Source organism: Cricetulus griseus, chromosome X (genome assembly GCF_003668045.3).
Source record: "Cricetulus griseus strain 17A/GY chromosome X, alternate assembly CriGri-PICRH-1.0, whole genome shotgun sequence".
Classification (NCBI taxonomy): Eukaryota; Metazoa; Chordata; class Mammalia; order Rodentia; family Cricetidae; genus Cricetulus; species Cricetulus griseus.
The window spans coordinates 114,512,650-114,632,012 of record NC_048604.1 but is presented as its reverse complement, the minus strand read 5'-3'; the positions used below and the strand labels follow the sequence as shown (position 1 = coordinate 114,632,012).

Sequence of the window (119,363 nt, the reverse complement as noted above, 5' to 3'; positions counted from 1 at the left end):
AATTATTTGGATCTTTGTGAGTTCAAGGCCAGCCTGGTCTACAAAGTGAGTTCCAGGATGGACTCCAAAGCTACAGAGAAACCCTGTCTCAAAAACTAACAACAGAGGGAGGGAGGGAGGGAGGGGGAGAGAGAGAGAGAGAGAGAGAGAGAGAGAGAGAGAGAGAGAGAGAGAGAGACCTGCAGAGACCTGCATTCAGTTGCCAGCATCAACATGATGGCTCACAACCATCCATAACTCCAGTTCCAGAGGTTCTAACTCCCTTCTGACCTCTGCGGCCACCAAGCATGCACATGGCACCATGCATGCAAGCAAAACACTCACGCGTATAAAATAAAATACATCTAAAAAATCAGGTCCTTAACCAGGTTACAGTGGTATGCACATAATTCCCAGCTTAAAGAAGAATCACAAGTTCAATTCTAGCCTGGGCTACAGAGTGAAAAATCTCTCAAAAAAGGCAACCCCTCTTCCCTACTTACCTAATCAGAATATAGAGGAGTTTTCTCACAAGCAAACTGTCCTGTACTAAGGATATAATAGATGGTGGATGAGCTAACTGGGGTCACCAAGTCATGTGCCAGGTATGATTAGAAGTTATGCTGCCAGAGATGATGGGACATCAAGGGAAATATCTGCTCCCTCCCCCCACATTACCATGTAAAGCTGAGGGTAACCCCTAAAAGGTTCTTATCATTCCCCCAGTATTGGAGGAGAAGAAGTAGTCACTTGAAGAGCAGGACAAAGCTATCTTTTTGTGTCCAAGGTATTCAAACACTATGGGTCTACCAAGTGCACACTGTAAATAAGGGGCTTGAACTCCATGGAAGCTTTCTGGGGACTTTCATCAGTAACTAGCTGACACCCTATGGGGTATGTCCTATTATTAATGAATTCTGATTTTTTAAAATTCTTTGAGACAGGATTTCTATATAGCCCTGGCTGTGCTGGAACTTGCTTATGTAGACTGGCTGGCCTCCAACTCACAGAGAACTGCCTGCCTCTGCTTCCCAAGTACTGGGACTAAAAGCGTGCGCCATATATTTTTTTCTAAAGAAAACCTGGGTTCCCGAAATTGTAGCATAGCTCTGAGACCCATGGGGACATAAAAAGCAGTCTTTTTCTTTTCTTTTCTTTTTGGTTTCTTGGTAGCTTTGGAGTCTGTCTTGGAACTCACTCTGTAGACCAGGCTGGCCTTGAACTCAGAGAGCCATCTGCCTCTGCCTCCCGAGTGCTGCTGGGATTAAAGGTGTGTGCTTCCACCGCCCGGCTTTTTTTTATATCAGTCCTTTTCTTTTATTCACATTTTTTTTAAAAAATTGCTTTTTATGCATTGGTGTTGTATCTGCATGTGTGTCTATGTGAGGGTGTTGGATCTCCTGGAACTGGGATTACAGACAGTTGTGAGCTGCCATGTGGGTGCTGGGAATTGAACCCAGGTCTTTTGAGAGAAGCCAGTGCTCTTAACCACTGAGCCATCTCTCTAGCCCCATAGAAGGCACTCTTGAATTGGTACGTTTTGAGAACCAGATGGCTGGAGGCAGCAAATACAGTCTAGGCTAGAGAAAAAATGCATGCTATTATGTCTCTTACCTTTTCTCCACATTGCTTTGTAAAAGTCTTTTCTCTCTTGCTGAAGAAATCCAGACCCCAAGTACATGTGTCCAGATGGCTAGTGTGAAGGCAGCAACTATCCTAGGGGAAGAAATGGTCAATCAGCAGCCATCACTCTTCCAGATGCCAGGACTGCTGGATACTCTGAGAGAGACTACCTCCTATTTTTTTTCTGGGACCCTGGAACTCACTCTGTAAACCAGACTGGCCTCAAACTCACAGAGAGCCACCTGCCTCTGCCTCCCAAGTGCTGGGATTGAAGGTGTGTGCCACCACTGCCTGACAAGACTATCTCCTATTAAAGTGATTTTTTTCTGAGGGTTTAGTGGTGACTCCTGACTAGAACATTTGCAGGTGTTAGGAGAGCAAGTATAAGGGATAACTTCTGTGATGCTAGGGGCCATACAGTCTGGCTTATCCCTCACACTTCTCTTCACCCTTCAAAGTCCAGGAAAGTGAGCAAGTGAAATTTGGTCTCAGCTTTCCTCAGTGCATTTGGCCTGCTAAAGTGGCAGGTAACTTCAGTTCAGTATGAGCTCACCACTAGAATATAGATAGTAGGGCAATGAAACTATTGCCAGAGAAAAATAGACTGGAAGTAGCAGCTATTTATGACTGTATAACAAGTTACTTCCAAACTTAGAAGCTCAAAACAACAAGGATTTATTTGGCTTGCAGTTTCCAAGGGTCAGAATCTGGAAGTAGCTTAACTGGGTGGCTTTGTCCCAGGGTTGGCCCTGCAGTTTCAGTTGAGTTGTCACCCAGGAGACCTGACTTGGCTAATGGCTTCACTTGTATCATGGCCCATTCACAGGGCTATTGGCAAGTGATATCGGTTCTTAGTACCTGAGCCTTTTGGTGTGGTTTCTCACAACACGGGACTCAAGCAAGCAGAGGACATCATAACCAGGACACAAGTTATAAGACAGAAGTTCCAATGCGTGTTCAACTCTGAGAAATGAAGGACTGCATACGTGTGTGAACAGTCTTCTCATTCGCAAGCTGCTGCAATTACAGGTCTGGACCACCACACCCAGCATTTTGCAGTACTAGGGATTGAACACAGGATTTTATCTCTTTTTTGTTTTTTAACTTATTTTTATTTTATTTACATTGGTGTTTTGCCGTGTGTGTCCAGTTCCCTGGAACTGGAGTTACAGAGAGTTGTGAGCTGCCATGTGGGTGCTGGAAATTGAACCTGGGTACTCTGGAAGAGCAGCCAGTGCTCTTAACTACTGAGCCATTTCACCAGCCAAACACAGGATTTTATTCATGATATGCAGACATTTTATCAACTGAGTTACATCCCAGTCCTCAAAATATATATTGTAAGTACAGAAAATGAAATAGTAGTACTAAGTCCTGATATAATAGTAGTTACCAAAATATATTTAAAACAGATACTTAGAGCTGGAGAGATAGCTTAATGGTTTAAAACACTGGCTGCTCTTCCAGAGGACCTGGATTCAATTCCCAGGAACCACATGGTAGCTCACAATTATCTGTAACTGCAGTCCTGGGGAATCTGACCCCGTCTTCTGGCCCCCTGGGACATGAGGCATACACATTATACAAAGAGGTACATGCAGGCAAAACACCCATACACTTAAATTTAACAAAGAAACAGATTCTGACTGTGACTTTTAAAAAGTCCAAGCTAGGCATGATGGCATACATTTTGAATCCTAGCACTTAAGCAATACAGATCCTGTATATATATAAAAAAAACTTGGTGGGGGTGGGAGGTGGGGTGAGATGGTTCAGTGGGTACAGGCACTTGCTTCCAAGCCTGAGGACCAGAGCTCTATCCCCAGGACCCACATGGTAGAAGAGAACATACCTCTTGAAAGTGGTTCTCTCTCTCCCACACACATACACAAGATTACAAAATATAGAGAAGACTCATACAGATTGATAAGGAAGGCATGTCTGCCACAAACATTTTAAACTTGAGATAGATATAATCTATAGATAAAGTAATAGTAGTATAATGTATCATTTCTTTCTTTTTTTTTTGGTTTTTTGGAGACAGGGTTTCTCTGTGGGTTTGGAAGTTGTCCTATCACTCGCTCTGTAGACCAGGCTGGCCTCAAACTCAGAGAGATTCCCCTGCCTCTGCCTTCCAAGTGCCGGGATCAAAGATGTACGCCACCAACGCCCAGCTTATATGTGTCATTTCTATCGCAATTTGTTTTCTGTTGCTATTGCTCAAGACCATGACCAAAAGCAACTTGGGGAGGAAAGGATTTACTTCACCTTATGCTTCCTTGCATCATTTAGGAAAATCAGAGAGAGAACCTGGAGGCAGGAACTGAAGCAGAGCTTCCATGGAGGAATGCTACTGTTTTTTAATCAGGGTTCTCTAGAGTAACAGAATTTTTGAATGAATCTCTCTCTCTCTCTCTCTCTCTCTCTCTCTCTCTATATATATATATATATAATATATATATAATGATTAGAATGATTTACAGGCTGCGGTCCATCTACTCCAACAATGGCTGGTTGTGAATGGAAAGTTCAACAATCCAGTAGATTCTGGGTCCCATAGGCTGGAAGTCTTAGCTGGTCTTCAGTATATGCTGGAATCCTGAAGAAGTAGGCTCAGGGCTATTAAAGGAATGGACTTGCTAGCAAGGCTAAGGCAAACAGGCAAAGAACAAAAGCTTCCTTCTTCCATGTCCATATATAGGCTTCCAGCAGAAGGTGTGGCCCAGATTAAAGGTGTGTCTTTCCACCTCAAGACCCAGATTAAAAAAGGTGTATCTTCCAGTCTCAAGATCCAGATTAGAGGCCGGACGATGGTGGCGCACGCCTTTAATCCGAGCACTTGGGAGGCAGAGGAAAGCAGATCTCTGTGAATTCAAGGCCAGTCTGGTCTCCAGAGCGAGTGCCAGGACAGGCTCCAAAGCTACACAGAGAAACCCTGTCTCAAAAAAACAAACAAACAAACAAAAACTAGATTAGAAGTGGATCTTCCTACTTCAAATTAAGCAAAAATTCTCCCACTGGTATCCCCCTCCATTTTTGGATTTTGGTTAATTCCAGATGTGGTCAAGTTGTCAACAAAGAATAGCCACCACAGCTGTGAACTGGCTTGCTCTCTATGACTTGTTCAGTCTGCTAATACAACCTAGAACCACCCGCCCAGGGGTGGCACTGCTGGGCCCTCTTACATCAATCATTTTTCAAGAAAATGCCCAATAGGCTTGCCAATCTAATGGAAGCATTTTCTCTATGCCCAGATGATTTTAACTTGTGTCAAGTTGACAAAAAAGAAAGGAAGAAAGGAAGAAAACACAACACAATATTTGTATAACCTCCTACTTAGATATTGCCAGGTAACCGCTGAGCCAGATCTCTGGCTCCTCCTCTCTTTTCCTTCTTGATGAATGTGTATAAAGTTTTTTTGTAGCTTCCTGTTATTGCTAGTTTTCTTAAATATGGTCAGAGAATATGCACACACCTTTTTTTTTTTGTAGTGCTGATGCTCTAACCAGGGCCTTGTACATTCTAGGCAAATACTATAACACTTAGCTACACCTTCAGCCTTTAATGCTCTTGAGTTGACTGAGGCTTTCTTTGTGCTCTAACTAAAAACTTAGTATCTAAGTTGGGTTTTTTGTTTGTTTTAGTATCTAAGTTTTTTTTCCCTTTGGTTTTTTGAGACAGGGTTTCCCTGTAGCTTCAGAGCCTGTCCTGGAAGTCCCTTTGTAGATTAGGCTGGCCTGGAACCCACAGAGATCCACCTTATTCTGCCTCCCAAGTGCTGGGATTAAAGGTGTGTGCCACCATCACTTGGCAGTATCTAAGTAGGACCTCAGTTCAGTTCCCAGGACCCATGCTTGTAACTCCAGCTTTAGGGTCTCTGATGTCTCTGGCCCATGCATGTGCACCCCCGACACACAAACACACCATCAAAAACAATTAAAATAAATCTTATTTTTTAAAAGAAAAAGAAAGAAGGGGCTAGAGAAATTGTTCATTGGTTAAGAGCCCCAACTGCTCTTCCAGAATTCAATTCCTAGCAACCACATGATGGCTCACAGGCTTCTGTAACTCCAGGTAAAGGGAATCCAGTGCCCTCTTCTTCCTCTGCAGACACCAGATGCACATAATACACAGACATACATGCAAGCAAAACACCCATACACATAAAATAAAAATAAATGAATACATTTTTAATTTAATTTAATTTTTTTAGAGAAAGGAGTCAGGCATGACAGCTCACACCTGTAGTCCCTCATCTCGTGAAGCTGAGGCAAGAGGACTGTTGTGACTCAAAAGACAACTTGAGTTAATGAGTTACAGGCCAGTCAGCATTCCATAGCAATACATGAGGGAGGCAGAGAGAGATGGACAATTTAAGCATTCAACTCAAGAAGTCAGGTGAAACTTGGTGGCTTAAGCCTGTAGTTCTAGCACTTGGAAGGCAGGGGATCGCCATGACTTTGAGACTGCCTTGGGCTACAATGAGACCCTGTCTCAAAAAAAATAACAAACAAAAGTTGGGCATGGTAGTACATGTCTTTAATTTTAGCACTTAGGAGGTAAAGGCAGGCAGATCTCTGTAAGTTTGAGGTTAGCCTGGTCTATAAAGCAAATTCCTGGTCAGCCAGGGTTACATAGTAAGACCCTGCCTCAAAAATAAAATAAAATCCACAGTGATTTCTAGTGTCACCCCAGAGGCTGAAGCAGGAGGATGACTTGAGCCAAGGAGTTTGAGGCCCTCTTAGGAAACTTAGCAAGATCCCATTTTCAAATACAAAGTTGGTCATGCACATCTCTAGTACTAGGCTGGAGAATAGAGCCTGTGAATCTATCCTGGGCTATGTAGTGAGTTCCAGGCCAACCTAGAATATATAAAGAGACTCTGTCTTTAAACAAAAGAAAGACATTTCATGCTCTTTCCTGGGAAAATTCTAGTGATTCTAGTTATCAATTGATACCAAGCTTACTGACTACATAGGCACGATTCTGCATGCATGTAGTTCTAGTCTTTGTGAGGCTCAAGGGGCAAGGGAACTAGGCTCCAATATTCATTCACAACTTGAACTACACAGTGAGAACTTGTCTCAAGACAAAATAAAGGAACATCTCCCATGGTTTTGGAGGTCGGGCTTCTGGGAGTGACTTAGTGAGGTGGATATGATTCATAGTGCTCATAGGGTTACTGCCAGTCAGGGTGTCAGCCTAGATAGCAGCTATCTGGAGGTGTGGATCTACTTCTTTTTTTTTTTTTAAAGATTTAATATAGTGTGTTCGTGTGTGTGTGTGTGTGTGTGTGTGTGTGTGTGTGTGTGTGTGTGTGTGTGTGTATCCGCATGTTTCATTGCAGGCCAGAAGAGGGCACCAGATCTCATTATAGATGGTTGTGAGCCACCATGTTGTTGCTGAGAATTGAACTCAGGTCCTCAGGAAGAACAGCCATTGCTCTTAACCACTGAGCCATCTCTTCAGCCCTACTTGTTTTTTATATAATTTATTTATCCTTATTTTAGGTAGATTGGTATTTTGCCTACATGTATGTCTGTGTGAGGGTGTCAGATTCAGATTCGAGAGGAACAGACAGTTTGTGAGCTGCCATGTAGGTGCTGAGAATTGAACCCAGGTCCTCTGGAAGAGCAGATAGTGCTCTTAACTACTAAGCCACCTCTCCAGCCCTGTGGATCCACTTCTAAGAAGAACTGCTCCCATTGCTGTTGGTAGGAGACCTCGATTCCGTGCCACTTTAGCTCCCTCTGTAGGACTACTCTTGACAAACCAGCAAATATTTCACAGAATGCTCAATCTGCATGAGAGAACAGAAAACCAAAGTGCCTTTTATGACCCAGTCTTGAAATGACATACTATCACTTCTGCTTCGCTTTTTTTTTTTTTTTTTTTGGTTTTTCAAGACAAGGTTTCTCTGTGTAGCTTTGGAGGCTGTCCTGGCATTCACTCTGTAGACAAGGCTGGCCTCGAACTCACAGAGATCTGCCTGCCTCTGCCTCCCAAGCTGCTTCGCTTATTTTATACATTGCAATTGATCTACTAAGTCCAGTCCATAGCCAAGGGGCAAGGGAACTAGGCTCCAATTCTTTTGTTTGGCATTTTTCTTGGAGGGGTGTGTGTGGCTGACCAGGTAGCCCAGGCTGGCCTTGAATGAAAGATCCTACTGACTCAACCTCCCCAAGTGCTAGGATTACTGGTTCAAGTCATCACACCCAACTAAGGTGCCAAACCTTAACAGGAGCAGCATCACAGTGCACATACCTTAATACTACAGGTAATATCATGTTATTCCCCAATTGTTTACATAAAATTCAATTCCAAGAAACACCCGATTTTTGTTTGCTTGTTTCAATATAGGGTCTCACCATGTAGCTAAAGTTAGCCTGAAACCTTTTTGTTGTTGTTGGTTTTTTTTTTTTTTTTGGTTTTTTGAGACAGGGTTTCTCTGTGTAGCTTTGGAGCCTATCCTGGCACTTGCTCTGGAGACCAGGCTGGCCTCAAACTCACAGAGATCCACCTGCCTCTGCCTCCCAAGTGCTGGGATTAAAGGTGTGCACCAGAAACACCCTGCAGCCTGAAGCCCTTTAAAACCTCAACATCACAATCCTGCTTCAGTTTCCTGGTAGATGATGATGAGACATCTGGCTCAATGGTACAGTAAAACCAGACACAGCTCTCCCCTCTGCTGAGATATCAGTCAATTGACTTGCACATACTAGGAAAGCACTCTACCACTGAGCTAAACCTTATACAAATTGGGTTGAGGACCTTAAACTAAAAGCAAAACTATAGAGCTAACATAATAAGTTGTAGAAGAGTATCTCTGGGACTTGGAGGGGGTGGTCTTTAAAAATACAAACAAGTTGGTTGTGATCCCAGCACTGAAGAGGCTGAAGCAAGAAGTTTATGAGTTTCAGGCTATCCCGAGCACAGTGAGCTGTAGATCATAGGGTGAGAAATGATTAAATGAAAAACAAGCGGGGCGTTGGTGGCCATCCTTCAATCCCAGCACTCCGGAGGCAGAGGTAGGCGGATCTCTGTGAGTGCGAGGCCAGCCTGGTCTCCAGAGCGAGTGCCAGGATAGGCTCCAAAGCTACACAGAGAAACCCTGTCTCAAAAAACAAAACAAAAATAAATAAATGTATTTAATTATAGATACTACTTAAAATTTTTAAAGATTGATTGATTATGTATACAGTGTTCTCCTGCAGGCCAGAAGAGGTAACCAGATCTCATTTCAGATGGTTGTGAGCCACCATGTGGTTGCTGGGAATTGAATTCAGGACCTCTGGAAGAGCAGTCAGTGCTGTTAACCTCTGAGCCATCTCTCCAGCTCCACTACTTAATTTAACAACACTAAAATCCCTGAAAAATCACGGAGAAATATGGGAATAAGCCTAATAGGAACCACAGGTGAATAGCATCTGAAGGTTAACAAAGCTATTTGTGTTGGGATTGGTGGTGGAATGGGAGACAGGCCCATGCTATGAACAAATTCATTCTATGAGTGAAAAAAATGTAGAGTCCCCAAAGGCAAACAAGTTATTCTTAGTCAGAAAATACTGGGAAAGACCAAATTGTCAGGCAGTGGACTCAGACACTACTTGCTTTGGATTTCCACTATGTATTGCAAAACTCAACCCTTTTGATCAAGAGGTATTAGGGAGCAATATTCATCCTGTGGGTTGGATTTGCACCCTTTGACGATAGGATACCTGTTCTGTTGAAAGCATATGAGGCTTAAAGAGACTGTCAGATAAGGATGCGAGTTGAGGATGACACCAAGGTAAAGGGTCCCATAACAATACTAGGTGTTGGGCAGAGATGAATAAGGGGTAGGGGTTTCAGCACTCAAAAATGTAGGGCATGACATCAAGAACTATGAAGGTGATGACTTTAGAGACATGGAGGGATAAAACATTGGGGCCTTAAGGGATATGAGGTTAAAGGATTAGAAGTAAATAAGATTGATTGATTGCTGAGGATGGTAGTTGGTTGGCACTGGTCTACTGTCAGTTAGGGACTTGCTGTCAAAGGGGAGAAATGACGTCAAATGCGGTGAAAATGACGTCAGGGAGGAAAACGCTATATGAATCAAACCATTTGTAGATGGAAAAGGGAGGGGGCAATCTCTATGCTAGCACAGAGATGCTTATATTAAGATGCACTGAACTCTAAAGTTCCTCTCTATTCCCGGAAGCGGCAAGGCGAATTGTTTCCTCCGCCTTCCTCTCTCTCTACCCGCCCCCGCTGCCCTTAACCAATGAGCACGCACGTCGGGGCGCGCTGGGGTACGTTCTGTGACGTATCTGCTACGCACGCTTTATCAGGCGTCTTCCCGCGCGGCAGCCTCTCTCTTCTCCCGGTTCCTTAGAGCTCGCGGTGTCTCCAGCCCTTTTGCTTCTAAGCAGGTTTGTCCAGGTAAGCAGCGTTTGGCTTGCGCAGCGGTCGTACCTCGCCTCACTTCCTTGCCCGCCAGGGACGGGTGACGAGAGTAGGGAGGGTAGCGGCAGCTGACACGTAGGCTTGAGCTTCTCCGTAGAGGGCGAGTCCCAGGCTCGAAGGAAAATCTCCCATTTGGGAGGCTGGCGTGCTGCATCCGAACGGGAGAAATGCCGGAAGGGACGGGCTGGGTCCGTGGCGGGAATGACCACGCGACAACCTATACCGGCTCTCTCTTCCCACGTGACCGCCGCCATCTTGTTCTGCAGGGAAAGAGGAAATGCAAGGCTGTTTGTAGGCCTGCGCGACCATACAAAATGACGGGTGTGGTGGTATGGGATGTTGTGGGCATGCGCCGTAGCGGTCGGCAAATGGCGGACAAGCTCTCTCTGGCTTGCTGGTTCCCGCCTTTTCTGCTCCTGAGTCTCTTGCCGTTTGATTTATTTCTCTTAACCCCCCCTTTTGTGATCCCTGTAATTCTCAGTCTTCAGGTGTTAGACATCTCACCACTTCCACATTAACTATTTTCCCCAATTTCCGCATATTTGCCCTATAGGATTTGCATTTTGCCATGTCTTCTGAAGAAGGGAAGCTCTTCGTGGGAGGGCTCAACTTCAACACCGATGAGCAGGCACTTGAAGACCACTTCAGCAGCTTTGGGCCTATCTCTGAGGGTGAGCCATGGACCAGCCCACGGGTTGAGGGTTGGTAGAGAACAGCTAGTTTAGTCTGGGACTTATAACTTGAAATTCTCCTTAACTTCACGTGTTTCTTAAGATACGGTTAGGCTGAGAAAAATGCAATGGGATGCAGGATTGGGGGGGGGTCCGTTCTCCTTTGCACTTAAATGTTAGGGTACTAACATTTACATTTCTGTCCCTCCCAGTGGTTGTTGTCAAGGACCGGGAGACTCAAAGATCCCGGGGTTTTGGCTTCATCACCTTCACCAACCCAGAGCATGCCTCAGATGCCATGAGAGCCATGAATGGAGAGGTGAGGCCTCCTGCCTGCAGAGGAGCCTTCTCCCTGTCTGCCACTTTCTTCGTTCTTTGTTTTCCCTCTATGTCTGCCAGGGGCAGCGTGGCCACAAAGCCCCGCAGTGTCCACTCACAGGAGCATGACTGCCTTCTGTTCTAGGGGGTGGAGGGCAGCGGCAGACAGAGCCGGGCTGCCTGGGAGGCGACGACTGGTCCTGCATGAGGCCGAGAAGCCACCTGTGGATGGTTGACCTGCTCTGGGCTTAGGTAGTAGAGTCTGCAGACCTGTGGGCCTGGCCCGGAGAGGACCTCGTGAGTCTTCTGGGACGGACTCTGAAGCCTCAAACCGAGAGAGGTGTCTAGCCCTAATAGTCGGGCAGCTTAGAGGAGTGGGGAGGAGAACTCAGCCTGAATTCAGTCAAGATGTAAGTAGTAGCAGGGGAGCACGGTGGATTCAGGTCGTTTGTGGGAATGAATCTGTAACTCCTGGTGAAGCCATTCTGGTCAGAGGAGCTTGCTCTGGAACATGGCACCCAGAATTTGGTGCCCAGCAGGAATTTCTGGGCTCTTGTCCATCTGCCTGTGCCCATTCTTATTCAGTCACCACTCTGACTGACTGACAGCACTCCCTTGTGTCTGTCTCCTTCCCACACCTAGTCCCTGGATGGGCGCCAGATCCGTGTGGACCATGCAGGCAAGTCTGCCCGGGGAAGCAGAGGGGGTGCCTTTGGGGCCCATGGGCGTGGTCGAAGCTACTCTAGAGGTAAGTGCAATGGTGATTTGATTATGAGATGAGATAGTCATTTGTTAGAAGCCTATGTCTGAACGTTCAACTGCTATTTTGAAATAAAGGTGGTGGAGACCAGGGCTATGGAAGCGGAAGATATGACAGTCGACCTGGAGGATATGGATATGGATATGGGCGGTCCAGAGACTATAGTGGCAGGTGGGTACTGAGAGACTGGGATACCTCTGGTACTGGTGTTCTTGATAATTCAGGAGCCTAATATTCAGTTTTGTATTATGTGGCTTGGATATATCAAAGATATTTTGCCCAACATGTGAGGGGCCCTGGGCTTACTATCCATCACCACAAAAAGTTATTTATATTGTGAATGCACTATTATGAAATTGGCATGTATAGTTTTTAATGTTACTGTCTGCTGTGTAGAATACATTCCTGTAAAATTATTCCACTTTTTCCCAGAAGCCAGGGTGGTTATGACCGCTACTCAGGAGGAAATTACAGAGACAATTATGACAACTGAGATGGGGCATGCACACATAATGTAGGTGAGACCTAAATATGGCGTTGAGTGGAGTCAAACTTGTTTCCTCAAACCCTCCTGTCCTAGCCCTTTTGCTTTTTTTCCAGCCACACCACCCTTTATCTCTGCTGCCTTGGTATCTTACCCTGTCAGTACCATTTGGTTGGTCTTGCTATTAGGTGCATGCCAAAGCTAGTTGCAGGGTTGGGGTGTCCTAAAGTCAAGTTCTATGGGGCATGGTAGAAGTAAAGAGGTGGTGTGCAGCATCTTTATCAACTCTGGGAGGTGATCATGTTATCAGTCTGTTTCTTCTTGACATCAAAATTTTACCCCTTCTTACTATTCTCAGATACACAAGGAATAATACTTCTGATCCAGGATCGTCCTTCCAAATTGCTGTATTTATAAAGATTTTTGGAGCTGCGCTGAAACATCTGTTTTAGTACTTCGAGTTCTATTTTTGAATTGAGCTCCCAAGGTAGTTTTGTTAAAAGACCTTTTAGAAAGCTCCATGTGTTCTTTAAACATTGTTTCCCTTTTAAAGACAAATTTTAAGACATTGGTTATGGTAGCAATATTTTTTCTTTTACCAATTTTTGTTTAAGCTCAGGATTGTTTATGGCCCAAAAAAACTGGCCAGGCTAATGTTTTTAAAATTAATGTGTATTTAATGACATTTAAAAACTTGTATACAATGTTTATCATGGCCAGAAAGTGGTTTCTGAATGTATGAGCAATCTGAATCTTAAGATCATGATTACCTAGAGATGGTTTTTATTCAAGATCACTGTCCTGAATATATAGAAGAGCTCTTTCAAATGTTTGTGAATGTCATTTTTTAATACTGGAAGAAAAGATATTCTGTTGTGTCTGATGTGTTTAGGATGTCCTTAAAGTAGCTAATTAAAAGATGAAACCTGAACACAAATCAATACTGATAATGCTTTTTTCCTTATTCAACACAGTTTACAATTTAGAATTAGAGGCAAGTCAGGAGGATGGAAGCTTGGCAATGTAGTGGGATGGGCAGGAACTGCCATAAGGGTTGATCCTTGAAGTTAAAATTAGTAAGGTTTAGATTTCTTTCTGGGTGTATGGTGAGATGGAGTTTGCATACAAATAAAAGTCAATTTTCTTATGGCTAGAATTGGGTTTTCTGAAGTAGTTTCTTGGTCCTTTTCACAATCACTTTTCTGAGTACAAGGTGGATACTCCTGACACCTTAATCTCATGACAAGGCATACACAAAATAGCTTATTTTCCATTCCTTAAATGATGGGGGTTGTGGAGGGGTGTGTGTGTGTGTGTGTGTGTGTGTGTGTGTATGTAGAACAACTTTGTCAGGCATAAGGGAAACCTGGTTAGAAGGAAGGATTAAAGAAAATTCAGACTGGATTCATAGCCCTGAGTTCACAGGTGGGCTCTACTTCTGTTCATTTGACTTGTTTCCCATAGCATAGAGTGTTCCACATCTGGGGAGGAATAGCCACTGAATACAGTCACAGAGGTTGTCTTGAGTGAGAAGCCAGTCATGTCCTGTTATATAATTTGGGTGGGGGGGGTCGTCTATCTGTGGCTGCTCAGTTCTGCCTCTAACCTTTAGTGGAGGTTCTAGGGGGGCTGTCTTTGGATCCCATGAGTGTTAATCCTCCATTAGTTCCAGGTAGGATAGAAGAATCAGTTCTATCCATGTTTTCACCTGGCTAATACTGAGCCAAATATCACCAGGTTGCAGACTCCACAACATGTACTCTAAACAGTGCTTCATCCTTGGGGCGTGAAGGCGTCTCCTCGGGTCTCCCCCAACTAACAGGGACAGGCCCCAAGGATCCTTCTTTCTCCTACCCAAATGGTCATGAATTTGCTTTGGCAGGTGGACGAAGACTCAGGAACTTCCCAGAATTCTGCCTCACGCACTGAGCCAGGCCCAGATTATGGGGCATTGTGGCTAACCCCACCAGGTGGGTACTTGGTCTGAGGAAGCATTCCATGCTGGGCCTTTGGGGAAGTAAGGTGGTGGGAGCTGGCAAAACCACTTAGTGTCTTGAAGGTGGGGGGGGGGGGGGAAGGATAGACTCAAGGTCACCTGAGGGAGTATTTCATAGTTAAATATAAAATGACTATAGCTAAATGATTTTTCCTTGTATGTGTGTTTCTATAGCAATTGCTCCACTTTGCAGATAACTGGAGCTGTATTGTAATAATTTAGCTGTGAAAAGTCTGTCTAAGTGCTAATTGTTAAGAGACAAGTCAAATTTGATGGTCAAAGCTCCTTGAGCCCCTAGTGTAAGGGATTGGACCTAGAGCCAAAATAGTCAAAAGCACCTTGGTGCTAGCGTTGCAGGAGTCTGATACCATTTTGGAAACTGAACCCATGACTTGATACATGCTAGGCTAGCAGCATTGCACCTGCTGAACTATATCTCCAGCCTCCAAAAAGTATTTTTAGGCCCCACTTCCTCAATTTTAGCATTTAAAATACAAACTACTTATCTCAATAGGTTGGGGTTTGTTTCCCCTCCCCATACAGCGTTTCTCTGTAGCTTTGAAGCATCTCCTGGTACTCACTCTGTAGGCTAGGCTGGCCTCAAACTCAAAGATGGCCTGCCTCCCAAGTGCTGGGATTAAAGGTGTGCTCCACCACCACCCAGCAAATAGGTTGGGTTTTAAATGGAAAAATGTCTAAAGTGGACCAAGTTCCTTAATAATGCTACCACACCCTCTTGGCCACATTTTGCATTGAAGGCATGTAGAATTGTGTTATCCTGTTTTATAAAAGTAAGTTCTGTGATTACTTAAGGCACATGAAAACATGCCTTAACCTGATTTTGCTTGTTTATCAAAATGAAGCCTCCCTTCTCAGCTGCAATGCTCTCTCTCCCCTAACTCAGCTAAGGTTATCCTGTATTTTCAATTCATGGTTCACCAAGATCTAAAATACACTGCTTCCAAGTGGTAAGACCCGACAAGGGTTTTATAGCCATTAACCAATTAGCAAGATTACAACAATAAGGTTTTTGTTAGTTTGAGACGGGGTTTCTCTGTAACAGCCCCAGCTGTCTTCTAGCTCTGTAGACCAGATTGGCTCTTAATGCTGGTTTTTGAGGAACTGCTTTAGATCCTGTAGATTAGAAGGGTGGGGCTTGCAATTTACCTTGTAAATTTTGGTATACCAAATAAACCTTTCTTAATATACTGGTGGTTTTTTTGGGGGGGGGGAATGATTTTGTTGGAGATTGAATATAACACAATGCCTTGGTATGTGTGAAACCCTTCATTTTACTGATCTTGTACTATAAATGGAAAATAATTGTGAATTTGTGTTTTGGTTTTGTTATTTCAACAGGGTTGGGTTTCTCTGTAGCATTGGTAGCCTGTCCTGGAACTCATTCTATAGATCAGGCTGGCCTCAAACTGGAGAGCCACCTACCTGCCTGTGCCTCCAGAGTGTTGGGATTAAAGGCATGAGCCACTACCTCCCCACAAATTTGTGTTATTTTAACAGTAAAAATTAGCATGTCTATGAAAAACCATTTGATAAAGAATATAATAATGTGCATTGAAATTTGGGCTATAATTTGATTTAAGCTCATTTTGAATTTTTTTTTTTGGAAATTATCACCACCTCAAACCTGCTATAGCAACACAGTATTGGCGATTGGTACTCCTTCACTTGATATAGCCAGGGCTTCATAGCAGCTAGGCTGCTCCATCGACTTGAGATGGGGCTTTATGCAACCCATGCTGGTCTCGTTTTGCTTCTGCTTCCCAGGTGGTGGGATTGTAGGCACATTCCTTTGTTTTGTTTGTTTTGTTTTGTTTTTTAAAGAAGCTATATTTTTTAAGCCAGGCGATAGTGGCTCACACCCTTAGTTCCAGCACTCAGGAGGCAGAGGCAGGTGGATCTCTGAGTTGGAGGCCAGCCTGGTCTACAGAGTGAGTTCTAGGACAGCCTCCCAAAAACTTTCTCTCCCATGCTCAACACTGCCCCCTCCCCCAAGCCACCCCCCATTTTCCCCAAGGATAGTGAGGCCTTCCACAGGGATCATCAAAGTCTGTCACATTATTTGGGGGAGGGCCTAGGCCCTATTTTGTGTATCTGGGCTGCAATAGTATCCCTCCATAGGGAATGGGCTCCCAAAGTCCATTTGTAGTCTAGGGATAAACACTGGCTCCACTGTTAGAGATCCGTTAGATTGCGCTGGCCTCCTAGTTGGCACCTACAAGCACATTCCTTTTCAGAAGCTTGAATCCTTGTTCTGTATACTTACTGCCAAGATGGTGTACATTTAAGGCATAGGGTATAGTTTGGTAAACATAACATACTGAAGATCATTGACATATTTACTGCCTTCATATAATCTGCTTTAAGTGTATGCTGCAGTATTACTATGCTGATGCTGTCTTCAGGACAAAGGACTTCATATTAGGTGTGTATGCTACCCTTGAGCTAATAGCGATCTTTATTTAAAGGTTGGATACTAGCCTTTATTATACTTGGGGTGGGGTCCTTACCTTGGCTATTATAAAGAATTGTAGACCTTTTTTTGATGTATGCCCTTAGTTTCCAAAATGATTATTTTAGTTTAGGCCTGTGTGGTTGGTTCTGCGGGACCAACCCTGGGGCTGAGCCACCTAATGGCATTGTGAGTTAAACTTATGAAAAACAATGCTACTATTGGGGGGCGGGATTGAGACAGGGTTTCTGTGGCTTTGGAGGCTGTCCTGGAACTAGCTCTTGTAGACCAGGCTAGCCTCAAACAAAGAGATCCACCAGCCTCTGCCTCCCAAGTGCTGGGATTAAAGGCCTGTACCGCTGCCACCCAGCTTCCAGTCCCCTGTTTCACGTTCAGAATGGAACATAGCTGAGTGGTGGTGCGTATCTGTACATTCAGATACTAGAGAGATTGAGGCTAGAGGATCATTTGGGATCAGCCTAGGTTATGCAGCAAAATTCTGTCTCAGGTGGGTAGGGGACTGGAGAATACTCTGGCAGAGCACCTGGGTTTACTTCCTAGTGCTCTCTATTTCCAGGAGCTTTTCACACCCTCATCTGAACCTCATAGGCACCAGCCATGCATATGGTCATACATACATACCTACTTGCAAACAAAAGACCATACAGAAGTCTACAAAGTAATTTTTAAAGGGGTTAAATGTCATACTTGTCTCCTTATGGCTGTGACAGATAAGTGTAATGAGAGTTCAAGCTGGCAGTGGTGTTGAACGCCTTGAATCCCAGCATAGGGGGGTATGTGTGCAAAGCAGACAGATCCCTGAATTCAAGGCCAGCCAGGTCTATGAAGAATCCCTGTCTAAGGGTTTATTAGGCTGTGAGGATAAATGGGCGGGGCCTGTCATAGGAAAACCAAGACTAACACTTAAAAACCTTTGGGATGAACTTAGCATGTGATGAAGGCAGGCCTGTAGTATCCACATTTGAGAGGCTGTGGCAAGTCTAAAGCCAGCCTGATCCACACATCAAGTTCTAAGCCAGCCAATGCTACCTGCTTCCCCCCCCCCCGCAAGACTATGAGATGTAACAAGGGAGAAAAGTCAAAAGCTGTATCCACTTTGGCTATAATGGCTGTGACAGCAAATCCAGGGCACCAGACATACAATCATGGCTTGACTTACTGAGTCCAGGATGTCACCTTTAGCTGACATGCTTACCCACTAATTTAGCAACACTGATGTAACTATGAAGACTCAAGGTTGTGAAAACTTCGGTTTCAGAGACAGGTAGTTTACCCATCAGGAAATGATGATCACTCCCTGCCCACCCCCCAGTTTCTGTAGACCAGGCTGGCCTTGAACTCAGATCCACCTGCCTCATCCCGAGTGCTAGAATTAAAGACATGTGCCACCAACGCCCAGCTAAGTGACACATACTTAATCCCAGCATTTGGGGGGCAAAAGCAGGTGAATCTGAGGCCAGCCTAGTCTACACAGCAAGTTCCAGAAAGCCAGGGCTATACAGAGAAACCTTGTCTCAAACAAAAAGGGAATTCAATATCTCCTTCCAATTGCACCTCAGGCTTTCCTTCAATTAATGTTCTAGTCTGTCCCTGAAGTTAGATTTCAGCACTTCCCCTCTCCCAATGTAGGCCTGTGCTTTTCTCTGCGTTTAAGCTTTGCAGGCAGGAAACGTGAAGATGAATCTGGATTTTGCACCGTCGGAGCCAACGTTGTCATGAAGAACTGTGGCTTACCTGTCTTCAGTAAAACTGTCCTAGGTCCTGTTAAAGTCAGTGGGGCTTTGGCTTTTTCCAAGTGCATCATTGTGACTAGTCATGCATAACCTCCAGGAGCTGCTTCTCGTGACTTGGTACACAAGACTGAGACCCCTCCTCTCCCCTAAACACTCACTGGCTATTAAATCTGCCTTGAGTCAGCTACCAGCTAACTGCCTTCTCATCTGCTTGTTCAGGCTAGTAAGAGCAAGTAAATGGTTTAAAAACCAGAGGCTGGATGGTGGTGACATACTCCTTTAGTCCCAGCACTTGGGAGGCAGAGGCAGGTAGATGTTTGTGGAGGCCAGCCTGGTCTACACAATGAGTTCCAGGATAGCATGGGCCTCATAATAGACGCTATCTCAGAAAAATTAGTAAATACAAAATAGAAATTGAAAAGGGGTGGGTGGGTGAGTGCTTGAGTGCCTGCAGTGGCCAGAAGAGGGAATCAGATCCCCTGGAGCTGGGGTCTAAGCAGTTAGGAGTTGCCTGACATCGTCCTAGGAGCTGAATTTGGGTCTACTAGAAAAGCAGCAAACCTATTCTTAAATGCTGAGCCATCTCTCTAACCCCGGAAAAACTGAAAATTGCAGGTGGCTGTAGTTCTAATATGACCTCTGCACCTGAAATGCCTTGACAAATGTGTCCAGTAAGTCTTATTAATAGCAATGGTAGGGGCTGGAGATAGTGCTCACACGTTAAGAGCACTGACTGTTCTTCCAGAGGTCCTGAGTTCAATTCCCAGCAACCACATGGTGGCTCACAACCATCTGTTATGAGATCTGGTGTGCAGATAGATGTACATGGAAGCAGAATGTTGTACTCATAATAAAAAAGCAACGGTAGGGGCTGGAGAGATGGCTCAGAGGTGAACAGCACTGACTGCTCTTCCAGAGGTACTGAGTTCAATTCCCAGCAACCACATGGTGGCTTACAACCATCCGTTATGAGATCTGGTTCCCTCTTCTGGTGTGCAGATATACATGGGAGCAGAATGTTGTATACATAATAAAATCTGTTTTAAAAAGTGCATTAAAAAAGCAACTGTAAATGTAAATATAGGACATGAAACTGAAAGGGGACCATGAGAAGGGGAAAGAATTGCTAGTGAAGAAAAGGGGGTTACCAGGGGAAGGAAGGGTGCAAGAAGAAGCAGGAGTTGGGGAGAAGCCAAAAGAGGTGAATTAAGAAAAATTGTATTTTATGGGCTGGAGAGATGGCTCAGAGGTTAAGAGCACTGACTGCTCTTTCAGAGGTCCTCAGTTCAATTCCCAGCAACCACATGGTGGCTCACAACCACATTGAATGAGATCTGGTGCCCTCTGCTGGCCCGCAGGCAGAAGACTATACATAATAAATCTTTTTTTTAAAAAAAAAAGAAAAATTGTATTTTTAAAGTTATTGTGAGTGCCATGTGTGTGCAGATGCCCTTGGAGACCAGAAGTAGGCAGTGGATCCTTTGGAACTGGAGTTATGGGCAGTTTCGGGCCACATGATGAGGTGCTGGGATCTGAACTCAGGTCCTGTACAAGAGCAGCAGTACTCTTAACCACTGAGCCAGGCTGGAGATATGGCTCAGTGGTTAAGAGCACTGACTGTTCTTCCAGAGGTCTTGAGTTCAATTCCTGGCAACCCCATGGTGGCCCACAACCACCTTGAATGAGATCTGGTGCCCTCTGCTGGCCTGCAGGTGGAAGACTATATACATAATAAAATCTTTAAAAAAAAAAAAAAAAAAAAAACACTGAGCCATCTACCCAGTCCCCAAGAAACAGATATATTTGAAAATACTAAGATAAAACTTAATATATTGTATGCTTTCTTGATTTTTCAAGACAGAGTTTCTCTGTGTAACTTTGGAGTCTATCCTGGTACTGCTCTGTAGACCAAGCTGGCCTTGAACTCAGATCTGCCTCCAGAGTGCTGGGATTAAAGGTGTGAGCCACCAACACCCAGCCTGTATGGCAATTTTTTAATTAAAATTAATAACAAGCTTGCTGCACATGTCAATCCCAGCTCCCTCCTCCACCCCATCCCCCTCTGCTCCCCAGGGAGGGTGAGGCCCTATATGGGGGGATCTCCAAAGTCTGTCATATCATCCTGTGTATGCTAATTTTTTAAAGTAAAATTTTTAGCTAGGTGGTGGTGCCACGCACCTTTGATCCCAGAACTTGGGAGGCAATGCCAAGCAAATCTCTTGAGTTCAAGGCCAGCCTGGTGTACAATGAGAGTTCCAGAACACCCAAAGGTGTTATACACAGAGAAACCCTGTCTCAAGCTCCCACCAATAGTAAAAGTTTTAAATTAGCCTAACTAACCATGAAAAATTATCAAAATTTAGCCAAAGCTTTACACGTATTGGCCCATCTAACCCACATACCTGTGAGACAGGTATTTTCAGATGGAGAGTCTGAGTCACAAACAGGTTGTATCCCTTGCCTGAGATCAGCAGAGCCTCCTTTAATGGGCAGGTTATACTAACTTTTGAAAACTTGTACTGCTTCTTGAAATAGCAAATGTTCACATAAAAGCTAGCACAAAACCTTTTTGTTAATGACTAATTCACACTGACTCCTGTCATTAGATTGTGGTATCTAATCTGGACCTTCCTTAAAGACATTCTCACCAAGAGAAGGGCCAATAAGATAGCCCTGTAAGAAAGGCTTTTACTGCCAAAGTTGAGGACATAAGCTTGATCCCTGGATCTCTGAACTGACAACTATGTGTCACCCAGTGACTTCCATACAAGCATTGTGGTATGAGTGTCCCCTCCCAAATTAGTATAGTGAAATTTTAAAACCTTGATCATAGCATTCTTTATGATAAAGAATATGAAAATATAGTGTGGATCACAGACAGTTAAACAGAATGTCACCATTTAATTCTCAGGTGCTTTATATTTTTTCATCTATAAACTAGGTTTGTTAACAGGATTCGCAACATTGCAATTAACATTTAACTGGCTGGACATGGTGATGAATAGTGTAATCCTGACTACTTGGAAAGATGACAAGGTCCAGGCAAGCCTGGGAAATTTAGCAAGAATTCAAGGCCACCCTCAGCTACATATCCAGTTGAAGGCCAGCCAGGACTACTTTTTGTTTTGTTGGTTATTTTATTTGCAACAGAGTTTCTCTGTAGCCTTGACTGTCCTGAAACTCCCTCTGTAGAACAGGCTGGCCATGAACACTCTGCCTGCCTCTGCTTCCCCAGTACTGGGATTAAAGGTTTGAGCCACCACTGACCAACTTAAAATAATGTCAGTCCTTTTATTTATTATTGACTTTTTGAGACTATCTCAAACAAAAATTAATACAGTACTGGGCTGGGCGTTGGTGGTGCACAGTCTTAATCCCAGCACTTGGGAAGCAAAGGCAGGCAGATCTCTGGGCTTCTACAGAGTGAGTTCCAGGACAGGCAGGGCTGTTACACAGAGAAACCCAGTCTCGAAAAACAAAAAAACAAAGGCCTGGAAGCCAGTTGTGATGACCCAATCCCTGGGAAGTGGAGACAGAAGGGCCTTTTCAAGGTTATCCTCAGCTACATAATGAGTTGGAGGCCAGCCTGGGTTACCAAAAGTTACTTGCCTAGCATGTCTGAAGCCCTGGATCATATTCCCTGTTGCATAAAAATATTAATCATGTAAGCTACTTAAACAGTGTCTAGCATTTTGTCTAATGAATAATTACAGTCTTGTTAAATCTGTTTCTTTGTGCTAAGAAACATAGTTTATTCTTTTTTATTTATTTTTATTTTATGTGCTGCATTGGTGTTTTGTCTGTATGTGTGAGGATGCCAGATGCCCTGGAACTAGAGTTAAACAGACAGTTGTGAGCTGCCATGTGGGTGCTGGGGATTGAACCTGGATCCTCTAGAAGAACAGCCAGTGCTCTTAACTGCTGAGCCATCTCTCCAGCCCCTATAGTTTATTCTTTAGCAGTTATATTACAGAGGACATTTTACAACACTGATAGATACAGTGACAAAGGAGATACGTCAATAGGATTCACCTATTTTTATTCCTCACTTCAAGCAATCAAAAAACATTACTTAGTTGATGGTTAGGTATTTTTTAAGATTTATTTATTTAGTATACAGTGTTCTGCCTACATGCATACCTGCAAGCCAGAGAGAGCACCAGATCTCATTATAGATGGTTGTGAGCCACCATGTGGTTGCTGGGAATTGAACTCAGGACCTCTGGAAGAGCAGGCAGTGCTCTTATCCTCTGAGCCATCTCTCCAGCCCGATGGTTAGTTTTTTGTCAGTTTGACACAAGTCATTTGGAAAGAGGGAACCTCAATTAAGAAGATGCTTCCATCAGATTCGCCTGTAGGGATGTCTGTAGGGCAATTTCTTGATGGTTGGTGTGAGCAGTGCCACCTGTGGGCAAGTGAACCTGAGCTGTATGAAGAAACTGGCTACAGCAAGCCTTGGGGAGCAAGCCAGTAGGCAATGTTCCTCCATGATCTCAGCTTCAGTTCCTGGCTTGAGATTTGTAAGGTGAAATAAACCCTTTGCTCCCTCAGGTTGCTTTTGGTTAGTGTTTTATCATAGCAATAGAATGCTGAACTAAGTTGATTGTATTTATTGTGAAAGTCAGTTTTGAAATTGGGTCAGCTGATGTGAAGGTACAGTAGGAAACTATATAACGCCCTGAGTTTCTTTGCTTGTTTGCTTGCTTTTAAGAAAATTATTTGTCAGGGGATGCATGCCACAGCACACCTGTGGAGGTCAGAAGACAACTCTAGGGCCTGGGTTGTCTCTTTCCTGGGATCTACCTATTTAACAACAAAAGCTTGTGCAACAAACACTACCCAGTGAACCATCTCCATCCTCACTATGTAGCCAAGGGTAGCCTGGAATTGACTATGTAGGTCAGGCTGGATTCAAACTCATGATCCTCCTGCCACTGTCTCCCCCCACCTCCCCCCTTTATAGGATTACTATTATGCTAGACTTACATCTTGAATTTCAGCCTTGTAGATTCTGTATATCTTTATGACCCAGAGATGAATATTTGAGATACAGGTTCTAGTTTAAAGTGAATAACAATTGGGATCGTGAGTCAAACCCCCAAAGCTTGTTTTTCCTAATTACATCTTGTTATTTAAAACACTCAAGTCTCAAGTTTCCTAGAGGCAACCATCCAAGTCCAGTTACTCCCAGTAAACACACACATGGATTCTTCTCATCCCATAGGTATCCAGAGAGAATATCCTAGGAGTCAGTCTCTGCATAGGCTTTATTCAGGTTTTGCCTGGCCAAATTTGTGCTGCTGAGAAGCAACCTAAACCACTTTCACAAGAAAGGCATTATTTCTGATTTTTAGCAGGTGGTTGACATACTCACTCTGTCTCTCTGACGCCAGTACTTTATCCCTGTGTATACAAAAGGTGTCAAGGGGGAAAGTAATAGAACTCAAGGGGTGGAGCCTCTGCCCTTGTAAGGGAAACTACAATCCTTTAATGCGCCTGCGAGGCTCCCACGCCCTGGGAAAGGTTCCTATCGATTTGCTCTGTGCTCCGCAGTTCTTTCTGGTTGCAGGCAGCCATCTTGCCTGGAGCTTGAGACAGGGAGCAGAGAAGGAACCGGTGCCACCGGGCTCAGGGCCGCCCTGGGGGCCTCAAGAACCAGGGGCAGCCCCGGAGGTGGTCCTGAGTCCTGGGCTATGCTCTAGGACCAGAATAGGAGAGGCATAGGGCTTGATGGGTGGGGAATGTCAAACAAGACTTGCTAGGTGGGGGAGGGGCGTTGCTAAGGCAACTGGGGAGGGCGGGGTCATGTCTGAATTGCTGCTGTGAGTCACCGGAGCACTGCCCAGGAAAGGCAGGGCTGGGGTGATGATCATGCTAGCGACCCAGTGGGATTTCGCGACATCACCTGTGTGGAGGGACTTCGTGTCTATGACAACTGTCACCTGGTGGAAGGGGCGGAACTAGATTTCCTCTGCCTGGGACGCCGGCGTTCCAAGCCCTTGCCCTGCAGGTTCCCGCAGGCAGACGCGCTATAGAAGGAAGCCAGGGAATGGCCGCGGTGTGGCAGCAAGTCTTAGCAGTGGACGCGAGGTGAGGCGTGGGGTTGGAGCCCATGGGAGCGGAACTTACTGTGGTGCATGAGCAATGGCGATAAGTGAGGCTGGGCGGAGAACTTGGCTGGTACGGCTGCGTGAGCATGCGCAGTTTCCTTGGTGTGGGATATTCCCGCGGCGAAGTGGCCCGGCCAGAGAAGTTGCTAAAGAGCATGCTTGGAAAATGCGGTTAGATATAGACATGCGCAAAGAGAATGTCTTCGGGTGGGTAGTGGAAGTCAAGCCGGTGACTTCCTATCTAGCTCCTTATTGCCTATCCTCTTCCCCAACTTTTCTTGATACCACTACCCTATTATTACCCAATTGCTACCCTATACTAACCTCTATCATTCCCTGACCCTAACATCCATTGCCAATCTGATGTTTGTCGTCATGCTAGACTGATAATATAGTTGACCCAGACTGACCCCAACAGAACTACCAATTGACTATATTGTATCCAGACTGACCTTTTCATCATACCTGTTATTAATGCAGAATTACCCCCACTACAGTGCCAGGAGGAATCCCCCTTTACCACTGGTAATCACTCTTAACCATCCCAATCACTGCCAAATACCTCATTGCACTACCCTATGCCTAGAGCTGATTTATTCCCTCTGTCCTGTGCCTGCTGCCTGCCCTGCCTCCTGAACCCCACAGGTACAACGCCTACCGCACACCAACGTTTCCACAGTTTCGGACCCAGTATATTCGCCGGCGCAGCCAGCTGCTTCGGGAGAATGCCAAGGCTGGGCACCCCCCAGCACTGCGTCGGCAGTACCTGAGGCTACGAGGCCAGCTATTGGGTCAGCGCTACGGGCCACTGTCTGAGCCAGGAAGTGCTCGTGCCTATAGCAACAGCATTGTCCGAAGCAGCCGCACTACACTTGACCGAATGGAGGTGAGCACCTGGCTGTACCACCTGCCATGTATCTCCCCTACCTCCTCAGTCACCACAGTCTTGTCAAACACAGATGACTTACAAAAGTACTGTTCCAGTGTCAGTAGAAGCCAAAAACGTAATATAGCAACTAAGGCAGTAAGCATGATAAACAGGCAGTGAATTAGATAAATAGAGCAAGTCAGATTAATGAGATGATAATTACCATGGTATAGTAGGAAATGCTCCAACAGTAACATAAAATGGACTTAGGAGAAAAAAAGGAATGAGAGTTTGTTGCGGGGATGTAGTTCAGTAATAGAGTACTTGCATAGTATGCGTGAGGCTGATAGTTCTAATCTCAACATACAACATAGCAAAGAAGAATGAAAAGTCACTACTAGGAGTCAAGATCATGGTGGGGAAACCCACAGAAACTGCTGACCTGAGCTAGTGAGAGATCACTGACTCAGGTCTGACAAATGGGAAACCTGCATAAGACCAAACTAGAATCCCCTAATATAGGTGGCAGTGGTGCTGTTGGGACAATATATGAGGCCACTGGCAGTAGGTCCAAGGCCTAACACTAATGAACAAACTGACTTAGTGGAACCCATTCTATATGGAAAGACACCATGCCCAGCCTAGACACAGGGGTGTGGGGGGTGGAGAGGGGCCTTGGTCCTGCCTCAAGGAGATGATGGGACAGACTTAGTAGACTTCCTAGGGGAGCCTTACCTCTCTGAGGAGCAGATGGGAGGAGGGGGAGTGGGATTGGAATGTAAAAAAATAATAAAAAAATGTCCATTTAAACATAAAAAGAAAAGTCACTACTTTGAGCTAAAGAAGGAAGCTATGTTTCATAGGGAAGACTCTTGAGGTGACAATGAAACCTGGCTGAAGTGAGAGGCTGATTTGAGTGCTTTTCTGGGGTGAAAGTAGTTATTCTTTGTGAGGAAAACATGTTTGTACTAAGGATATATTGAGCAGGACAAGGACAGAAACAGAGGCACTCGTGAAGAAACTACTGAGGCCGTGCAAGTGAGCAGTAATAGTGGTGGCAGGTGCCATGTTGGTGAAAAGGGATTGGGTCTGCTCATATTTTGGAAGGCTTCAGACTTCAGTGGTTCTCTATGTAGCCAAGGCAGGCCTTGAGCTCAGTGATCATCCTGCCTCAGTTTCCCAAGTGCTGGAGTTAGAGGCATGCACCATCCCTGACTCTCTCTTGTTTGCAGGACTTTGAAGATGATCCTCGAGCCCTGGGGGCAAGAGGACACCGCCGTTCTGTCAGCCGAGGCTCCTACCAGCTGCAGGCACAAATGAACCGTGCAGTCTATGAGGACAGGTACATACCAGAAGCAGGCAGGGGGTGGAGGTGCACCAGGAGGAGAGGGGCCCTGGGATATGGCAGTCTGAACACCCACACCTACCTCCTATCACCCCCTACTTCCTGTTGGGGCTCAGGCCTCCCGGCAGTGTGGTACCCACATCGGTGGCAGAGGCAAGTCGGGCCATGGCCGGGGACACATCGCTGAGTGAAAACTATGCCTTTGCAGGCATGTACCATGTTTTTGATCAGCACGTGGATGAGGCAGGTAAGCTAATGGGTGGTGGGACCCATCACCAAACATTTGTTCAAACAACTACCCAAGGCATTGATTTTTTTTCCAGTGCAAGGTCTCTGGCACCATACTTCAGCAGGAGAAATTACCATTCATAAAACCGTTAGCAAATGCAAAAGCCCTCTGCAAAGTGGTCTGCAAAGTTTTTGTTACTTTAGGTACTGTGAAGAGCCACAGAAACTCAAGAGAGCCCTTTTTAGCAGGCTGCCTGAGTTCATGAGTCACTCGGAAGAGTTCAAAGCCTTTGCTGATGATAACTTCCTTGCAGAGGGCATAGTAGGCCATGCTGTGTGAAGGGTTTTATAAACTCCCAAGAGCTTGATTATTGTACTCAGTAATACATTACAAGCTTTTTTGCATTGCAGAAGACCTTTGTAGTCCTCAAAGTGCCTGCTAGATTTAGAGAGCATGTTGGCAGTGAGCCTACTAAGGTTTACTTTGTCAGCCAAGGAAAGCCCTTTGTTGAGGCTACCATTTCTTGTGCTCGGTGAATGTGTTGACTCCCATAAATGGCTCCTTGGCATTTGCAGTCCCAAGGGTGCGCTTCGCCAATGACGACCGGCACCGCCTGGCCTGCTGCTCATTGGACGGCAGCATCTCCCTGTGCCAGCTGGTGCCTGCCCCACCCACTGTGCTTCATGTGCTACGAGGCCACACGCGTGGCGTCTCCGACTTCGCCTGGTCCCTCTCCAATGACATCCTCGTGTCCACCTCCCTCGATGCCACCATGCGTATCTGGGCCTCCGAGGACGGCCGCTGCATCCGTGAGATCCCTGACCCTGATGGCGCTGAACTGCTGTGCTGCACCTTCCAGCCCGTCAACAACAACCTCACTGTGGTCAGGCTCCAGGACACCTGCTCACCAAGGGCGGGCATGCTGGGTCTGGAGGGCTGTCTTGGGGTACCAGAGTATAAGGTTTAATACCCCCAAGTCCTATCACAGCAGTCCTGTGGTCAGACTCAAAGGGAAACAGATCAACAAAAAGCACAGTTCACGGTCTGGGATGGCCTTGCTCTCTCTGGTAGACTTCTGGGCTGGGCTGGGCTGGGCTGGGGTCATGGCCCTGGGATTCCTCTGGCCCCATCAACCACAGTCTTACGGTTTTCTGTCTACAGAGGCTGCTGCTAGAGAGCAGATGATGAGGCTGAAAGCTCGTCTAGTCTATCAGTGGCAGCCCCACTGTGGTCAGACTCCAGGACAGACTGGTCAGAGGGCAGAGGAAGGACATGGAAAATCTGGCATGGCCTGGGGGTAGGGAGTTGAAATATAGGGGAACAACAGGCCATGAGTGAGCTAAGGCTTGGGGCTCTGTCTCATTTCAATGGTAGCAGCTCATGGGCTTCAAGAGGGGGCAGTCCAGAGTGCGAGGGAAAGATGTAAGGGTATCATAAGCCCAAGTTGTCAGATTGGCCAAGGGGCAGCATTTTGGCTCTGAGACTGCCTTAGTCTGGTGAGCAACTAGCCTATCATGAGCCTATGGATGGGATAGGTAGGGAGTAGAAAATATGCCTGGGCCACTTTCCCTTGTACCAGCACAGTCCTACTGTGTTAAAGACAAGGAAGGGCTCTATGGGTTGGAATGATGGTGTATGTGTTCCACCCACAGGTGGGGAATGCCAAGAACAACGTGCATGTCATGAACATCTCCACAGGCAAGAAAGTGAAGGGTGGCTCCAGCAAGCTGACAGGCCGTGTCCTTGCCCTGTCTTTTGATGCCCCTGGCCGGCTTCTCTGGGCAGGTGATGACCGTGGCAGCATCTTCTCCTTTCTCTTTGACATGGCCACAGGTAGGCAGGCCACAGACCTATGTTTAGGTAACCTCTTTTTTATTGACCCAGGACTCAATCCTTGTCCTCACCTTTGCCTCCACTAATTCAGGGAAACTGACCAAAGCCAAGCGACTAGTAGTACATGAGGGCAGCCCTATAACCAGCATCTCCGCCCGGTCCTGGGTCAGCCGTGAAGCACGGGACCCTTCACTGCTCATCAATGCCTGCCTCAACAAACTGCTGCTCTACAGGTGGGTTCCTCCCCCATTGGGGCCATCTGGGCATGGAGGGCCCATCCTTTCCTTCAGAGTGGAACAAGACCTGTCCACATCACATTAATTGCACCAAGGATGGAGGTCTGACCTCATAACATGATGGTAGGGTTGCGGATGTAGCTTAGTGGCAGAGTGCTTGTCTAGCAAGTACAAAGCCCTGGGTTCTGTCTCCAGAAATACACACACACTACATAGCATGGTGATACATGGCCTACAATGTACACAATGTACAACATGATGATATCAGTAGCAACATAAATAGGAATAGTAGTAATGAGTCCCTACATGAACATTGTTATGGCCAGGCCCAGTTCCAAGCATTTCATACATACTACCTTATTTAATCCTCACAACAGCCTGGGAAGTAGATACTGTTATTTGTCTCCATTGGATAGTCAAGCAAACTAAGACAAAATACACAAAGGGCTGAACTGGAGAGATGGCTCAGAGGTTAAGAGCACTGGCTGCTCCTCCAGAGGTTCTGAATTCAATTCCCAGCAACCACATGGTGGCTCACAACCATCTGAAATGAGACCTGGTACCTTCTTCTGGCCTTCAAGGATACAAGCAGACAGAACACTGTATACATAACAAATAAATAAATCTTTAAAAAAATACACAAAGGGCTGAGAAGGTAGCTCAGTGGTATAATGCTTGCCTAGCATGTATGAAGCTGTGGATTCCACTCCCAATACTGTAATTAAAGGAAAAATACCAGCCAGTGTTTCCCTTTCTTTGTTTTGAATTTTTCATTTATTTATTTCTTTCTCTGTATATGTGCACATGCGTGTGTGTACACACACACATGTGCGTGCCAGTATAATGAGTGCTTACATATAGAGGTGAAGGGAGAACTTGTGGAAATCTATTCTGTCCTTCCATGCAGGTTCCAGGAATCAAACTCAAGTTGTCAGACCTGGCAGCAAATGTCTTTACCCACTTGAGTCATCTCTCCAGTTCCCTTTCTTTTACTTTATTTGGTTCTGGGAATTAAACCCAGAACCTTGTACATGCTAATAACACTCTACCACTGAGATTCAACCACAGCCGATATTATTTTGTTCTTTTGATTTGGGGGACAGAATTCATTCTTCCCACCCATCTCTGTCATGTTACAATTCTCTAGCTAGGGTGCAAAACCTAATGACCAGACTCACTTCAAAAAATTAGGCTTTTTAAAGCCAGATGTAAGCTCATGCCCTACTGGGCATGGTGGCTCATAACTTTAATCCCAGCACTCATGAGGTAGAGATAGGGGGATCTCTGAGTTCAAGGCTGGCCTGGTCTACAAGGAGAGTTCCAGGACAGGCAGCGCTGTTACACAGAGAAATCCTGTCTCTGCAGGGAAAAAATTCATGCCCTAAATCATGGCACTTGGGTGGTAGAGGGAAGCTGAGCTCTATGAATTCAAGGCTAGCCTGATCTACATAGCAAGTTCCAGGCCAGCCAGAACCATACAGTAAGAATGTATCTTTTTAAAAATGTGTTATTATTATTATTAAATTAGTAATAAGCTTGCTTCACATGTCAATCCCAGCTCCCTCTCCCTCCCCTCCTCCCCCATCCCCGCCCACCCCCCCAAGCCCCCACCCCATACCCCCTCTGCGCCTAAGGGAGGGTGAGTCTCTCCATGGAGATCTCCAAAGTCTGTCATATCACCCTAGGCCCTCCCCCATGTGTCCAGACTGAGAGAGCATCCCAAAGTCCATTCGTATGCCAGGGATAGATACTGGTCTACTACCCGAGGCCCCATAGATTGCCAAGCCCTCCTCACTGACACCCACAGAACGTATCTTTTTTTTTTAAATATGTAAATGTTGGACGAATGTATTCTTTTTTATTTATTTAACTTTATTATTATGTGCATTGGTGTGAAGGTGTCAGATCTCCTGGAACTGGGGCTAGAGAGAGTTGTGAGCTGCCATGTGGAATTTGAGAATAAAACCCAGGTCTTCTGGAAGAGCAGCCAGTGCTCTTAACCACTGATCCATCTCTCCAGCCCCAAGAATGTATCTTCAAACAAACAAACAACAACAACAAAAACTAAGGGGCTGGGAGATGGTTTAACAGCACTTAAGAGCACTGTTGCTCTTACAGAGGACTCAGGTTCATTTACCAGCACCCACATGGCAGCTCACAGCAGTCTGTAATTCCAGTTCCAGGGGATCCAACACCCTCTTCTGGTCTCCTCTGGTACTATATATACACTCATGATGCACAGACATACATGCAGGCAGAATACCCATACACATAAAAGGAAAATAAATAAATTGAAAAAAATGCTCAGGGTGATAATATACACATATGATGCCAGCACTCTAAGGGCTGAAGCAGAAGGATCTCTTTTTTTTCAGATTTTTTTTTATTTGAATTAGAAACAGGGTTGTTTTACATGACAACCCCAGTTCCCTCTCCCTCCCGTCCTCTCCTACCACTACCCCAACTAAAACCCTACCTATCACATATCCTTTCTGCTCCCCCTGAATGGTGAGGCCTTCCATAGGGTGTCATCAGAGTCTATCATATCCTTTGGGATAGGGCTAGGCCCACCCCCGTGTGTCTTGGCTCAGGGATTATCCTTCTTTGTGGAATGGGCTCCCAAAGTCCACACCTATGCTACTGAACTACTACAGGAGGTCCCATAGATTTGCAGGAGGATCTCTTGAATGCCTGAGTTCAGACTCAGCTTGTACAACATAGCAGGACTCTGTCGCCAAACGAAAAAAAAAATCTGAATTTTCTAAACATTGTAAATATCTCAGACACAGGATTCAAAACATAAACTGGTCATCTCCTGAGGCTGGGATTGTACCCTGACCCTTTCTTTTGCCTTCTCTTCAGAGTGGTGGACAACGAAGGGACGCTGCAACTGAAGAGAAGCTTCCCCATTGAGCAGAGCTCACATCCCGTGCGAAGTATCTTCTGCCCCCTCATGTCCTTTCGCCAGGGGGCCTGTGTGGGTGAGTGCTCAGGAACAGGGGACCTGGGTGACTGGGAAGACGCAGAGACCAGTGCTGCTGCCAGCCTGGCTCCGTCATCATAACACCCTGATGCCATGACTTCCTGAGCCTTGTGGTCTCATGCCTAAACACTTTAAACATGGAGCCACAAAGAGCTTGGGAACTTCATAGCTGAGACACAGACTCCACACTTCCCTAAAACCTTACAAACTACCCACAGAACCAAAACAGGCAGATGAACTCCCATCTAGGGATGGTTCCTTTTAGACTACCCCAAGCTACATTGAGGCCCACACACCATTTCAGGGACTTCCTGCTAGGGTACCACAGTAACCTCCTGATACTCTCTCCCTCTCATCTGGACAGTGACAGGCAGTGAGGATATGTGCGTTCACTTCTTTGATGTGGAGCGGGCGGCCAAGGCTGCTGTCAATAAGCTGCAGGGCCACAGTGCACCTGTGCTTGATGTCAGCTTCAACTGCGACGAGAGCCTGCTGGCCTCCAGTGACGCCAGTGGCATGGTCATCGTCTGGAGACGAGAGCAAAAGTAGGGCTTTGCCAGCCCAGCACTGAGCATTGCTCTCTTCTCTCACTCCAGTCTTGTCTTGTAAATAAAATTTCTGTGGCTGTGTTGAGTGGCATCACCAAGGTCTCCCACAAGGGGGCACTAGGGAGCACTGAGCCCTCCAGTGGAACAGGGACCACTTCCTCAATTGTGCAGTAATGTGTTCCTCCATTCAACAAGTGCTGAGTATCTGCTGTGATGTAGTTGTGCAGTCGGTAGACAGGAATGAGAGCACCAACTGTGTTGTCAGGAACTGTTCTGAAAAAGAGAGATACTGCTGTGGCCTCAACCAACAGAAATTTCTGCCCTTGTGTCCTTGTATCAGAGGGGAGGCAAGCAACGGTAGACAAAGAAGTACAGCCATTCCTTGGAGTATAATTTGCTTTATCTTTTGTCAACTTTTTGACCCTATCGTGCTACAGAACCACACATACACCCAGTCTTGTTTTTCTCCTTTCAGTATGGTGTTGAGTAAACTAACATGAGCTAGTCAACATTTTGTTCTAAAATAGACTTTTCATTAGGTAAGTTTGCCTACCTGTAGAATCATGTCAGTGCTCTGAGCACATTTAAGGTAGGTGGGGCTAAGCTAGGGTGTTTGGTAGGTTAGGGACATGAATGCATTTTCAATATGATAGTTGCAGTTAAGACAGATTGGTTGGGGTATAAGCCTATTTAATCGAGAAGCATCTGTATATAATAGGATAGTTAAAGAGGAGCTGTGTGAAGAAAAACAGAGGGAGGGAAGGAGATGAGGTTGCAGGAATAAGGAGGGGGTGGTAGCTTCTTTTGGCAATGTCACCAGGAAAAGTGTTCCTGAGAGGATGACATTTTAAAGATCTGAATGAAATGAGGGAAGTCATAGTGTGGGGGTAGAAAAGCACCCTCAACAGAAAGAGAGTGACTGAGGGCAGAGGCACTGAGCCTGGGGTGTGACTGACACATGACATGACATGACATAGGTCTTTAGCCCTTCTTGGACCAAGGTAAGGAGTTTGGCCTCTCCTGAATGAAGAGAGGCTGGGGTGTAGGATCAGACAGCAATAGAGAAATTAGGGAGTAATGTTGAGTTCAACCCCAGGGATTTCATCAGATTAGGCTGTAAAACTCCCCAACCTGACACTTATCTATGCATTGAGATGTGGCCCCCAAACAGAGCAGAAGTGTTGAGTTCTTGGAGTTCTAGATTGGCATGCAGGCAGCCATGGACTTGGGCTGAACTACAGATGCTGCTGTGGGGAGGAAGAAATAGAAAATCTATAAGCTTACCTACCCCCATATCCTTCCATGTCCATCCAGGGCTCTGATTTAAGCCCTGGACCAGCTCAGAGACCAAGTACTAATGTTTATTATTGGGTGTCAGCAAGGAAATAAGTTCCAAAATCATTGCCAGTATTTAGAATCATGAAGAAATTTCAGTTTAAAGAATCACCAGGGGCCCTTACAGCTAATCCCACAGATCCATATGCTGCTGCATTTGCATCAGTTGGAACTTCGGCTAGCATCTTGGGATTTCAGTCACCAACCTGGTAGCACGGTGTTGCTGAGGTGTGGAACTAACAGCAGCTCTTTGAGGGAAGAAGCTAATTCCCTGTTTGTTTAATCTTATAACAGTGTGATCACTTGCAGCCAAAAGCGTTTCTGGCTCCATCAGACAGATCTTAAGCAAATGGTTATGAGATAAGGATATCAGTGAGCTGGACTGGTCATGTTGTCCAAATCATGGATGTGTGCCAACATTCCTAATCCAGCTTCAGGGTCAGTGACTTCCTGTGAGGACTGTGACAATAGACCTGAAAGATACAGTGAAGGCTACCAGACACCCAGTAAATGCTAATCTTTAAAGAGACCCTCCCAAGGATAGCAGCTCAGAGCTGTGCAGTGACTCTTTTCTGTTCCAAATAGGTATACGGTTTCAACCAAGGTCTATAGGTAGCAAGATAATTTAGGGAAATACCACTTTTCTCTAACTTCCTTCTTTACTTCACGCTCTTTAATGTTTTCTTTAATGAGTCTGGTTCTAGGATGATTGATGATGAATATTGTTTGCATGATTTTGGGGGTTTCCTCCTTGTAAAATTTTTGAGGTGGCAGAGTGGACAGTCTACTTTAAATTCATCTTGGTGACACTTTTGACTTACAACCTAAAGGAAACTAAACACTGAGCAAGCAAGAAAGAATAAAAACTAATGTTATTGGTCAAACTTGGGCCTCTCTTAATTTGTTTGTCATCACTGTGCCTTTGGTTTGACATCAGAATTCTGTTCATCAATTACATCATCAATGTTGCTTTACTTTCCTCTCAATTTTAGTCCTGGTCTACGCCCTTTGTCTGGTTTTGACCCTGAGTGTTTGCTAACTGCTACGCTATCCAGAGCAACTCAGGGCTGAGCCTAAAGCTGAGCATTTCTTTAATTGTTCCTCTACCAATGTGTACCACTAGTCAAATCTAAAACCTGCGCTTCCACCAACAATTAATTGTCTACCGATCTGACTTTGAACTTGAATATAGACTTCTGTTATCTTTGCTCTGATGATTCTAAATCTTAACCTTATATCTGGAACTCTATTAATTTTACCATCAGTTCCCCTAATGTTAGTACCAATCGCTATACTAACAGTAGATGTCCATGTGATCCAAACTTTAGACCAGGCCTCTGTCAACTATTCTGTCATTACTGTCTTATTGGTCTGGCCTCAGATCTGGGCATTAGTTTCCTTTTGTTTCTAAGGATGGAGCCTGGACCTGCCTGCTAAGCAAAAGCTGTACACACCTGTCCCTGAGCATTTCTTACTGTTTCCTTCACCGATGCCTATCTACTGGGCCCTCAAACTCAAACACTGTTTCATACAGTCTCTCCGTGTACCCAAGCTAGCCTCTAAAACCAATGGCTATCTTCCTGCTTCAGCCTCCCAAGTGCTGGATCACAGGCATGCACCACTAGCCAGATATTTTATATTATATTATTTTTTGTTTCAATTTAAAATAATTTTAGGGGCTGGCGAGATAGCTCAGAGGTTAAGAGCACTGGCTGCTTTTCCAGAGGACCTGGGTTCAATTCCCAGCACCCACATAGCAGCCCACATCTGTCTGTCACTCTAGTTCCAGGGAATCCAACACCTTCATACAGACATACATGCAGGCAAAACACTAATACACATAAAATAAAAATAAATTTTAAAAAATAATAAATGGGGGCTGGAGAGATGACTCAGAGGTTAAGAGCACTGGCTGCTCTTCCAGAGGACCCGAGTTCAATTCCCAGCAACCACATGGTGGCTCACAACCATCTGTAATAAGATCTGGTGTGCAAGCATGCATGCAGATAACTGTATACAAAATAAATAAAGTTTAAAAAATAATAATAAATGGGGCTGGAGAGATGGCTCAGAGGTTAAGTGCACTGGTTGCTGTTCCAGAGGTCCTGAGTTCAATTCCCAGCAACCACATGGTGGCTCAACTACCATCTGTAATGAGATCTGATGCCCTCTTCTGGCATGCAGGGATACGTGCTGGCAGAATACTGTATGCATAGTAAAAAAAAAATAAATCTTTAAAAATAATAAAATGGGGCTAGAGAGATGGCTCACAGGTTAAGAGCATTGGCTGCTCTTCCAGCGGTCCTGAGTTCAATTCCCAGCAACCACATGGTAGCTCATAACCATCCCTGATCCCTCTTCTGGCATCCAAGCATATATGCAGGCAGAACACTGTATATAATAAATAAACAAATAAATAAATAAATAAATAATTTTTGAAGATTTTATTTTTTTATTTATTATGTATACAACATTCTGCTTCCATGTATATCTGCACACCAGAAGAAGGCACCAGATCTCATAACAGATGGTTGTGAGCCACCATGTGGTTGCTGGGAATTGAACTCAGGATCTCTGGAAGAGCAGCCAGTTGCTCTTAACCTCTGAGCCATCTCTCCAGCCCAATAAATAAATATTTTAAAAGGGACGGCTGGGGAGGTAGCTCAGCAGTTAAGAACACTGAGTGTTCTTCCAGAGGACCCGGTTCAAATTCCAGCACCCACATGGCAGTTTAAAAGTGTCTGTAACTCTGGTTCCATGGGATCTGACACATTCATACCAATGCATATAAAATACAAATAAATTCATAATAATAAGTTTTACTTTATGTGTATGGTTGTTTTGCCTGTATATATGTCTGTAAGACACTAATATCTGTGGTGTCCACAAAGGCCAGAAGATGGTGTCAGATCTCCTGGAACTGGAGTTACAGACACATTTGTAGGCCACTGTGTTGGTGCTGGAAACCAAACCTGGATCCTCTGAACCAACAACTAGTGCTCATAGCCACTGAGCCATCTCTCCAGCCTCCAGACACTTTAAATTCTCCTATTGTTGGTGTCCACATGGCCTACTCTGAAACCTGGACCTCTGTTAATGCCTTCACCATCAGGACCTCTACCTTTACTCTTACTTTCAGTTTCCTTAATCCCTTCCTTCAGTGTCATGGTATCCCAAACTCCAGACCTGTGTTAACTCCTGAGCAATGCTCTTCAGGTCTGAAACCAGAAAACTTGAGCCTCTGTTAGTTTTCCATACTCACTGCTTCTGGGACCTCAGTACAGTGTCCCCTGTTGATACTTTCCAGGTCTTCTCTTAAACTCTGGCCTCTATTTTCTTTTTTTCTCCCCACTGCCCCCTGGCCTTTATTTTTCTATTTCTCTATGAATAAATACCCGGATCTTAAACCTTAGGCAACATCAGTTCCTCTTGGCATGCTTTACACTCTTGTGTCTGTTAACTCTTCCATGACCTTTTCTACTTGGTTCTAATCCTGAACTCCTCCAAACTGTGTCACCATTACTGCCCTTTTAGTAATCAGTATTTAGTATTGAAATTCTGGATGAATCTCCTTTGGCTCAACCTTAAAGCTAGGTCTCTGGTTAATACCCCAACACCACTGACCCTCTGTTCCAGCTGGGCCTTTGTGAACTCATTATCAAGACATCTCTAGTTTGACCTTGCATCAGACTCCATAAAAACCTCCTTTGGAGGCTGGAGAGATGGCTCAGAAGTTAAAAGCCCTTGCTGCTCTTCCAGAGGACCCAGGTTTAGTTCCCAGCACCCACATCCGTTGGCTCACAACCACCTGTAACTCCAGCTCCAGTGGATCAGTCCTCCTTCTGGCTTCTGCAGTCACACACACATGACATACACATGCATAGACATACACATATAAACAAAAGTAATTTTTTTTGGTTTGGTTTGCTTTGATTTGGTTTTTTTGAGACAGGCTTACTCTATGTAGTGCTGGCTGTCCTGGAACTCACTTTGTAGACCAGGCTGGCCTCAAACTCAGAGATCTGCCTGCCACTGCCTCCCGAGTGCTTAGTCTAAAGGTATTCGATACGACCATCCAGCTCAAAATCTTTTAAAAGTAGATGTCCTTTTAAATTTTTGTTTATATTTTTAATTTTTATTTTATATATGTGGATATTTTGTCTGGCACACGGGTGCCTGGTGCATATGGAGGTCACAAGAGAGCAACAGATCCCCTGGAACCATAGTTACAAATCATTGTGAGCCATCACGTAGGTTTTAGGACTCAAACCTGGGTCTTTTGCAAGAGCAACAAGTGCTCTTAACTGCTGGGCCCCTTTAGTAGAGGTCTTTGTTTCTTTCTTTCTTTCTTTCTTTCTTTCTTTCTTTCTTTCTTTCTTTTTGGTTTTTTTTTTTGAGACAAGGTTTCTCTGTGGCTTTGGAGCCTATCCTGGAACTAGCTCTTGTAGACCAGGCTGGTCTCGAACTCACAGAGATCCACCTGCCTCTGCCTCCCGAGTGCTGGGATTAAAGGTGTGCGCCACCAACGCCCGGCAGTAGAGGTCTTCTTAATTTGAACTGGACTTTTATTAAATAATCTAGTTTAATGTTGGGGGTTGTCTCTGCAAACACCAGGATTGGCAGAGTAATGATACTCATGAGACAAGAAGGCAATCCAGGGCTGGAGAGATGGCTGAGAGGTTAAGAGCACTGACTGGTCTTCCAGAGGACCCAGAAGCCACATGACAGCTCACAACTGTCTGTAACTCCATTTCCAGGAGACCAGAAACCCTTAATCAGACATACATGCAAGCAAAAACACCAATACACATGAAATAATAAAAAAAATCCAGTTCATCACAACTCAGTATCTGGTGTTGATTCAACTTTTAGTGGCTGGCACTGTGCAGTTTATTGTAGGCATATTTAAGTACAGTATAATCTGGGAAGAAGTTTGTTGGTATGACAATCCCCCGTGTACAAAGACATATAATTACATGGAAACTCTTTTCAAAGTACATGTAACTTCCATGAAAATAGGTTCTAGAGATAGGATACATGTGTTATTTTAAGGACCTAGGGGAGGATCTGGTGTGGTTCTAGTCATACAGATAGCATAGAGGTCATTTGTGTTATCGGTCCCCTCTGGTCCTGGTTAGGGGAGCTTGGGGGAGCCTCTGGCCATACAACTAGCACAAACGTCACCTAGACTACTAGGTATCTGTGAACGTGGTTGGGGAAGCATGAAGGAGCTCCTGTCCATGCATACAATGCAAAGGTCACCTAGACTATAGCCACCTCTAGTCCTGCTTGTGAGAGCTTTGTATGGCCTGACCCTACAGATAGGGAAAGGATTGCCTAGGCTTTTAGCCACCTCCATTCCAACTTTTCTAGGGAATGATTATACATCTTTTATTTCGGAAGACAGCTCTACATGTTTAACAGTTCTGGATTCCCTTTATGCACCCAACAGTTTAAAGACCTCTTCTGGTTTTAGATCAAACCCAGATCTCTTTGTGTTGTTTTGATTTGGGTTTTGAGGCAGGATGTTACTACACAGTCCTGATAAACTGGAACTCCCTCTCTGTACTTTGGGCTGGCCTCTAACTCAAAAAGGTCCACCTGCCTCTGCCTCCTTTAGAACATGTCCCTCCCCACATTTGGTTTTAGAGATAGGGTCTCATGTAGATGAAGCTGGCCTCAAATGCTGTGTAGCTGAGGCTGCCTTGAACTCCTGAACTTCATGAGTGCCCATTTGAAGTGCTGGGCCTCTTTTGAACTGTTTAACCTTCAGGTTTCTCTGAACCGAGGCCATTTTAATTGTTTGATTTTGAACACAGACTATTTTCCTGGGTGTAGTGGCGAGTATCTTTAATCGCACGATTTGGGAGGCAGAGACAGGTGGCTGGATCTCTTTGAGTTCGAGGACAGTCTTGTCTATACAATGAGCTACAGGCCAGCCAAAATTATATGGTGAGGAGGGAGGGCTGGAGAGATGGCTCAGTGGTTAAGAGCACTGGCTGCTCTTCCAGAGGACCCAGGTTCAATTTTTAGAACCCACATGGCAACTTACAACTGCCTATAACTCCAGTTCCAAGTAATCTGACCCCCTCTTCGAACCTGCAAGCACAGACATGTGCAGACAAAACACCTATACACATAAATAAAATAAAGAAAATTAAAAGCAAACAAAAAACTCAGACTTGACCTTGAAGTCTAGCCCATTACAGCATCAATATTCCCAGCCTGTCCTCAAACAAGAGCTCTCTTTTAAAATCATTTCACCTTCAATGTTATTTTGGTTCCTAATCAGAGGGATTTTTGTTTGTTTGTTTGCTTCTCTCTCTTTTGATTCTTAACCAGGACTTGTTTATGAAAAGAACTGATCTAGTAAGCTAATTCAGCAATTTATTTATTTATTATGTATAAGGTACTCTGTCTGCATGTATGCCTACAGGCCAGAAGAGGGCACTAGATCTCATTACAGATGGTTGTGTGGTTTCTGGAATTGAACTCAGGACCTCTTGACCTCTGAGCCATCTCTCTTGCCTTCTCCGGTTTGGACTTTTAAGTGGATTCTCTGATTACTTCTTTATCAATAGTGCAGTTATCACTTGTTTTTCTTTTTTCAGCCTGGCCTTGAATTGATGATGGTCCTTCTATCTCCACATTCTGAGTGCTGGGATTACAATTATGACCCACCATGTCTGGCATGCTGTTGTTCTCAATTCTTACACCAATGCCCCTGTAATCTGAATTCAAACTCCAAGCTCTGTTTTCTTGCTCTAGAATCTGCTCCCCTCTTGATTAATCTCACTTACAGCCAAATGTTTATTCGATTATCTCCACCCCTTCTTCTGTGGTCTGACTCCAAGCCATGGTCTCTGCTAACTACTGTTCCATGATTGCCCCTTTAGTTTGAATGCAAAGCTGTACTAATTCTCCAGCATCAACACCTACATCTCATCTAGCTATTCAAACAGAACAATTGTTAACTAATTCAAAATCCTTCCCCCACTGGACATGGTGATACACGGATTTAATCCTAGCACTTGAGAAGTAGAGGCAAGCAGATCTGTATGAGTTCAAGGCCAGCCTGGGCATCTGACCTCAAATTGGAGCCTTTTTTTTTCCTTTTTTTTTGTTTTTTTGTTTGTTTGTTTGTTTTTCGAGACAGGGTTTCTCTGTGTAGCTTTGGAGGCTGTCCTAGAACTAGCTCTTGTAGACCAGGCTGGTCTTGAACTCACAGAGATCCGCCTGCCTCTGCCTCCCGAGTGCTGGGATTAAAGGTGTGCGCCACCAACGCCCGGCTTAAATTGGAGCCTTTTATTCCATTATCATTGTCTTGTCTGTTTGGGAATCTAGTGTACTAACTCTTTAATTTATTTTATTTATTTTTTGGTTTTCTGAGACAGAGTTTCTCTGTGTATCTTTGGCTGTCCTGGAACTCACTCTGGAGACCAGGCTGGCCTCGAACTCAGAAATCTGCCTGCCTCTGCCTCCCGGGTGCTGGGATTAAAGTTATGAGTCATGCACTGCCACTCCCCGATCATTAACTCTTTTATTAACTGCCTTCTTGTCTGATGGTGAACCATGTTCTTTGTTCATTTTTCCACTATTTCTCCCTTAGTACTGTTGCCTTCTATCTAGGGCTCACTATTAACACTCCCTCTCTAAACAAAGAAAATCAAGAGTCTCCTGTGCTGGTCTTAAGTGAGGACTTGGCCACTCAGTTCACTCTTCTATTTGTTTTGTTGTAGTGCTTTGATTTGGTTTGATTTTTTTCTTTCTTTTATTTTTTATTTTTATTTACTTATTTATTTATTTGGGGGGGTGGTTCAGAGACAGAGTTTCTCTGTGTAGCTCTGGCTGTCCTGGAACTTGCTGTGTAGTCACATCACAGTATAGTAAAGGAAAATCAAAGGAAAAGAAAAACTTAAAAATTACACCTTCAGCCTTTAATCCCAGCACTCGGGAGGCAGAGGCAGGTGGATCTCTGTGAGTTCGAGACCAGCTTGGTCTACAAGAGCTAGTTCCAGGACAGCCTCCAAAGCCACAGAGAAACCCTGTCTCGAAAAATAAAATTACACCGTCGGAGAGGCTACCCTAAATGCCCTTCTCCGGTAATGAGATTGATGACTACCTTATATGTCATCCTAGAGCCTTCATCCAGTAGCTGATGGAAGCAGAAGCAGAGATCCACAGCTAAGCACTTAACTGAACTGGAATCTAGTTGCAGAGAGGAAGGAGTGATGAGCAAAGGGGTCAAGACCAGGCTGGAGAACCCATAGAAACAGCTGACCTGAATAAGGGGAAGCTCATGGACCCCAGACTGACAGTTGGGGAACCAGCATAGGACTGACCCAGACCTCCTGAAAGTGGGTGTCAGTTAGGAGGCCTGGGCAGTCTATGGGGCCTCTGGTAGTGGATCAGTATTTATCCCTAGTATATGAATGGACTTTGGGAGCCTATTCCACATAGAGGGATACTCTCTCAACCTAGACACACGGGGTAGGGCCTAGGTCCTGCTCCAAATGATATGACAGACTTTGATGATCCCCCATGGGAGGCCTCAACCTCCCTGGGGAGTGGAAGGAGGGGTGCGATGGAGGGGTCGGTAGGAGGATGGGAGAGAGAGGGAACTGGGATTGGTATGTAAAATGATATTGTTTCTAATTTAAAGAAAAATTTATATTAAAAAATTACACCCTCAAACAAGCTACTTCTATTACATTTGAATTCTTTCAAAAGGGAAACATGAAGATTATTTATTTCCTAGACAAACCATGTGTTTGACTTCAAAAACGCCTTCAAATTACAGAAACTTAAAATATCAATCTAGGATGCCGGGTGGTGGTGGCGCATGCCTTTAGCCCCAGCACTCAGGAGGCAGAGGTAGGTGGATATCTGTGAGCTCCAGACCAGCCTGATCTACAAGAGCTAATTCCAGTACAGCCTCCAAAGCCACACAGAAACCCTGTCTTGAAAAACCAAAAAGAAAAAAAAATATCAATCTAGGGGGCAGGGGAGGAGGGGAGGGAGAGGGACCTGAGATTGACATGTAAAACAAGCTTATCTCTAATTTAAATTTAAAAAAAGGGAAAAAAGTCCATCTAGTAAAAATATCCTTTAAAGTAAATATTAAATAAAAAGTGTTTGCAAGTAGACAGAAATTTGAACTAAATAAAAATGAGCAGTTAAAAGGGGGTAAATCTTTTTCTTTTGGTTTTTCAAGACAGGGTCTCTCTGTGTAACAGCCCTGGCTGTCCTAGATCTCACTCTGTAGACCAGGCTGGCCTGGAACTCACAGAGATCCAACTCCTTCTGCCTCCTGAATGCTGGGAGTAAAGAGGTGTGTGCCACCAATGCCTTGAAGGGGGTAAATCTTTATAACCAATTACCTTATAAAATATAGAGTTTACAATGTATACTAAACTAAAACAAGATTGTAGAGCTTGTAAATTGATACATAGATACATTGAAAATTGTTGAACACCTTTTTCATTGTCCAGGAACTAGGTAAATGTGGTGATACTTTGTTTATGATCTAACAAATAAAGCTTGCCTGAAGATCAGAGTGCAAAGCCAGCCACACTAGTCAGCCATAGAGGCCAGGCAGTGGTGGCACACACCTTTAATCCCAGCATTTGGGAGACAAAGCCAGACAGATCTCTGTGAGTTCAAGGCCACCCTGAGCTACACAAAATTGGTCCAGTCTAAAAGAGAAAGAGAGCTCACACAAAGGTGATCTCAGCACTTGGAATCTCACACTGTTAATCCCAGCGCTAGAGAAGAATATAAGGTGAAGGAGACAGGAGCTCAATGCAGTCTGAGGTTTGGTGGAGACAGGTGCAGTCTGAGGACAGGATCACCCTTTAGTTGAGCACTGGTGGAGTTAATAACTCTGTAGTGGCTGCCCACTTTGCTTCTCTGATCTTCAACTTTAACCCCAATATCTGTTTCTGGGTTTTTTATTATTAATACCAATTTGAATTCGTGCTACAGGTAAACATACCATGCAATAGTCGACTGTAATGGGCTGAAGATGTTTTATGCAGGATAATAATTAATGGGAAATATTTTAACGTATTTAACTACCAAGTTAACAAACTATCAAATTATAATGTTAAGAATACCCAGCCGGGTGTTGGTGGTGCATGCCTTTTTAATCCCAGCACTCCGGAATCAGAGGCAGACAGATCTCTGTGAGCTCGAGGCCAGCCCGATCTCCAGAGTGAGTGCCAGGATAGGCTCCAAAGCTACAAAGAGAAACCCTATCTCAAAAAACCCAAAAAGAAAAAAAAAGTATACCCACCTAACCAGCCGGTGGTAGCTCTCTTTTAATCCCAGCACTCCCGAGGCAGTGACAGGTGGGTCTCTTTCTTAAAAACCAAAAAAAATAAAAATAAAAATAGCCGGGCATTGGTGGCACATGCCTTTAATCCCAGCACTCGGGAGGCAGAGGCAGGTGGATCTCTGTGAGTTCGAGACCAGCTTGGTCTACAAGAGCTAGTTCCAGGACAGCCTCCAAAGCCACACAGAAATCCTGTCTCCAAAAACCAAAAAAAAATAAATAAATAACAATAAAAAAGAGCTACTCTGGGAACCAGAAAACAAGGGACAATCACAAGACAGGAAGCCCTGGGGGACAACCTTGATCCCTCCCTCAAAGTATTTAAGACTTGCTATTATTTATTTTTATTTTTTCGAGACAGGGTTTCTCTGTATAACAGTCCTGGCTGTCCTGGAAATCACTCTGTAGACCAGGCTGGCCTTGAACTCACAGAGATCCACCTGCCTCTTGTCTTTTCAGTGCATGTGCCACCACCTCCCAGCTTATTTATTTATTTTTAACATAATTCTTTATCGATTCTTTGGGGATTTCACATCATGTACCCCAATCCAACTTACCTCCAGTCTCTCCATATCCTCCTCACCCCTGCAGCACCCCAAAAGACCCCCCAAAATAAATTCAAAACAAAACACACACAAAAAAAAACAACCTCACTCCTGTGTCTTTCCAACACCTCTTCATTCATCCTGGTGGCATTGGGTGCTTCGGTGTGTCACACAGTATATATACCCTTTTGTCCAACCATCCCCACCCACAAAATGTTCATTGCAATGAGTCATTGGTTTGGTTCAAGTCCTCTGGCACACCATCATCAACGGACCCTCTCCAAAACTCCTGTGGTTCATCCTACTGTTGCCCAGAGTCATGGAGATCCTGTGGGTTATCATGAGGCAGGACTAGTTCCTTCACGCACTCCAGTAGGCCATAGATGGGGTACATGTTAGGGTGGAGCAATACCGAAGGCTCAGCATGTGCGTCTGGGTGGTTGCTGAGCTGGTCGGTCCGGGCCATTGGGACTACCCACCTCAGGCGAGATGCAGAGCCAGCTCTCCTAGGCCTATGCTGTAGGGGCCAGCATTCCCATGCCAGTGGTGTGGGGTGTGGCTATCTCTCCTGAATGCAGGGAGCCAGCTCTCCCTTGGGGGGCAGCAACAGCTCTTCCACTGTTCAAGGAAGGGTAGGGACAAGTGAGGGGCTGGGCTGCCTCAGCACAGCCCTCAGATGCACAGTTCCCATGACCACCTATGGCAACATGGGCCATGGGCATCATCACAGCTACCAGCTACAGCAGGACCACTGACCGAGACATGGCCCTCAGCAACCCCTAAAGCCCAAACATCATCATGACCCCACTACACACACACACACACTATAAAGGCATTTTTGAAAAGAAAAAGGTCTGAGTATTGTGGCACACACCTTTAATCCCAGCACTTGGGAGGCAGAGGTAGGCAGATCTCTGTGAGTTCAAAACCAGTCTGGTTTACAGAGTGAGTTCCAAGTCCCCATCCCTAAAAAAGTATAGAATTTTTAAGAGTCGGGGTTGGAGAGATGGCTCAGAGGTTAAGAGCACTAGCTGTTCTTTCCGAGATTCTGAGTTCAATTCCCAGCAACCACATGGTGGTTCATAATCATCTGTAATGAGATCTGGTGCCCTCTTCTGGTGTGCAGACATATACGCAGGCAGAACACTGTATGCATAGTAAATCTTTAAAAAAAAATTAAGGTGAATGTATTTAAGGTAGGGTCTCAAAAAACCAAACCAAACAATCAAAAAAGGAAAGAAAAAGACTTTTAAGGAGATTCCCCAAATAAAATTAGATGAGATATCCATACCAACAGATGTACAAAGTGCAACTCCCAAACACAGGAACCATTGAAAATGTAAGGTAGCCTGACATCTCCAGAACATAACTCAATTGCCAGATCCAAAAGCACTGTATCAGTTGAAGCCAAAGAATTCAAAAGTCGGCTCAGTGATTGGGGCTGGAGAGATAGTTCAGTGGTTAAGAGCATGTGTTGCTCTGGCAGAGGACCCAGGTTTGATTCCCAGCACTCATAACTCCAGTTCCAGGGAATTTGATGCCCACTTCTGGTCTCGTAGGGCACCTGCCCTCATGCATGCACAGTGGCTTCTGGTTTTTCATCTGCACTGTGAAGATAGATGGCAAACATGTCATCTTTGGGAAAATGAATGAACGAAGGCATGAACATTGTGAAAGCCTTGAGACATGACACTTTGGATCCAGGAAGATCACCTCTGTCGACTGTGGACATGTTTAATGCTTATAGGTTGTGTGCATCTCAGCCATTAGACAATTTCTTCCCTAGCTTAGGAGAGCACCTTTGCCCCATCTCACAATATTTCATAATCTTGGTGTTCTAATTGCAGTTCTTTGGGAACCATATTTTTGTTATTCACCTCCAAGTCTAGCTGGAATTCAGAGTTAAGCTTGTGATTATAAATACAAACTAAAGAAAAACATAGCATGAAATCAGCAGCTTTTCTATTCATCAGTAACAAACATGTTTAGAAAGGATTCAGAAAAAACTCCATTGGTAATAGTTTCAAAAACTAATAAAGTACTTAAGAATAAATCTAATTATGTAGTGAAAGATAGTACAATTGAAACTTCAAGCTGGCCAGACATTGGTGGCGCATGCCTTTAATCCCAGCACTCAGGAGGCAGAGGCCTACAGATGTATGTGAGTTCAAAGCCAGCCTGATCTGTAGAGTGAGTTCCAGGACAGCCAGAACTACAGAGAAACCCTGTCCTGAAAAAAAGAAAAAGAAACTTCAAAACATTACAGAGAAGAGCCAGGGAGTGGTGGCTCATGCCTTTAAATCCCAGCACTCGGGAGGCAGAGGCAGGCAGATATCTTTGAGTTCGAGGCCAACCTGGTCTGCAAGAACTAGTTCGAGGAGGGCTCCAAAGCTACACAGAGAAACTCTGTTTTGAAAAAAAAAAAAAAGAGAGAGCCGGGCGTTGGTGGCACACGACTTTAATCCCAGCACTCTGGAAGCAGAGGCAGGCAGATCTCTGTGAGATCGAGGCCAGCCTGGTCTCCAGAGCGAGTGCCAGGATAGGCTCCAAAGCTACACAGAGAAACCCTGTCTCAAAAAACCAAAAAAAAAAAAAATGCAGAGAGGAATTAAAGAGAACAATTAGAAAGGCAGGCAGTGGTGGTGCACACCTTTAATCCAAGAACTCAGAAGGCAGAGGCAGGCAGATTTCTTTGAGTTCAAGGCCAGACTGGTCTACAGATCGAGTTTGAGGACAACCAGGGCTACACAGAGAAACCTTATCTCGAAAAAAAAAAGTACACTGAGATTGCATCGTATTCCAGTTGGAATGGCTACCTATCAAGCAAACAAACAACTAATGTTGGGAAGGGGGCTTCTTTTTTGGTTTTTCAAGACAGAGTTTCTCTGTGTCACAATTCTGGCTGTACTGGAACGCACTTTGTAGACCAGGCTGGCCACAACTCACAGAGATCCACCTGTCTCTGCTTCCTGAGTTCTGGGATTGAAGGAGTTCACCACCACCGCCCAGCTTTTTTTTTTTTTTTTTTGAGGCAAGGCGAGGTTTCTCTGTCTAACAGCTCAGGAACTTGCTCTGTAGACCAGGCTGGCCTATGAACTTAGAGATCCACTTGTCTCTGCCTTGTGAGTGCTAGCATTAAAGGTGTGTGCCACCACTGTCTGGTAATGGGTATACAATATTTACTCAATGCTAGTGGAAATGCAAACTAGTGTAGCCACTATAGAGGTACCTTAAAATTAAAAGTAGATCTACCCCACAACTAATCACTGGACTGAACTGGAATCCAGTTGCAGAGAAGGACAAGTGAAGAGCAAAGGTGTCCAGACCAGGCTGGTGAAACCAACAGAAACAGCTGACCTGAACATCAGAAAGCAATTGGTCCCCAGACTGATAGCTAGGATAGCAGCATGGGACTGATCCAGACCCTGGGAACATGGGTTTCAGTGAGGAAACCTGGGAAATCTACGGGACCTCCTGTAGTAGTTCAGTACTTATCCCTAGCATAGGTGTGGACTTTGGGAGCCCATTCCACATAGAGAGATATTCCCTGAGCCAAGACATACGGGGGTGGGCCTAGGCCCTATCCCAAAGGATATGATAGACTCTGATGACACCCTATGGAAGGCCTCACCATCCAGGGGGAACAGAAAGGATATGTGATAGGTAGGGTTTTAGTTGGGGGTGGTGGTAGGGGAGGAGGGGAGGGAGAGGGAACTGCGATTGACATGTAAAACAATCTTGTTTCTAATTCAAATAAAAAAATCTGAGCCGGGCGTTGGTGGCGCACGCCTTTAATCCCAGCACTCGGGAGGCAGAGGTAGGCAAATCTCTGTGAGTTCGAGGCCAGCCTGGTCTCCAGAGCGAGTGCCAGGATAGGCTCCAAAGCTACACAGAGAAACCCTGTCTCGAAAAACCAAAACAAACCAAAATAACAATAAATATAATATATATGAGCTGGAGAGATGGCTCAGAGGTTAAGAGCACTGACTTCTCTTCCAGGGGTCCTGAGTTCAATTCCCAGCAACCACATGGTACCTCACAACCATCTGTTATGAGATCTGGTGCCCTCTTGTGGTGTGCAGATATACATGGAAGCAGAATGTTTATACATAATAAATAAATAAATAAATAAATAAATAAAATCTTTTAAAAAAATCTTCAGAAAAAAAGAAGTAGATCTACCTTGTATAGGTATAGGACTCCTGGGTATGGTGTATACCCAAAGGAACCTAAATCAGCATACCATCAAGTATGTTGATTGTGGCACTATTTGCAATAGTTGAGCTACAGAACCAACCTAGATGCCTGTTGACAGATGAACGAATAAAAAACAACAAGGTACACACACAATGGACTTGGGGTTTTCCAAACCATAAAGAAGAGTAAAGCCATGCCATCTGCAGGAGCCAAAGATCACCAAACTAAATAAAATAAGTCAGACATCACATATTGTCTCTCATGTGTGAATTTAAATGTTATGTGTGTATACATGTGGCCTTTATCCTTCAGGCCCTCTCTTTCTCATGTGGCTTGTTTTAACAGAGTAACCTGGACTGTGCATGCGCACGTGTGTTCACCTGTGTGTAAGTCATGTAAACCAGAATTGACATCAAATGTTCCTTTTTTTCACTATTTATTTATTGCGTATAGTTTTGCCTCCATAGATGTCTGCACACCAGAAGAGGGCACCTGACCTCATTTCTGATGGTTGTGAGCCACCTTGTGGTTGCTGGGAATTGAACTCAGGTGCTCTGAAAGAGCAGACAGTGCTCTTTTTTTAAAATTTATCTATTTATTATGTACACAGTATTCTGCTTACATGTGTGCTTGGATGCCAGAAGAGGGCACCAGATCTCATTATATATGGTTGCGAGCCACCATGTGGTTACTGGGAATCGAACTCAGGACCTTTGGAAGAGCAAGCAGTGCTCTTAACCTCTGGGCCATCTCTCCAGCCCCCAGACAGTGTTCTTAATTGCTGAGCCACATCTCCAGCCTCCCAGATGTCTTCTACTACTACTCTCATCTTACTATATAGGGCAGGATCTCTCATTTGCACTCAGAGGCCACCAATTTTAGTAGTCTGGCTAGCTAGCTTGCCTTGAGGAATCCCCCAGGTCTCCCTCAGCCTTCCCCCCGACACCCATGCATGGCTGAGATGGCAGGAAGGATACCATACCTTCCCATCATTTACATGGGAGCTGGGGGTTCAGTTTAGATTTTTCATGCATATGGGGCAAGGGTTTTACGTACTGAGCCATCACCCCAAGCCCTGAACTTCTTTATATGATGGCTGGTTTTCGTGAATGCCAACTTGACACAAGCTAGAGTCATTTGGGAAGAGGGAATCTCAATTGAGAACATGTTCCCACTAGATTGGCCTTTGGTGGATTTTCTTGATTGATAATTGATTTGGGAGGGCCCAACTCAGTGTGGGTGGTGCCGCCCCTGGGCTGGTGGTCCCAAGAGCTATAAGAAAGCAGATTGAGGAAACCATGAAGAGCAAGGTAGGAAGCAGCATTCCTCCTTGGCCTCAGCCCTATCACCACGTTCCCGTCTTGCTTTCCCTCAGTGATGGACTTAAGAGCTGTAAGGTGAAATAAAAACCTTCCTTCCTAAATTGATTTTAGCCACAGTATTTTATCACAGTAATAGAAACTCTAATAGAGATAGAAGGAAGGAGGGGGAAAGAGACAAAGTGAGAGAAAGCACCCTTGTACACTTGTGGTGGAAGCCATAGTTGTCTTTTAAAATAAAAAATCTCACTATGTAGACTAGGGTAGCCTCAAATTCACAATCTTCATGCCTCTGTCTCCCAAAGACTGGGATATTGCGTATGCACCAGGATATCCAGTCCCTGCAGTCTTTTTTTGCAGGTGGGACAGGATTTCTTTGCGTAACAGCCCTGGCTTTTCCTGAAACTCACTCTAGACCAGGCTGGCCTTGAACTCACAGGGATCCACCTATCTTTGTCTCCCAAGTGCTGAGATGAAAGGCATGCACTACGACCGCCAGTGCCACACCCCTGCAGTCTTTTTTATAAACTAATCTCACAAGTGACACCCATTCTGGAACAACACAGTCTCAGAGTATTCGAACTGGCTGTAAAGAGCAGTGAGGCTGAAGAAATAGGCAGGCAAATCTAGGACTGCACATGGCACAATCTAGTTGGGTCTTAAGGACAAAAGTGTCATCCTGGGAAACAGCAAGACCAAAACCAATAGATCTCCGCTATCTGAGTCAGAAGGAGATACAAGTATATTGATCCAAACAACAGTGATTTGGGCCAAGCTGGACTGTACCTGGTTTATGCCAAGCTTATGTCAAAGACATCTAACACATCCTGGTGTTGTGGCTTTGCAGATCTAGCCATGAAGCTACGTGTAGCACTCTAACAGCTTTGCCTACTTATATTATGCTGGAGAACTATGTGGGAAAAGCTGCCAGGATTATTCTGGATTAGTCATGGTCGTCCTCCCTCTAAATAGCTGCAATAAAGTCAAGCTGAATCTCTACAACATGTCACCATGTCTGTCATGTTCTATTTGTTAGAAGCAAATCACTAAATCAACACCACACTTGGGGACGAAATTATACAAGACCACAAACACCTAGAGATGAACTCATCAGCATCTTAACCACTGTTCTCCTGCTGTGAAGAGACACCATGATCAAGGCAACTGTCATAAGCGAAAACATTTAAGCAGGGCAGTGGTGATACACACCTTTAATCCCAGAACTTGGGAGGCAGTGGCAGGTGGATATTGTTTATGATTTGTTAAAGCTTGCCTAAGGTTTCAGAAAGCAAAGCCAGTCACAAGCCATAGAAGCCAGGCACACACCTTTAATCCCAGCAGCCAGAAGTTAGGAGGTGGTGTACACACCTTTAATCCTAGGACACAGGATTAAGAGGTAGACAGATCTTTCTGAGTTCAAGGCCACCCAGGTAAACTCGAGATTGAATCAGTCTAAATGAGGAACAGATCTTACACGTTTAATTCCAGCACTAGAGGGGTACAAAATATAGAAGCGGGATCTTCAGTATTAAGTAGAAGGCATTTATTCTACAGCCACACTGAGGAGAGGTTACAGTCTGAGGCTTCGTGAGAGCTCGTGCAGACAGGATCAGCCCATTTAGTCTGACGTAAAGGTAAGAAGCTAGTGGCCAGTTGCTTTGCCTTTCTGGTATTCAGCTTGAAGTTTGAACCCCATTATCAGTGTCTGGGTCATTTATTTTTTTGTGTTACAGGTGGATCTCTGTGAGTTTGAGGCCAGCCTGGTTGGTCTACAGAGAGTTTCAGGACAGGCTCCAAAGCTACAGAGGAACCCTGTCTAGAAAAAAAAAAGATGGAAAAAACATTTTACAGTTTCATCATGGCAGGGAGCATGGTGGCATGCTGGCAGACGTGGTACTGGAGAAGAAGCTGAGAGCTACATCTTGAATCACACGGCAGAGAGTCTGGGACTGGCATGGGCTGGTTCTGAACCCTCAAAGCCCACCCTTAGTGACACAACTTCCTCCAACAAGACCATACCTCTTACCTCCTAATCCTTATAATCCTTCAAATAGTGCCATTCCCTGTTCTAGTTCAAACTACCGCAATCAAGGGCCATTTTACTATTCTCTCTCTCTCTCTCTCTCTCTCTCTCTCTCTCTGTGTGTGTGTGTGTGTGTGTGTGTGTGTGTGTGTGTGTGTGTGTGTGTGTGTCCACAGAAGCCAGAACTGGGCATTGGATTCTCTTGTAAGTGGTGTTACAGGCAGTTGTGACCCACCTAATGTGAGTGCTGGGAACTGAACTTGAGTCTTCCCCAAAAGCAGTTCACACTTTGAACTGCAGAAAAGAAATATACCACAGGATCATGAGTCAATATGGGGTTGTGTAATTTGCTGATGACAGTTTAGAGCAAGGTGTAGAGAAGAGATACTTACATATTTGTTTACTGTCCATTCAATGGAAATGTGTATGAAGAATCTGTATCTTCACACTACATCTTTCTTGTTCATGTGTGGGGATTATTTACATAGTATTTATTATTCTTCATTTTAACATACTATTTTAATTCTTTGAGAATTCCATGCATACAATGCATTTTGATTCCATTCACTCCCACTCCTCTTCCTAACTCCTCCCAGACCCACCCCTATCCCTCTACCCCATCCCAACTCCATACATTATTATGGAGGCTGGCCTCGAACTCTCAGAGATCTGCCTGCCTCTGCCTCCCGAGTGCTGGGATTAAAGGCATGCGCCACTAACGCCCGGCTGGTTTGTTTATATAGTGTTCTGCCTGCACAACAGGAGAGGGCGCCAGATCTCATTACAGATGGTTGTGAGCTACCATGTAGTTGCTGGGAATTGAACTCAGGATCTCTGGAAGAGCAGCCAGTGCTCTTAACCACTGAGCCATATCTTTAGCCCCCCTTTTGTTTATTTTGAGTTACATCATTACAACAATGCATGACCAGCTAGGTAGTCTGTAGATAATGGCCATCAATGACTCAGAATTTGTTGTTTTGTAGCTAAAACCCACAAAAGCCTGACTCAAAGCACACAGGGAAATAGGCTCAGGGCTTTATTTTCTGGTCTAGTTAAATTATCTTTCAGAGTCGGGGGTTGGTGGCGCACACCTTTGATCCCAGCACTCGGGAGGCAGAGGCAGGCTGATCTCTGTGAGTTGGAGGCCAGCCTGCTCTACAGACCGAGTGCCAGGACAACCTCCAAAGCCATAGAGAAACCCTGTCTCAAAAAACAAAACAAAAAATTATCTTTCAGAATTTTTCCCAGCAAAATGGATGCCAGGATGTCCTCTCTTGAACTCTTTGCACAGTATCTCTGTATTCATAGCTCAATGCCATTTCAGGGAGGATGGGAGTTTCTGAAACCAGAAGTAAGCAGATGATCTTCAATCCCCAAGAGCACCCATAAAGTAGATGATGTGGTGTTTAATATGTTTTTACAGGTGAAGAATCCTTGTATACAGAGAGCTTTAATCATTTGCCAGAAGCCACGCAAGTGAATAAGTGACCGAATTGTGACTGGAACCTACGTGAGTCCGTATCAGTCAAATTGTACAATTGTTTGCTTTTCTTCGTGTTTTTTCTTTGTTTGTTTGTTTGGGGTTTTTTGTTGTTGTTATTTGTTTTTTGAGGCTACTTCTTACCATGTAGCCCAGGTTGGCTTCAAACCCAATCCCCCTGCACCAGCCTCCTGAATGCTGGGATTATAGACATGAGGCACACAGAAGACTCTATCTTACTTTTAATTTGTTGCATGTATGTACGTATGTATTTGCTCTGTGTGGGGGCGGGGCGCGTGCGCACGCGCACAAGTGCATGACACAGCACACATGTTGAGGTCAGAGGACAACTTGCATGCATCTGTTCTCTCCTTTCACCAAGTGAATTCTGGGGATTGAACTCAGGCAAGATGACAATTGCTGAATCATCCCTCTGTCCAATCTTTAATCTTCAAATTGACTGTTGAGACTGCCTGCTTTCTTTCTTTCTTTCTTTCTTTCTTTCTTTCTTTCTTTCTTTTCTTTCTTTCCTTTCTACCTCCCTTCCTCCTTTCGTTCCTCCTTTCTTTCCTCTCCTTCCCTCCCTCCCTGCCTTCCTTTTCTTCTTTTCATTCTTTCCCTTTTTACAAAAGATTTCTCCATGTAGTTCAGGGTCGCTTCTTATTCCTGAGTACAAACAATACTCCTGTATCAGTCTCGTGAGTGGCTGAGATTACAGGCATTAGCCACTGCTCCCAGCTTGATTTTTCCCCTGTGGCTTCTGCACCCCTTTTCGTTGTTTCTGGCTGCTTTTCATGGCTCCAGAAATGGTTTGCCGCACATTGCAGGTCGGTTTTGCAGCTTATTCTTGTTTGACCTCACTGCTTGATATGCCTCATGGATTACTCTTGGTGGCAGTGTTGCCTTAGAAACGGAAAAAGCTTTGTAATCCTTCACCCACTCCTCAAAATGACGTTCTTTCTTCCCACCCTCCAGGTCTGAAAAAAATGCCAGGGAAGCAGGCAGGCTGGGGGTTGTGAGACAGGCGTCTGCCAGTAGGAGGGCAGCTCCTGTGGATGGCAGCTTTGTTCCTTTACATTTGAAATCATTACAGATCCAATCGGCAGAGCCTCCTAGGGTATCTTCTGTAGAGTTGCATTGTCCTTTGTTACAGCCCAGTAGGTGTCCCTGTGATCAGGTGGGCAGATAAAGGAGGCTAGTCTCAGTGCAGAAGACCACAAATACTGGAACCTCAAGGCCTGCAAGAAGGCATCACTGGCCATCCAGCCACAAAGCCCAGGGCCTCCATGCCTTCCAAATTTCAAGTGTCCACTGTTATTTGATGACCCCAGACGGTCCTCAAGGGGTCCTCAGGCAGACTGCATCTGCTGACAGTTTCCCATACTCCAGTTTCTACCTTCTGTAAGGACTCAGGCATTACACTGTCCTGTCCCTGTCACCTGGCAGAATGCATTCATGCAGCCCAGGGTTCCATGAGTACTAGTCTAAACACAGGTACAAAGACAGACACCCCCCCACACACAGCCAGGCGTTGGTGGGACATGCCTTTAATCCCAGCACTCGGGAGACAGAGGCAGGCAGATCTTTGTGAGTTCGAGACCAGCCTGGTCTAAAAGAGCTAGTTCCAGGACAGGCTCCAAAGCCACAGAGAAACACTGTCTTGAAAAAAAAAAAAGACAGACCCCTGCCCACTTATGCTCTCTTTCTGCTCTTTTCCAGCTCTCTTCCTGCTCTCTTCCAGCTGTTCCTCTGGGGCAGACAGGACTTTTCCTGTCTCCCTCTTCTCTTCTGTCCTCTCTCTGTGTCTCTGTGTCTCTTTACCTTTTTTCTATTTCCTTCCCCCTCCCTCCCCTTGCTAATAAAACTTCCCACTTAAGCTCTGTCTGCCTGGTGTGTTTGTCTCTCACCTCAGTCACCCTCCCCTGCTATGGACTCAAGATCCCAATTCAAGTTTTACCCTAACACCTTCTAAAGAGACAATATGTGGATGGACACTGTCCCCCAGTGGACTCTGATGGATGCTAAAGTTTGAAGACCACTGTGCTAGCACAGGCAAAGTCAAATAAACACAAGTCCTCATAGGGCCCATAAGTTCACTATACAACACTGTTCACACAGAGAGGCACACCTCCATGAAAAGAGTGTCTGTCTTATTTCCCATGCCTGCCTGTGCTATGAGCTGCACCTGTAGGCCAATGGGACCAGAGGCACACTTTTGTGAGTGCACCATTGGAAAGAGAGCCCTTTCCCCTACCATTAAATAGTCTTCTGTTATTTTCTGTTCCCCCCTCCTTTTTTTTTTCTTTTGATTTTTCAAGACAGGGTTTCTCTGTGTAGCTTTGTAGACAGGTGTCAAACTCACAGAGATCCGCCTGCCTCTGTCTCCCAAGTGCTGGGAATTAAAGGTATGTGCCACAACTGCCTGGCTTCCTTTCTTTTTCTTTCAAATATTGTGTCTGCTTATTTCCATTGAAAAGTCGTCCATAGCTTTGCCACCATTGTCCTGTAATAAGTAAGGTTTTAATGATTTTTAAAGAAAATACTTTTTAAATAATATTTGTATTTTTATTTTATGTGCATTGGTGTTTTGCCTGCATGTATGTCTGTGTGGGGGTGCCAGATCTTTGAGTTACAGACAGTTGTGAGCTACCATGTGGATGCTGGAAATTTAACCAGGGTCCAGTTAATGCTCGTAACCACTGAACCACATCTCCAGCCCCCCAAATACTTTTATTTTTTAATTAAAGTTTTTGAAGGAAAAACGTTGTTTACTAACTTTAGTTTCAGAAGTTGTACCAGACAATTCTCATTTTCAGAGTCCACGGAGAAGATAAGACATTTGTGAAGTGCACATTTCAATTCTATTCAGATTCATCCTGACTAAGCAGCAGTTTTAGTTTTAGGAAGTGTTTCTTGAGCTCCCATTCCTCGAGGAGCAAATGGATGTTGACAGTCCAGATATAGGTGTTTTGAACATCAAGCTGGGCCTTTGGAACTAGACATATCAAGACTGAGGTTTGCAGACTCTAAAGTCTTTTCTTTGGTGTCTTTGGCCTGAGGTTCCTTGCAGGAGTGGCAGGATTGCTAGTCGGGGCTGACAGGAACCTTCTACTCTTACCATGATGTTTCACTCTTCTGATGCATGTATTGTTTGTTTGTTTTTCCGGACAGAGTTTCTCTGTGTAGCCTGACTGTCTTAGAACCCTTGAACTTGCTCTGTAGACTAGGGTGGCTTCGAACTCACAGATCTGCTTGCCTGCACCACCAACTCCCTGCTTCTCCTGCACATTTTACAGCTTTACAATGGTTTTTTGTTTGTTTGATTGTTTGTTTGTTTTTCGAGACAGGGTTTCTCTGTGTAGCTTTGGAGCCTATCCTGGCACTCGCTCTGTAGACCAGGCTGGTCTTGAACTCACAGAGATCCACGTGCCTCTGCCTCCCGAGTGCTGGGATTAAAGGCGTGCACCACCAACGCCCGGCTGGGATTTACAATGTTTGAAGAACAAAATTTATACCAAACCTGTTCTTAGAAGGACCAAACAGCAGGCAACACGTTTTTTTTTTTTAAGAAATTGACTTGTGCCAGGCGTTGGTGGCGCATGCCTTTAATCCCAGCACACTGGAGGAAGAGGCAGGAGGATCTCTGTGAGTTCGAAGCCAGCCTGGTCTACACGGCGACTTCCAGGACAGCCTCCAAAGCCACAGAAAAACCCTATCTCGAAAAAAACAAAACAAAACAAAAAAATCCAAAACACAAAAATTGACTTGTTTGGCCCGGGCTGGCTATGAATTTGCCTGCCCTAACAGGTTTAGAGACGAAAGCCCTAGGGGATGTACTAAAACAGTCATCACCGAACCTCCGACAGTGAACAAGTACCCTCTGCTGACATTTTACCCGCGACCAATTTTACACACTGAGGTGGTATTTGAATCCAGGACTCCAGGTCCTTAAAAGCCTGCTTTGGCCCGATGCCACTTTGGATGTAGCCACTGGCCACAACCACTGCGCATGCCTCGAAGCAGTTCTGGAAATCTGGTGCAAGGGCGGAGGCGGAGCTACGCTATTCCCAGGTCCTGCACGCAGCCTCAGAAAGCCGCAGACGGAGTCGGCCCTTGACCAATCAGAGCCCAGCAGGGCAGCTCCTGAGCCAGTGGCCTGCGCGAGGGCCTTGGGAGCAGGTTCCAAACGGAAAGATTGGAGGGGTCACGGGAAAGCGGCTGAACGTGGTGGGTGGGATAGAGGCGTCCCGCTGACTCGATACTGCCATCCGCCAGCAGCGAGTGACAGAAAGCAGGCCAGGACGGGGTTCCGGGGCGAGCGGACTGGCGCCCGTTTGCGGGCCAGATGCCGCTTCGCCCTTTTCCTCGCTGCTCCACCCTCGGCACGTGGAACGTTCCAAGATGGCCGCCCTCCGCCCGGCGGCCGCTCCGCTCCCGAGTCCACCCCCCCCCGCCGATACCCCTGTGGTTCAGTCCGGCGGGTCTCGAGCCGGCGCCCCTTGGGTCTCACGCAGTGGTTCGAGCCGTGCTAGCGTCACAGGCTTGGAGGTGGACATTTCCCTGAGCACAAATTCTTAGGGTGGGTAGTCATGAGATACTAAGATTTGACAGGGGAAACTTGGTGGGGCGACTGGGTTTTTATTTTTGAGACAGGGTCGCACACTGTATATAGTCCAGGCTGGCTTCGAACATACTGTGTTGGCCAGATTGACCTAAAACTCAGTGAGATCCTCTTGCTGACTTGCAGAGTGCTAGGATTGCAGGAGTGACCGACAAGGGTGGGGAGGGGCTTGGGAGAATGCTAAACCTTGCTAAAATATTTCATAAAAATAACAATAATAACCCACTCAGGCTTGGTGACTGATACACACTTGTGATCGCAACACTCAGGAGATGGTAGCCATCCTCAACTACATAGCAAGTTTGAAACCAGTCAGGCCTACATAAGACTGCCTCAAATAATGATGATGATTTATAATTATATAATAATATAATTATTATTTTAAAAATAATTATATCCTGCCAGACTTTGCCCGCATCTTCATCACATTACATTCGTCTCATTGAACTCAGCTATGGTTATTTTCTTTCCTTTGGAAGAGGGAACTGAAGTACTCACAGCTCACTAGAAAGACACTAGTGACATGAGCAAGAGCCCAATCCCTCCCTCCCTCCCTCCCTCTCCCTCTCCTCTCTCTCTCTCTCTCTCTCTCTCTCTCTCTCTCTCTCTCTCTCTCTCTCTCTCTCTCGTGCGTGCTCACGCGTGCACGAGTGCGTGCGTGAGTGCGAGTGTGTGTGTGTGTGTGTGTGTGTGTAAGGATGCTCAAGATGAACTTTAAGCCCCTGAAATGTTAGGCAATCGCTCTACTGCAGCATTCCACACTCAGCCCAACACCAAGTCAGTCTTATCTGTACAGATGTTTTCAGTCCCCAGTCACCCTGAAGGGACTCTAGCTAGGCTGGGCCTGTCAAACATGACTCTGGCAGGCCTTGCCCTTCTCCCCATTCCCTCTGCCTTGCTAGATCACATTCCTAAAACTAGCCACCAAGGTCTATTTCCATATTTGGCCATTTCTTTCTCCTGAGGCTGACTATGGAGGTCTAACTACACAAGTATTAAGTTCAGCAACCAAAGAGCCCATTTGGCCCACCTAATTAACATGGCTAATTAGAAGTAAATACCCAATCCTTACACAGGTTTTCCCTTTTACCTTTATAAACCACCATTTGCCTATGGACCATGTCTGTCTCTCCTCTTTATACAGAGGCAGTCATTTGTCCCTCTGGAACAAATACCGCTGTCCTCTTTCCCTTGTCCCCTTCCCCTTCTCCCTCATCCTCTGTCTCCTGTCTTTGTCTCTTATCCTTGCCCTTTGTCCCTCTGGGGCAAATAAATCTCCTTTGTTTGGAGAACTCGGTCTTGGGGAGGCCTGAGTGATACTTTTCCTTTCATACCCCACCAAGACTCAAGCCTTCTAAAACACTCCCTTGCTTATGTCCTAAGACAACACCTCAGTAGTAAATTTTGCCATCTCTTAAGAAACAATAGTTGGCCAGGCAGTGGTTGCTCATGGCCTTTAATCCCAGCACTCTGGAGCAGATCTCTGTGAGTTCGAGACCAGCCTGATCCATGAAGTCAGTTCCAGAACAGCCAGGGCTACACAAAGAAACCCTGTCTTAAACAACTCCCCCCCACACACACACACAAAAGAAAAGAAACAATATTTGGCCGCTCCCTATGTCTAGTTCTCCAATATGGACTCAGTCACCGAGTCACGTAGTGGGAGCCAGAGTGTGACAGACATCCCACTGTCTGATGGCCATGCCTACTCAGGCCTTGAAGTATGGCAATCAGGACCTTTTAGGCAACATCTTTCCAAAATATAAATACAATCATTCTTTTTTGTTACTTTTTTTTTTTTTTGGTTTTTCGAGACAGGGTTTCCCTGTGGCTTTGGAGGCTGTCCTGAAACTAACTCTTGTAGACCAGGCTGGTCTCGAACTCGCAGAGATCCTCCTGCCTCTGCCTCCGGAGTGCTGGGATTAAAGGCGTGTGCCACCAACGCCTGGTTTAGTTTTTGATTTTTGTTTTTGACACAAAGTCTCACTATGTAACCTTGGCTGGTCTGAAACTCACTACATAGACCAGGGTGGCCTCAAGATCCTGGCAATGCTCCAGCCTCAGCCTCCTGAATACTAAGATTACATTAGTGTATCACCATACTTGACTCCTCCCTTTAGTTCCATGCCTCTGCTCCAGCAGATACTCAACTCCTCAAATGCTGGTCTCTTTTTTTATGTAAAATGGTATAAAATTTCCATATACCCTTCTCATGTCCTGCAGTATACTTGCCTATGATATTCGACACAAGGTAAATAGTTGCTAAAGTAGCTGTTGGGTTCTTTTGTTTGTTTTTTCAAGACAGGGTTTCTCAGTAGTTATAGAGCCAGTCTGGAACTCTCTCTGTAGACCAGGCTGACCTCAAATTCACAGAGATCCTCCTGCCTCTGCCTCCCGAGTGTTGGGATTACAGGCGAGCGCCACTACTGCCCAGCTTAATATCTGTCCATTAGCACCACAAAAAACCACAGGTCTCAAAGAGAATAAGAGAGTTTGCTTAGGAGCCATTTTGAGTGACTATGGCTTGGGAGCACAGATTTATGTTACCCCAAAGTCCATGGTCCAATGTGGAAGCAGTTTCATCAAATTTTAGTTTTATAGAATAGACAGTCATAAATCAAGACAATTTTGAAATACAGAGAGGCAGGGACAGCAAGACAGGGGAAGCTTTTCTCTAGGCCCAATATGCTTTCTGATAGCATTCCTAGCTTTTAGGATGGTGGAAACTAGCAGGCTGCTATGTCAATAGATTCCAAAGGTTATCTTTTAATCACAGGATGTGAGTTCTGACACAAAGGTGGGCAAGGATTGGCTGCTCCAGGATCTAAAAGCAGTCCAAGGTAAGGAAGTATTGCAACCTCTTCACCTCATTGAAGCTTTATCCTATCACTCTCTGTAGACACAGCTTCTATCTCCTAATGCCCATTCCCACCATATTCAACACAGCAGGGTTGGTTCTTTTGGTTTGGTTTTCACTTATTTTATCTTTCACATATTCTAAATCCTTGATTGGTGAAATTCACAGATATGGAAAGCCAATTGTAAAGGAAACTAAGTACAACCTATTACTATAAACAAGAAGCCCGCTGGGCATGGTCATCCCAGCAATTGGGAGGCTGAGGCAGAAGGATCATTGTGAGTTTGAGGCCAGTCTGAGCCATACAGTAGTAATTCCATTATTAAAAAAAAAAAACAAAAACAAGCCAGGTGGTGGTGGCGCATGCCTTTAATCCCAGCACTAGGGAGACAGAGGCAGGAGGATATCTGTGAGTTGGAGACCAACCTGGTCTATAAGAGCTAGTTCCAAAGCTACACAGAGAAACCCTGTCTCAAAAAAAAAATCCAAACAAACAAACAAACAAACAAAAAAACAAAACAACAACAGCAAAATCAAGCCAAGCAGTGGCGGTGCACACCTTGAATCCCAGCACTCAGGTGGCAGAGGCAGGCGGATCTCTGCTCGACCCCAGCTCGTCTTACAGAGCGAGTTACAAGACACTCAAAGCTACACAGAGAAACCCTGTTTTGAAAAACCAAAAACCAAAACCAAAACCAAACCAAACAGAAAACCCCAGCAAAATCAAAACAGGAAGCAGTTCTCCACCTGAAGGCCTAGGGGCTGCGAGGGGGAGGTGACAGGTGACCAGGTGGTATGTCCAGTTCTTGAGGGTTCCTGGTACTCACAGGATTATTAAGAAGTGATTTAGAAGCTTCCAGCTGTGATGGACTTGCATCAGACCAGCTGCGAAGTCCATAACAACCAGAAAAGTTGGACTAAGGTCTCTGTTTTTTTTAAATTTGTTGAAGGCCCAGGAGAGCAACTCACCGTTGAGAGCAGTCTCCTCAAGTTCTGACAGCCAGTACAGAACAATAGCCAACAGGAACCAGAGATTAAAATAAAGCAGTTTTGAAGTATTGGTGCAAGTCATTGGAAGAACTCAATAATTTGGACAGTATGATAAATTCCGTTAAAATAGTTAATAAGCCATTATATTACAGAGAGCTCATTCTGTTGGGGCCTGAAAATAACATATGATTTAAACTTTGGTTTGGGGGTGGTTGTGGTTGTTGTTTTTGTTTTTTAGAGGAAAAGTATAAATTTTAATTCTATTTGCTACTTATAAATAAAAAAAAACAGAAACACAACCATGGCTTATTTTTCTGTTTTTTGTTTTTGTTTTTGTTTTTGTTTTTTTTGAGACAGGGCTTCACTGCATAGCCATAAGTTGGCCTGGAATTTACTATGTAGACCACCCTGGCCTTGAACTCATGGAGAAATACTTGCCTCTGCCTCCCAATTACAGGCTTATGCCAATACACAGAGACAGAAACACAACTATCAAATGTCAATTTCAAGAATAACAACTGGCAGAAGCATAGAGGTTTAACAGGATGTGATAAAAAGGAGGCAGATCTTGGGGCTTGTTACAGAGGTAATAGGAAGAAGGGGAACTGAAAACAGAGGAGGAGCAGGAGAACTGACTTTAATTTGCATTCGAGGGAGGGTTTTAGCTGCTTCTGTGCCTGTGTGTGCCTGGTGTCCACGGTGGCCCGAAGAGGGCACTGGCTCCCCTAGAGCTGGAGAGACAGAGCTCTTGAGATGCCTGCCATGTGGGTGCTCTCTGGAAGATCAGCCAGTGCTCTTCCCTACTGAGCAAACGCTCAAACCCCCAAGGAGAGTTCCTTAGAGTTTAGGAACCATTGCTCACAGAACTGGCCTCAGCCCACACATCCCTAGATTTGTAACCTCAGGCAGTCTCCCCATCAGGAAAATTTGCATAACAATTGTACCTTCCCCAAGGGGTTGCCCGTGAATTTTCAGTGAGTTAAAAGTACTTTTTTTAAAAGATTTTATTTATTTATTATGTTTACATAATGCTTACATAATATTTATTATGCTTCCATGTATATCTGCACACCAGAAGAGGGCACCAGATCTCATAACGGATGGTTGTGAGCCACCATGTGGTTGCTGGGAATTGAACTCAGTACCTCTGGAAGAGCAGTCAGTGCTCTTAACCTCTGACCCATCTCTCCAGTCCATTTCTTGTTTTTTTGAGACAGGGTTTCTCTGTGTAGCTTTGGAGCCTATCCTGGCACTCGCACTGGAGACCAGGCTGGCCTCGAACTCACAGAGATCCACCTGCCTCTGCCTCCCGAGTGGTGGGATTAAAGGCGTGCACCTCCACTGCCAGAGTGAGGGTCAGAAGTTTAATGTCATCCTCAGTTACATAGCAAGTTGAAGGTCATCCTAGACTAAGTGAGACTCCAACTCCCTCCCCCACCCCCAAATGAAAGAAGATAAAAAAAAACAGCCCCCAGATGAAAGAAAATAAAAACAAGTTGTAAGGTTCTTGGGGCCCGGAGGTGTCAATAGCTCTGTGTGTTTTGGGCACCATAAACTATTTAGAGAAGAGCTGAGAGGTTGGAGGAAGTTGGAGGAAGTTGGAGGAGCTATCTCAAATGGCAGCCTGAGTTCAGGAGCTGAGACCTTGAACCTGCAGGCATGGAGAGCCAAGAGATTCCCAGGAAGGCCTGAGAACCTCCAATTTAGAGTTTTTACCTACATCTGAGACCTGCTCAGCATTCCAGACTGCTTCCCCACACCTGAGCCCAACCCCTAATTGCCCTGCTTCATCAAAGGGGCAATGGAATTAGAGGACATGAAGGTGCATGGACAAGGTCCTTTCTTTCCTTCCTTCCTTCCTTCCTTCCTTCCTTCCTTCCTTCCTTCCTTTCTTTCTTTTTCGAGACAGGGTTTCTCTGTGTAACAGCCCTAGATGTCCTAGAACTCAGTCTGTAGACCAGGGTGGCCTGGAACTCGGAGATCCTATTCCTCTGCCTGCAGACTGCTGGGATTAAAGCGAGTACCACCACTGCTCAGCAAGATCCTGTATCCAATTCTCATCACCAAAAGTGGCGAAAATCAAACCTTCAAAGGTTACATACTTTTGAAAAGTCCCAACATAATTTAAAAATATCAATCAAGGGCTGGAGAGATGGCTCAGCAGTTAAGACCACTGTCTGCTCTTCCAGAGGACCCAGGTTCAATTCCCAGCATCCACATGGCAACTGGAAACTATCAAGTTCCAGGGGATCTGACACCTTCACAGCAATGCACATTAAAATAAAGTTAAATACATTATAAAAATAAAACAAATATTAAAAAAGCAATCAAGATGTTGTTTTAGAATTTATTTATACTGTGAAGTCCTTCCTTCCAGAATGAAGTTGGCTGGGCATTGGTGGCACACGCCTTTAGTCCCAGCACTTGGGAGGCAAAGGCAGGTAGATCTCAGTGAGTTCGAGGCCAGCCTGGTCTCCAGAGCAAGTGCCAGGATAGGCTCCAAAGCTACACAGAGAAACCCTGTCTCGAAAAACAAAACAAAAAACAAAACAAAACAGAATGAGGTTGATCAGAAGAAAGTAAAGAGGGAGCTACAGGAGGCAAGGGTAAATGATGAGGAAGTAAGCCATGGGCTTATATGTTGTTGGCGATGTTCAAGGCTGGAGATGGGGTCACTGCGCCATTGCAAGGAAAAGCTGTAATGCAATGACCCTTCAGCACCTGGAGCCTTGGACTCAACCCCAGGCCAGACTGGTGCTTTAGGGAAGAAGGAGATGACACAGCCTTGTGACTACTCTGAGCAGCGAACCCTGTAGAAGTGCTGCAGATGGCTTAGCTCTCAGCACCAACTAGAGCGAGATCTGAGCTTGTCAGAAGGAAATGGCAAGAGAGAGACAGAGAGAGGGACAGAGAGGGGGGAAGAGAAAGAAAAGGAAGAAAGGATCCCTGAGCTCATTACAAACATGGTTCTAGCTAGGCAAATGGAGGATGGCCCCAGTCAGTTCTACCGAGGAGGACAGGCCCTCTGGGGGCCCCTGGAGGACTTGTTTCCCTTGTGGTTTATTGCACTTCCTGTTCCCTTGCTCACTGCGGAAGTTCCTCTTCTTACCCTGCACCCAGAGCTTAGCCGAAGAGGACTAGGGCAGAAGGCACCATGAGTGGTGGCCCTGTAGGAGGCAGGCCTGGGGGTCGAGGGGGACCAGCAGTTCAGCAGAACATTCCTTCCAACCTCCTCCAGGACCATGAGAACCAGCGACTCTTTGAGCTGCTTGGCCGAAAATGCTGGGTGAGTTGGGGATCTCCTGGTCCTCCCAGTCTCCCTCCCTTTCCTCGTCTTCCTCTCTACCTCTTCTTCCCCCTTTTGCCTTCTCCTCTTACCCATACATCCCTGCTCCTTCTTCTTCCCATCATCCCTCTTTTCCCTTTCCCCCATCTCCTCTCCCAGCATCCACTTACCACAGTTTGTGGATCCCAGGACTATCTTGATATCTACCTTCCTCCTGGCTATAGCTCTTTCCCCCAAGCTCATGACAGCCTCAAGCAGGCAGGGGCCAGGCCTGGTTACCCGTGCACAGACTCCAGTGACCCCCTGCTGTCCCATCCTAGACACTGGCCACTGCAGTTGTTCAGCTGTACCTGGCACTGCCCCCTGGAGCTGAGCACTGGACCATGGAACACTGCGGGGCTGTGTGCTTCGTGAAGGATAACCCTCAGAAGTCCTACTTCATTCGCCTCTATGGCCTTCAGGTGACCCAATGCCCCACTGGACAGAAAAGCTAGTCTCCAACCTGCAAAACCAGTTTTTGTCCGTAGCCTCAAGCCCTTTTTCCCATCAGAACTCCAGAGCCAAAGACCAATACAAATCCCAAATTGTGTTTTCTCATTGGAGTCCTAGATGACTGAATTCAGAAGGCCCATGCCAGGGTCCTGATCAGCTCCACAAACTCCCCTGAAACACCACATTTCTACCTGAGCCGAAGCCTCAAATCTGTTCTGAATCCAACATGGTGAATATTTGTAGGCCTAGAATCTTTTTTTGTTTGTTTGTTTTGTTTTTTGTTTGTTTTTCGAGACAGGGTTTCTCTGTGTAGCTTTGGAGCCTATCCTGGCACTTGCTCTGGAGACCAGGCTGGCTTAGAACTCACAGAGATCCGCCTGCCTCTGCCTCTCGAGTGCTGGGATTAAAGGCATGAGCCACCAACGCCCGGCCTGTAGGCCTAGAATCTTAAATTCACGGCGTTGAGCCCTCAACTCCTACAAATGGTCCTCAAATCCCAGACCTAGATCTCTCACATCAGTGTCAGCTTCTAAGACTCTCTCCCAATCCCCCATACCAGACACCTAGACCCCAAATTCTGCTATTGAGCTGACGATCTCTAAATAAGACTCTAGGACACCAAATCTGGACACCACACTCCCTGATCAGAAAACAAAAGTCTGCCACCCACAGTGCCTGCATGCCAGCATGTCCCCCACCCTGCCCCTCTCCAGGCTGGTCGGCTACTCTGGGAACAGGAGCTGTACTCACAGCTGGTCTACTTCACTCCCACTCCCTTCTTCCACACCTTTGCTGGAGATGTAAGTGAGCAGCCTAGCCTTGGGCTGCAGTTGGGGTGTGGGGAGGCCAGGAGAAAGCCTGGGGGGTAGGGAGTGCTAGAAGTTTGCTGACCCCAAGGCATATATAGGACTGCCAAGTAGGACTGAACTTTTCGGACGAGAGTGAAGCCCAGGCCTTCAGGGCTTTGGTGCAGGAGAAGATACAAAAAAGGAATCAGAGGCAAAGTGGAGGTAAGGAGAAGCCCTTGGTGGGGGTTGGGGAGATAAGTTAGACATGTGAGGTGAGGCTGGAAGAGCCCCTCTTGTGGTTCTGACTCTCAGTCTACCTATTCAACCACAGAAAGACGCCAGCTACCACCGCCACCAGCACCAACCAATGAAGGTGAGTCCTCCAGTTCATGTAGCTGTTATAAGGAACTAAGCCAGAAACCTGTGGCAACAATGTAACATCTTAACTTCTTCCATTTTCCCAGAGAGAAGAGGAGGCCTCCCACCTCTGCCCCCACATCCAGGCGGAGACCAGGGTGGTGAGTGGTGGTTTTCTTTCTTTTTTTTCTAGACAGGGTTTCTCTGTGTAGCTTTGGAGTCTATCCTGGTACTCCCTCTGGAGACCAGGCTGGCCTCCAACGAGTGGTGCTTTTCATGTCCCTGGAGAGACGGTGAGGAGTTAGATGAATGAATAGTTGCATGAATGCCTAAATTTGTAAAGAGGTGGATGGCTGGCTAGGTGGATGGGTGGATGAGTGGATAGCCGAGCATGTTGATGGATTGGCAGCAGATAGAGGAGTAAATTGGAAGATGAACTGATGATAGATTATAGATAAATAAGTGAGTGGGTATTTGGGTAAATGGGTGAATACTTACTTGTATTCAAGTAATGAATGGATGGTCCAGTGAATTAATGAATGGGTATGTAAATGGATAGTGAAAAAAAGAAATGAGAGGTAGTGAGCTGGCTCAGCACTTGTCACTGAACCTGGAGACCTGAGTCCTATCCCCAGAATCCACACAAAGATAGAAGAGAACCTACTCTTTAAAATTGTCTTCTAGGCTGGGCGTTGGTGGCGCACGCCCTTAACCCCAGCACTTGAGAGGCAGAGGCAGGCGGATCTCTGTGAGTTCGAGGCCAGCCTGGTCTCCAGAGCGAGTGCCAGGATAGGCTCCAAAGCTACACAGAGAAACCCTGTCTCGAAAAGCCAAAAAAAATATATAAAATAAAATTAAAAATTAAAAAAATAGGGCTGGAGAGATGGCTCAGCCGTTAAAGGCTAGGCTCACAACCCAAAATATAAGAGTTTGGTTCCCAGCACCCACAGCTGTCTCTCCAGCCACCAAAAAGAAAAAAAATTAAAAAAAAATAAAGTTGTCTTCCAACCTCCACAATGTGCTATGCATGCATGCACATCCACACACATTTATATCATATACCCCATATACAAAATTAAATCACAAAAATGAGATTAAAGAATGTAATATTCTACCCAGGGAAGATTAAATAATCAAACAAATAAATAACTTAATAAGCCATTTAGCCTACCAGCCAGAGAATGAATGAGTCACTACCTGAATGATAAGCATATATGAATCAGTGACTGAATAATTTTGGGGACCCATCCACCTCTTCATAGGCCTTGTCAAGACTTCTGTCATTCATTTCCTCCATGACCATCAAGCACATACATTCCTTCTTCAATAGTCTTTCTATTTCTTGCCCCTGTGCTTTAGCTAGTAGGTAAGTTGATCAGTGGTTCATTCACACTATTCTCTCCATAGGCCCATCAGGTAGTCCACTATCTCTAGGACTTGTGACAGTCGACATTCAGAACCCTGATATCACAAGTTCACGATACCGTGGGCTCCCTGCACCTGGCCCTGGCCCGGCTGATAAGAAACGTTCAGGGAAAAAGAAGATCAGTAAAGCTGATATCGGTGCACCAAGTGGATTCAAGTGAGAACTTTTCCCTCTGTGAGCCCAAAGATCCCAGTGGGTGGGAAAGTATGTGAACAGGTGTATAGCTGAGCACATGGAAGGATGGGCAAATGGGTGGATGGGTTAGGTGAATGGATGGATGAGTTAACTAATTAATGGGTTGAAGAACAAATGGGTAGGTGAATGGTTGGAGGAATAGATGAGTCAGTGGTAAGTGGGCAAGTGGATGAGATATAGGCAGGTTATTGATATGTGGGTTGATTGGTTCTCAGACAAAGTGGATAGGGATAGATAGTCAAGTGGGTGAATGGGTAGTTTATAAGTGAACACAAGTGTGAAATACAATGTAGAGATGCAAATGGATTGCCAAGTGCAGTAGGGCACTACTATAATCCCAGAACTTTTGAGATAGCGGCATTAAGGCCAAGGCTTCAAAGTCAGTTCAACTGCTTAGAATGTTAGAAGCCACCCTAGGTTCCAAGAGATGCTGTCTCAAAAAACAACTCAGGAGCCATGCAGTGATGACACACACCTTTAATCCCAGCACTTGGGAGGCAGAGGCAAGTGGATCTCTGTGAGTTCAAGGCCAGAATGGTCTCCAGAGTGAGTTCCAGGACAGCCAGAGCTATTACACAGAGAAACCCTGTCTTGAAAAAGAAACAAAACAAAACAATTTAGATAAGAAAGAAAGTCGGGGAAGGGAAAGAGGAGGAGGAGGGAAGGGCAGAAGAGAGGAAGGAAGAAAAGGTGAATACATGATAGATGGGTAGACAATATGACGAAAGAGAAATTGGTGGGCAAATTTGTAAACATATGGAGGTGAGCAGATGGGCAGAGGGACAGAAGCATGGACACATGTGTGGTCTGATGGATGGATGTGGACCAGGGTAGACACAGGATCAGATGGGCGGATGGTGAGAAGAGGAGCAAGTGAACACATTGGCCTCACAAACTGCACTTTTCTAATTTTGCAAACTCCTGCTCACACTTGCCCACTTGTTCAGCCCCTCAGAGCCCCTCTGGGAAGGTGAGGGCAAGAGAGCTTTGCCAGGTGAGGGAAGACCCTGGGGCTTTACTGATACCCCTTCCCTTCCCTAGACATGTCAGCCACGTGGGCTGGGATCCCCAGAATGGATTTGACGTGAGTAGCTCAAAGACCCCTGGACTCTGCTTTGGAGACCAAGGCTCAAACCCCACTCTCAGACCCAGACCTTCTCACAGCCTTCTTGGATCCCTCCCTGTGATGCATTTGGTGATAATCTGTGCCCCTTCCTAATTTGCTTTATTCTTGCAACCCTGCGCTGCCCTTTTCCCACTGGCGCAGGTGAACAACCTTGACCCAGATCTGCGGAGCCTCTTCTCCAGGGCGGGAATCAGCGAGGCCCAGCTCACTGATGCAGAGACTTCCAAGCTTATCTATGACTTCATTGAGGACCAGGGTGGGCTGGAGGCTGTCCGGCAGGAGATGAGGCGCCAGGGTAAGCTCCCTTTCCTCTGTCCTGAGGGTTGTTAACCCTAGAAGTGCACCCAAATCACTCAGTTTTTCATGGAAAAGAATCAAGAGTCTTATCAGTTGGGGTACCTAGGTTACGAAAAAGAAAAAGTGAAGTCTGGCGCAGTGATGGCGCATGTCTTTAATGGAGAGGCAGAGGCAGGTGGATCTCAAAGTTAGAGGCCAGTCTGGTCTAAAGTGAGTTCTGGGACAGCAAGAGCTTGCTGAGAAACTCTGTCCTGAAAAGCCAAAAATAGAAAATAATGAAGCTTACAAATCCAGTGAAAATTATCAGACTTATTGTTATTTTCCCCCTGTATAGAGCCACTGCCACCACCACCGCCACCTTGCAGAGGAGGAGGAGGAGGAGGAGGAGGAGGAGGAGGAGGAGGAGGAGGAGGAGGGAGCCAACCCCTGCGACCTCCTGTTGTGGGGAGTAATAAGGGCCGTAGTGGTCCACTGCCCCCTGTACCTGTGGGGGGTGCCCCACCCCCACCAACACCTCGGGGGCCCCCACCCCCAGGCCGAGGGGGCCCTCCACCACCACCTCCTCCAGCCACCGGAAGATCTGGACCGCCACCTCCTCCACTCCCTGGAGCTGGGGGACCATCAGTGCCACCCCCGCCGCCACCTCCACCACCACCACCTCCACCCTGCACTGGAAGTGGGCCAGCCCTTCCTCCACCCCCTCCTACTTCGGTGTCTGCCGGGGGACCAGCACCTGGTGGAGGCCGGGGTGCACTTTTGGATCAAATCCGGCAGGGAATTCAGCTGAACAAGGTAAAGATGGGCAGGATAGATAATTGGGGGTCATGGTTGAGAATGACGAGCGTGCCAGACTTTGGGGATCCAGTGATAAGTTGGAGATTGGTGTGGTCCTTTGAAAGGGATTGGAGTGGGTGAGAGAAGAATGGAAGAAAGGGCAGGAGAAATGTTCTTCTCACAGTCTTGAGCCTTCTGTGCCCCAATCTCTTGGTGCAGACCCCTGCCGCTATAGAAAACTCAGTACAGCAACCACCACCTCAGAGGTCAGAGGGCCTAGTGGGTGCCCTGATGCATGTGATGCAGAAGAGAAGTAGAGTCATCCATTCTTCAGGTGAGCCCATTCTGCCATAATTGTGACCCTAAAACAGCTCCAGGTGACACTAATGGTGACACTAGAGGCCCAGGTCGTGGTATATGCCAGTAAACCCAGTGATGGGAAAGTTGAGGAAGAAGGGTCTTGAATTCAAGGGCAGCTGAGTCAGGAAAAAACGGCAGTTGACAGAAGACGCTGGAGATGTAGCTTAGTGGCAATGCACTTGCCTGGCACACTTTAGGCTTTAGGTTCCATTTCCAGCAGTGAAAACAAAAACCTACATTCACCCATCTGTGGATAGCAGTATTAACATGAATTTCCCTTTGGAAAGCCAGGTTGGGACTGGTGCCATCCTCAGCATGTTGATGACATCAAGTCATCAGGCAAGAGTAATACAATGAAGTGTATCTTTGATAATAATATTAACATATGCCAGGGTAGGCCCACAATATGAATATTAACCACATACATTCAGTGGTATGTGTTGTGTGACAAGACTTTTCGTGGGAAGACACAGCACACAACATTTATCTACTCACCCTAGATAGGGGGCCCATGACAGACCAAAGTACAGATACCACCAAGGTCCAACATGATGAACCAGTGAGTTTTATTGAGGTTACTTACTGGATTATGGGTGAAGGGTTACTTACAGGAACAGATATGACTCAAAGACAGCAACAGGATCAAAGCCCACTCCAGCATGGGTGACAGCTCACAAAGCTGGGAGCCTGGAGTGCACTGTACAGCCTGCAGGCAGCTCATCAGATTGGAGAGTGTCCTTTCTAAGTGACTCAGTTGGTCTAAGCCTCTCCCAGGCAGCTCAGCTGGTTTCTGCTTCCAGGCAGCTGATCTGGTCTCAGAGTCTCTTTTGAGGTTGGCTTGTGTGAGAATGACTCACAGTAGTCTTTATTGCTTCTGCTGAGAGGAAGGGGCCTGGTGAGTCTGGTCAGTTTCAGGGACTCCTTGAAGCTATTTCGAATTGTTTATCTTCTGGCTTAAGGAGCTTCCATGCCAGATGGAACGTTTCAATCTCCAACTCAGAGGACACGGTTAGATGACACTACCTCACTATGTGAAGATACTCCATCTTTGGTTAAGATCAGTGACTGCTCTTCCAAAGAACACGGGGTCAACTCCCAGCACAACACCTCACAACTATCTATAACTCTAGTTCTTAGGGATTCAGCAGCCTCCTCTGGCCTCCACAGGCGCCAGGCATGTACCTGATGCACAAACCTACATGCAGGCAAACATTCATACATTAAATAATAAACTTGAAAAAGAAGAACTCCATCTTTGCCGGGCTGGTGTGGTGGCGAATGCTTTTAATCCCAACACTTGGGAAGCAGAGGCAGGCAAATTTCTATGAGTTTGAGGCCAGCCTGGTCTACAGAGAGTTCAAGGCTAGCTAAGGCTACATAGAGCCTGTTTCAGAAAATAAGAAAGCAAGAGGCTAGAGGGTTGGTAAAAGCAGCAGCTGCCTAGCTCAATGACCTGAGTTCAACTGACATCCAGCATTCATGTGTTGGAAGTAGAGAACTGTTTCCCACAAGTGATTCTCTGACTTCCACACTTGTACATTGGCTCACACACAAAGACATAATTTAAAAAACAGAAACCTCCTTCTTTGGCAATAATATTAACATTAAGTCCAACAGTTCAGAGTCACATCAACTGGTATGATAATATCATAACCTCGTCTTTTTGTGCAAAAATATGGAACTCTTTATGAATTTTTGTATCATCATTGTACAGGGGCCATGCTAATCTTCTCTGTACCATTCCATATGCTCTGTATGTGCTATTGGGCAGTAAGCTAGCCTCTTTACAATTATGTTAAGAACTGAATGTGCCAATTATACTGCCATTAACCCAGTATTCGAGGGTAATACTAATCTTGGCCTATTTCTAATAGGTTGAGAACAGATTATCAGTAATGCCATTAACTGCAACTTCACAATAATGTTAATATTAACCCGAGTATGTCTACAAGATTAATGGAATCCATTATGTGTTAATATTTTAACAAATCTCATCATTTGACAATGTTTTTCATTAGGTTCATTCTGAATCAACAATATTAGCATTAATTCACTAAGAAACAATAATAAATTACCCCACTGTTGCTAATGTTTAAACATAGGGGTTATCATGAATATCCAGACTGACAACAAGTGATGATTATTGCTTGTGGCAAGCTACATATTTGATGTCGAGCTTCCGCATTTTTGAGTTTCCTGCCTCCATCTCCCCAGGGCTGGGATAATAAGTGTGTACCACCACTCCAAGTTTGATGGGAATCAAACCCAATGCTTCTTTAATACGAGATAAGCGTTCTACCCACTGAGCCACATCCCTAGCCATGTGCATTTTTGCATTTATTTATTTTGTATTTGTGTTTCTGTATGCTGGTACACACATAGTCATCTGAGGACCACATGTGTATGGGGTTCAGTTCTCTCCTTCCACTTTATGAGTCACAGGGATCAAACTCAGGTTGCTAGGTTCAGAGGGAGGTGCTTTTACCCACCGAGCCATCATGACACCCCTTTTTATATTTATTTATGTATTTGGTTTTTCAAGACATGGTTTCTCTGTGTAACCCTGGAAGTCCTGGAACTCACTTTGTAGACCAGGCTGGCCTCAAACTCACAGAAATCTGCCTGCCTCTGACTCCTGAGTGTTGGGACTAAAGGCATGAGCCACCACTGCCCAGCTCATTAACATTTTTAAAATGATTTATTTATTTATTTGTTATTTTATTTTTTGGTTTTTTTGAGACAGGGTTTCTCTGGGTAGCTTTGGAGCCTTTCCTGGCACTCGCTCTGGAGACCAGGCTGGCCTTGAACTCACAGCGATCCACCTGCCTCTGCCTCCAGAGTGCTGGGATTAAAGGTGTGCGCCACCAACGCCTGGCAAAATGATTTATTTTTATTTTTAAATAAAATTGGTATTTTGTCTGTATGTATGTCTGTGTGAGGGTGTCAGATCCCCTGGAACTGAAGTTACTGACAATTGTGAGTTGCCATGTGGAAACTGGGAATTGAACCTGGGTCCTTTAGAAGAGCAGCCAGTACTCTTAACTGCTGAGCCATCTCTCCAGCCCCACCATTAACGTTTTTTTGTTGTTTTTAAGGCAGGTTCTCGCTTAGTTATGTAGCCCTGACATCCTGGAACTCTTTGTGTAGAACAGCCTGGGCTCAAACTCACAAAAATCCACTTGCCTCTGCCTCCAGAGTACTGGGATTAAAGCCTAACTTTTTTTTCAATACTGCATGGACTTGAACTCCAGCTAGAATACTCCTTACCCAAATCCCTGTTTTGCCCAAGGTGTGCCTTCAGCAGAAAACTTCGGTGCCCCAGGGCTGAGTCTTTACCTCCTGGGCCATAGGAACTGTCTCAGGGCCTTTGAACGTACTTTCTTATCCTGAGTCATAACCTGAATCTTTTTTCCTCCAGATGAAGGGGAGGATCAGACCGGGGAGGATGAAGAAGATGATGAATGGGATGACTAAAGCCATGTTCCTTCCGGCAGGCCAGTCTCACCCTTCGATCTCACTCTTCGATCACTTTGTGCTCACTCTGCCATCCAGATGCCCTTCCACCCTACCTACGCTCAGAATCCCATCTTAAACAAAAGGTTTCAGTTCTCCTCACTCAGGGATTTAAAAAGAATAAAAGAAATCTTTGTGTCTCCAAGGTCTGCATTTGTTTGAATCCAAATGTGTGATTTGGGCTTCTTTCCCCCACAGTTGCTTCTGTAGAGACACAGAGAGAGACAGGCAGACAGAGAGACAAACAGAGGTATATGTGTAGGCCAGAGGTTGGTGTTGGATACCGCCTTCAATTGTTCTTTGTTTTGTTAAGATTGTTGTTTTATTGTCATTGTTGGAGATAAGAGTCTCTCTATGTAGCCCTCATTGGCCTGGAACTTGCTATGTAGACCAGCCTGGACTGAACTCACAAGAGAGAGATCTATCTGCCTCTGTTTCCCAAGCGCCACCATGCCTGGCTAGATTTATTTTTAAATTACATTAATGAGTGTTCCTGTGCATGTTTGTGTAGGTGCCCGTGGAGGCTCCAGGAGTTGGCTTTCCCTGGAAGCTCTAGTTGCAGGTGGTTGTGAGCTACCCAATGACATATGTGTTGGCAACCAAACTAGAGATCTCTTGGAAAACAGTATGCACTTCTATCTACACAGCCATTATCCTCCTTTATTTTTGAGACAGGGTCTCCCCCTGAGCCTGAAGGTCACCAATTGAACTAGACTGGTTGATTAGCAAGCTTCAGGGACTCTCCTGCCCCTACCTTCTCCAGTTCTCTGATGTGTTCCCGCCCCACCAGAGACAAGGTTTCTCTGTAGCTTTGGAGTCTGTCCTGAAACTTGCTCTGCAGACCACGCTGGCTGGAACTCACAGAGATCCACATGCCTCTGACTCCTGCTGGGATTAAAGGCATGTGCCCCCCTTTTTGAGTTAAGTATTTATTTATTTTTTAATTTTTTAATTTTTGGTTTTTTGAGACAGGGTTTCTCTGTGGCTTTGGAGGCTGTCCTGGAACTAGCTCTTGTAGACCAGACTGGTCTCCAACTCACAGAGATCCACCTGCCTCCGCCTCCCAAGTGCTGGGACTAAAGGCATGAGCCACCACCGCCCGGCTTTTTAAATGTATTTTAAGTTAAAATATAATCACATTATTCTCCTCTTTCTTTCTGTCCAACCCCTTCCATGAGCTTACAATCCATGGCCTTTTCTTTTTCCTTTTTTTGGTTTTTTGAGACAAGGTTTCTGTGTAGCTTTGGAGCCTGTCCTGTCCTGGAACTTGCTCTGAATCACCCGACCCTCTTTTTCTTTCTTATTGTTACCAAGTCTCCTAGAAATGAAAGGGAAGCAATATTCAAGATAGCTCAACAATATTATTTTAGCTGTCTAACCAATACCAATTGACATGCTATGGTGGGAAGAATCTCACAGGGTCCCACCTCTAAACGAAGAATTATGAACCTGGATTTTACATGGGTGCTTGGATCAAAGTTTATATGGCAGGCACCATACTGTTAGAGCCAGCTCCCCAGTCATTAGCTTGTATTTATTTCCTGTGCCTTTTGTCTTGAAACAAGCATTAACTGCCAGAGATTACTATAGGGGCCAGGAGATGAGAGACAAGAACCAAGAAAGATATTTACAAGTCGTGGTCTGTGCTGTGGAGTGCTGAGTCTATGATAAAGGACAACATTCCCAAGGAGCAAGCTGGGAAGTCCAGTTTGGAAGGGGTGGCAGGTGTGCAGGATCTGAAAGAAGACAGGGTTAGATAGGGAAAATGTAGGGGAAAGAGCATTCCCTTCCCGGCATGGGAGTGGTCCATGTAAAAGTCCTGAGGTGAGAAGCTTGTTATGAGGGAGAATGAGTGTGGATAACCAGTAGGAATTTCTTTATTTACACACGTAATCTTTCCCACCCCCTCTATCTTCTTGCTAGTTTGTTGTTTTGAGACAGGGTTTCATGCAGCTCTCTTGAGCTTCTTGGGCTTGCATCCAGCCTGCCTTGAACTCTTGATCCTCCTGCCTCTGTCTATCAAGTGCTGGGGTTATAGGTCTATGCCACCATGCCTGGCTTTTGATTATTTTTCAGATTGTTAGAATGAGAACTGAAGCTCACAATGGGCAGTCTCTCTCTGTGTCGCTGTCAATCTGTCTTTGTCTCTTTGTCTCTTTGTGTCTCTGTCTCTGTCTCTCTGTCTCTCTCTCTCTCTCTCTCTCTCTCTCTCTCTCTCTCTCACACACACACACACACACACACACACACACACAATCAGGATTCTGAGTCTGAATGGCAGGACCACCTTCTCAACGGTAGAATTTTACCTCTGTTCAGTTCCCAGAACACACAGAGATCCATCCTCTCAAGACTACAGACAAGATGCCTCACCCCAGCCTACGTACGCATGGACAATAGCAGTATTACAGGTTATCAACCAAGAACTCACTGCCCCTGCTTTGGGACTTTTTTTCCAGAAAGAATAAAAATGTAATCCAGAACTGTCCCTTGTGTTTAAAACTATTTCCAAGGGAGCAATTAGAAATGTTTACATATTAAAGCCTACAACTGAAGCCCCTGCCCCTCCTCGTTTCTGAAATCTGGTAGATTCAAGATCTTTATTACCTCCCTGAGGAGGCAAGAAGTTAATGCTGAGGAAAAACAAGTCTAGAAAGGCCAGGAGACTTGCTCATGGTCATTTGTTCTTGTGTGATATTGGGGATCAAACACAAGACCCCATCATGCTAGCCAAGTGCTTTACCCCAAACTATAGCCCTGGCTCCTCATAGTCAATTCTGCCACTCCAAGCAAAAGAAGTGTATTGGGAGCAGGAATCCAGAGACGTCAGGTTTCTTCAGTCTGCAAGATCAGTAAAAGAATGGAGTGGAAAGTGGGGTAAGAGAGGATTGGGAGATGGAGGAGGCAAACACACAGTGGGAGTGGGTATGCATTCACCCTTAGGAAGTTTGCTGGAGAAGGGAAAGTCTGCCCCAAGCTAGAGAAGGAGCCGATCTGAGGGTTCCCTAAATTCTTCAATGTTTCTTCATCACCACCCTGCCCAGGTCTTGAGATAGGCAGATGGGTAGTGGGTTTAGAAAGAGCCTGTCAGTACCACCTATTCTCCCTCACAGTTGTCCATGCAAATATTAGAAATCTAGTGTTTTGGGACCCCTTTGTCTATGAAGAGACTTTCCAAAGCTCAGTCTCTCCATGTCAGGGAGCCTAACTTGAACAGGCCCAGACCTGGGCTAAAAGGATTGGTCTAGGAACTAGTAGCTCAGTGGTCCAGTGCTTATCTAGTGTATATGAAGCCCTATGTTTGATCTCAGCACAGAGAAAAAGAAAGATAAGGAGAGAAATGGAAGAAAGTGAAATTGACCAAGCAGGTTGTTTGAACTCTGGGCATCAGTTTCCTCAGGGTTTTTGTTTTGTTTCATTTTTTTTCTTTTTTGTTTTCCAGACAGGGTTTCTCTGTGTAACAGCTCTGGCTGTCCTGGAACTCATTGTGTAGACCAGGCTGACCTCGAACTCACAGAGATTCACCTGCCTCTGCCTCCTGAGTGCTGGGATTAAAGGCGTGATCCACCACCGCCCAGATATATGTTATATTCTAATATGAGATTTACATTAAAGTAGGTCTGACCTATGTGCCTTTACATGGATAAAACTTTGCCTTGGTGTCATCACTGGGCAAAACCATAGACATAGTAGGTGCTTCTTTAGGCAGAAAGAACAAATAGTCACTGGAGGTAATAGCAGATGGTCCTTCTTTTTGAGTTCTCCTGAAAGAGTAGTATATTGGAAACATATTGGCAGGAGATGACCGTGCCAAAGTCCTTTATCAAATGAAGAAGTTGCCCAGAGTAACACAATACAGTGGATGTGTGAAGACCTTCAATAAATGTTGGAGCCAGGATTTGAACCCATGTGATCAGGCTCCAGAATCTAGGCCTCACTATACCTACCTTATTATTATCTTATTTATTTATGTGTTTATGTATTTATTTATTGGCTTTTGGAGACAGAATTCCTCTGTGTAACAGCCCTGGCTGTCCTGGAATTCACTCTGTAGACCAGGCTGGCCTCCATCTCAGAGATCTACCTCCCAAGTGCTGGAATTAAAGGCATGCGCCCCATGACCTGCTCTACACCTACGGTTTTTGTTTTTTGTTTTTTTGTTGTTGTTGTTGTTTTTTTCTTCGAGACAGGGTTTCTTTGCGGCTTTGGTGGCTGTCCTGGAACTAGCTCTTGTAGACCAGGCTGGTCTCGAACTCACAGAGATCTGCCTTCCTCTGCCTCCCGAGTGCTGGGATTAAAGGCATGCGCCACCAATGCCCGGCTACACCTACCTTTTACTATGCTGTTTATGTTGTGTCAAGGGTTGCTGCCCACCATGCATAGAACCCTATGCCTTCTGTCCACATCTAGATAGTCAGGGGTCACATCATAATCCATTGGTCTGGATTAGACTGGTCTTGTGGACTCCTGCTTGCCAGGGAGACAGAAGAGAACCCATTTACTATTCTAGGGATAAATGGAGAGGATTATGTGGTAGAAATTAATGCTGTTGACTTCCCACTCAGAGCAAGCAGAGGCTGATGGAACTTCAGACTAGCCAACTTACAGCTGGACAAGTTAAAGTATATCTGAGATGAGGGATTTGAGAAAAGTGCCTTCATAAGATTGGGTTGTAGGCAAATCTATAAGGTATTTTCTTAATTAGTGATCTATGTGAGATGACCTAGCCCATGTGGGGTGGTGTCAGCCCTGGGCTGGTAGTCCTGAGTGCTATAAAAAAGCAGATTGATTCAGGCGGTAGTGGAACATGCCTTTAGTCCCAGCAATTAAGAGGCAGAGGCAGGTGGATGTCTGTGAATTCAAGGTCAGCCTGATCTACAAAGTGAGTTCTAGGACAGCCAGGGCTGTTACACAGAGAAACCCTGTCTAGAAACACCCCAGCCCCCTGCCACAGGGAAAAAAAAAGAATCCCAGGAGGTCTTGGCTCTTTTCCAGCAGCCCTTTTTTTCAGTAGAAGTGAGTGACCCATAACTTCATTCCTGATGGGTCTGTGCCCGCTGTCATCCTGCCTGGATTAGTCTGTTGTAGTTTCCCATTGGCTTTAATCACAGGACATGATAGCGCCAAGAGACGCCCTAAAGGATCTCCTGCACTCCAGACAGAATCTTTCTTACCTCCATTGTGGAGAAGCAATCCAATTTCCTCTTGGTAATCTGGATCAATCACCCCTCCTAACACTGTTATTCCTTTTATAGCCCATTGGTTTAAGGGTGTTAGAAGCCAAAAGTGGCCAGGGGGGAGTCTGCGCTTCCAGTTCAATGGAACGTTTGTTGTGGCTCCCAGCAGGAGTGCTCTTCCTTCTGGAAGCAACACTTTTAGGCCAAGAACTGTCTCTCAAAGGTAGAATAGTTGTCTGCAAATGATGATAGAGCCTTGTTCCAAAATCCCAAAGGTCTCTTCTGTGATTCTCCTATAGGGGCTTGTCAAAGGCTCAGAACAACATCCCTAGCTTCCATTGACACCTCAAGTACCATAGAGTCTGCTGGAGCTTATGGGCCAAGTGGTAGAGCAGCCTGCACAGCAGCCTAGACCCATTGAAAATCCTTCTCCTGTACCAGGCCCTATTCAAAATCAACAGTTTTCCAAGTCACTTGGTATATGGGCAGGAGTAATGGGCCTAAGTAAGGCATGTGCTGTTTCCAGAATCCAAAAGCCCACTAAATGTGTACTTCTTTCTTGATGGTAGGAGGAGCCACGTGCAATAATTTATCCTTCATCTTAGAAGGAATATCTCACTGGACGGTCATGGTGCATGCCTTTAATCCCAGCACTACAGTGGCAGAGGCAGAGGCAGGTGGAGCTCTGTGAGTTGGAGGCCAGCCTGGTCTACAAAGTGAGTTCCAGGACAGCCAGGGCTGTTGCACAGAGAAACCCTATCTTGAAAAACCAAAAAAAAAAAAAAAAGAGAGAGAGAGAGAGAGAGCGAGAGAGACAGAGAGAGAGAAAGAAGGAATATCTCTGTGTGCCCTACACTTCTGGACCCCTAGAAATTTCACCAAGATAGAAGGCCCTTGAATTTTGATTGGATTCATTTCCCATCCTCTGATGTGCATATGTGTTACCAACAAGTCCAAAGTGGCTGCTACCTCCTGCTCACTTGGTCCAATCAGATAATGTCACCAATGTGATATTTTGTGGAAGAGCCGGAGGATCAAGATCCCTTCTAACTAAGTCATGACACAGGACTGGAGAGTTACTATATCCTTGAGGTAAAACTTTGTAGTTTTATACTGCTGGCCTTGACAATGGAAAGCAAATCGCTTCTGGTGGTCTTCATGGGCAGGTACGGAGAAAAAGGCATTTACTACATCAATAGCTGCATACCATGCACCAGGAGATGTGTTAATCTGCTCAAATAAGGACACCACATCTGGTACAGCAGCTGCAATTGGAGTCACCATTTGATTGAGTTTTTGATAGGCAACTCTCATTCTCCGTGATCCATCTGTCTTTTGCACTGGCCAGATAGGAGAGTTAAAGGGAGATACGGTGGCAACCTCCACCCCTGCATCTTTCAAGTACTTGGTGGTGGCACTAATTTCTGCAGTTCCTCCAGGGATGCCATACTGTTTTTGATTCACGATTCTCCCTGTTAGAAGCAATTCCAAAGGGTTCCCTTTATCATTTCCAACCATAATAGCCCTCACTCCCCAGGTTGTGGAACCAGTGTCAGAATTCTGCCAACTTCTAAGTGTATGTATCCCAATTATACTTTCTGGGACTGGGGAAATAACCACAGGATGAGTCCTGGGACCCACTGGACCTGCTGAAAGTCAGACTTCAGCCAAAACTCCATCAATCACCTGACCTCCATAAGCCCCTACTTTAACTGGAGGGCTACAGCGCTTCTTGGGGTCTCCTAGAATCTGTGTCAATTCTGAACTAGTATGCAATAGATCCTAGAACGTCTGTGTCCTGCCAGGTGGTGGTGGCCCATGACTTTAATCCCAGCACTCCAGAGGCAGAGGCAAGTGGATCTCTGTGAGTCCAAGGCCAGCCTGGTCTACAATAAGAGTTCCAGGACAGTCAGAGCTACACAGAGAAACCCTGTCTTAAAAACAAAACAAAAGAAAAACAAACAAACAAAAAACCCAAAAAAGTTTCCTTTCTCCCAGTGTACAGTTACTCTTGCAAAAAAGGCTACAGTTTCCTCTGGAGAAAGACTAGAGAAAGGCTCATGGTAAACTCTTGGGTATTTTAGCAAGGGCCTTCCTCAAGGGAATCTGGCCATCTCCTCATTCAAGGGGTACTGGGTGTACAAACTGGATCAAGTCTGTGAATTGACTCATGGGCTGAGATTCCCTTTTGCCATCATCTAAGGTAGCCTTTCTTTCATTTTTTTGAGAATTTTTTTCCATTATTCAGATCAAACAAAAATGCAGTAGGCATTTGTATCTATTTCATGCCTGGAAACACCGTGATTGATTAGCCAGGACCAAAGGTCCATATGTGTTCTGTCACCAAAGAATTCATTTTGCCTGTGCTGACTATTACAGGTCAGGCCATTCTGGACATTGCTTTGTCTGTGCTGCCCATTATAATAACTACAATCACCTTGTCTTTGATGATTCAGTCCTGCCACTTAGTCCCTTCTACTTTGGGTCCCAATTAAACATATTATATTTATTTTTATTATTGTTATTATTAATATTATTATTATTTTGATTTTTGAGACAGGATTTCTCATTGTAACAGCCCTGGCTGGCCTAGAACTCGCTCTGTAGACCAGACTGGCCTTGACTTACAGAGATCCGCCTGCCTCTGCCTCCCGAGTGCTGGGATTAAAGGCCTACACCACCATCACCCAGCTAACACATTACATTTCATTTATGTAACTGAGCAGCAGGGTCTCCAACTGTAATGCTTGCCACAGGGAAAAGGGTGACAATGAAGCTCTTCAAATTAGCTGGTGCCATTTTGCATCTTACAGCATTAGTGAAGGGCATGTCTTCTGGGGCTTCCCATTGTGGAGAATTAGGTTTCACACAGCACACTAACTCTGTCATTGCAGTTTCCCTGAGCCTTAATATCCCTTCATCAACACTAAGGGATACCAGGCATCTTCCATTCCCTTTTCAGGAGGCCAGCTTTTGACAAATGCTTCTTTTTTTGGGGGGTGGGGTCCAGACAGGGTTTCTCTATGTAGCTTTGGAGACTGTCCTGGAGCTAGCTCTTGTAGACCAGGCTGGCCTCAAACACACAGAGAGCTGACTGACTCTGCCTCCTGAGTGCTGGGATTAAAGGCATGTACCACCACCGCCCAGCTGACAAATGCTTCTTGACCAATCATTCAAACAAATTTTGATACTTTTTTTTTCTGAGACAGCGTTTCCCTGGGTAACCCTGGCTATCCTGGAAGTTGCTCTGTAGACCAGGCTGGCCTCAAACTTGGATATCTGCCTGCCTTTGCCTCCAAGTACTGGGATTAAAAGTGTGCCACCACCAACTGGTGACATTTTTTTTTTAACTAGCAAGCTTCCATATTAGACCTAGAATCTCCACTCAGTAGCCCCTTATCAATAAACTCGGTCTGATCCAGTTTTATGTTCCTTCCACCATTATCCCACACCCTTAAAATCTGTCCCCACACATATTCCCCAGACTTCTGCTTGAATGAATTGGCAAACTCATTAAGCTCTTCAGTAGTGTAGCTTTACCTCCTCATGGACCACACTTTCTATCTTCCCTCTAGGGGCCTCCTTTGCCTTAAGTCTGGCTACAGGTCTAGAGGGAACTATTGATGGGCCCTGAGGGACATCAGTATTGTCTTGCCTGGTGTCTCCTTCAGAGAAGGTCACTGCTGGTTTAGCAGACAATGAAGGATTAATTTCCTCAATCAAATTCAGAAAAGAGAATACTTCAGGGGGTAGGGGTGAGGGTACGTCTTCTGAGGATGGAGAGACTACTTCCTCAAGTGAGATAAGCCCTTGAGACTCTGAGATTCAAAGTTCTCAGCTTCAGTGGGGTCCTCCCACACATCTCCATCACAAGTTATAGGATTCCATTAATGCCCTTACTTTAGCCACCAACTTCTTCTGAGGCTGGGGCTTGAATTTTCACTGTAATTCAGCCAGTCTTTTGGTTTTGTTTGTTTGTTTGTTTGTTTTTGAGACAAGGTTTCTCTGTGTAGCAGCCCTGGCTGTCAGACCAGGCTGGCCTCAAACTCACAGGGATCCTGCCTCTGTCTCCTGCCTCTGCACCATTGCCCAGCTAATTCAGCTGGTCTTATGAAGGCTTCAGATTGAGAGAAGATGCTCTTCCAAGGTACACTTAGAAACCTTTAGACTGGGGGCTGGAAAGATGGCTCAGCACTTAAGAGCACTGGCTGCTCTTCCAGAACAACTCCCAGAAACCACATGACAGCTCACAACTCCAAGATCTGACACCCTCACACAAACATACATACAAGCAAAAATGATGGGGAATGTACTTCTGTGTATGTTCATCTTATTGATTGTTGAATAAAGTACTGTTTGGCCAATGAGGCAGCAAGTTAGACTGGACTAGGAGTCAAGGAGGATTCTGGGAAATGTAGTAAAGAAGTGGTGATCCAGGCACGAAATGACATACAGGGAGACTCATATTTAAGCAAGAACAAGCAGGAAATGCTTCCTTTCCCCTTCACTCTTCTTCCTGCTCTCTGCTCTGAGCCATCATGTGATCCCGGGGATGAGGACGCCAATGGAAGGCGTCCGATAAGATAAGTCTTATAAAATATATAGATTCATGATAATTAAGACAGAGCTAGCAGATGAGAAATCCCAGTCATTGGCCAAGCAGGATTTGTACCTAATAGAAGTCTCTGTATATTATTTGGGGCCCTAATGCATCGAGCGGAACTCAAGCAGGTGGTGGAAAGATTTATCTTAACACAAAAACAGCAATGCACATAAGATAAAAATAAATTTAAAAATTAAAAAAGAAACCTTTAGACTGTTGTATGTGCATTGGGAGATGATCAGTTTTATCATTGTGTTCATTGTTGTCCTCCATATTCTGATATGCTAGAAGTGCATTTTTCCCATTGTCCAATTTGTTTAGAAATGGTAGGAGCAACCAACCAACATCATTCTTTTTTTTCTTTCTTCTTCTTTTTTTTTTTTTTTTGGTTTTTTTGAGACAGGGTTTCTCTGTGTAGCTTTGGAGCCTGTACTGGGACTCACTCTGTAGACTAACTAGCCTCGAACTCACAGAGATCCAACTGTCTCTGCCTCCTGACTGCTGGGATTAAAAGGCACGCACCATCACTGCTTGACCAGCATCATTTTTTTCCTCAAAAATTTCCACCAATTGCCAAAAGTTTTATATACAGAGTCACCAAATCCATTGTCTCTCACAACTGGTGAATCAGGATAATCAAATACATTTGTTTCCTTAAGTTTGTAAAATAGTTCACACCATGGACTCTTCGTATTCTCCAAGCTTCTGGGAGAGGCTTCATAACTGTAGGTGTCAGCAAATTGGAAAGCCTGTTCCAGATACTTAAAAAAATATCGTGATACTTCTTTTCCTCTAGAACTATTTCTGGTACCAAAATCTGTATTAATCGGGATTCTCTAGAAGAATGGAAACTATAGAATGAATATACATACATACATATATACATACATACATACGCACAAATATATGGGATTTATTAGAATGGCTTGCAGGTTGTGGTCTTGCTAGTTCAACAATGGTTGTCCACCAACAGAATGTCCAAGAATCCAGTAGCTGTTCAGTCCTCAAGGCTGGATGTCTCAGCTGGTCTCCATTATCTGCTGGAACCTTGAAGAAGTAGGCTTTAATGCCAGTGAAGGAGCCAGGCGTTGGTGGCCCACACCTTCAATCACAGCACTCGGGAGGCAGAGGCAGGTGGATCTCTGTGAGTTTGAGGCCAGCCTGGTCTACAGAGTGAGTACCAGGACAACCACCAAAGCAATACAGAGAAACCCTGTCTCAAAAAAAAAACAAAAAAGAAAACAAAAATGCCAGTGAAGGAATGGACTTGCCACTGAGTGTGAGGGCAAGCAGGTAGAGAGAGGAAGCTTCCTTCTTGCATGTATTTGTATCGGTTGTCAGCGGAAGATGTGTCCCAGATTTAAGGTGGATCTTCCCACCTCAAGAAATCTGGATTAAGCCAGGTGGTGGTGGCACATGCCTTTAGTCCCAGCACTCAGGAGGCAGAGACATTCAGATCTCTGTGAGTTCGAGACCAGTCTGGTCTACAAGAGCTAGATCCAGGACAGCCTCCAAAACTACAGTGAAACCCTGTCTAAAAAAACCCTATAAAAAATCTTGATTAAAAGTGGGCCTTCCCACTTCAAATAATTTAATTAAGAAAAATCTCTGCCTTTAATCCCAGCACTTGGGAAGCAGGGGCACTTGGATCTCTATGAGTTTGAGGCCAGTCTGGTCTAGAGTGAGTTCCAGGACGGCCAAGGCTACACAGAGAAACCCTGTCTCAAACCTACCCCACCCCCCAAATAAAATTCCTAATTTTGGAGGTCATGAAGGCAAACAATTTATTAGTCTCCCACTGGATTTGCTGTAGATAAATCCTCTGAATAGAGCTGCTTAATCGCTTAACTTGTCCCCTGGCAAAAGTTTCTTTGTGCTCCCTGCCTTATTCCGTATCTTAAATCTCAAGGTTAAGCAACTTCCTGACATAAAGAAACGAGTCAGCAAACTTGCTAATCAGTAACTTTTCTCTAGATTTACGGACTCGGGAACATCCAGTGTCCTTCAGACAACAGCTTACGTTTTCAGAAAAGCACTGTGGAATTTATGACCATCCCAGCCCTCCTCAAACTAGAGAGATAATTTCCTTAAATCCCCTGGTTGCCTTATATCTGTAGAACCTAAACAAGATGGTGTTTGTTGATGATGGTCTCCTATCTTCTTTTGCTTGCTGACTTTCCAAAGAAAGATTTTCCTTTGGTCCCAGTCTGTCCTTGAGTCACTGGCCTTTTTCAGGGATGAGGAAATGAATGTGGGAGCTCTAACAACAGAGCTAACCTTGGCCATTTCAGGCTGACTGATGAAGTCTGTAGTTTCCTGCTAGGCAGCTATTTCTGGTGGCTGGTTGTCTACCTTGGCTGAATCACATGATACTGAGGGTTCTGACCGATCACCCACAGGTAGTCTGGTTAGTGGGATGCTGAGTGAGACTCATTACCTGGTTGTCTGACAACATGATGAGAAGAAGGATGAATAAGTCACAGGGCAGCCGATTAAGAGCTGTCAATGAAGCGCCCCGACTCCTTGGATGTATATAGTTGCAGACTGTCCATCCCGATAGAATCCAAGTTTCTCTAAAGGACCCAACACATCAGAAGATATTGACTCATTGACTCTTAGTGGGAACGAGAAATGGTAGATTCATTCATTATAGAAAACCAGCTTGACATGACCACAGCCATTTTAGTCATAACCTCAGGTGGTGAGGCATATGACCTCAGCACTTTCTAAACCTATAGGATGAACAAAGCCATTAAGATAAGTCAGATGAACATTTCATGCTAACTACTGATGGACAAAATGTTCTGAATGGATATTTAATGAAATAGGTTTAGAAAAATAACTGATGGGCCACGTTCAACTTTGTGTACCATATAAAATCCTTTCTCCTGCTGATAGTTTCTCCTGTTTTGCTGACACTAGAGAAACAATTAAGTCTGCAAGTCTGTAATAAATTGCACTTTGTGAAATCTGGATTTTTCTGATTCTTCTGGTAAATGTACATGTTCCCGTGGACTGCGTACATATGCATACAAATATGTAGGCTAGTGGTCTTTGTTGGGCATCTTCCTTGATTGCTATCCACTTTATTTTTGTTTTTTGTTTTTTGTTTCTCTAGAGACAGGGGTCTCTCTGTATAACAGCCCTAGAAATCCTGGAACTAACTCTGGAGACCAGACTGGCCTTGAACTCATAGAGATCTGCCTGCCTCTGCCTTCCGAGTGCTGGAATTAATGGCATAAGCCACCACCACCCATGCACTTTATTTTTATTTTTTTATTTTTTTGGTTTTGTGAGACAGGGTTTCTCTGTGGCTTTGGAGGCTGTCCTGGAACTAACTCTTGTAGACCAGGCTGGTCTCGAACTCACAGATCCGCCTGCCTCTGCCTCCCAAATGCTGGGATTAAAGGCTTGTGCCACCAACGCCCGGCTCATGCACTTTATTTTTATATTTATTACATTTTTTGGTGCCTGTATGTGTGTGTACATGCACATTTGTAGGGCAAAGGTCAATGTTGAGCATCTTCTTTGACTGCTGTCCCTCCCATACTGCTGTTACACACTTGGTGCTGCCTCTGGTTTTTTACATGGGTGCTGAGGCTCTGAATTCAAGCTCTTCTGTTTACATGGCAGACACTTTACTGAGCCATCTATCTCCCCAGCTCCACGCCCAATTCTTTCTTAGGTCTGTCAGCATCTTCTGCCTTTAGCAGCCAGTTCTCACACATGGAGTTTTCCCCTTAAACCAGAGAATCCACTGACAGGTGACCCCCCCCCAAGGTTTCATCACACCCCTCCCTATAGTGAGGGTCTACCTAGTTGCTGTGGCCACTGATCACGGTGTAAATGGGGAGTAACAAAGTGAACCACCATAACCACGTGGCAGTGTGACTGTCCAGAGAGCTTTTGGGAGCTGACAATGATTTGTCCTGACCTGATCCCAGGCTACCTCGGGACATAGGTGGACATTGTAGCTTCCTTCAGGGATAATGTCAGCTGGTGCCATGTTGACTGCAGTTGGAGGAAAGGGCTGACTGGCTGACAATGTGATGGGGACAGTTTGAGGAAATGGTAGGCTGTATAACAGCACATAAGATGTACTTCAGTGGACTCAGAGGGCTGGAGGACACAGATGGATGCTACTATTGACTAATGCACAATGCGAATGCACAGGCAAGGGATCTGAATGGACGTGTGACTGCGGCGACTGACTTATTATTTATTTGAATCAGGTGACCGACTGTGCACCTATATATAGCGCTAGGTCCATCCTGGAAGTGAATGCCTGCTTGAGGTTAAAATATAATGACGGACATAATTGGAGTCTGACAAAACAGTCCCTTTATGAATGGCTCGCGATGTGATTGGCTAGCAATGTGACGGACGGGGCAGGGCCTTGAGCAACTTCAACCACTTCTACTGCCCAGACGCACTCTGGGAAAGAGCAGCGAGCAGCAGGCTTGGAGACCCGCTCCTGGGGACGGGAGGGGTTCGGTCACGGCTCACCGGTTGGTCCGCGCGGGGGCTGCGGGCGTTGAGCGACGACCAATAGGCTGCGCGTCCCCGACCACGCCCGCGCGCGCTCTCTTCTCGCGAGGCCTGCTAGGCCCGAATGTCGTTAGCTGTGGAGAAAGATGGCGGAAAATTTAAAAGGTGAAGCTGTGGTGGCTGAGGCGCAGGCTACTGGCCCGGTGGAATAGAATGGAGGGAAGGTGTCCAGGGCTCCGGGCTAGGCGTCCGGAGCCACGAAGCCTGGAGCTAGAGAGCCGGCGCGGAAAAGATGGGGCTGAAGAGCGCGGGCCGGCGCGCGGGCTGGGCGGGGCTGAGGGGAGGGGGCGCGTGCTTCGGCCGCGGGGGGCGCGGGGCTGCGCAGGCTGCGCGCAGGGGTTCTCGGTCGCGCGCTGACGGCCGGCGCGTTCACGCGCGCGAGAGAGTCCTGAGGAGAAGGTTGCGACCACACGCGGGAAAAGCGGCTCCTGGTGACCATTACCCTTTCGCTTTTCACGGGAGACGCCGGAAGGGGAGGAAAAAGGGGAACGGACCCTCTTCTCAAAATGGGGGAACCGGCGGCTCTAGGTGGGAAGGATATAGGCGTGAGGGGGCAAGGTTTAGGGGAGAAGATTCTCCTCAGAAGAGAGAATGGGGGCCTCGGTAATAGGAGGGCTGGACTCCTCCATGTGCAGGAAAAGAGGGGTGACTGTGTGTTGGGCAGGCTCCTCGGCAGTGAGTGGAGCTGTGAGAATAGATTCCACAAGTGTGAGCCGGAGCTCCGAGGGCTACGGCAGCTGTGCTTAGTGCGCAGCCAGATGCTGGAAATTTTATTTGGGGCCACTTCCGAGGGTTTTCAAATGCAGGTTGAAGGCTTTGGGAAAGCAAAGGCCTCGGAGGAGGAGGCTTAGTTTCGCTGGGCCTTGGCTAAAGGATGGGTGTACACGCAATGATTTTGAAAAGTGCCTGTATGTTTTTAGGTGAACAATCTAGAGTATTTATTTCATTCGGATTGTTTTAGGTTTGAGTTGTATAACGGGGCAGAAAATATTCAGCATTTTTAAAAAAACGGCATTGGATAGCGACAGCATACAGTTAGCATCAGGTGTTTTGTGACATGATGTGATTTTTTAAAAAACGGCTTTGAAAGCACATAATGGGTGTGCTTTGAAGGAAAAATGTATTTTAAGTCCGTTTGTCTTGAACAGTTTTAGAGACCCTCGTGATAGTGTCACTGACTTACCACATGTACTGTTTACATGTTCCTGAATTGAACGCAGAACCCTTTGCATTGAGTTGTACTTTTCACGGAAACATGGGATAAGACAAATGATAATGCAGTCTGGAAAAGTAGACCTTGGGTGTATAAAATAGCCCAGACTAAGTCAAGGAAGCTCTCAGTAATGTTCCATCTTTGGGGGGGGGGGCGCGGTTCCGAGACAGGGTTACTCTGTGGCTTTGGACGCTGTCCTGGCACTCACTCTTGTAGACCAGGCTGATCTCGAACTCACAGAGATCCACCTGCCTCTACATCCGGAGTGCTGGAATTAAAGGCGTGCACCACCACCGCCCCGCTTGTATCTTTTTTTGTTTGTTTTTCCGAGACTGGGTCTCTTTGTGTTGACTTGGCTGACCTCGAACTCAGAGATCTGAGATATGCCTGCCCCTGCCTCCCAAGGGCTGGTTCTAAAGGCATTTACTGCTACACCCAGCTTAATTTAACACCTTTACACAATCTTTATAATTTCAAAATATAAAAAGCCCTAAAAATAGTTTTTCTTAAATCATGGCAAAAGGAAATCTTTTTTGTTGTTTGTTCAAGACAGGTTTTCTCTCTTTTTTTGAGGGGGGATTGAGACAGGGTTTTTCTGTGGCTTTGGAGGCTGTCCTGGAACTCTGTAGACCAGGCTGGTCTCAAACTCGGAGATCCTCCAATCTCTGCCTCCCAAATGCTGGGATTAAAGGCGTGTGCCACCAAAGGTTTTCTCTTTTTGGGTTTGGCTATCCTGGAACTTGCTCTATAGACCAGGTTGGCCTGGAACTCAGATCTGCTGCTTTTCTCTGCCTCCTGAGTGCTGGCAGCTCCACCAACCGGCACAAAGGGAGATCTTCAAAGTGGGATTGATATTCACTGAGGATATTTAACGTAGAAAATTCAGGCTTTTGCTGTAGATATGTGTGCTGTTAATGTGTTTGATTATGGATGGCTTGATGTCCCAGACTTTGCTGTTAATGTGTCTAAAAATTACATTTTTTTTTTTGGTTTTTCGAGATAGGGTTTTTCTTTAGCCTTTTGGAACCTGTTCTGGAACTTGCCCTGTAGATCAAGCTGGCCTCAAACTCACAGAGATCCACCTGTCTCTGTCTCCGGAGTGCTGGGATTAAAGACGTGCACCCCCGCCGCCGGGTCTAAAATTACATTTTTTAAAAATCCCCATTTTTTTAAAATTCCGAAATACACAGGAGTTTCAGCTAAGTGATTGAAGACCAGGCTTCAGAGTTAACACCTCTGTTTGGTACCCTGGGGATTTTCATCCTCCCCCCACACACCTTTAGGGCATGCACCCTATGGAGCTAGGAAGCTGTTGTCTTTCTTTTGCAAAGTGGATAGAGAGGTGATTAGGTCTTGAACTTGAAGCAAGTCTGCAGGCAGTTTAAGTTCTGGGAGTGTTTAGATCCCTTTACATGCAGTCCATGCCACAAGATCCATTTACAGCCTTGCTGTTCCAGGGTTAGGGGGCAGGCTTTGGATTAGAAGATTGGATGGGTCCTCTCTCATAGGAGAACTGGACTCTTTGGTGTCAGGGAAAGAAGGGTGTGGTGACTGCATTGTGGGCAGGCTCCTCTCCAGGAGTTTCCCTGGGTATTAGGCTTCAAGGAATTGACATGGTCCTGTTGTAGAGGGTCTTAGCTTTGGTTAAGGCCTGATTAAATTTTGTGTGATTCCTAGGCCTTCTCATTCCAGGCTGCAGAGTATGTTGCAAATCATCCTGGAATCAGCTTCAGGATCTGTGCCGACTGGCCAAGCTTTCTTGTCCCGCCCTTGGCGTTTCTAAGAAGAATCTTTATGACTTTGAAGTCGAGTACCTGTGTGATTATAAGAAGATCCGTGTAAGTCTGGTGGGGATGTGTGAGACTGCCCTGGCAGGGGACCCTCTTCCCCACCCAACCCCCACATCTCTTTACAAAGAGGATTTTCACCTGGGGTAAAATGGGATGAATTGACTGTCTTATTTCCATTTTACAGGCAAGGAAATCAAGTAGCTTTCTCAGAAATATAGGCAGAATGAATCCTCAAAGAATGTCTTTTCCACTTGTACTTGCGGGATACAAAGATTGAGATTCTGAACCTAGGAGTGAAAGTAAAGATGACAATACTTAGTATGCACACTAGAAACTTTTTAAACTCTGATAATGCAAGATGATACAGTAACTGTTAACTGCCAGAAAAGGTTATGCGGTATTAGAGCCCACTGAAAGCAACTTGGTTAGTTGAAATGTAGTCTTCATTTTCCCTGTCTGTAAAATGGGGAGGACTGGAGTTGTAAGAATTCTAGGGTGTGTCAGTTGCTCAGGAAAATACCTGCTACATAGCGAGTGCTACAAAAAAATATTAACTGTTTTTCCTTTTCTCTTTTTCTTTATTTTTAGACAGGGTTTTGCTATGTTGTAAAGACTGTTCCTAAACGCAGAATCCTTCTGCCTCAGTTTACTGATGGCATTATAGATATGTGTATATTTTATGTATATAATCCTCCTCCCACTTATATATTTTCTTCTTTACAGATGAGGTAACAGACATGGCATGCTTTATTTGCCTAAGGCAACATAGCCAGGAAGCTACAGATTGCCATTTTAAACTCTGTCCTATGGCTGACTCCCAGCAATTAAAGCTCCCCCTCCCCTGGCACTGTGCAGAAAACTGAAACAGTGAGGGTAAAAACAGGGGGATCAGTAGAGGCACCTACCAGAGGACTGACTGGCTGCAGTGGCAATGTTTTAATGCAGTAAAGGGGTCAGATTCTGAGTGTATTTATTGGGGAGTGTGAGCAAAAGAGGAACCAAGAATAACTACAGGGTTTTGGGCCTGAACAGATCATTGGAATATAGAGGAGGAAGTGGTCTTGGGGGGTTGAAAAGTAGGAATTTCAACAGATAATAAGAGGGTGAGTGGAAGTTGGATTTAGTAATTTTTACTCCAGAGGCACTGCATGGAACCATTCTAGAGTAGTGTGGGGTGGGGTGAATGTTCTCTGTTGCCACAAGGGTCTCAAATTTATGGTACCCTTCTGTCCCTGTCCTCTTAACAGGAGCAAGAGTACTACCTGGTTAAGTGGCGTGGATATCCCGACTCAGAAAACACTTGGGAGCCACGGCAGAATCTCAAGTGTGTGCGCATTCTCAAGCAGTTCCACAAGGACTTAGAAAGAGAGCTTCTCCGGCGGCACCGCCGGTCAAAGCCACCCAGGCATCTGGACCCAAACTTAGCTAACTACCTGGTGCAGAAGGCCAAGCAGAGGCGGGCACTGCAGCGCTGGGAGCAAGAGCTCAATGCCAAGCGCAGCCACCTGGGACGCATCACTGTGGAGAATGAGGTAGACCTGGATGGCCCTCCACGGTCCTTTGTCTATATCAATGAGTATCGTGTTGGTGAGGGCATCACCCTCAACCAGGTGGCTGTTGGCTGTGAGTGCCAGGACTGTCTGTTGGCACCCACTGGAGGCTGTTGCCCTGGAGCATCCCTGCACAAGTTTGCCTACAATGACCAAGGCCAAGTGCGGCTGAAAGCTGGTCAGCCCATCTACGAGTGTAACTCCCGATGTTGCTGTGGCTATGATTGCCCTAACCGTGTAGTCCAGAAAGGCATCCGCTACGACCTCTGCATCTTCCGTACTAATGATGGGCGAGGCTGGGGTGTCCGCACGCTGGAAAAGATCCGCAAAAATAGCTTTGTTATGGAGTATGTGGGAGAGGTGAGGAGATGGGTCTGGGTATGTGTGCAGCTTTTCCCACTATGTGTTTGTAGTGTTTGTGCCTAAACCATGTTCCTAAAACTCTGTTTTCCTTGTGAGAAAAGTCTAAGGTGTTGGTCTGAGTGTCATAGGAACATCATAGCAGGGGTCAGCAATTTTACTTGATACATCAGCAGGACCATGCTGGTAGTTAAAAGAACACTGAAGTACTTCTCACCTCAACTGGCTTCATGAGGGCATACAGCAAAGAAAGTGGGACCCGAGCTTCAGGTGGCAAACCTTTCCAAAGCTATGCGGTCTGGGCATAGGGTTGCATCACCTGAAAAGGCAAGTTCTCTCCTCATTTTGAGATAGGGTCATTGTATCACAAACAGTAAATCTAAAGTAGCATGTAGGCTCAACTTGGATGGAGGTTTGGCAAGATCCTCTAGACCAGTGGTTCTCAACCTGTGGGTTGCAACCCCTGGGGTTTTCACAGGGGTCACCTAAGATCATCAGAAAACAGATATTTATATTACAATTCATTTACATTACAATTCATAACAGTGGCAAAATGACAAGTAGCAATGAAAATAATTTTATGGTTGGGGGGTCACCACAGCATGAGGAATGGTATTAAAAGGTAGCAGTAGTACAAAGGTTGAGAAGCACTGAACTAGATTTTTAGGTTACCCTGGGGAAAAGCTGGATGGCACATGATGCAGGCTAGCTTTTTTAAAATCAATAATCCCCAGATCTTTGTAACTTAACACATTAGGAGTTAGTATACATTGTTTTTAGGCAGAATCTCCCTCTGTAGCATAGGTTGGCTTTGAGCTCACAGTCCTCCAGTGCTAGGATTACAAGCATGTGCCACCATGCCTTGTCTAGGTTTACCTGGTTTGTAAACACCCTAGTATATGTGTTTTGGTGGATCTCCTGTTCACATACTGACTTCTGCCCCTAGGATTTTATCCCCCTTTTGTGCCTTTCTTGTACCTTAGGGCCTTCAGGTCACTGTCACATCCTCAACATTTTTTTTTGGTTTTTTTTTTTGGTTTTTTTTTTGAGACAGGGTTTCTCTGTGTAGCTTTGGAGGCTGTCCTGGAACTCACTTTGTAGACCAGGCTGGCCTCGAACTCACAGAGATCCACCTGCCTCTGCCTCCAGAGTGCTGGGATTAAAGGTGTGTGTCACCAACGCCTGGCTGCCCAGCATGTTCTTTGTGTAGACAAATCTCACTGTTTGAGAGATTTAGCTTCCCTGGATCTTGATTGTTTAAATGTGTGTTTTGTCATGATATAGTCTATGTATTTTCATAGATTCCCTCTAGATGTTATTTGCTTGGAAAGTGACAGTAACTGGCCAGAGGGCACATCAGAGGATGTCCACTTGTAGCAGCAACACTGGTGACTAGGAGAGGCTTCTGCTCTTTTTTTCTCTTTTGGTTTTTTGAGACAGGGTTTCTCTGTGTATTTCAGGCTGGCCTCAACCTAGCCTGGCTCTGCCTCCCGAGTGCTGGGATTAAAGGTACTCCACCACTACCCTGCGAGCTTCCACTCTTATGACCTGAAGGAAGCTTGAGCTTGCCACACTCCAGAAGTGTCTTCACCTCAGAGTGATTTGGATAGTTTGGAATATAGACATCTTTCTAGAAGATCCCAATCAGGAAGCTAGTCAGTATAATTCTATTGCCCAAGGTAGAAGAAAAGCCCTCTATACACACAGGATCTTATAGGAAGCAGCACCTATACCCCACAGGAAGGCTCAATCTTTTGAATGTAGTGTTCTTGCCCCTTCACTATGGAAGTAGCAGGGCTTCCAGGAGTCCTCTCATCTCTTCCTTACCTTTCCCTCTGTCATCCATTCTTTCCATATTGTTTCTTGACCACTGTCTTGCCATGGTCTACCTGCTTAGATCCAGGCATTCTAGTACCCTCAGACCTGTGAATCCTTCTGATGGTGTTGGTCCCTCAAAGATTGCGAGGCAGTAAGTATAGTAGAGCCGATAGAAGCTGATCCTTGCCAGCCTGCCCGAGGTTGATCCCAGCCCTACCACTCAGCAGCAGTCACTTCATGTCCCTCTTGGTTTCCTAACCTGGAAAAGAGGAAAGGTTTTGGTAGTTCCTCCGTGTGAAGCACTTGGAAGAAGCACTTCAACAGTACTTGTTAGTGCTTTAGTCTAAAACTCAGACAATCCAAATTGCTCAAAAAGTAAAGGATGTTATTTTGCTTTTAATAACCTAATCTAATGTACTGTTTTTGTTCTGGGGTTGAATATTCATATATTTAATCAGAGAAATATTAATTTACTTAATTATGGGACTGTCTAGATGCTCCTGAGGTGTTATTATTGTAGCCCCACCCCCATAGAATGCAGGGCCTCCCTTATGCTAGGTAGTACTTTGCCATTGAGCCACATCCTAACCTGCAAGGTGCTATGTAATTAATTCAAAGTATCATTCTCAATCTTGGATGCCAATCTTTCAGGCCACTGACAGTTTGTAACAATAGCTCCTGCTCCTTTGGACCTTTCCTTGTTTGTTCCAGATTTTCATGTTTCCACAGATTATTTCTAGCCTCATCAGGCAGAGAATACATGCATTCTCTGTATTTTACCATCTCTGGAATGGAGGTGAGTTTTAATTGGTTAAATGGTAGTAATGAGCACATAAAGAAAGGGTGAACCTTAGATTTCAACAAGGTAATGGTACTCAACCAGTCATTACAAAACATTTCTTCACACACATGCACTTTTGTTTGTTTGGGTTTTTTTTCTTGGTTTGGTTTTTCGAGACAGGGTTTTTCTGTGTAGCTTTGTGGACCAGGCTGGCCTCCCGCCTGCCTCTGCCTCCCGAGTGCTGGGATTAAAGGTGTGTACCACCACTACTGAGCCTGCACTTGTGATTTTACAACAGCCCCTAAATTGAGACTTTGCTGCTGATGTTCCCAGTATATAGATGAGAAAATAGAGGCCCAGAGGTGTCATGCAAGAACTTAGGTCAGGTTACAAAGCTAGTAAAGTGAAGTAGGTAGGAAGCGCCTATTTAAACCTGGTGCTTTGACAGGCCTACTTGTTTTTTTTTTTTTTCTTCTCAAAAAACAGGCTCAGAGAAATAACACGGGGGGGGGGGGGGTTGCGTAACCACTGACTCAAGTTTCTTATTTCTCATCCACATCAGGAGCCTTTTTAAGGTGCCAACTCCTAGGCTGTCTTTTCCCTGACAGTTTGGAGAGCTACTAGAGAAGAGGGATGAGTTTTCAGGGTGGGACATCACAGAAAGGGAGGGGAAGAAGAGAGGACCGTTGAGGCCTGGAGGGTATGACTCATCTTGGTGAGACTGGGGCAGCAGGTAGGAGCAGATCAGACAAGGTGGAGGGGGGGGAGGATGTGGGCATTCCTTCTGGTTTGAAAGACTCCAATTAGAAAGATGGCTCAGAGAAGAGCAAGTCTGCTGGTGAGTTGGAATGACTGCCTTAGTTCCTAGCCTTTAATGAGAGATAGCTGGTGTCTGAGGGTCTGGAAAGCCAGAGGTTCCAAGTGGTCACATGTTGATACCATAAGGTTGTCAGGGAGCTAGGAGGCCTACCTCAGCATACTTCACTTTAATGAATGTGTCTGTTACTATATCCTTCAGGAGAGAAGCCTCAATGCTTATGGTGGTGATGCCCTGTTATGATCTGGAGTCTGCTTTAGAGAGTTTCTCTGTATAAAAGCTCTGGCTGTCCAGGAACTCACTCTGTAGACCAGGCTGGCCTCAGAGTTTCGCCTGCTTCTACCTCCTGAGTGCTGGATTAGAGGTGTGTGCCACCACTGACCAGCTGAATCTCATTTTTAAAAATTTATTTTATGTATGAATGTATGTGTACATGAGAGCTCATGCACAGATGTTCATGTAGTCCAGAAGGAGAGGGAGCAGTGGTTTCCCCTTGAGTTTGAGTTATGGGTATTTGGGTTGTGTTTTTGTTTATTGAGAGAGAGTTTCTTTGTAACCCTGGCTACTTACTCTGTAGACCAGGCTGTTCTCAGACTTAGAGATCTACCTACCTCTGCCTCCCAAGTACTGGGATTAAAGGCGTGTGCCAACACTCCACACCCCACCCCGATGCACTAAGCAAGTCTAACCAGCTCCAGTCCAAGGCCATATCTCTTACATTTCCCCCACCACCTGAGCTTCCTGAACAATATCTTACAGTATGAATGCCTGATTCCATCTTACTGCATCTGTGGCCCCTGAAGGTCAGGGCTAGGCCTGGATTCTTATTGTCCCCCAACCAGACTAACCACCCTTGTGAGAAGGATCTAAGCATGGTCCCCAGTGAAAAATAACCTGATGGGCTGAGGGTGTATATTACAGTGGTAGAACATGTGCTTAGTGTATGCAAGGCTCTGAATTTGTTTGCACCATCAAAAAAAAAAAGATCACTGAATGAATGAAAAAGAAAATTGCAGATGGGGAAGCCAGGTCCTTCAGGAATAGCTAGAGTAGGGGTTGGTATGTGGTTTGGAGGTAAATCTAAGTTTCATAGAGGCAACTGTTGATCAGGACTTGGCACAGGACATAGGTGATGGCAGAAGACGCAGGCAGCAAACAAGACACCAATGTGGCTTTCCTTGCTGTAGAACACAAAGTAGTCATGCCCAGAAGGGGGTAGATTTGAAACACAGAGGGAGAATGGTCACCAAAGGGCTAGGAAGGTCTGACCAGTGTCATCAGGAGGTGGACAGTGTCTCTAAGGTAGAAAGGGAAGGAAGAAGACAGATAGTGGGAGTGGGGATTACCTAGAAGACTGCCTCTTGGATCTGAGAACCAAAGGAAAAATAGCAGTTATATGCTATGGGTGTGCTCTATTTGGGCACTTAGAGTACGCAGATGGAGGAAAGCCAGAAGTGAGGGTACCCTGGGTTGAAGAGTTGGCAAAGTACAGAAAGACACCCAGAAAAAGCAAAATTTGAGGATTGCTAGATTCTATATATAGTTGGGGGTACCAGGGGAGGAGTGGATATGGAGGAGTGGATAAGGAGAGGACTATCAGTCAAGTGAGAGTAAGGTTTAAAAAAAAAAATCCAATAGCATCTAGGAGGCAAGAGCAGATCAGAATTGGGATGGTAAAGCCAGATGTTTTGCTTTCCTTTCTCATTCTCTCTATCGCTGTCATTTTATTGTGAGGTTTTAGCCTCAGCTTCTTTCTGGTCTTCTCTCAGGATTTGGAGATTTTCTCTGAGGGCCTTGGTCTTCTCTCTGTAACCCAAATCTTTCATACTGAAGAGTCTGTGTTTTTGTCTGACTCTAGCTAGATCTCTTGTCTGAGTTCCTTTTCCATCCATTCAAGCCCTTGTCCCCACTGTCCAGGACCCCTTAATTTCCCATGTCTTCCATGTCCTTGCCATCTACATGGCCTACACTGGTTCTCACTTCGTTGTTGTTGCCTTGTCCTATGTCTCTTGCTGTCCTGCCCTGGAGTTAGTCTTGTCTCTGCACCCTGGCTCTCATTTTCTTGCCTGTGTTCTGGATCTTTGCATCTCTGTCTCTGTCCCATCTTGCTCTGTCCCAACTATAAATGAGACTCTGGTACATCTCACTGGGAACAGAAAGTGGAGGTCCTCTCTTCCTTTCCCTCTAACTGTGCCTTGCAGTCCCCCAACCCACCAGTGCAAGATACCTCCTACCTTCCAGAGGTTGGAGAAGAGGTGGGTGATAAGTAGCCCTCTGAGGACTAGCAGACCTCACTCCTGCTCACTGTTCTTCTCTTCCCAGGGACCAGGTCAGGGTCAAGTTGGGGCTGGCTTTCCTGAACCTTCATGACCATCTTACCCCCTTTCCCAGATTATTACCTCAGAGGAGGCAGAGCGGCGGGGCCAGATCTACGACCGCCAGGGTGCCACCTACCTCTTTGACCTGGACTACGTGGAAGACGTATATACTGTGGATGCCGCCTATTATGGCAACATCTCTCATTTTGTCAACCATAGTGTGGGTGCCTCCAGCAGGCGGGCAGGGGGTTGGGAGGGGCAGGTCAGGGCCCCTCCTCACCTTCCAATTCTTCTTTCTTGCCCAGTGTGATCCCAACCTGCAGGTGTACAACGTATTCATAGACAACCTTGATGAGCGACTACCCCGCATCGCTTTCTTTGCCACAAGAACCATCTGGGCAGGCGAGGAGCTCACCTTTGATTACAACATGCAAGGTGGGGGTGGCAAGGGCCCCAGGGGCAGGGGTAAATTGTAACAGGGGATGTGAGGGCCCCACCCTATGGCACATGGGTCATTCAGTGGACCAAGGGGAATTCTTTTGTTGGAGTGCCCCCCCACCCGCCCCCAACCGAGACAGGATTTCTCTGTGTAGCTTTGGAGCCTGTTCTGGAACTTGCTCTATAGACCAGACTTGCCTCAAACTCACAGAGATCCACCTCCTGACTCTGCCTCCTGAGTGCTGGGATTAAAGGCTGTGTGCCACCACCGCCCAGCTCTTTTGCTGGACTTTTAAGTCCTACCTGACCCTGTCCAAGGCTTGTGGGTTCCCATATTTCTATCCCTGAACTCCAACCCGGATAAACTTATACCACCTTCTTGCAAGACTTGTGGGAGAGTTAAGGCAAACCTTACTTCCATCTTGAATGAACTGCCCCTGCCCCTCATGACTCTAAATATTCTTTTACGTTCCTTGTTCTGATCCCTTGTGCTCTCCAGCCAGTCCTCTTCTTGATAAGCTAGTCATCTCTGAGAAACTTGGCAGAAAATGAGCAAGAGAGTTCAGGTGCCTTTTGGGTGCCCAGGTTGCCCTCCATTCCTGAACCCTGCCTGGCATGATCCTCCTGTTTCCCTTCCCCAAAAGCCCCTCAACCCCAGTCCTGAACAACTCCTCTAGTGTTGTGCCCCAGTTCTAACCCCAAACCATTGTCCCAAAGATCTCTCCTAATTCCCAATTTCAGACCTGCTCCTAACCCCAAATTCCCTGGGTCTTCTGGTATAAGGGGTAGTAGCTGAACACTTCATGCAGGCCTTCTAACAAATTCCCCTCCCTCCTTCCCCGACTGTGACTTGACAGTGGACCCCGTGGACATGGAAAGTACCAGAATGGACTCCAACTTTGGCCTGGCTGGGCTCCCTGGCTCCCCCAAGAAACGGGTCCGTATTGAATGCAAATGTGGGACAACAGCTTGCCGAAAATACCTCTTCTAGCCCTGAGAAGTTTGAAGCCACACTAACTGAAGGGGCCTGAAGCCACCTTCCTCTCTACTGCTGCCCTCTTGTCAAGAATGACCATCAGAGCCTTGTCTGCCTCCACTTGTCCTCATCTGCCCCAACCTGTTCCCCACCTGCTCCAGGGTCAGTGTTCTGGTGAGGACTGACTCTGGGTGCCCTTTCTCTGTTCCTTTCCCCTGTCCCAGGCCCATCAGGCATTGCACTTAACAACTCCCAGCCCCATTTTCAGTATATATTTTACATCAGGGTTCCCTGGAATTGGGATTCACCCATGGAGCAAAGGGTGAGCAACTCAGCCCCAGAACAGAAAGATAATTTTTGGACAGCATCTCTGCAGCTCTATGTAGTTCATAGTTCAGGCTGGTGTTGGACTCTTAATCCTCCTGTCTCAGCTTTCCTCATGCTGAGCATTTAGGTGTATACCCAGATAAGATTTTTTAAATTGCATCTGCTTCTGCTTGGAGCCTATGTGACCTGTTGCAGACCTCTCCACTGCTCTAACAGTATGAAGAAGCAATCCCCAGGCAGACATCAGAGATACCAGCCTAACATCAAGCTGGACTGGCAACCACAGAGCCTTTGTACTCATGAAAGACAAGGGGGTCTCCAGGGCCGGTGGATAAGGCTGGATCTGCTCATCATGCTTTTGATGCTGGGTAGTACTGACCTTAAAACCCATAGGGGCTCAGAGTTGCCCAAGTGCCATGAGAATAGGGGTGGGGTGAATACCTCTCTGAAAGCTGCACAAGAGGGTTAGGACGAAGTTTTACCATCAGGGTAGATGTGCTGGAAACCCTGCCTTGGCATGCGATACCACTGGAACTACTAGAAGCTGAAAACAAGATATAGATAGTCTGTAGATAGCACTTAAGACAATAATGTGCATTGATTAGAAGCTGATGAGGTGCCTGGCACAGGTTAGAGCACCTGATCCATATGGATTGTCTCAGGGAAGCCTTGAAAACCACAGAGGTGGAGCCCAGGAAAAGGCCCATGTGGCAGAAGGCAATATCTAGGCCAGAAATGGTTGGGGAGTTCTGAAGAATATGATGAGATGAGAGCCACACCCCTTTACTTGTCAGCTTCGAGAATTCACCTGGGCCCACTTGTCTCAAAAGATAACTGCCTAGAAATGTACAAAAGGCAAAGATTCTGATGGCCACCTTGCTCCCTGCTCTCCCCATTTCCTTCAGGAAGCCTTGCCTGACTTCCTGTGCCCAGAGTGCCCCTGTGTGAGACTGTGCACCCTGCTACCAGATCTGTGTGTGTGAGTGTCTGTGTCCTGCCCACACTTCCCAGGCTGACCTTCAGGCATGGACTGAATCGATTCCCTTGTATATTCCTTAGCCCTCCCCAGCCTGGAGTGTGCATCAATAAATTGCCTTGTTGAGTCAATAAGCTGAAATATGAGGGAAATGCCAAGCTATGAGCAGGGGCTGCCCTAGAACAGAGTCTAGAAGGTTAAAGCATCTGGCTGTAAACTTCCTATTTGGGGTCTCTGCAAAGTGGTATAATGTCAACTTGCTGCGTATTTCCATTTTTAAAATGCACACAAGAGCAAGCAGTCCAGCCCTGACTAAATGGATTAATCACTATTAGTTGCTACAAGCAAACAAAAATAACTAGCTTAGGAAGTAAATACAATGGAGATAAATGTGCTAAAATTCAAGCTGAGCCCTTACTGTTCTAAAGTTTTCAACTTAAAGCCTACCTGGTACATTTGAAAAGAAAATGTGTTCCAGGGAACCATTTTCTGCAAATATTTATTGAGCATCTATATATGCTAAGCACCACTGCCTCACATGCTTGTTTTCATCATTCTTCAAGCTGAATGTGATCAGTGCTTTTTGGTTTTGCTCAAAGATTCTGTTACATAGATGACAGTCTCAAATAGCCTCTTATCTACTGTATGATACTCATGTCCAGAGATACAGGCACCTCTATAACTCATAGCTCTCCTGGACAGTGTATAAGGTTTGTTGCAGTCTGACCTCAGATACTGGGATTTAGTCCTCAAACAGAACTTCTGTCATCTCAACAGTTACATAAGCCAGCATAGCAACTCAAGTATCTGTTGTGATTGGGGGCACAAACTCTCAAAACTTACCTCTGGGCAGTGGACCCTCACATGGCATGCATGCAATGTGAAAATAAGAGTCGGCAAACTATAAATCCCAGGACATAGATCCTTAAACACTCCAGAAACAAATCTCCAATAGATCCATATTCTGGGACCAAGACTCCCCCATTAGGAAGGAAGCATTTTACTTGGAAACAACAGAGTTACAGAGAGCTGTAAGTTTACACTTTGGGACATGGGTAAAGCATGTAGAAGGCTTAACACAATAAATGGAGGACAATAGAAAGAAATCAAGTGCCAGGAACAGATCGTAAAACTGCTCAAAAAAGTAAGAAAGCATCCATATAATCATGAAAGGCTTGTTCACTGGGATATTGGTGCAAAATTTCAAGGGGGTGGGGCTCGGAGTGGTAGTGCACTTCTTTAATCTGAACACTAGGAAGGCAGAGGTAGGTGGATCTCTGGGTTTGAAGCCAGTCTGCTCTACAAAGCAAGTTCTAGGACAGCCAGAGCTGTTGCACAGAGAAACCCTGCCTTGGAAAACCAAGCCAAACAAACAAAAGCTTCTAAGGAATGCCCTAGGATACAAATCACAAGCACAAAGAATCCTCATATGAAAATCTGGTATCTTGCCTAAAGAGATTTTTAAGTAGCTGAGAGATAAACCAGTCAAACCCAGCCCCAGAGACTACCACAGAACTAAGACATTTTACATGCTAAATACAAAGTTGCAACAGCCTAGAAAACACACCCATTGCTGCCTACTTACCCATTAAAAGTTCAGAAATCCCTAATCAAGTATATCACACTGTGGGACTGAGGCTACCCACAAACGTTTCACAGGAGTAATATCCAGGGCCATATAGCAACAAATACGATAGATTTCTTATTCCTGGTGTATAAGCACACAAAAATATGCTATGCCAGGACAAATACACACTCACATCACACTTTGGAAAATAAGCCAAAGAACAGATCAAAGACTTCCTTCTCATACTAATGCACATGCCCATGACAAAGGTTGAGCATTATACACCGTAGAAGCCACAATCATGATGGACACACAAAGGTGACAGTGCTAAGAACCTAGAAATGGACTCAAAGAAGCAGAGCCAGATGGGGGTGGTGACACTCCACTTCAATCCAGGAGGGAGAAAGGCAAGTGGATCTTTGTGATTTTGAGGTCATCAGCCTGGTCTATACAGCAAGTTCTGGGGCTATACAGTGACATCCCGAGAGCCAGAGCCAGCAAAGCATGGTGCACATGGGTTTGTAATTCCATTATTTGAGAGGCTGAGGCAAGAGAATTGTCATCTCCAGATCAGCCTTGACTACATAGACTATGTCTTATCAAAAAGTGAGAGAATATTCTTTTAACTCTGAAACACAGTCACAGACTTTCAAGTCTCTGATACACTTTTTGGTTTATGTTCCAGAGTGTTAGTGATTATCTAGTATATGAAGTATCTGATGGTTTTAAATTTTTTTATTTGTTAAAGACATCTGGGGCCAGGAATACCAGAAACAGTTCCTAGACCCAATATCCTATAATGCAGATCCACAGAGATGTTGGAGAGTTCATTTATCACTTCATATTCCAACCTAGAGATGAGAAACTGCCATCATCAGACATATGCTTATCATGGAGCTCCCAACCAGGGATACGTGCCAGGACTCAGACAGACATGCCATAACCTAGAATGGTGTATTGCGGAAACAAACCATCACTTTTTTGTTGTAAAGCAACACAAATTTATATTTCTTCAGGTCAGAAGAGGGACAAGTTTTTTGTTTTTGTTTTTAATATTTATTTACTTATATACAGTGTTCTGTCTGCATGTGTCCCTGCAGGCCAGAAGAGGGCACCAGATTTCATTACAGATGGTTGTGAGCCATCATGTAGTTGCTGGGAATTGAACTCAAGGCCTCTGGAAGAGCAGCCAGTGCTCTTAACCTCTGAGCCACCTCTTCAGCCCCAAGGGACAAGTTTTAGTAGATATGATTGAAATTAAAGTGTAGGCTGGGCTCCGTGATACACATCTATAGTCAGCTATTCAGGAAGCTGAGGCACTAAGATTATTTTAGCCCAGGAGTTTGAGGCCAGCCTTGGCAACACAGCAAGACCCAGTCTCATCCATCAAAAAATAGGTTTGAGAACCAAATACATCAAATGGTCTTGTTTATGTATAAATGACTTGGATATAGATATGAAAAACTGTAATTTTGCTTTTTGAAGCCAACTTGTCTGGCTTCCCTCTGGAGCTCCTTAGGAACAATCCACCCCAGTAGGAGGCCCACGTTCTGTGCCTTACTGCTCCTTCCTCCTCCACCTTTGAAGATAGCCACATTTCATCATCCACTAATTTTTCTCCTTTAGCATCCTCCTCCTGTCTCCATCTCTCTGTATCCATCTATTTCTGTCTCTAGGTCTCTGATTTGTTACCTTTGCTTGTTCTGCTTTCATCACTATGTGACTTCTCTGGCCTTCACTTTCATGCTTCCCTTAGGAAGGACACTTAGGTTTATGTTGGACCTCCCAGATATTCTAGGATTTTCCCCTCAGGATACTTAATTATATCTACAAAGCTCCCTTACCATGTCAGTTAGCAGAGCTGCATGTTCCAGGGATTGTGCATGCTATTTCTACTATGTCTGTTCTTTTGCAGGGGCTATGTGAGTTTAGTTCCAAGTGATTGACAACTCTAAGGATGTTTTGGTATATGTCCCAGAATGTGATTCTGTGTGCTCTTTTTGTATGTCTGTGAGTAGGAAGTGTCTGACTGGGAAATTCATTGCTTCCTGTGATGTCTGTGAGCTGTTTGTATGTGTATGTCTTTGGCTGGGAGTCATACAGAAAGACAAACACAGTGTGTACTCACTCATAAGTGGATAGTAGATGTAAAGCAAAGGATAACCAGACTACAATCCACAACCCCAGAGAAGCTAGGTAACAAGGGGGACCCTAAGAGGAAGGCATGGATCCAATCTCTGGAACCTGCAGCTATGCTAACTGACATGGTTAGGGGAGCATGAACAAAGACATCAGGAATGCCAGAGCCAGGAAATTTATCCCCAAGCACATCAACTTCAATCTTCCAAGTCTGAGACACACAAATGATTAGACATAAATCCATAAGCAAGTCAGGTCCTTACAAATGGGCACATAACACAACTTAACAGACCTAATCTGCTAGACAAACTCACATAAAGGATCAGTCACTCACTATGATTCTATATTCAGACTAGAAACTTGGAGAAAAGAGAGTTCAAAACAAGACAGACCAGTGCCTTCAAATCTTACAACATGGAAAGACAAAGAGGTTGAAATGTTATAGGCAGGATATACACCCAGAATGAGTACAGAAACCTAGCAAATAAAAACAAAGGTCCTTGCAACCTGAGATGTATACCTACAAACCAGAGATTTCAAATCCTGTAGTAAATATCCATAAAATCAAGCCACATACTTCACATGCAAGAAAACGATCCAGAAATAGACTGTAGATCTGAGATCTAACATACAGCCATGAAAAGATTAGAGAGGGGCTGGAGAAATGGCTCAGTGAGTTAAGAGCACATGCTGCTCCTTTTTTTCACTTTTTTCTTTTTTTCCCCTCTTTTTGATTTTTCAAAACAGGATTTCTCTATGAAACAGTCTTGGCTGTCCTGGAATTCGCTCTGTAGAGGCTGGCCTCAAACTCACTGAGATCCACCTGCTTCTGCCAAGTTCTGGGATTAAAGGTATGTGTCACCACCACCCGGTCGTACATGCTGCTCTTCACAGAAGACTTTAGTTCAGTTCCCAGCCCTGACATGGCAGCTCACAACCACCTGTAACTCCAGTTCCAGATTCTATGGCCTCTTCCAGCACCTGTAGACATGTGGTGCACATATATGCAGGCAAGACACTCACACAAATATTTTAATTTAGTTTTGTTATTTTATGTGTATCAGTGTTTGCCTGTGCACCACATACATGCATTTCCCATGGAGGCCAGAGGAGGGGATCAGATCTCCTAGAACTAAAGTTACAGATGGTTGTGAGCTGCCATGTGGGTTCTGGCAACCAGGGTCCTCTAGAAGAGCAGCCAGTGCTCCTAACCACTCTGTTCATCTTTCCAGCCCATAAAATAAATCAAAATAAATCTTTAAGAACGAAACAAAGAGCTTGCATTCTAAGATGTACTCCCAGTCTCAGAATGATCTGAAAGTCTTCAAAGTAAACAAACCAGGAAGACCTAATGACTCCACAGTCTGGACACATCCACCTGCATGTATGTGATACAGACATATGAGTTAACAGATACACTCCAAACCATAAAGATAGGACCACATGGAACACACATGTCCTAACAGTTCAGGGGACATCCCTGAAGAGCTCAAGCTGGGCAGTGGTGGCGCACACCTTTAATCCCAGCACTCGGGAGGCAGAGGCAGGAGGATCTCTGTGAGTTTGAGACCAGTGTGGTCTATAAGAGCTAGTTCCAGGACAGGCTCCAAAGCCACAGAGAAACCCTGTCTTGAAATACTGGAAGGAAGGAAGGAAGGAAGGAAGGAAGGAAGGAAGGAAGGAAGGAAGGAAGGAAGACACCCATAAGTAACACAAAGTCACCACAGACCTCTCACCCTCGGACACTTATCTCAAAGAGAAGTGTTCTGTGCATTTCCACACAAATAGGGCAGATACCTCAGAAGCTGGGGCATATAATTAAAGAAGGGATATCTTCCTTATCCCTTGATAAATGCATACAATGCCTTGTTCTATTTTATATTTCTGTAACAAAATATTGCAAGAAGAATACTACTTTATATAGAAAACGGGTGTTTTCAGCTCATGATCTGATGGCTGGAGAGTTGCTACCACTGAGGCATTCGGGTGAAAGGTTCCTGGCTGTCAAAACACAGCAGAAACTGCAACTGGAAAAAAGGCAGGCAAGGAAGAAAGAAAACCTCAAAATAGCTGATCCAGTCACAGAAAAGACAGGACTCACTCTTACAAGACAGCATTCATGAGGGTGGAGTCCTGTATTAATTAGTCAGGATTTTCCACAGGACCAGAATGAATACCCATTTAAATGGAACTGATTAGGTCATTCAGGAGGCAGGGGCAGGCAGATCTCCATAGATTCCAGCTAGTTGAAGGATAGATAGGGCTATACAGACCTTGTCCACAAACAAAACAAAAAGGGTGATCAATTAGATTGGCTTTTGATGTGATCAGATAATGGCTGATTCACACTGAGGAGACAGAGCAACCAGCAGTTTCTCAGCCCACCAGGCTGCACGTCTCAGCAGTCCCAGTCTGGCACTTGGGAGATTCCTGGAGAGCTGCTGGTCTTCAGTTCATACTGGAAACTTGAAAAGGCTGCTTTTACTATCAGTAGAGTCAACAGCCTCAGCAGAGTGGGAGACAGAATAGATAAACCAACAGGAGTAAAGGTCAAGGAGCAAAACAAAAAGGAAAAAGCTCGCCTACTTTCCAAGTCATTTTCACTGCCATCAGAAGGCGCTGCCTGCAGGTGTGTGGCTGGGGTGGGGGTGGGGGGTCTTCCCACATCAATTAAGGCACTCAAGACAATCCTTTTTAAATACATATTCATTCTGTTGGTTTCATTCCCTAGAGAAACCCTGACTACATCAGATTTCAGTACCAGAAGTAGTCCTGGAGAAATAGATTTGTAAGGATGAATTTCTCTAGTGGGTGTGACTAGTATCTAGATGCTCTGAGAGTCCATGGTGAGAAGTGTTTAAAGGATATTCCTGATGGCCCCAAGGGCAAGGACTGTGGGGACATTGGAGCTTTTGACCATTTGTAGAAAGGCAAAGAAAATACTGATGTGGCATCCCTGGATAAAACGCAGAGGAAAGAAATAAGCTCAAGACATACATAAACAATCTAAAGTGAGCGTGCCCTGGAAGGAAATCTCTCCAGCATCCACAGCGCCCAGGCTGACCCCAAATGATTGGCTGGTGTAATGCAATTTAAGTCTTAGTCTCAAGGGAGTCTGCTGTTAAAGCGAGAGAACAGATAGGAAAGTGTGGGAACCTATACTTATGACGGAGATGGACGAAAGGGCCTCAAGAGGCTGAGGGTGTTAAACGTGGATTCTGATGGGTTCATTGAGCCCCAGGCAGTAGTCTTCCACCTTTAGGATGCATCCCCGCTCACTCTCCCACCCCCTGAAGTAACACCTTCTCCACACATGCCTGAGAGAATGAATCCTGAATTGTGGCTGGAGCCAGCAGTGACTTTCCCTTTAGGAGATGCCAGACAAGACAGTGCAGAGGTCCCACAGTGCTCGTCCACCAGTGCTTCTAGACCTATAAGCACACTCAAGGATAAGCAAGGCCCCTGGATGGGAGAGAGAAAGTGAGGTTCACAAGGAGGGACACTACACCACTTAGTAACTTAATAAATTCATTAATTAATTCACCAATTCATTCTAGCGAAAAGTCTGGGGAGTATGTGTGAGAATGGCTTTTAAGGGTGGATGCAAGGGAAACCTGGATTAGTATGGAGCAAAGTTTATCAATATGGGCCTACTGAGCAGAGATCCAGGGGTTTTTGTTTCCCTGTTCGTTTTTGAGACATGGTTTCTCTTTGTAGCCTTGGCAGTCCTGGAACTTACTCTGTAGACCAGTCTGGCCTTGAACTCACAGCGATCTGCCTGTCTCTTCCCACCCCTACCTCCACCCCCAGGTGCTGGGACTAAAGGCATGCACTATCCCCACTTCGATGAGATTCTAAGTTTAATACTCATGCTCAAACAGTTTTAAAAGGTACCAAGAGTTAAGCCTGGCAGTTGTAGTGCATGCCTTTAATTCCAACACTTGGGGGAAACAGAGGCAAGTGAACCTCTATGAGTTCAGGACCAACCTGATCTACAGAGTGAGTTCCAGGAGAGCCAGAGCTTTTTCATAGAGAAACCCTGCCTTGAAAAAAAAAGAAGTAAAAGAAAAGGTACCAAGAGTTGATTTGATTGGCTGGTCTACTGAGAAGCTGGAGATGTCTGGTATAACAGCTCAGATACACTGGAATGCTGGAGTGGATCTGCTGTTTAAAACCTAATCCTCCTGATGGGACTTTGGGGAGCCCCCATGGAGGGCCCTACCCTCTCTAGGGAGCAGAGGGGTGATGGGGTGGGAATTGGGGGGAGGGGAGGGAGAGGGAGAAGGGATTGACATGTGAAGCAAGCTTGTTCCTAATTTGAACTAATAAAAAAAGAAAGAAAAGAAGCCTAATCCTCCACAAGGGAGAGCCCTGAAGATGCACTCTTCTCTAATATCATAAGACATTGCCAGGGGGTGGTAGCACACACCTTTAATTACAGCACTTGGGAGGCAGAGGCAGAGGCAGGTGAGTTCCAGCCTGGCCTCCAAAGCAAGTTCCAGGACAGCCAGAACTGTTACACAGAGAAACTCTTGAAAAACCAAACAACAACAACAACAAAAGACATAAATTGGGAGAGGCAAGGCACCAGCATATTTGAAGTGCTTTATCTTTACTTTTTCCTTTTGCCAGACTAGGGTGTGTCTAATTATACTCCTGGAGTAGCAGGGGCTAAGTTACAGCATTAAATCACCAAAGGCAAGGTGACCAGTTACCATAATGGGCAGTACAAGTAATGTCTATAATGGTTTTTGATTGGTGTAGAACTTTGGCACTGGCTAATTACATGGTATGTCCAAGAATGAAATAGGAAGGAAGCCTACTAAAAATTTCATTCTCCATAAGCAGGAAGACCCTAGAACAAACAAGAGGCTACCTTGATCATCACAACAGGGAATCATGGCCAGTCAATTAGTTATCAGATTTGAGCCAGTTCGTAGCCCAGAACCCCATGAATGAAGGGAAGGCCAGGTCCCCTTGACAAAGGATCATGTCAGAATACTTCTGAAGAGTTTTGTTGTTAGCCTTCCTCCCATCCTTCCCCAGAGAGACCTGCAGTCTTTTACAAGGATAGTGTACACTGGGGAAAGGAAAGACAGGCCTTCTAGAGCCTACTGGCTACTGGTTCTGAATTGACTTCGAGTCCATGAGAGTCCCCAAAGCACTGTGGCCCTCCAGTGACGCATGGTGGTTCATGCATCTAATCATTGGGATTCAAGTACACTTGGGAGGCAGAGGTAGGATCTCCTTGAGTTCCAGATTAGCCAAGGCTACATAGTGAAACAGCCTGACAAAACCAAAATAAATAAAGTAGGAACTTGTGAAAGTCAGGTGATTATGGAGTTATGGCTGAAGTCCAATTTATAGTAGGTCCAGTGGGCTCCCAAATCATCCTGTGGTTATTTCCCCAGTCCCAGAAAGTACAACAGGGATAGATAGACTTAGAGGTTGGTTGAATCTCCACAGGGGTTCCCTGACCCGTGGAGCTAGGACTATCATGGTTAGAGAAGCCTCTACCAAGGAAAACAGTGAACTCAAAACAACCAAAATTAGTGAGTGCTATCATCAAGGACTCAAAAAATTGCAAAGGGGTAGTGGGTCCCACCACATCTTCCTTTAGCTGTCTTTAACCTGTGACAGATAGATCATGGAGAATGACAGCTGACTATCAAAACCTTAAGTGGTGACTCCAATTGCAGCTGCTGTACCAGATGTGGTGTCCTTACTTGAGCAGATTAACACATCTCCTGGTGCATGGTATGCAGCTATTGATGTAGTAAATGCCTTTTTCTCAGTACCTGCCCATGAAGACCACCAGAAGCGATTTGCTTTCCATTGTCAAGGCCAGCAGTATAAAACTACAAAGTTTTACCTCAAGGATATAGTAACTCTCCAGTCCTGTGTCATGACTTAGTTAGAAGGGATCTTGATCCTCCGGCTCTTCCACAAAATATCACATTGGTTCACTATGTTGATGACATTATCTGATTGGACCAAGTGAGCAGGAGGTAGCAGCCACTTTGGACTCGTTGGTAACACATATGCACATCAGAGGATGGGAAATGAATCCAATCACAATTCAAGGGCCTTCTATCTTGGTGAAATTTCTAGGGGTCCAGAGGTGTAGGGCACACAGAGATATTCCTTCTACAGTATACCTGACCTATCCTGTAACCAAGAAAGAAGCACAATGCCTAATGGGTCTATTTGGAGTTTGGAGGCACGTCTTCACTTGGGTGTGTTGTTTCCAACCATAAACCAAGTGACTCAAAAATCTGCTAGTTTTTAGTGGGGCTGCTCTACCACTTGGGCCATAAAATCCAGCAGGCCTGATAGCACTTGATATGTCAGCAGCAGATAGGGATGCTGCTTGGAGTCTCTGGAAGGTCCCTATAGGACAATCACAGTGGAAGCCCTTGGGGTTTTGGACAAGTCCCAACTGTCACCAGCAGACAACTATTCTCCCTTTGAGAAACAGATCTTGTCCTGCTCACAGGCCTTAGTGGAAATGAAACATTTGATAATGAGCTTATATCATGTGACCTGAGCTACTGGTATTGCTTGACCCGCAAAGCCATGAAGTTGGATGGTACACAGAAGCAATCATCATCAAATAGATATACATGTGACCAGGCTCAAGCTGGTCCTGAGGATGTAAGGAAGTTACAGGAAGAAGTGCCCAATGAGAATGGTTTATACTCCCAGTACAATGGCTTCTCTCCCCAAGTATGCACCTATGGCCTCATGGAGTGTGCCCTATGATGGACTGAACTGAGCAAAAAAAGACCAAGGCCTGGTTTGAGAATGGTCCTTGCCAGCCAGGCGTTGGTGGCGCACACCTTGAATCCCAGCACTCCAGAGGCAAAGGCAGATAGAGCTCTGTGAGTTCAAAGCCAGCCTGGTCTACAGAGAGAGTTCCAGGATAGGCTCCAAAGCAATACAGAGAAACTCTGTCTTGAAAAACCAAAAAAAAAAAAAAGTGGGACACATACCCAAAAATAGAACAGACTTCATGCCCTCAAAAAACAAACAGTTGGTGTTTTGTTTTTGTTTTTGTTTTGTTTTTTTTGAGACAGGGTTTCTCTTTGTAACTTTTAGAGTCTGTCCTGGAACTCACTCTGTAGACCAGGCTGGCCTCAAACTCACAGAGATCCACCTGCCTCTGCCTCCTGAGTGCCACGAACACCCAGCTCGTTTTGCTTTATTTTTATAGTACTAGGAATTGTCTTAGCCAGCTGTGAAGAGATACCATGACCACGGTAAATCTTATAAAAGAAAATATTTAATTGGGGGTGGCTGGCAGTTTCAGAGGTTTAGCATGGCAGCGTGCAGGCAGACATGGTGCTGGAAAAGAAGCTGAGAGTTCCACATCTTGATCTGCAGGCAGCAGGAAAAGACAACAAAGCCACACCTACTCCACATCTCCTAATAGTGCGACTCCCTATGGGCCTATGTTGGCCATTTGCATTCAAACCACCACAGGGATGAACCCCAGAGCCTGCAGTCCTAGCTCAGAAATTTTTTAACAAACCTCCAGTATTATGGTACACATAGATTAGACACCTCATTCTCATGAAACAAAACCCCATGGCATTACAGGCCTCACATTTTGATAAACACACACAGAATAATTAAAGCAACTTAAAATCTTGGGATATGTCGGGCAGTGGTGGTGCCTCATATCTTTAATCCCAGCACTTGGGATTCAGTGGTATGCAGGTCTCTGTGAGTTCAAGGCCAGACTGGTCTACAAGTGAGTTCCAGGACAGCCAGGGCTGTTATACAGAGAAACTCTGTCTCAAAAAAACCAAAATCAATCAGCCAATCAATCAATCAATCAATCAATCACAGACTCCAGATACACACCCACCTGGGGAGGTGAGAGTACCCCAGCCCTAGGATATTGTCTTAGGGTTTCTATTGCTGTGAGGAAATACCATGACCAACAGCAACTTGGGGCAAAAGGGTTTATTTGGCTTCCACTTCCACATCACTGTTTATTACGGAAGGAAGTCAGGACAGAAACTCAGACAGGGCAGGAACCTGGAGGCAGGAGATGATACAGGCGCCATGGAGAGGTGCTGCTCACTGGCTTGTTTCCTATGACTTGCTCAGCCTGCTTTCTTTCTCTCTCTCTCTCTTTTTTAAAGATTTTATTTATTTATGTATTTATTTATTATGTATACAATCTTCTGCCTGCATGTCAGCAGAGGGCACCAGATCTCATTCAGGGTGGTTGGGAGCCACCATGTGGTTGCTGGGAATTGAACTCAGGACCTCTGTAAGAACAGTCAGTGCTCTTAACCACTGAGCCATTTCTCCAGGCCCCGATCAGCCTGCTTTCTTATAAAACCCAGGACCACCAACCCAGAGATGGCACCACTTACAATTGGCTGGGCCCTCCCCCATCAATTACTAATTAAGAAAATGCCTTACAGCCTAATCTCATGGAGGCATTTTCTCAAATGAGGCGCCTTCCTCTCCAGTGACTCTAGTTACATCAAGACGACATAAAGCTAGCTAGCACAGAAAAATACTTGTAAACAGATCATGGGCCTTCATTCTGAGATACATACAAAGAACTCAGACATCTCATAACTGGGATATACATGTTTTATCAAATAATAAACCTCCCAGACCATTATATGTGTAGGCATAAAAATAAAAATCTCATATTCTTGTGAAAAACAATGAAAACAGTTATTTTGAGCCAGGCAGTGGTGGTGCATGTCTTTAATCCCAGCACTTGGGAGGCAGAGGCAGAGCCAGGCATATCTCTGTGAGTTCAAGGCCAGCCTGGTCTATAAAGCTAGTTTCAGGGCAGCCATTAGCACATGAGAAATATTTCATATTTAAAGCCTAACAGGTGTCAAGCTGTCAGAGATCTGGGCTGTATATCCACAGACAGCTGTGAGACATCTTCAGAAACAGAGAACTCACATCCTGAGAAAACTTTCAAACACATCAGAGTCCTCCTTTACCAGTAAACATCGGATTCATACCACCAAACACCAAAGACAAAGTTTCCATTTGGGATATAGCTCCACTTCAGATCATAGCCACAGAGACCACAGACATCACCCTACAAGGAGACCTTAGGCTCTGAGACCCACATCAACAAACAGAACAGGGCTCTCACCATGTGGGATGTCCTTCAGAACAGTCTATATAAACCAGCAAAACCCATATATAGATCAGAGATCTCAAATGCTACAATGTGACAACTCAGGATGGGGCTTCATAGCTCAGTGACAGAGTACTTGCCTAGGATGTGTGAGGCCCTGAGTTCAATTCCCAGCACAACTCAGATGTGCCACTTGCTGGAATCCATCCCAAGGAGACCAGAGATCAGAATACCTGGGAGATATTCCCTCAGACCCCCTCATAACCCTCATTCCCTGAGATGAACACATAAACCTGAATACTGTAACAGTCAACACTCTTGTAGACCAGACTGGTCTCAAACTCACAGAGGTCCACCTGCCTCTGCCTCCCGAGTGCTGGGATTAAAGGCGTGCACCACCAATGCCTGGCTGAGAACTTACATTCTTGATAAAATTCATGAACATAGATATCATATTCAGAAACACAACAGCAATGGACAGCCATAAAATGTGGGCTCATCCTGCCCCAGGTTCGTTAGCGCTAGGAATACAGGTGTGTGCCAATCCCACCCATTATCTCCCTCTTGTGTGTTCATGCTCTTGGGATCACTCCTTCCTCTCTGCCCTTCCTCTCAGTCTCCCTACATAGGCCCAGTCTGGAACTCACCAGAGTGTCCTCAAATGCACAATCCTTCTGCCTCAGCCTCACGGGTACTGGGATGACAGGTGTAGTACCACACTTGGGAAAGGTTTTTGCATTTTTTGGTAGTGCTGGAGATCAAACCCAGATCTATGCATGCTAGGCAAGCACTCTACCACTGAGTTACACCGCCAGCGGCTCTCTTTCTTCTAACCAGTCTTACCAGACAAGATCCACATCTGTGAGACAGCACTCACGAGTGTACGCATGAGGGAGGAGCTCCATGCCCCAAGTACCTTCCATTAGGCTTCAGATCCTCTTTTGGTTGTTCTTCACGAGATGGATCTCTATGTAACAGCCCTGGCTATCCTGACACTCGATTTGTAGACCAGGGCAGTGTGGTGATATTTTGTTAATGATCTAACAAATAAAGCTTGCCTGAAGATCAGAGAAGCAAAGCAGCCAGACATTAGAGATTTCTCACCTCTGCCAATGCTCAGACTAAAGGGGCAATCCACCAAACCTCAGACTGCTTCCAATTGCGCTGCTCCTCAGACTGCACTGAGCTCCTGTCTCCTCCCCCCTTACATTCCTCTGTAGCACTGGGATTAAAGGCACAGGATCCCAAGTGCTGGGATCACCTTTGTGTGAGCTCTGTTTTTCTTTTAGACTGGATCAATTTCATGGACCTCAGGGTGGCCTTGAACTAACAGAGATCTGTCTGCCTCTGTCTCCTGGGTGCTGGGATTAAAGGTGTGTGCCACCATTGTCTGGCCTCTATGGCTAACTAGTGTGGTTAGCTTTGTACTCTGATCTTCAGGCAAGCTTTATTTGTTAGATCATAAACAAAATATCACCACAGGCTGGCCTTGAACTTACAGAGATCTGCCTGCCTCTGGCTCCCAAGTGCTGGGAAAAAAGACATGTGCCATCACCACCCAGTGATGCTTCAGATCCTAAAGGTTCCATCACCTCATATGAACTTTTGGGGGATACAGCACATCCAAACCATGACTGGCACACAAACGTGTAGATAATGCTGTAATTTCCTGACCCTAACCATTCTCATAAATTTTTAGCAGGTCTGGTTTAGAGAGATCATCCAAAAAGGTTAGGTCCCTGTACATCCAAGCTTTGAAGTAAGATCTACCATGTCCCCAAATCCATGGATGGTGTCAGGGATCACATAACAAATGCCTGCTAACCACACAATCTCCACAGATGTTATCCATGGAGACTGTGACCTTCAGAGCAAAGGGCAAAGTTCTGAAAGAGGTGGATCAGCACAATGTCATTTTCTGGACAAAGAAGTTGGGACTGCTACAAACTCCAATGTGAAAACTGTCGTAACTGATCACCTGACTCCCACCCCCTTTCCAAACTGGCATATGACACAGGCATATGGAGCCGTGTTGTACCCTATATGTCTAGATTTCAGAATTTGATGAGATCACTTGTTCCTGATAGCGTATCCTCTGAGAGTATAGGGCTCTCAAACCTTTGGGTGGAGCCCCTTAGACAAATCAGACATCCCTCATACTGAGGCAGAGGCAAATATCTCTTGGATACCACAAACCTCAAAGATCCCCAGACTGTCCCAACACTTCACACCCTAAACCAGTGGTTCTGAACCAGAGGCCCTGTATCCGCATGCGCATGCATACATGCAGAAGAAGCCAGGCATGGATGCTGAGTGTCCCGTCCTATTGCTCTCCACTTTATTCCCTTGAGACAGGGTCTCTCAGCGAACCTGGAGTTGGCTGGCAGAAGCATGAACCCAGGAAGCCTCCATTTTCCACACCTAGCACTAGAGTTATAGGCATGCTTTTTGCATGGGTACTGGGTATTTGAACTCAGGTCTGTAGGGATCACCCTGATCACGCCTCCTGGGGCTGGCTACAGGTGGACCTGGCCACTCCCCGTAGGGCGTGGACAGGGTGACATGAGGGTAGTTTAAGAGTTGGGTACACACGTGGGAAAGCCCCTCTTTTCCTTGCTGCTTCGGCTTGCTCTGCTTTCCTGCCAGTTGGCTAGGTGCTCAGTAAGTAAGGCATACTCCCTAATAAAACACCTTAATCATATTGGTGAGTCACCATTTATGTATATCCGCTTATACAGTCCCTATGCTTACACATCTCATTAGCCTCAGAGGCATGTTTTTGCCCCCTCAGAACACCTGACAAATACCTACATACATTTTGACTGTCATAAAAGTGTGGAGAGGTGCTCCTTACATTTAGTAGGTAGAAGCCCAGAGTGCTACTTGTCAATACACTTTAGCCAAAGACCCCTACCCAAGAAGCACCACTGTCTGGCTAATGACAGTTTTTAAATTTATGGTGGTGCACGTCTTTAGTTCCGGCACTCGGAGGCAGAGACAGGCGGATCTCTGTGAGTTCAAGGCCAGTGTGGTCTACAGAGTGAGTTCCAGGACAGCCTCCAAAGCTACAGAGTTCTAGGCCAGCCTGGTCTACAAGTGAGTGCCAGGACAACCAGGGTGACACAGAGAAACTCTGTCTCAAAAAAAAAAAAAATCAGATCTAGAGCATGATGGGGAGTAGATGTTGACAGGAGAACTGGGGACAAAAGTTCCCCAAAACAAATGGCACCTTCAACTGCACCTGATGCCAGGCCGATAACTGATTACAACTTCAATGACTGGAGAGCTTGGATGTTTGAAATCCACAGCCTAATTACAATTTCTCTTGGGCTAGCTTTAGCCCCCTAAATAGCCATGTTTTGCACACCTCTGTGTCTAACCTAACATCCTGTGACTAACAGATACAAACTTTTTGGTATGTATTAAATTTTAAAATATACGTTCTGAATTGTATGTGTATGGGTGTAATTGTATATGTATGTTTTGAATTGTATGTGTATGGGTGATTCACCTGCATGTATGTCTGTGCACCACCTTCATGCACGGTGAATGCAGAGGCCAGAAAGGGAGAGGGCATAGGATCTTCTGAAACTTGTTACAGGTACTTGTGAGCCATTATGTGGGTGCTGGCAGTCAGACCCTGGTCTTCCACAAGAGCAAGAAGTGCTATTAACCACTGAACGATCTTTCCAATCCTGAAAGGGTGATTAAACACAGGGGTGTGGTGATATATGCCTTTAATCCCAGCAGTTGGGAGGTAGAGGCAGGAAGGTCTCTGTGAATCTGAGACCAGTTTTGCCTACGTAGTGAGCTCCAGGTTAGCCAGAGCTACACGGTGAGAACCTGTCTCAAAAAACAAAACAACAAAACAC

At 45.4% G+C, this 119,363-nt stretch overlaps 4 protein-coding genes, 1 long non-coding RNA gene and 1 other non-coding gene across 13 annotated transcripts; 4 read left to right on the top strand and 2 right to left on the bottom strand.

Moving 5' to 3' along the window:
- Positions 1-10,618: 10,618 nt before the first annotated feature.
- Positions 10,619-12,292, top strand: Rbm3 (RNA binding motif protein 3). Its single transcript, NM_001246799.1, has 5 exons — positions 10,619-10,721; positions 10,934-11,040; positions 11,682-11,787; positions 11,877-11,970; positions 12,232-12,292. The coding sequence occupies exons 1-5, from the start codon at positions 10,619-10,621 to the stop codon at positions 12,290-12,292; spliced, it is 471 nt and encodes a 156-aa protein (NP_001233728.1).
- Positions 12,293-22,798: 10,506 nt separating this feature from the next.
- Wdr13 (WD repeat domain 13) lies at positions 22,799-34,874 on the top strand. 5 transcript variants are annotated; one of them, XM_035449703.1, is made up of 10 exons: positions 22,799-24,593; positions 25,094-25,138; positions 25,259-25,499; positions 26,714-26,823; positions 26,943-27,073; positions 27,631-27,968; positions 28,708-28,888; positions 28,980-29,121; positions 31,987-32,105; positions 32,472-34,874. In XM_035449703.1, the coding sequence occupies exons 1-10, from the start codon at positions 24,553-24,555 to the stop codon at positions 32,654-32,656; spliced, it is 1,533 nt and encodes a 510-aa protein (XP_035305594.1). In that variant the 5' UTR covers positions 22,799-24,552; the 3' UTR covers positions 32,657-34,874. The 5 variants fall into 5 exon arrangements, with proteins under 5 accessions (XP_035305594.1, XP_035305595.1, XP_027289007.1 ...); XM_035449704.1 differs by lacking the exon at positions 25,094-25,138 and having other exon boundaries at positions 22,801-24,593; XM_027433206.2 differs by lacking the exon at positions 25,094-25,138 and having other exon boundaries at positions 22,804-24,593; positions 27,631-27,938.
- Positions 34,875-65,460: 30,586 nt separating this feature from the next.
- Positions 65,461-75,114, top strand: Was (WASP actin nucleation promoting factor). Its single transcript, XM_027433339.2, has 12 exons — positions 65,461-65,641; positions 65,962-66,102; positions 66,847-66,933; positions 67,041-67,143; positions 67,253-67,294; positions 67,386-67,439; positions 68,686-68,860; positions 69,941-69,983; positions 70,167-70,320; positions 70,657-71,114; positions 71,316-71,430; positions 74,875-75,114. Exons 1-12 carry the CDS (start codon positions 65,510-65,512, stop codon positions 74,928-74,930), a joined length of 1,560 nt encoding a protein of 519 aa, XP_027289140.1. The 5' UTR covers positions 65,461-65,509; the 3' UTR covers positions 74,931-75,114.
- On the bottom strand, positions 73,126-73,230 carry LOC113837763. The gene has a single exon (XR_003488479.1). It is a non-coding gene; the product is annotated as a U6 spliceosomal RNA (small nuclear RNA).
- Positions 75,115-89,218: 14,104 nt separating the features above from the next.
- Positions 89,219-102,802, top strand: Suv39h1 (suppressor of variegation 3-9 homolog 1). 4 transcript variants are annotated; one of them, XM_027433320.2, is made up of 6 exons: positions 89,219-89,402; positions 92,188-92,348; positions 93,548-94,210; positions 100,018-100,164; positions 100,250-100,379; positions 101,240-102,802. In XM_027433320.2, exons 1-6 carry the CDS (start codon positions 89,384-89,386, stop codon positions 101,371-101,373), a joined length of 1,254 nt encoding a protein of 417 aa, XP_027289121.1. In that variant the 5' UTR covers positions 89,219-89,383; the 3' UTR covers positions 101,374-102,802. The 4 variants fall into 4 exon arrangements, with proteins under 4 accessions (XP_027289121.1, XP_027289123.1, XP_027289120.1 ...); XM_027433322.2 differs by having other exon boundaries at positions 89,221-89,402; positions 92,203-92,348; XM_027433319.2 differs by lacking the exon at positions 89,219-89,402 and adding an exon at positions 89,630-89,825.
- LOC103163619 lies at positions 91,195-97,284 on the bottom strand. Its single transcript, XR_003488467.2, has 3 exons — positions 94,428-97,284; positions 92,439-92,587; positions 91,195-92,324 (listed from the first exon to the last, which is right to left on the bottom strand). It is a non-coding gene; the product is annotated as an uncharacterized LOC103163619 (long non-coding RNA).
- Positions 102,803-119,363: the final 16,561 nt, after the last annotated feature.

Coding starts and splice junctions, on each gene's coding strand:
- Rbm3 (NM_001246799.1), top strand. CDS start 10,619: ATGTCTTCTGAAGAAGGGAAGCTCTTCGTGGGAGGGCTCAACTTCAAC. Junction 10,722..10,933: donor CTTTGGGCCTATCTCTGAGG/GTGAGCCATGGA, acceptor TGTCCCTCCCAG/TGGTTGTTGTCAAGGACCGG. Junction 11,041..11,681: donor TGAGAGCCATGAATGGAGAG/GTGAGGCCTCCT, acceptor TCCCACACCTAG/TCCCTGGATGGGCGCCAGAT.
- Wdr13 (XM_035449702.1), top strand. CDS start 24,648: ATGGCGATAAGTGAGGCTGGGCGGAGAACTTGGCTGGTACGGCTGCGT. Junction 24,821..25,258: donor CGCAAAGAGAATGTCTTCGG/GTGGGTAGTGGA, acceptor TGAACCCCACAG/GTACAACGCCTACCGCACAC. Junction 27,969..28,707: donor AGGACACCTGCTCACCAAGG/GCGGGCATGCTG, acceptor TTCCACCCACAG/GTGGGGAATGCCAAGAACAA.
- Was (XM_027433339.2), top strand. CDS start 65,510: ATGAGTGGTGGCCCTGTAGGAGGCAGGCCTGGGGGTCGAGGGGGACCA. Junction 69,984..70,166: donor ATCCCCAGAATGGATTTGAC/GTGAGTAGCTCA, acceptor CCACTGGCGCAG/GTGAACAACCTTGACCCAGA. Junction 71,115..71,315: donor AGGGAATTCAGCTGAACAAG/GTAAAGATGGGC, acceptor CTCTTGGTGCAG/ACCCCTGCCGCTATAGAAAA.
- Suv39h1 (XM_027433319.2), top strand. CDS start 89,804: ATGGGGGAACCGGCGGCTCTAG. Junction 94,211..100,017: donor TTATGGAGTATGTGGGAGAG/GTGAGGAGATGG, acceptor CCCCTTTCCCAG/ATTATTACCTCAGAGGAGGC. Junction 100,165..100,249: donor CTCATTTTGTCAACCATAGT/GTGGGTGCCTCC, acceptor TTTCTTGCCCAG/TGTGATCCCAACCTGCAGGT.